The 121,896-nt window shown below is 50.9% G+C and overlaps 4 protein-coding genes across 6 annotated transcripts; 3 read left to right on the top strand and 1 right to left on the bottom strand.

Annotated features, from left to right (window-relative positions):
- Positions 1 to 47,283: 47,283 nt before the first annotated feature.
- On the bottom strand, positions 47,284 to 57,261 carry Tpra1 (transmembrane protein adipocyte associated 1). 2 transcript variants are annotated; one of them, XM_048416455.3, is made up of 12 exons: positions 56,739 to 57,261; positions 53,347 to 53,468; positions 51,546 to 51,677; positions 51,301 to 51,433; positions 50,193 to 50,279; positions 49,974 to 50,046; positions 49,784 to 49,863; positions 49,322 to 49,432; positions 49,182 to 49,242; positions 48,932 to 49,034; positions 48,704 to 48,784; positions 47,284 to 47,873 (listed from the first exon to the last, which is right to left on the bottom strand). In XM_048416455.3, exons 3-12 carry the CDS (start codon positions 51,659 to 51,661, stop codon positions 47,609 to 47,611), a joined length of 1,110 nt encoding a protein of 369 aa, XP_048272412.1. In that variant the 5' UTR covers positions 51,662 to 51,677; positions 53,347 to 53,468; positions 56,739 to 57,261; the 3' UTR covers positions 47,284 to 47,608. The 2 variants fall into 2 exon arrangements, with proteins under 2 accessions (XP_048272412.1, XP_085546717.1); XM_085690591.2 differs by lacking the exons at positions 51,301 to 51,433; positions 53,347 to 53,468; positions 56,739 to 57,261 and having other exon boundaries at positions 51,546 to 51,678.
- Positions 57,262 to 60,219: 2,958 nt separating this feature from the next.
- Mcm2 (minichromosome maintenance complex component 2) lies at positions 60,220 to 77,150 on the top strand. Its single transcript, XM_048416516.3, has 16 exons — positions 60,220 to 60,342; positions 61,373 to 61,605; positions 66,340 to 66,515; positions 66,646 to 66,906; positions 67,674 to 67,893; positions 68,666 to 68,873; positions 70,625 to 70,759; positions 71,382 to 71,573; positions 72,242 to 72,335; positions 72,776 to 73,026; positions 73,118 to 73,244; positions 73,654 to 73,766; positions 74,814 to 75,065; positions 75,785 to 75,967; positions 76,129 to 76,284; positions 76,512 to 77,150. Exons 1-16 carry the CDS (start codon positions 60,337 to 60,339, stop codon positions 76,620 to 76,622), a joined length of 2,718 nt encoding a protein of 905 aa, XP_048272473.2. The 5' UTR covers positions 60,220 to 60,336; the 3' UTR covers positions 76,623 to 77,150.
- A 3,481-nt stretch (positions 77,151 to 80,631) lies between these two features.
- Podxl2 (podocalyxin like 2) lies at positions 80,632 to 114,716 on the top strand. The gene is made up of 8 exons (XM_085690592.2): positions 80,632 to 80,751; positions 89,561 to 89,833; positions 106,798 to 107,597; positions 108,008 to 108,082; positions 111,688 to 111,844; positions 112,158 to 112,219; positions 113,631 to 113,810; positions 114,299 to 114,716. The coding sequence occupies exons 1-8, from the start codon at positions 80,691 to 80,693 to the stop codon at positions 114,509 to 114,511; spliced, it is 1,821 nt and encodes a 606-aa protein (XP_085546718.1). The 5' UTR covers positions 80,632 to 80,690; the 3' UTR covers positions 114,512 to 114,716.
- Positions 114,717 to 115,216: 500 nt separating this feature from the next.
- On the top strand, positions 115,217 to 121,571 carry Abtb1 (ankyrin repeat and BTB domain containing 1). Of its 2 annotated transcripts, none has more exons than XM_048416529.3 (12): positions 115,217 to 115,515; positions 116,392 to 116,454; positions 116,528 to 116,583; positions 117,493 to 117,637; positions 117,775 to 117,934; positions 118,026 to 118,071; positions 118,331 to 118,447; positions 118,534 to 118,652; positions 118,772 to 118,870; positions 118,954 to 119,121; positions 120,708 to 120,908; positions 120,996 to 121,571. In XM_048416529.3, the coding sequence occupies exons 1-12, from the start codon at positions 115,460 to 115,462 to the stop codon at positions 121,200 to 121,202; spliced, it is 1,437 nt and encodes a 478-aa protein (XP_048272486.1). In that variant the 5' UTR covers positions 115,217 to 115,459; the 3' UTR covers positions 121,203 to 121,571. The 2 variants fall into 2 exon arrangements, with proteins under 2 accessions (XP_048272486.1, XP_085546719.1); XM_085690593.2 differs by lacking the exon at positions 115,217 to 115,515 and adding an exon at positions 116,133 to 116,154.
- The last annotated feature ends 325 nt before the right edge of the window (positions 121,572 to 121,896 follow it).

The following is a 121,896-nucleotide window of genomic DNA, read 5'->3' on the forward strand; positions in this document are numbered from 1 at the left end:
AGCCAATGACACACAGGACAAAGGACAAGAGCCTGAAGGTGGCAACTGTAACAGTATGGACCTCGGGCTCTTACATGCCACAGGGGCCAACTCCTTAACTGTGCACCTTAGACTGATTGTGCCCCTTCAAATGTCACACTGACCCCGTTTTCTCAACCCACACCCTATTTGGAGATATAACCTACCAGGAATAAATTTCAGTTAAATGAGGCCATGAACTTGAGTGGGGCTCGGATCCAACAAAATTAGAGACTTCACAGGGAGAGTCCCCTCTCTTCAAGTATCCCCAAAGAAGAGATCACACAGCACGCAGCAAGAAGTTCAGGCACCCTGGCTGTGCTGCTGGCATAGCCTCAAACCCGCGGCCTGTGGAGGGGAGACAATGAGTCCATCTCAGGTGTTAATTTGGGCAGCTGGCGCAGCTATGACCTCCCCATGCCAACTCTACTTGAATCTTCAGTTTACGGTTGAGAACACCAGCCCCGAAAAGTGATGTCCGTGAGTACAGCTATAAGGACAGACGGAGGACAGCCTAGGTCATCCCTCCACCACCCACGCTGCGCATTACTGCGCTCCCTGCGTGGCTAAGTAGGCACACCTGTTCACACCAGGTTTTTGTTGTTGTTTTGGTTTGGTTTGGTTTGGTTTGGCTTTTGTGGTAGCCAGCAGCAATGTCCGGTGTGTTTCAGTACTGCCGCTACTTAACAACATCACGCTGAAACTCAGTGTACTGGACAAGCCCCGTCAGGTTCACACATGGATTCTTTGCTGACCACTCCCAGGAGGACTCCACTGAGTCGGGCCCACTTGAAGCCTCCTGCACAGTTGTGGACAGACATCGGGTAAGGTCACATTCCGCTGAGGCTGGATGAAGGCTGGACAGGACACGTCAAGTGTTCTTGTCCACAGCCCAGCTGGACTTCTCGAGTGGCTCAGAGACCCCAGCAGGAGTCTCCCCACAGAGAGGCAGCAGCTGCCTGGCTGCATGTCACAGCATGTCAGTTGCCAAAGCCCATCCTGAAGAAGACCCAGGTGCTCCCAGATCCAAGGGAGGGGAGGGCATTTGGTTTTCCTCATCATTGTGGCCGAACACCTGACAGAAGCAACTTGGAGAGGCCCATTGGCTGAGGCTTTATAGTCCTTCCTAATAGGGGAGGCTTGTCAACGTTCATGGTGGCCAGAGCATGTCAGAAACCACATTACAGCAGGAGGTGGAAGTTGGAGAGTGCTCAGGCAAGAGCTGGGGCCAGGCCTCAAGACCCACCCTCTCCAACCAACCTGCTTTTCCCAGAAAAGTCCCCACCTTCCACAGGTTTTACAGCCTGCAGAAACAGGGTCCCTTGTTGGAGATCGAAGTGGAAACATGCCTGAGGGACATCTCTGACTCCACAGTGTCAGGAAGTTGAACCATACCTCTCAGAGGCAAGAGTGTTGCAGTCCCAGGCCAGAGGGACCCATAGAAAGGGGTTATGATTCAGGCAGTCTTGGGAAAGTACGGGCCACACACAGTGCTCAAATCAGAGCTGACCTGCTAAGAGAAATGACAATGAAATTTCACTGCGCCTTGTTTCTCTGCTTGCATCCCCATGAATCACCTGTCTGCTGCCATTAAGCTGCCCGAGTTCCTGGCAATAAAGCCCTGGTGTTTGATCACATCTCACAAGGTGGCTTGCGTGGGGCCCAGCTCATTCCTGGGGATGAATGAGGAGAGAGAAGACATGGCTGATGGAGGGGACAGAGCTAGGACCTCTCAGTTGGCTGCCGGGGGACCTCAAGAAGCTTTGCAAAGGCCCAAGACCAGTGTCTGCCAGAACAATTAAAACAGAAGCTCTGAGCCCTGAAATGTATGTGACTGGAAAGCTCAGTTGTTCCCGAGTCCCCAGAGACATCCAGGGGTAATGCTGGCATTCTCTCTTGTGGCATTCCCTACATCATCTCCACCACCTCAGGCTGTGTTGCTGATTTAACTGCACCTTTTTCGCCTAAGGGGGAACCCCCTCTGCATCCCCAAAGATGCCACTGAGCCAAGGAAGCCATACTGATTATTTTCTGTCTTTCTTAGCTTCTTGGCCACTATTAGATGTCCAGCTCTGCTCCATCACATGCTCCCACGGCGACATCAGTGACCTCAGACTGAAACCTCTGAAACTGTGAACCAAATAAACCTTTTCTCCTGCTAAGTCGACTTTTTTAGGTATTTTGTCACAGCAGTAGGGAAGCTGACGAACCCAGGAGGATATTTACTGGGTGAAATTAAGTACATTAAAAGTTTGGACAGGTAATAAAGGGTCATTATATCACCTCCAACCGAGTGTGACTCATCAGGGGCCTGAAGCTGCCCTTCCCACCACAAGGTCTCCCAGCCTGGTGCCCTTCCCTTCCTCTGGAGGCCACACTAAGGGGGACAGTCTTCTGCATCATTCTCTACAGGCTCCTTCAGGTCTCACACTGCTGAGGCTAAACAACCGCAAAGTCTTCCCCATCATAGTCAAAGGTTCTTGCCGCCCACCTCAATATTGTGTGGCAACCTTATCCCACTTAGAAATACCCAGAACTGTCTTTTCCAGACAAAAGAACCATGGTTCTCACAGGAAAGTGTGTTCCACAGACAGAGGAGCTGTTAGGCTTCCCCTCTGCCCACCATAGAAGACATGCATTTCTACACATTGAAACGATGTCACCTGCACTCAGTTCTAGACAATATCAAGTGGGCGCTTTTGCTGAGCTCCAACAGAGAAACATAACAACAAGGCTGTTCAAATATGTTTAAAGGTGTGAAATCGCCCACCAAAGAGTGGAGGCTCACCAAGGTGGGGTTCGCAGGGTGCTGGCAATGGAGCAAACAGTAAAGAGACTGGTATAGGTTCTTAGTGGTATTTGCAGTTCCATCAGAAACGGCAGAGAGGGCCAGACTTGGTGATATAATACACACACCTGTAATTCCAGCACTCAGAAGCTGAGACTGGAGGATTGCCACGAGTTCTAGGCCAGTCCGGGCTATCCTGAGCTACAGATCTAAATTCCATCTCAAAAAAACAAAACCTAACAAAATTCGTGTGTGTATCTAACAAAAGAACCAGCCCACAGTTCTCTGACCATGAAAGCAGGTACTTAGGGGTGAGGCAGGTATTTTATATTTTGAAAGGAAATAACACAATTAGCTTGAAGGAGTTTGTACTTTAGCTTTAAATGGCAATGTTCATTTAAACGGCATCGCACCTTCGCAAAGCTGGGGTGTTGGAGATTGCTGTGGTTATTGTGTGAAAATCAATACGAACAAGAAAGGAAAGCGTGGAGCCACGTCCAGCCTGATCCGAGGCTTGACAGGCTGTGTGGTGTCTGTGGCGATTAAGTTGTTACAGCATAAATACTTATTTTAAAAATAGTAAATCCACTGGAAATGGTCCTAAGAGAAAACATCAAACAAAGCGACATCTGTTCATGGAAACTTAGATGTGTAAGAATGTGGGATATAGTGAGTCCCCTCTACCTCTGCCTCAAACATTGATGCAGACGCCAGCCCTGATGCCTGCATCCTAGACACAGTGACCCTGGCCAGGCCAGCTCATGGGGTGAGCCTTTCTTCCCAGGGGACTTTCAGAATTTCCCATTCTGTCCCCAGATCTCTATTGCTGGGACCACGCTCCAGATAAGGAAAGTCAGGAAGTAGAAGTTACCCTTTACCAAGCAAGTCACAAAAACTAAAAGATCAAATTTCAAGAATAGGCCCCTTGGGGCCCAGAGTCCAGAGTTCCCACAATACAGTATACAAAATTTGAAGTTTCCAATAAAAACTATAAGGCTTGTAAAGAAGCATAATCCACATGGCTTTTTAAATCAAGCAATCCAAACTGTGAGAGCCAGCAAAAGATGGAATTAACAAAAAATAACATTAAAGTAACCATCTCTATGGTCAGAGAACAGAAGGAATGTGTACCTAAGGAAATATAGAAAGGTGTGGTGAGATCAGTGTATCAAACAGAGAATACCAATAAAGAAAGAAAAGATGTTTGGGCTGGGTCTCAGGTTGCTCTCAAACTTGTGATCTTCCTGCCTTGGAGAACTGAGATTACAGGTGTGTACCATGCCCATGGGGCAGCAGTTTCTTCCAAATTCAAGCATTCTTTTCTGGAGAGGGGAAAGGGGCTCATAAAACAGAGGAAATAATTTACATAATTTATATAAATTACAAGGCCCAGGAAGTTCCTAAAACTTACAGGATTCACAAGATTGACTGAGTTTAATTCCCACATAATGAAAGGAGGGAACTGACACCTGCAAGTTGTCTTCTGACCACCACACATGCTGTTGTATGTGCATATATACACAATAAATAAAGAAATGTAATAAAAAATTTAAAGGAATATAATTCATGTAACATATCTGTTGACAGCACAGAAAGTATATGTAAACAGGCATTGAGCTACATGGCCAATGGTGACATTATAGTAATCACAACTTTCCCTGGTTTGTTACAGAAACACATATAATATAGGAAACAAAGTATCTTTTTAAGAGAGAGAGAGAGAGAGAGAGAGAGAGAGAGAGAGAGAGAGAGCTAATTGGGAGCAAAGTTCCCTATGACAATGTAGTTAAGCTAGTCCAGGTCTGACAATGATCTGAGCAGTAAGATGTATATGGTAAGCTGGACCTGCTGGTGCAAGCCTTTAGACCTAGAAGGCTGAGAAGCCTCGAAATGGTAGATGTCTGAGGCAGGAGGATCACAAGCTCAAGGCCACCTGGGCTACAGAGTGAGTCCAAGGACAGCCTGGGAAAGTTAGTAAGACCCTGTCTCAAAGTAAAACACAAAAACAGCTAGGGATGTAGCTCAGTGGAGAAGCATTTGCATGGTATATGCTTGGCATATGCTTGGCCTTTGATTCAGCCCCTAGGAAAATATTTATATGGTTAAAAACAAAAAATAACTACAAAAATACCTTTCGCATGACTAAAATGTACACATAAACTAACACATACGGGATGCAGCCAAACAGTAGTGCAAGGGAAGTGGACCGCAGCCACACCTGTGTGAGGAGAAGGGCATCACAGATGGAGTCTTTGTTGTTTTATAAGACGGGGTCTCATAATACAGCCCAGGTTGACCTGGTACTGACAGCAATCCTCCTGCCTCTAAGTGCTAGGATTTTGAGCATGTGCCTTATACCCAGCTCTCAAAGCAATAATCTAATATTCCTCCTAAGATTCTGGAAAGAGAAAAGCAAACTAAGGCTGAAGCCCTCACAAGGACGAGAACGGTAAAGGCTGGAATAGAAATTAATGAAACAAAGAACACAAACCCCACAGAGAACAAAGAGTGAAGCCCAAAGCTAGTTCTTATAAAACAGCAACAAAATCGACAAAATTTTACCTAAATTGTTTGAGAACAAAAGAGAGGATTCAAACTACTTGAAACAGAAATAAAAGAAGTGACATTACTAATACCCTGATAAAAATAATTATAAAGAAATGCTACACCGTTACTATATGGGAAAAAATAGATAAATTCCAAGAAATATATGCATACATACACACACACACACACACTACCAGGACTAATTTATAAATAAACAAATAAGCAGACTAGATTAATTAATTGGCAAAGGAGTCTACAAAGCAAAGGCTATGTCCAAATTATATCAGGCTTTCTCATTCCACCAGCCCCCAAACCACGACACAGAGACTTATTATTAGTTATGAATGCTCAGCCTTATCCTATGCTTGTCCACTAGTTCCCATAACTTAATTTAACCTGTTTCTCTTCCTCTACATTTTGTCTTGGGACCTTTTACCTTTCTTTCATTCTGTATGTCCTATTTTCCTGTTTCCTTCATATCTGGCTGGCTGACTCCTGGCATCTCCCTGGCATCTCTTTTCTTTCTTCCCCAGCCTAAATTCCTCCTCCTACCAGCTGGCCCCTGGCTAGTATGGTCCAGCTGGCTTGCTGGGCTCCTCTTACTCTTTGCCCACCAATCCCATCTATCTCTCCCCCACCTAGCTATTGGTCATTCAGTTTTTATTAGACCAATCAGGTGCCTTAGACAGGCAAGGTGAAACAGCAACACATCTTTACACAGTTAAACAAATGCAGCCAGCCAGTGGTGGCACACGCCTTTAATCCCAGCACACCGAAGGCAGAAGCAAGTGAATCTCTGTGAGTTTGAGGCCAGCCTGGTCTACAGAGTGAGTGCCAGGACAGGCTCCAAAGCTACACAGAGAAATCTTGTCTCAAAAAAAAAAAAAAAAACAACAAAAAAAGAAAGAAAACAAATGCAGCAACATAAACAAATGCAGCACATCTTTACATAGTTAACTTATTTGCAACACAAAGAAATGCGACACATCTTTACATAGTTAGACAAATATTCTATCAAATAGCCTTACAACTGCCAATAGTTAAAGAGGAAAAGACCTCAAGATGTCAGGAGAGGAGGTGGAACCTCATACTCTTTATGGGGCCAGCATTAGCTGAGTGCAATGAGGATGGCACAGAATTACAAGTCAGGTGTGCAGGCACACACTTGCCATCCCAGAACCCAGGAGACAGAAGTGGAAAGTTCAAGAGCCCAAGGACAGCCTTGGTTACACAAGACTCTGTCTCAAATAAACAAAAATTTTAAAGTGACAGACATTTTCTGTAATGACCAAGAATTCAGAAATCCTCAAGAAAATACTAGTAAACCAGATTCAAGCATGAATAAAATAAATTATATACCATGACACAGGTGGATTTGTTCCAAGAATGCAAGGTTGGCTCAATATCTGAAAATCAATTAAACTGACAAAGCAGGGCTGGAGAGATGGCTCAGTGGTTAAGAGCATTGCCTGCTCTTGCAAAGGTACTGAGTTCAATTCCCAGCAATCACATGGTGGCTCACAACCATCTATAATGAGATCTGGTGCCCTCTTCTGGCCTGCAGGCATACACACAGACAGAATATTGTATACATAATAAATAAATAAATAAATAAATAAATACTGACAGAGCAGAGAAATAACAAGTAACTGACATAACAGTATGCCCATTGGTGTAAGGTTAAGTGTTTTCTCCCTAAGACTGCAAAGATGAGAAGATCCCTTCTCTTATCCAATATTATCCTAATGTCTATAACTGGGGCAATGTCACAAGAAAAGGGTCTAGAGATACCCATATGTGAAAGGAGTAGGTGAAGCTAATCAATATTGCAGAGAACATATACTTACCCTAGAAAATCCTGAGAATTCAACTAAAAATAAGTAACACAAAATTATATAACCAGCATATGAGCGAAGCAATCTTGCAAGATCAATATACCAAGTTCACTTATATCATTACACATTTTCAGTGAGCAATTCAAAAATTAAATTAAGAAAACAACTCTGAAAGCCAGGAGTGGTGGCATGTGCCTGTTCTCCCAGGATTCAAGAAGCTGAGACAGGAGGATTGCTGTGCATATGAGGCCAGTCTGCGCTGCCAAGCAAGTTCTTATCTCAAAAATAAAAAGAAGACAAAGGAGATAATTGGTGTTCATAACAGAATCAAAAGGAATAAAATTATAAGAAATAAACTTAGCAGAAAGCTTTAAAAGTCTGGACACTACAAAATATAATTTAAAGAACATTTGAAAGATCTAAATGAGAGATTACCCATGCTTGTGGATTGGGGCGCATTGCAGTGAGGATGGAATTCTCTCCAAGGGACCCACACACCCACACACTCTCCTACGGAGTCCCAGTCAACCTTCTTGTAGGACTGAGGAGCTGGTGCCGAATTCACACGGGATTACAAGACTAGGGATGACCAAATAGCACAGGAAGAAGGAAGCGGAGTCAACCTGGGTCTCCAAGTTTGTTAGGAAGTAAGAAAATAATGCAGATGAGAGCAGAAAATGAGGCAGAAAGAAGCATGCGCGAGAGGCAGTTCGAGTAGCTAGGACGGCTTGTCTTTGAAAAGTCTGAGAACAGAGAAGGAGAGAGGCAGATACAGAGGCTGGAGAGGAGGCTCAGGGACTTTGAGTGCTAGCTGCTCTGGCAGAGACCTGAGTTTGGTACTCTGCATCGTATTAGGTGGCTCATAGCCACCTGTAGCTACAGATATTGGGGATCCAATGGCCTCTTCTGTTCTCCAAGGTCACCTTCACACATACATACACACACATACAATCAATCAATCAAAAATAAAAGTAAATCTTTCTTAAAGAGAAAGAGGGAAGCCAAGTGTGGTTGCACACATCCGTCTGTCATCTAGCACTGGAAGGTAGAGACAGGAAGATCAGGAGATAAGGGCTAGCCTGAGCTACTCATGGCCTTGTCTTAGAACACCAAAGAGAACATGGTTACAGATTCTGTCTGCAGTAAAAACTTAAGACACTGAATAAATTTTTATGCCTACATATCTGAAAATTTCTATGAAATGAAAGGACAACTTACCATATCTGGCACAAGAAGAAATATAGACTATTAAAGGTTTCATAACTTTCAAAGAAACTATTACAGAAACTGAAATCATAATTTAACATCTTTTCACAAAGGAAACTCGAGATTCGGGTGGCTTCACCAGCAAATTAGAAATTTGACTTAGAGAAGAGAAAGGGGAAGCTTCACAAATTGCTTTATGAGGCTAGACTATACTTGATACCAGAATCCAATAAAGACGTTATGAGAAAGGAAATATCACTTGAAAAAAAATAAATGGAAAAATCCCGAATTAAATATTACCCAATTGAATCCAATAAATTTAATCTAAATGAATATGATCTGATCATGTTGATTCAAGTTTATTCCAAAAAATAAAGGTTGTCTCCACATCTGGAAATCATGACATTAACAGAATGAGGTAGACATAGCCCCTCACCAGAGATGTCCAGTTTAACACACCTTTAGGCCATATATTTGGTGTGTGTGGTGAAGAGTGTATGTGTACATATTCACGTAGGGAAGGAGTCGGTGAGCATGCGTGTGGAGGGGTAAACATGAGGTGTCTTTCACAATCACTCTCCACCATTATTTTAGGCAAGGACTCTCCATGTACTTCCAGCTCATGGATTCCTCTATCCTAGCTGGCTAGTAAGTTCCATGGACCCCCCTGCCTGGCCACTTCCTCAGCACTGGTATTACAGATGGGCGTGTCCTACCACACCTGGCTTTCACACAGGATCTTAGGGAACTGAACCTGGGTCCTAGTGCATGGACTGAAAGCATTTTACCAACTGTATCACTTCCCCCCCCCCCCCCCGCCCTTCTGAAACATAGTTTCAATTTTTAGTATTTTTCTTAAGCCTTAGGTGCTTCCCTCAACCCCTAGACAGGACCTAATGTAGTTCAGGCTGACCTCAACTCACTACATAGCTGAGGATGGCCTTGAACCTCCAACCTTCCTGTCTCCACCTCCCTAGTGCTGAGATTACAGATGCAGACGTCATGCCCAGTTTTTTTACAGAGTCTGAACCCAGGGCTTCAACATGCTGGATAGGAGCTCAGCAAATGGGTCTATAGCTCCAGACCACTAAGGTCTTTCACATCTTATTTTAAACTTTCCCCCAGCCTTGCTATTACATATTACATATTCCTTTACATTAGGATATATTGCTTTCCCTTTCATATTTCGATCTTGATTCCACCTGGGACTGATCAGTTTTGTGTGAAATGAAGCTGGATTTTTTTTTTTTTTTTTGGATAGGGTTTTATTATGCTGACCTGGACCAGCAGGTCGTTCTTCAGTGTCAGGGTGCTAAGGGGGAAGACTAGGAATGAAAAAATAGAGAAGACAGGAACATTTGGACCAGGAGGTCTTGCACAAGTTGATGAATTATGCCAAGGGAGTTTGTTAAGAAATACAGCATCCTTATATACAGTTTTTAAGAGAGAAAAGGTACAAAGTCAACAGAAAACTGCAACGGATGAGGTCAGTAGGAAGCTAGTCAAGCTATGTCGCACAAGGCGCACACAGGCCAACTCGAGTGTGTCAGAGACCCAGCACACAGCGGCTTTGGGACTGATAACTGCAGTCTCTTAAGTGAGGAAAGCCAAGTTCCTGGAACCAAAGCCTTAATTCCTTTGAGGATCTGTGCCAGCCCTGACCTTGCTAAGTCTGTCCCTGAGTAAGGACACAGATTGGATCCCTTTTGTCCTTTCATTAGGGTCTCTGAGAAGGCCTTGGGTCAGTCTTGCTCTGGACGTGTAGCCCTGGCTGGCCTAAAACTTGCTATGTAGACCAGGCTAGCCTTGAACTCACAGAGATTCACTTGTCTCTGTCTTCCGAGTGGTAGGCTCAAAGGTGTGTGCCGCCATGCCTAAAGTAAAAAAAAAAAAAAAAAAAAAAAAAAAAAAAAAAAAAAAGAATTTTTTTTATTCCTAGATCTTTGATGTTAATTTAAGCTGGTGTAAATAGAATCTTTCAAACATTTTGCCTTGTGTTTGTCTTGCTGTTCAGAGGTCTACATTTTGTCTTTGACCTGGGACTCACGTGAACCATCTGCTTCAAAGGCCCCTTGACCTGATCAGCCATCGGAATGCAACCCACAGATAACCACAGCTTTAATGGTTTTCCATTCTTTACATCTTCCTTTTTCTTGTCATGAAATGAAATATAGAACCTCTCATTAAAAACCATCAGTAAGCCTAAGGCCAGTGAGCAGACTCACTAGCCAGTCAGCCTAGCCAAATTGGTGATGTCTGGGTCACTATATCACACATAGAGACATATGAAAATAACTTTTAAAATATACATGTAGTTCATATTCCCTGTAGACAATCCATTATGCAGAATATGTATTGGAATTTTAAAATCAATTCTTTTTAAGAAAAGTTAAACTAAATTGAAAACAAGAAAGTCTATACATCCAAAGGCAGCAATAGGTGGAGCACAGCATGGGAAAAGGTACCAGCAACATACATAACAGATAATCTTGCTAATAGCATAGGATTGTATAAAAGAGATGCTAACATTAATAATTACACAGTAATGTGTATGACAGATAAAAGGCTTGTGTCTATAGGATGCATAGAACTCCATTAGAAGAAAACACAGAAACAGGGAGACTTGAGCAGGAACACCACCAAAGATGTTACCCAAATGGCCAGAAGCTGTGAAGACCCTTCAGTAACCACGGGTATTCAAGGACAAGCCACAGTGAAGCATCTTCACACACCCATGAGAATGGGTAAAATCAAAACACTGGACAGTAGCAGGTATCAACAATGATGTGGAGAAACTGGAATGACAGTTTGGGAGAGCTGTGTCTCCTCATCTAAGAAAGGTAAGTCCTGTGTTGGCAATTCCACTCCAGTTCTGGTCCTCATACGCTCAGAGCACCATGGGCCCTGCCTCCAGGACAGGCATGAGAACAGCTGTAAGAACTCCAAACTTTCCACAGGCTCTGGCCCCACCCACAGGGAAGCAGAAATACAAGATTTATCTGCGTCAATACTTCAGCAAAGAACTCAAGCAAGCTACAGTTCCACACAGCAGCAGGCCTGGTCTCACTAATGGAATGCTACTCCTGATGCCCAGCAGACAGGAGACAGACTGAATGTCTGTTTGGTTTTTTGTTTTGTTTCGTTTTGGTTTTGGTTTTCTTGTGTGTTTTGGTTTGATTTTGTTTTTTTTTTTTCTTCTCCCTTTTGTTTGTTTGTTCCTGAGACAAGTTCTTGTGTAGTCCAGGTTGACCTTGAACTTTTTTACAGCAACAAGGACGACCTTGAACTCTAATCCCTCCGGTCTCCAACTTCCAAAGTTGGAAAGTGCTGGGATTACAAGTATTCAGTACACCATTCACATATGTATATTTTAAGACAAAATTAGACAATGATGTTTATCACTTAGCACAGTGACAGGGAAGCTCTGACCACCAGGATAAACGCAGGAGATGAGGGCTGCTGGGGTTCTGTTGGGGGCTCAGGGTCAAGCTGTGCTTCGGTGTGCGTGCGTATGCGCGTGTGCGCACGTGTGTGTGTGTGTGTGTGTGTGTGTGTGTGTGTGTGTGTGTGTACAGACTTTTCTTTTTTTAATATGTAGGAGGGTTTTTTTCCCTCCCTGTGTCTGGGTGTCACATGCAAGCCTGGTGCCTGAGGAGTTCAGAAGTGGGCATTGGGTCCCTGGAACTAGACGGTTACTGATGGTTGTGAACCACCATGTGGGCACTGGGAATTGAATCAAGGTCCTTTGCAAGAGCGACAAGTGCTCCTAACATCTGGGCCACCCCTCCAGGCCCCTTCCTCTTTCTCTTTGCTTCCCAGAAACTGTGACATGAGCAGCTCCCTCTGCCACAGGCTTCCCCCGTGATGGCCCGCCCCACCAGATCCAAAGCAACAAGACCAACCAGCCGTGGGCTGAGGCTCCCTAAACCGTGAGCCAAAACAAGTCTTTCTTCTTCAAATTTTTTTTTAATTAGTTTTTCTTTTATGTGTGTTCACGTATGTACTATAGCACATGTGTAGAGGTCGAAGGACAACTCCATTCTTCCCTTCCACCATGCGGGTTCCAGGAGTCAGAATCAGGCACCAGGCTTGACAGCAAGTGCCGTGATCCGCTCCACCATCTTACCAGCCCCACCTGTCCTGCTTTGAGGCGGGTTATCTCATGCATTTTATCCAAGCGACGCAACACTATTTATACAGCTTTAACAGTTTCATAGTCACTTGGATTTTTTTTTTTCCTTAAGACAAGGTCTTGTGTAGCTCAAGCTGGCCTCGAACTCGCTGTGTAGCTGAGGACAACCTGGAGCTCCTGATTTTTCTCTTCTCCACCTCCGGAGTTCTGGGACGACAGTGTCCGACCCCATACACGGCCATATCCACTTGATTGTTACCCTTGCGCTGTTACTCTGGGCAGCAGCCCTACACTCTTAAAACGTGTCACACAAACACTAAAATGCCGAGACAGCAGCAGGCAGTTTGTCCTCTTTCAGTGAAACAAGCCTAAGTTTGGGCACAAGACGAAGGGCAAAGGGCCAGGGCGGTGCAGAGAGCAGGCACTGGGCCTATCTGCCTGTCTGGCCTCTGCTCCACACAGCGACTCAGCACAGGGCGCAAACTGCAGTTTTGTAAATTGATTTCATTCCCAATGCACCAGGGAGTCTGTCACACAAAGAAACCCCAGAGCAAATTCATTTATTAATTGATTCAGCAAATATTTATCGAGTGCCTGTTTTATTCACAGAGCTGTGAACCCCTTTGGAACCGAAGAATTTATGTTGCAGAGTGAGTGACTTCCCTCTCGCTGGCCATGGAGGCCTGTGAGTCCAGATACTGACCCCTTTTAAACCATGTTTGCTGCTTTCTTCTTCCTGTTTCAAAGGCGATACATGGGCACTACAGAGTGTTTAGAAAGGAGGAAAAAAACAAAGCAGGGAAAATAAGATCACTGTATCTAGGAGCCAAATTGTTTACCGGTGTGTATTCATATGTGTGTGTACACACGCACGTATGTGTGTTTATGAGCATGCACAGGCCAGAGGCTAATACTGACTCTCTTCCTCCGTCGCTTTCCACAGTATTGTTTTTGAGTCTCACTCAGTCAACAAAGTGCTTGCTAAGATAGCTTATTTCAGTACAAGTGGAATGACAGTGTGTGTGTGTGAGTGTGTGTGTGTGTGTGTGTGTGTGTGTGTGCTGAGTGCCGATAGCCAGAGCACTGGGATTGCAGACACAGGAGGATCCCTAGGGCTAGAAGTATTAGTGAGCCAGTAAGAGACCTTGTCTCAAAAACTAAGGTGGGATGCAACAGAAAACACCTGATAGCAACCTCTGGCCTCCACAGTGCACATACACACACCAAATAAATAAATAATTTTTAAAACCAGTCACGAAGAACAAGTGTCGTATGATTCCACATGTGTGGTGAGTGCCAGGACCTGGGAGACTATGGAGAGCTAGTGCTTAAGGGGGACAGAGCACCGGTTTGGGAAGATGAAGTTGCTGCAGGGCACTGTGAGCTTTGTGCTGCTGAGCTGTGCAGTTAAAAAGGTTAGCCAGAGTCAGGCAGTGCTAGCGCACGCCCTTAAGCCTAGCCCTCAGGAGGAGCTGCAGGCTGCTCTGTTAGTTCAAGGTCAGTCTGGTACACAGGCTAGCCTGGTCTACAACGCCAGTTCTAAGGCAACCAGGGCTACACAGAGAAAACCCATCTGGAACAAAACATAACCCGCCCCCCCCAAAAAAAAAAGGTTAAACAGAAATCGTAATGGGAATCTCATTGCACTTTGAAAGATTTTATTAATTTACTTTACAAACACCTCATGTTGAAATCAGATTTTTTTCTTGCAAATAGTGTTGTTCCCAGATGAGGACTTTGGTTAGCTTTGAAAATAAATCCCTTAACGGCCCATCCTCTGGATTCAGGTGCACTGTCAGCTGATTTCCCTGTCAGTCTTGCCTTGCCCCTCCCCCACAAATGAAGTGGGCAGACAGCAAAAATTGAAGAAATGGTGATGGTTAACGACCACAGGAGGGTGAAGACTCAACAGAGAAACAGAAGATGTAGCTTTGGGTGGGGTCGTGAACAAGAGGGGTCACCAGCTGTGTTACAGCTCTGAATTTAGAAGAAGCCCATGGCCGACAAGAGTGAAAGCAGAGACAGCCGGTCTCAAAGGCTGACCCACACTCCCATCGTGAGGCAAGAGAAGCCTCTGGGGTAGCAGGAAGAACCATCGTCTGACAAGTGGTCCGGAGAGTCTGATTCCAAGGATACTGTGAATGGGATTTATATAGATCCCGGTGAGCCTTGATTGACTGGGTGCATACAAATGAGAAAGAATAAGGACCAATCAGGGGAGAGTTTGCTAAAACTGAAGCAAGTCCTCAGTTCCAGGGGCTGTGTGTCCTCTCTCCTCCCCATCAGTTTGTAGCAGAAGAGAGAAAAGCTGGGGGGGCGGGGGCTGAGCCTGAGGTGGTTGCTCTTCCTGATGCGGCTCTGATCGTAGCTGCAGTCCCTCCGCAGCCATTGGTGTCTGGTCCGAGGGCAGTGGTCTGCAGTGAACTAAACACTGTAGAAGTGACTCGGCCTCTATGTGGGCTCCCTGACAAAGGCCGTCCGCCAACTCACACAGCTGATGGCATGTCAAACCCAACCTGAATTTCAGCACCTCCTATGGCCTCTACTGCCTCCAGAGAAACTTCAAGTTCCCTCTGGGAAGAGGGATGGTGTTCTGAACCCTGTTATCACTGCTTTGGGCACAGAGAATGCTGAAGACTGGGAGCGTAGGGAGGATCCCCCTGAACTGCTGCCCCCTGACCACCTGTCAGAGCCGGCTGCACTTACAGTATTGAAAAGATGGCTCAAGGGTCTTCCACGGCATTCTAATGTTACATAGCCTTCCCTTGTATGAACACAAAGAAAGATGATTTAAGCCCCCCACCTCGTGGTTGTTTTAAACTTTTTTCTATTCTAATTGTCCCTACGGGGAACATACGCATAGCTAAATCTTTACTCGCTTAATTACTACCTTGGAATAAATTACTAGATCTGGAATTGATGGTTCAAAAGACACAAGCGTGTAAAGGCTTTTTGATACATATTGCCAAATTGACCTAGCAAAAATGTACTAAAGCCTGCCCTCAGACTTACAGCAAGGGCCATGCCCCCTTCTCTGCATACTTCCTAGCACACACGTGCGCACGCGAGCACACACACACACACACACACTCAGCTTAGCTTGTGCTTTTCCTCATCTGCCAATCACACGGTTGTTGTTTGTGAGCACCTTATGGTTGTGCTAGGAATGTTCTGGGTTTATTAGCCACTCATGGTTTCAAGTCTTTTGTCAGAGTTCTTTGTCTGTCTCCCTGTGGAGGGGGCCTGCTCTCCTCTTCATAATGGCCTACAGAGCACTGAGAAGTACCTGCCTTCCTGAAGCGGGTCCCAGCTGCAATCCGTACCCTCTCTGGTTGCTATGCAGATGTGCCAGTGGAGGGGACCAGTCACCATGGCCACCGATGCCCGGGTCTCCACGAGGAGCTAGCGGGGAGAGGTTGCCATGGTGATGCTACCCAAGCTGGGCCTGGCTCCCCGCCCACCATGCAAGGCTTTGAGGGCTGTAGGGAGGAAGCAGGGGGTTCCATAGTCATGTGCCCACAGCGCCCAGCCTGAGGAGCCAGCAGCTTAGACTATTCCATCCTGAACATGGAGATGCACGATAAGATGAAAGATGAAGCTGCTCATCCCCAAACTTAAAAGTCATGTCCCTCGGCCAGACAGGAGAGTCCTCAAGGCGCTAAATGAACGCTTTGTGAATAAAATTGGGATTATCTTGAGCCTGGCACAGTCACGGTGCTGTGAAGTTGTGTTTAAAGGGCTGGCTTGTTAGAGTAACATTCCAAATACACACCAGTTCTTTAACGCTGGGCATGTGCCTTTGAGCTGTAGTCTCCAGGATTCTCAAAAACAATGAGCGGGAAGTGTCAGGCCTCTTGGAGACAACCTGCCCCTCATTTTACAGATGAGTTGTGTACCCCAAAACCCAGATGATGAATTTCTGCCCCTCATAATTATAGGGTGAGCCAGCACTTAGAGATAGCCTCTAAGGAGATAATTAAAGTGAAAGTGTGTCTTTAGGTGGTCCTAAGCCACGGGCTGGTGTCCTCATGAAGAGGTGAGGACAGAGACACACACAGACAGAAGATGTCAGGAATCCACATGGCAAGACGGTGTCTACCAGACAAGAAAGTTGGCTTCAGAAGAAAACAACAATGGCTGATCCCCCTCCATCCACTTCCCAAAAAACCACTCTGAGCTGCCCCCAGGATGCGAACTGCAGCCCACTGCTTTGCTTATTTCTTTGGGGAAACTGAGGTAGCTCTGTTCCACCTCCAGGGGGAAGCTGACAGGAAGATGCCATCAGCTCTGGCTATCTTCGGCAGCCTGCGCTCTTTCTGCCTGAGGTTAGGGATATTTATATCATATTTCACTCATCATGTATTCATGCCATGATCTCACTCAGATTCCCCGGATGCCTCCCTTGCGCCAGGCATTGGGCAAGGTACTGGGACAACAGAGGGTGTAGAGCATACCAGTGCCCACCCTTACCACACGTTACTCAGTGATCTCCTCTCGCACGCTCCACGGGTAGCTTGGCATTGATAGGACAGATCCAGGAGGACAGGGCAGACTGGTGTCGACAGGGGGACAAAAGAGAGGGGAACATTTGAGCCAGGAACCACAAAGCAAGGAACAGCCAGAGGGAGAAGGAAGGCTGGGACAGAAGGGACCATGAGTGGCTGTAAGGGTCTAGAGGCAAGGAGGATGGTGTCTTAAATTTGTCCCCAAGTGTACTGTGCTGAGGGCCCCTTCTGTCCCTTTACCAGCACCCTCATCCCCAGGTCTGCAGCAAGCACTGGAAGAAAACAAGCGAGTGTTAGAGAGAAACCTAATTAGGATCTCAGCTTTGAATTGGTATGGTGTGTGACTCTGTGGGTGCTGTGTGATGGGGGACACTGTGCAGCCCTGATTCCTGCTTCTGGGCCAAGAGCAGCGGATCCTGCTGAAGCAGACGCGAATGTCGATGACTGCCACTGGGATCGTGGGAAGGGGCTTCAACTGATGACAGCCACCCTACTAGCTCACGTTCCTGAGGGAGGAAGGGGCTAAAAGAAGCCTGCCCCATTGGGCAACTGGCTGGTGTGGCCTGGAACGAGGGACAACACTGCAGGAACACCTAGGGGATTCCTGGGGTTCTACCACACTACTCCACACCCCAAGTTCCCTCGCTAAATAACCTCCCGCAGGCAGCTCCCCTCTCAAATCTCTTTTCCCCAGAAACCAGCTCCAGGCATATTTGATCTAATCAGCTCCCACAGACACACAAGTATTCAGCGTTCAGCATCCCAAGAGTGGAGAGGCTGCGTTTGCAGACTGCTAGCCCAGGACATGGGTAAGTTCTAGACACATGCCATTCTTCCCTTGCCTGATCTTGTCCAGATACACGTTATCACATCCCACTGAGCCCCGGCCAGGACCTCGCACACAGAATGGGCTCGGGCAGCAGCTCCACCCTGGCTTCTCTGGCTGCTCCTGGTTCCACTTCACTGGCTGCCACTTCTGTTCAGAATGCTGTCTCTCGCTCCTGTCACTGGCCTGTCTCCAGGAAGATATCCTACAAGCCAACCCCACTACAAAGATTTAGGAGCCCATGCAATGCTTAAAAGTGTCTCCAGAGAAAGCAGTTAGAGGCAGGAAGAGCCAGAGAGACAGAGTAAAGAGGAGAGCCTTGCAGGAGCCTCCCTGTGTCACTCAGCACAGACCGGGCTAGGGCTTTCCCATGCTCACCCCCATCCTGCAGCACCCAACACTGGCTTCCCTGTGGCTATCTGCACTGAGAGAGGCTTGCTGAAGAACTAGGAAGGGACACCCTGAGTTAGCAGCAAGGTCTGTAGGGATCTGGACCAGGTTAGAGGCATTACCTGTCAATTGAGCATCCTCCTCAACACTTCCAGCCCCAGGAAGGCTGCTTGAAGCCCAAGGGTCCCCTGTACCATTCCCCTGCCCCAGTAATCTGTGCACCTCAGGATCAGACAGTGGGTGCTAGGCACGACTTCCTCTAGGAGATCTGTGGTAGTTTGGGGCTCATTTAGGGTATCAGAAACTTGTTCCTTTGGAGAAAAGTCCAGCAGGGGCATTGGCATTGATTCCATTCTGACACAACTGAAGTTCACATTCAAAAACAACCATGTGATCCCTCTAGATGTGACAAACTTTAGACTCCTGAGTGTCCTGGCCATGGGAGCTTCACAGCCAGTCAGAGGCTGACTAGAACACAGACTTGAATCTGTCCCATTCCACGTCACAGCAGTGGGAACAAAAGACCAAGGCGCTGGTAATCTGCATTGACTCCCCTCGTTTCACATGGGCCTGTGGAAACACTGCGTTTGCGGCTGGCTCGCATTCCTTTGCCCTGACAGGCGTCAGCATAGAGCTGACTAAGGATGGGAAACAGGCGATTGTTTCCTGTGGGTTCACAAGAGCAGACCCTCTCCAGAGTGAGACCACGCACAGAGAGCAACAGGAGAAGCTGCGAGTCTGGACAGCCTTCAAGTCAACCCTGTCAGGAGGGACGGGGTCCATCCTGCCAGCAGGGCAGGGTGTTCCACAGGTGGACCCCACAACAAACAACTTCACATGCTTCAGCAAGGCTGTCAGGGCAGGAAGCAGCCAAACCCTTTCTGGCCAGTAGAGATTTTTGTCCCCCTTCATTCTTTCTAGAAAATGTTCAGGGCCACTCTTACATACAAGATGTCAGGCACCCTCTGTAACCATGGGACTGGTACTCAGTCCCTCTCTGCCTCCTGTGTAAAATGGAGCCTCTCATTCCTGCTGTGTGCTTGCTCCAGCCTAGAGTGAGCTGAAACACTCCAGGCACTCAGCACGGAGCTTGGCACGCAGCAAGTGCTAAATGAGTCTGGTTATTCTTAGATCCCGGAGCTGTTGTTCTGGTGGGTGAGATGGGGAACTAAGAAGCCAGTGAGCGGGAGGATCATCCTGAGAGGAACAAGGGCCACCAACCAAACAAGCAAGATTGTCACAAGGAGCATGGGACAGGAGGAGCATACCTGTACACTGGCCAAAACAGACTGTTGGCCTGGAAGGCCATGGAGCAGGAGAGCATCCGAGAGAAGACTCAAGCCCCAGAAGAGAGTCATGGGCCACGGAGAACCACGGGGAGGCCCTTGAGCTGTCTCCTTCCCATTCCTGGGAGCCCTGACCTTCCTCTTCGAGGTGCTGGCTCCCAGGGAAGGCAATCATAATTCTGAAGGGGAAAATAAGACAAAAACTTCCACCCAGCCCATCAGGCCCTCCCTTCCCTGAACGAGCTCCAAGGCAGGCCTAGATCTGAGGGTCTAAAGGCCTCAGATGGTACCCTGTGGCTCACACCTGTGCTGTCCTCTTGCATTCACCCCAGCCAAATGGTTCATGGAGCCCCACGAAGGCTCCTCAGTCAGTGGGAAGACTAAGCACATCTGAGGACTTGGAACCTCAGTGACCCCCCTGCCCACCAGGGGAAGCTGAGATGAGCAAGGATCTGCACAGAAGACAGAACGGCAGACAGATGAGGGGCCTGCAGGGCTGACATGGACTCACAGTAGCAAGTTCCACAATGCCCCTCCCCTTCCTCCCCATGTTCCCCTCCCCCTCCAAGCTCTGCTCTCAAGAAAATACTTTTTTTTTTTTTTTTTTTTGTCTGAGAGGCTACCATTGACTGGAGTCCCTGGTTGCTAGGTGATGAGAACTCAGTCTGGCAGGCAGAGTAGGGAATAGGGCAGGGGCTGGTGGGCTTGAATGCCCCACCCCCAACCCTACAGACAGCTGGGCACACAGACCCAAAGGCCCAGCAGAAGGCAGAAGCAGACAATGGTAGATGCAGGCGCTGGGCCCCTACAGCACACTCACACCATCAGAGAACACCCAAATAACCCCAGGCTTCTGTATATAAACACCCCCACCACCCAGATGACAAACGCAGCAGGAAGACAGGAGGCTTGGATTCACACAAACACAGGCACAGGTGCACCCCAGATGCCTGCCATTCTGCAGAAAAGAGAGGGGGCCTCTCCAGGCTGTAACAGAGCTCAAAAGGACCCCCTAGGGCAGGGACAATAGGACACCCAAGGAGAACCACATCCTCTCCCCAAGAATGCTGCCCACCCCATCCTTCCCACCTCCCACATCCTCTAGAAGAATAGAGGCCATCTTCAGTCCAGAGCCCAGCCAGGCTCTGGGACCACCTTATCTCCCTTGCTGGAGACACCAAAACGTCCCTGCTCCTTAGGTTCACCGACATCTTCAACAAATAAGGGCTGTGGGACTACACACACACACACACACACACACACACACACACACACACATACACACACACACACACACACACGGTACCTCTATGTAGTCCTGACTAGCCTGGAACTTGCTCTGTAGACCAAGCTGTACTCACACTCACAGAGATCTGCCTAGGTCTCCCAAGTGCTGTGATTAAAGGCATGTGTCACCACCACACTTACTGAGTGACCCTGGGACTTTTGCAGAGAAGACAGGCACATTGTGTGCCAAGAGATCCTGACCTGGCAGCAGTGTCCCAAGAGGGGCATTCGAGCAGGGGAGACTGCAGCAGTGGCTGAGGGAGAAGAAGCGTAAGTCAGGACTCTTCTCACTGCTGAGCACAAATATCCGACAAGAAGCAGGCTAAGGAAGGGAGGGTTTGTTGAGGCTCACAGTCTGAAGATGCAGTCCATCATGGCGGGAAGTCCTGGTGGCAGGAACAGAGACAGCTGGCCACGTGGCATCCACAGTCGGGAAGCAGAGAGAGATAAATGCAGGTTCTCAGCTCACTTTCTCCTTTACTCAGCCCAGGACCAACGGTGCCGCCCATCATCCGGGTGGGTCTTTCCTCCTCAGCCAAACTCTGGGAACACCTCACAGACCGCACCAAACAAAGTGTGTTCCCATGGTGATTCTAAATCCAGTCACACTGGATGAAGATTAGCCATCTCAGGGAGCCACAGTGGCTGCTGTACAGGGACAGGGTGGCCAGAGGGAGCTCAGTGCCCCCGAAGGCTCATGAGCAGCGAGTGCTGTGAATTCTGGGGGAGGCAGGTCTAGAAGGGACCCCTGGGGACAGAAGGCCACAGCCTTGGGGATGACTTTGGGACTGAAAAGAAACAGATGTGCAATTTGGCAGATACAGGATCAGGTGCTAGGCATGGTGGGGTGTCTTCCATGTCCTGAATAAATCCAAACTCTTGGTCCCTTCCTTCAGTGAGCATGCCCATGTCTGTCAACACAACAGTGCTGGGCAGCATGAAGCCAAGAGCCATTCTCACGCTCTGAGACCACTGGTGACAGCTTTTGCCCTTTGACCTATACTGTGGTAAGTGTCATATCAGAGCTGGGGAGGATGGGGGCATGGACCAGCTGGGGGCTGACATAGCTGAGTGGTTGGGCCAGACTCCCGGATAGCCAGCACCCAGCATGGCAGGACACCTTCGCCTGGTCAGAAGTGATAGCATGTGGGAAAACACTCTAGCTCATGGAGTCTCAACACTCCATGCAGGCCAAGCCACAGCAATTACACTGCAAGAATGTGCTAGAACACACCTACCACAGGGCATGAGAACAAAATGTAGAACTACTGAGTATCTCCCCCAATGGAAACCAAATTAGCATGTCGGAGCACACAAAAGTCCAATTCCCCACATCAGGCAGCGCCAGCCGTTCGTGGGGAAGCATGACAGAACTGAGCCGGCCTCTCCCAGGCTCATCCTCCTCCTTAACGTGGCCTGTAAGTTGATTTGTGGATTATCGTCTCTAGATTTAATTAAACTAACCCTAGAAAAATGAGCAAGTGGCTTAAGAAGTGTCCTGTTCAGGAAACAGGGTTGAAGATAAAAGAAGAAAATGCTTAGCAAAAGACTCAAGGATGCAGTGTCAGTCCTGTCCCCGCGCTTCAGGAACACGGATGCCTATGGACCTGGAGACGGAAGGAAGGGGCCGGGCAGCTCCACTCTATGTGGTGAACACAATACTGAGAGGAATACATCCTGGCATCCAAGTAAACCCTGGAGGGTGTACCACGATGCAGTTCTCTGGGAGGTCAAATTATTATAGTGAGTTTGTGTTACAGCAAAGATGAAAGTGCAGTAAAAATGTTAAGTATCTTGGGCTTTTAAACTATTTTGAAAATAGCTGTAGGTTTATTACTGAAGAATCACACACACATACACCCACACACACACACACACACACACACACACACACACACACACACACACGTTGAGTTCCTGAAAACCCTCCCCTAGCTCCCCCTAGTGGTAACATTTCAAATAACCAAGGTGCACTTGAATAGATGAAAATGGATACGGCTGCATCATGGGAGAGCGGTTTTGATGGTGTCATGGCTGTCCAGGAGAACACAAGAGGAGGCTGCTTCACCCTATGGTTTCTCAAAGCCCACCACTCCATTGCAGGAACAAGAAAGCACAACCAAGTCTGCAAACTCAGGGACTTCCCTAAAGAAACCAGCAGTGCTCTTTCAAAGTCAAAGATGTGATCTACCGGTAAGGAAAGTCTGAAGAACTGTACCTGGCAGATCAGCGGAGACCTGGACATCACCACTCCTCCTGAGCTACCCCAGCTTGCTCCTTGTCCCACCCATGGGTACTCGGCTGGCAGTACCATAGCACATGCTGTGCAGGACCGTGGTTTATACCCTGGAACTCAAAAGAACAGAAGCGGAAAAACAGCATCTCAACACCAGCGAACAGGGATGCTATGGCTTGGTTCTGGACTCTAGACCACGGTAGAACTTCAATTATGTTGAGGTTGTCTCTGCCAGACCAATTAGTTGTCAATCAAGTTGGAGTTTGACTCGTGACTAAGCTAAAGGCAAGCTTGGTTCACGAGGGCAGAGGCCAGTCTGGATGGCTTTGACCGCCCAGTCTGAAGGGCCTGGTGCAGTCAGAGTGCAGCTCTGAGGTATTCCTGGGTCAGGCAGGAAACTGACTAGGACAGCTAAGCAGGAATAGTGCTGTTCAATTGATGGGGGAGAAGGGAGATGGACGAGCATTAGTGAGCCCGTGATGGGAGGAGACGGTGGACTGTAAGGGGAGCGGGGAGCGGCTCTCCTCTGGAGAGCAAAAGCTCGGCCTCAGAGCTGCTTTCCTGGGGGCTAACATCTTTCGAGCAGCACAGACCACCTCACACATGGCATCCCGTGAGCTAACCCAGCAGGGGTGGAGAGCCAGGAGCCCCGGAGATAGCACAGCAGGGGTGGAAAGCCAGGGGCCCAGCTTGCCATTGTGTCCCCGGGCTTGAGTCATCAGCGTGTTCTGAGCCGCCTGCTTCCTGTTTAATGAATGAAGGAAAAAGCCCGGGGGAGGTGGGGGTGCTGGCTGGATGCAGCCCAAGCCTGAGTCCTCCCCCCCCCGCCCCCACCATGCAGGCCTTCTTCTGATCTCTGGAACAGAGATAAGCAAGCTGTACTCTGGTCCAAAGCTCCCTGCTGGGTCTGGCTCCTGGTTAATAGTGTCAGTGGCCCAGATCAGGTTGGGGTGGGGAGCAGCAGAAGGGGGGCTCTGCTATAGTCACAATTGCAGTGTGACTTCTCAGCGTTAAACAGTTGCCAATTCCTCTGTGTTCTGCCCCGAGGGACAGTACTTTAGACAGCCCAGCAGGGTGGCTCACCTCCACAGGTCTGAAGCCCTAGGGCGGGAAAGTGGAAGGCTGCTGTGCCTGCAGCCACTGAGGGCTAGAGACACCTGGGGCTTCTGCAGCACAAGATGCCCTGGGGGCTGGACTGGGATGCAGGCTGGGTAGCTGGCTACGTGTGACCTTCCCACTTGGCAGAGGCTTCCAGCCTGCACTAGGTTCCCACAGGGCTGCTGCAAAGAAGACAGAATCTGACCCTCACCCCCGAGCGACATTCTGCCCAATTCATAGAAATCAGGAAGGTTGGCCCCGATCCAAATCTGAGGCCAGCCCTTGACAGGTGGGGGAAGCCGTTTCGATGGATCCTGAGAACTGGAGCGTGCTCTGACCTACTTCAGGAAATGACTCTTCCCTTCAGGGTCCTGTGTCTGCACCCAGGTTCACACAGTGACCTTCCTTCTGGCCTTGCATCTCCCCTGTAGCCATCTCCCCTGCCCTGTTGAGCCAGCCCAGAGCTTGGTATGCTGGCTTCAGTCTCCCCACCTGACTCTTCCCTTGGCACAGTAAGAGACCCAGCTCCTGGCCTGCCACGTCCTCCAGAGAAAACCATCTTGTTTGACACTCTGACCTAGTGGACTACCTATGTCATCCATCAGGGGAATTACTCCTCTGCCTCCCTCTGCCCCAGCCCTGCAACCCACTCCTTATATCCCAGCCTTCACCAGTTTGGCCAGTAGTCCTGCCCTGGGTTGACACACCACTCTGACATCGTCTGGGCCCCTCTTTTTCCTTGAGCCCAGACCTGGGGACTCTAGTCCTGTGACCCCAGTCATGCCTCAGTGACTCTATTGAAGGTCTAGCTTCCCTGAAACGTCTCAGAGATGGACCCAACACCTACCAGCTGCTCATTTTCCTTTCATGTCTTAGGTCCAGGCAAGGAGACAGCCTTGTCCCTGTGAAGTTCCCATCCCGGGAAAGGGGCAAGAGGCAGGACTGGGCTGGGACAGTGCATCCTGGCCAGCTGCCCTCCACCCCCAGCCAGCCAATCAGAGCTTGGGAGATAAATACCCCCAGAGCTGCGCTTGGGCAGGGATGGGCATACCCCCATCCAGGCAGCTTTCTGCAGCTGGAATACTGGCCCACTCATCTGAGATCCTGGGCAGCTGAGTAACTCCCACAGGTGCTATGTGATTAAGACTTTCATGGTAGGTAACTCCGGGTCAAGTTAGCCAGGTTAAACCAATGCTCAAGCTGAGGTCAAAAGGCAGTCTAGATGGTTTCCGCAAAAGTTCTTTTAGACATCGCTCACATTTAAATCAATGGACTTTGAGGAACTCGGATCGCTGTCGACAAGCACAGTGGGTCCCACCTGATCCATCAAGGCCAGAAGAGAGCAGAGGCTAACCTGCTGTCTTCTGAAGGAAGGAAGATTCCAGGATGCTCTCAGACTTGAACAGCAAGGCACCTGTTTGCAGCTCTCCAACCAGCTCGAAAGGTCGCCTGACCTCTGCATACCCAGGGGCCAGGACTGTGATTCCTCTTTTTCCCCTTTCTCCTCACACACGTCTCTGTTGATTCCCTTCTCAGGAGACCAGCTTCTCTCAGGAGCTGTCGTTTACACAGGCCTGAATGACATGAAGGACACTGACCTAGGACGCAGGCTCGTTCAATAAGAACTTGAGGGCAACCGGCAGCTTATTGCCAGCCAGAACGACTGGGAAGCCAGAGACCCCAACGGAGTGGAGAGGTGGGGACAGCTGTGGGGCCAACCATGTGGGCTGTGTAAGTGAAGAGAAACTGCTGCTTATCCTGAGGAGTTAGGAGGGAGGCAACCAGGTAAAACATGGAGGGTGGAGGTCCATGAGGAAGGAGATGCTGTGGCCTGTGTAAGAGGTGACAACCACAGCTAATAAGGCACGGACCATGGAGCTGGGCGTATGGTGATTTGATTCCGGGTATGTTTCGGAGGCTGAATCTAAAGGCCAGAGTACTGACTGTGAGCTTCGAGGCAGTGAGAGGGATCAAGTGGGGTGAGGACATGGTCAGAACTCCAGAGAATCCACTCTCCGTGGATGGCATGCGTGGGGCAGTCACCACTGTCCTCCTAGGCAGGATAAACTCTGACCAAACATGAGTGGAGAGACCACCTTTACCCTAGTCACCCTGTGGCCTGTAGGTGCTGATACCTATGCTCTAGGCAAATGCCGGAATAGCCCCTGGCCCAGTGAGCAAGGACCCTGCAAAGAGTGCAAGACCAGAGCCAATCCGGCAACAGAGCAGAGCCTGAGGAACTCAGGCGAGCTAAAGAGAGAAGACACAAAATAATTAGTGAGCAGAGTGTGTAATTAAGTGCTAAATTGTGTGTTTCAGACTGGCTGAGCTGCAGGAGTGGGGGTGGGGGAGGCACACCACACTGCAGTGGCTGGGGAAGGAGGACGCCGGAGAGGGTGCTCCACAGAGTCAGGGTTCCCGGGTGCGTGAGCAATGGTAAGGGTGGGCTCCAATTACAGTAAGGTGGGAGTTTGCTAAGGAGAGAACCCCCAGAGCAGTGGAGAAGGAGCACAGCACATGAGCCAGGAGCCCTCGGTACCCTGTGTCATACTGGGCCTCGGGTGCCGTGTCTATGAAATATGGTTGCTTGTACCAAGGGACATCAGTGGCACTCACCTTGTTCAGGCCCAAGGTAGGGTCTGGAACTGGGAACGCCAGTCAGACAAGTGGGTGGGCGGGCAGGCAGGCAAGCAAGGGAGACCTGGATGAATGGACAGGTAGACAACCGCATTTGGTTCCCTAGCCTGTCCTTGCAGGACCCTGGGGCAAACTCTACCCACTTGTATTGTATACCTTATCCCACAGGAGTATAGAGCTGCATGGTGGTGTGGTCCAGACTCAGGGGTCCTGCATGATCCAATGACCTCATTGAGGCTCTAAGAAGTTGGGAGTGCTGAGAGAGGATCCTGCAGAAAGTGTAGGCCTCAAGGAAGCAAAAGTGGGGACCTCAAAGCTCAGCAAGACTCAAACAATTGGAGTTCACAGCTGGGGCAGGAGAGGGTCTGATTGAAAGGCAGATCAGGAGGGTCAGGCTGCAAGAGGGACAGGCGGGGACCTGGCAGAGCACTGAGGCCGGTGACTGGAAGAGGAATCAGTGTGCAGAAAGCCCCACTCCTCAGTTGTTTGCAATGTGGCTTAGCACTCACTGCCTGCTAAACAAATGTTATGACAGGACTGCTTGAGCACCCGGAGACAGCAGTGACACTGGACTGTCACCAAGGGTGGCCTGCTATGGGGCACTCTTCCCTAGCCAGAGCCTCCAAGGTTCGCATATGGGTAGAAGGAAGAGAGCATCGTAGGATCCTTCCATCAACAAGTCCTGGGACCTGAGACACAGAAAACAGCAGCCACAGCTGTCTGACTGCAAAGGACAGCCAAGCGTAGTAGGCAGACCTGCAGTAGGACCAGGGATGAAGAAGTCCGACTTGCCCAGGACCCGTGTAAAGACAGAGCACAAAGCCTCCAGGTGAGGAGGTTAAGACGGAGAAGTAGCAATCTGCAACAGACCCCGTGAGGACCTGAACAAAGTGAAGGAACAAAGTAGGAATGTGGAGGAAGAATATCTAAGCGCTGAGCAGCGTGAGCCGAGCTCCTGAGGCCGGATGATGCCTGGTGGTTTCTGAGGTTGTAAAAGAAGCAATCGTGATGGAAGGAGACGGAACACAGGGAGCCAACTTCACAAGGCCAGAGAGGCACCTGGATCTATGCTCGGACCACAGGCCATTGGAGGGATGGAGCAGAAGGAACAGGATCTGAGTTCAGGATGAATAGAACCTCTTTGGGTACTGAGAAGAAGAGGGGCGACTAAGAACAGAAACAAGGAGGCTAGCTATCAGGAGATGGGTGGCTCCACATAGCAAGCTGCCACAGGATGGAAGTCAGTGTGTCTAAGGTAGCCATAACAGGACCCCTTGACAGAGGAAACATGGGATCTCAGGGGCAAGGAGACCTACAGGCTTCCAATGAATGCCAAGTCTCTTCCTTCCTTCCTTCCTTCCTTCCTTCCTTCCTTCCTTCTCCACTCATTCTCTTTTGGGGGGATGGGGGTGAGGAGGAAGTGATGATAGATATAATGATCTGGTTACAACATTGCTTCTCAGAGTGACTTGTTTACCCCTTTAGCAATAGGGCTAAGGAACAAACACCTCCCAGAGCCATTCAGAATAAAAGCAGGCAGTTCTGAGACTAGGAGAGATTTCTACCCTCCATACCTTTGTTCTCTAGAATAAACACTGCCCAGCACTGTGCAGGTCCCTGGGGATGCTGGGAACCAACAGTCCCAGTCCTGCCCAGGCTGGCCCTACAGCATCAGGGCACAGGAGGACTCTGACCAGTCAGAGAGTCAAGGGAGGGTCAGGGATGTATCTTGAAGATGATGACAGGTGAACCTAGCTGAAGACACAGCTGGGACCAGAGATGCTTGGACAATGATCAGGGAATGTGTGCAGCAAGGCAAGCAAGGCAGGGTTTGCACAAGGAGGCTACAAGTCCTAAGAGATCTCTGACACTTGCTGGGGGTGTGAGCTTTGCCTACTGGGCTAGGCTAACACAGGACTAGAACCATCCTATCACTTCCTCAAAAGGACAGAGCCCCCTGAGGCCCTCCTACCTGGACCCCACCCAGTGTCTTCCCACTGAGGCTGTACCTGCTCTCTGCCCTCTCAACCCTAGTTCCAATGTTACTACAAGACTTTGGCAAGTCCCCTGCCTGCTCTGGGCCTCTACAGAAGGCTTAAATTCAATCTGTTCTTTGCAGAGTTGAGGACACAAGACACAATGAGCCAGTAGCCCTCCGAGGACTGTATTCAAGGCAGTAGCCCAGCTGAGCAGCCGATTTCACTGTCTTTAAACAAAGCTTCCAGATGGGGCACTGCTGTCTGTGGGTGTGCTAGCCGGCTGCTTCAGTGATCCACTAATTGGATCTCCAGGGAAGGGGCTAAGGAAGAGCAGACTACCCCATCCATCGGTCCATCCATCTGTCCGTCCATCCATTCACTAAGAGTCTACTGTGTGAATGAGGATACTAGGGGCTATCGATTGTAGTTAATGGGAAGACAGCATTGCAGAGATGGGCCAACTGGCTCACCATGCCTACACAGGGTGCAGTCCCCAAAGCCCGTAGGGCAGAAAGTGAAGCAAAATTGAGAGGCAGAGAAGGGGCTTCTCCCAGGAGGTGAAATGAGACCAGCAGGCCACCATAGGGAAGGGGCCTGTAAAGCAAGGCCAAGAACCAGCCTACTTTTAAAGGGGTTGAACTGTTGCATTTGAGTTGATGGGCAGGGCCAGAAGGAGGAAAAGATAGGATACCAGCAGGTGCCTGTGAATAGGCACTCTCTAGGAAGAAATGGCCCTGAGCCCCAGGCACCAGGCCCAGGAAAGGTGGGTCACAGCTAAATTGCTCCGCCTGCTGGACAGGGCCGTGATGACAATCTATGAGATCAGTTACTGGACCAGGGGCTGAGTTGGTCAGCCTGGCTGGACCCACCCCCCCAGGAGAACTGTTTTCTTCTATCTGAAAAGTCTGGAAAAATCTGAATCCACACCGGTTCTCACGAACTGGGAGACTAAAGTGGGGGGTTGAAACAGGTTGGGAAATTCAAGGCCAGCATGCGCTACAAAAGAGACAGCTGAAGAAACCAAAGTCAGATAGGATGAAATGTCATATGAAAAAATCATTTTGCATCATCTGATTGAGGTGGTCGGGCATCACGTCAGGCCTCATCCCTCTTCTGCATCCAGCCTCTGGGCCACCTCTCTGGGGCTCACCACAGCCAAGAGTCCCTCTCCTAGCTGAAAAGGGACTCCGGGAACTGAGCAGTCCCTTGTCCTTCCCCTCCCTCCCATTTCAAGACTGTCTCATCGCCCTGACTATTGACCTGGGAACAAAACTCTTTAGGATATGATTAAATTCAAAAGCCTCTACATCAGAGTCCATGGGCAGGAAAAGGTGAAACTGAGGCTTCGTGGGCTCAGGGTCACCCTGCCAGGCACCCTGGATGACTTACAAGACATAGAGAAAAACAATCTTCCTGAGCCTTGGAGCACGTGCATTTTAGCTGTGTGATTCTGGGTGAGGAGCTAACCTCTCTGAAGCTCTGAGTCTTCATCCATAAAGACTAGCTCCCAGGGAAGGCCAGGTTCCTGACAGTGACCCCAATGTCCACCTTCCTAGGTGATGAAGCCAAGCTGAGATCAGGAAAGGGCAGTGGAGGGGTGCCGTGATCTGTCTGAAGGTGACAGGCCACCTAAAGTGTTGGAAGCAGGCAGCAGTGGCCCCCAGCCCATCAGTCCAGGCTACAGGGTGCGTGCAGCAGGAGAGGAGGACCCAGGCTGGGGTGACGGTGAGGAAAGGGGCACCACAGTCGTTTACAGTGCAGGCGAGGCCAGAACTGGGATGGGAGGGTGGGGCAGGGGCCAGAGAGGAGACATGATGGGGGGTGGGTTCCAGAAGGGGCATAGCAGGAGAGACAGAGTGGAGTAAAAACTGGAATCTAGGCAGGGAGCTTGGGCAGAACACAGTGAGACGATTGGGACACAGCTGAGCTCCACGGTGTCTGGACTGTGTAGCTGAGTGTGGCCAGGTCTGAGGAGATGGTCGTGGGAGTGGGAATACAGTAAGGAGCTCCCTCTCCCCTCTTCTCTCTGTCTTCCCCTGCCCTGCTCTATCCCTTCCATCTTCCTTCTCCGGGCTCCTTGGAGTCTGGTGCCACAGCACCCCCTGCTGTCCTCACACAGCTTCACACCCAGCCAGTTCAAATCGCCAGCTTTCTGTGACCACAGCACCTTCCCTGGATCGTTCTTCCTGAAGGACACAGCCCTAGCCGTGGTGCTGCCCACCCAACCAGAGATTGTGGACCATCTGGTTCTGAAGGATAAGGCCCGGGGTCCCCACCTGTGTAGCAGCCACTGTGGTGGAGCAAGCAGAATGCAGGCGCCCCAAGACTTCTGCAACGCTAGATGTCCGCTAGATCCGCCTCTCCCTCTGCTTCCCTCCAGAACCTGGAACAGAGTGACACTGAGAGCCTCTGGATGCAGAGGTGGCTTCCCGCTTGGTGTCAGAGCTGGATAGTGGCCATGGCAGAGTTGGGTTTGAGGGAGGACAGCCTAGGAACGGGCTTCAAATTTAAAATGCACTTAAAGCAATGGAGAAACCAAGTCACATGACACATGGAAAACTGCAGCTCTTCACAAGCCTAATGAGAGGTCGGCACAGAAAACGGCCTCACAGGGGGTGGGGGTAGGGGGTAGGGTCTCTGCAGAGACCAGGAGCAGAAGGACTGCAGCAGAGCAAAGCCCAAATGGCCCTGAGCTGCACAATCACTGTCTCTGCAAATGATGAGTGAACCAGAGGGTGTGCAGACACCATCAGTCACCATCAGAACTGCAGAGTGCCCTCAGGTGTGCCTAAAGCACCGTGGAAACAATCCTGCTAGGCGGCCGGAACCACCAGGAGGGACCCAGCAGGAGGGACCCAGCATCCGCTGACCGCTCCTGCTCCTGCAGACACCCAGACACCCGCTGTCGCCGTAGGCACAATTGCAACCCTGGAGCTAGGGCATTGTCACCTTGGAAATGCTGACAACACCCTGCCCGGGGGCTGGTGTTACGTAAGCTCTGCTAGGTCACAGGAGGAGGGCCTCTGACTTCTGACTGCGGAGGGCTGTGAGCACCCGGTGCAGCACGGAGCTCCAGGCTCAGCACTAAGAACCCTCTCAGCTGGCTGCCCAACTTTGACTGGAAAACCTCCCCGGACAGAAGGCCCATCCCCTCCCAGGGAGAGGAAGCTGCCCTGGGGGGCGAGACTCAAAGCACTCCTCAAAGGCAGGGAGGACCCACTTCCCTGCCCTACACCTTCCTCAGAGTCCAGCTACCCTACCCTCCAGCAAAAAAGATAAAGACCCACAGTCAGGGGTCTGAGGTTTTTCATTGGGGTGGTGGCTCTACTGAGCGGCACAGGCAGTCAGTTCCGCTTCCTCTCTAAATCAATGCAGGTAGCCTGTCCTCCTTCATAAAAGACTGTCTCCGCACACACAGATGAGGCCAGTCTCCCCTAACTCTTCCCGCACCCCATCCATACTTTAGTCAGAACGTTTGGTTTAGGGCCGAAACCAAGGTTTTTGCACTGTTGTTCCTTCTGTGTGAGAAGCACCTATGTCTGCAGCTCCTCTCCTTTATCACCTTGGAGAGGCCTCCACTTCCTACTCTAGCTAACAATAGCCTCTTTCCATTTCCCTCCCATCTCCTCATCCACTCTATTTCTTTGCCTATTATCTGTGATTTCTAACAGAACACAAACTCAGAGGACAGGGGCCCGCCCTGTCTATTCCACACACCTCCAGAACCTAGTGCCTAGGCTCTGTGTCTGGCACATAGTAGCTGTTCAATTAACAGATGCACAGGTGAACAACCACAGACTGGGAGGGGCGGCTCAGAAGGGGGCTGCTGCACACAGGACCACAGTCAGGGTCCAACTGTGAACTCTGCTCTGAGCAGCATCCACTTAGGTCCCGTGCATTGCCGGCCCTGCCTTTGTGCCCCTTCCACCCCTCCCCCATCAGCCTCCAGGCGCAGAGAGGAGGCCAAGAGGTCATGTGTCTCCTAGAGAGACACACTGTGTGGGGGAGGTGTCTCAGTTCAGCAGTAAGCAGTGTGACACCTAATCACTCTGATCCTGGTGCAGGACGGTCACAGGAGTGATCCTCAGTAGTCCAGTTAGCCTAACGGAAAACTAGCATTGCAGCCAGACAGAACAAAAGAGGCAGAGCCCAGAGGGGGCTCTGCTCACAGCCACCGACCCCCTCACACTATCTTAGCCCTTCTGAAGGCCTGGCTACCCACAGGACTTAGACAGAAGAGGCCTTGAGAATGCTAGCACAGAGGCAGGTGCTGGGAGGGGTTTGTGGGGGAGCGAGCAGGTGCTCAGCTGCTCCCGTGGACGCCTCTAGCTGGTGCTCTCCTGAGCATGCCTGTGCTGTCTTGTCTTTTGTTTTTAATGTAGACTCCGCAGCAGAGGACACACACAAAACAAAACCGGACTAATGGGTCAGCAGTGGAAAGGATCCCTTCCCCCAAGCCCGGATCCCACACTTGGCTCCCATCCCCAGGATAAGCACACCCACCGGATCCTTGCAAGATGTGTTTAGGCATACAGAAAGGCATGGCCATGCACGGACACACGTGGCTAATGCTCTCTAAACTTGGTTCTGCCTGTTATGTTTCTCTACTTGGTGCATCTGGAGACTCTTCTCATCAGAGCTTATCGTGAACCCCTGCGGTGACTCCTGAAAGCCTGTGTTTCACAGTGAATCCCCTCTTGTTGGACATTAAGGGTACTTCCAGCTTTATGCTTTTACAGACGATATCTTGATATGCCAATCTTTACACATTTCTCATTTTGCAAGCTGCTTTTCTCTTTTGCTCAATAATAAATGATGCTTATCTTTCTGGGTAAACAGCCCTGCCATTCCTTTGAGAGCTGAATAGCATGCCATTGTGCTTTCTAGCCAAAGCAGATGTAACCACTCCCTTACTGGAGTCTAGACTGTTGCCAGCATTTTGTTATTACAAGCTGCTCTGCAGGGACATTCCTTCAAGTTAAGCCTTGGCACACATCCTTAATTCTCTCCTCGGCCATGTGCCCAGAGATGGAATTTATAGGTCAAAGGGTGTATACTTATTATTTTTGGTGCCATATTTTTAAATCTTTTGAAAGGAGAGAGAGAGAGAGAGAGAGAGAGAGAGAGAGAGAGAGAGAGAGAGCTCTTCATGGGCTAGGAGCTGCCTCTGTAGGTTGCTGTAGGTGCCCTAGAAGCTTTCCTGTGGTTTTGTATAATGGGCTGTGTGCTTTCTCTCCCTGCCTCGAAAACTGCTCAGTCATATTCCATTCCTTCCTTGTGGGTGGGAGAAGACAGAAGTTTTCTTCCCCAGTCTAGATGCTTTCTCCCTGAACAAAATGTGGGAGGAGCTGCAGATCTTACTTGAGTTCCTGGCTGACCTGGGCAGTCAGGGTGGGAAGCTACACCAAGCAGGGAGTGGTGGTGTATCTACAGTCACAGCTGCTCAGAGGCTGAGTTGGCCTGAGACCCATGACAAACATCTCACCATTAGGAAGCATTTCCAGGCTCAAGCAAAGATGCCCGATTCAAAAACTAAAGGAAGGAGTTCCAGGCCAGTCTGTTCTACAGAGGGAATTCCAGGCCAGCGAGTGCTACATAGTGAGACCCTGTTTCAAAACAAAACAAAACAAAACAAAAACTCGAGGACAGGTTCCAGATTAACGAGAAGCTGCAGACAGGCCAACTTGGCACCAAAGGACCTGATTTGATGTCTTAGTCATTAGAAACATTACTAAGGCCACTGGCCAGGCAGAACCTGACGGTTGACTTGGGTGCCTCCCATCAATGTCACTGCCTGCCATGGGCAGTGGTATTGAAGCCACTGGAGAGAAAGATCCACCTCTCCCTGCACCCTCTGGTATTCATTCCAGCCTGCTGGGGTGTTCTATGCTCAAACATAGCCTCCTTTGACCTAAAACAGACAGGATAAGACCAGGGGGACTGGATCAATGACTCTGTGGCAATCCCAGCCACCAGGTGGGCAGCTGAAATAGTTTTGAGAATCCTGAGACAGAGGAGGGGACCCCACTGACCCTGGGGTGCTGGGCAGGTGTTGGGCACTTTTAAAATCACTATTATTGTTCATTATAAATCCTCTAGGGTCTTACTGTAACCACACCCTTCTGGTGTCCATGTTCCTGCAAATAATCAAAGCATTTGGGGTGGGGCAATTTGACTTCCTAATTAGCAGCTTGGATTCTCCCTGACTTCCCTGAGCAAAAGAATTATCAGATTACCCTTATACCTTGAGAGAACTGCACAACAATTGCGGCTGCTTGCTGCAACTCTTGAAAGTGTAGCTTCAACCAGAGCTGATTCAGTATAAGACTTTTGTTATTACAAGTCTTGGTGAACTCTAGATGACTCTGAAACCATTTCTTCCCAGGGGCCAGAGAAGGAGGGATACTTTCTCTGGTAGCCTAGAAGAGGGGCTGCTGTGGCTGGGCAAGAGAGAAGGCTGTGAGTGGCCTAGACATAAACCTCCCTAGTTGTGATTGGAGCTAAAGGAGGAAGGCTGTGCCTGGCACAAGCTCAAACCTTTGTTTACATGTGAGGTTTGCTGTGATTAATGCAAAAGCAAATCATAATTTGCATGTGAGGCTTGCTGTGATTGGTGCAAAAGCAAACCATCATTTGCATGTGAGGCTTGCTATGATTGGTGCAAACACAAACTGTCATTTGCATGTGAAGTTTGTTTGATCTATGTACTCACCTCAATTCAGATTTTAGAAACAGGTTGCTCAGCTCACTTGGCTCAGTGCTAAGAGGAAAAAAAATGTGTGTTCCAGTAAGGTGGTTCCTAGTGCCAACCTGTCCTGAGCTCCTGAGCTCCCGACTCAGGGCTGTTGACAAAGCCAAAGCTTGCTTCCACCTGACATGTTTTGAAGTCCCTTTGTCAACAGCATCCCAAGAAGCTCTCCTGGGTTGAAGCAGCAGCAGAGGACACAGTGCTGCTTCAGCCTCAGGCAGCTTCCCTGTGGACTCTCACACTGGGTTGTCATGCTTTGACCCCATGGGTCTAAATGGTGTTCTACCCTGGCAATCCTGGAAGGTTTTGACTGCAAGATTCCTTTACATTCTTAAACAGTGAGGATCTCAAAGATCTTGGTGTCCGTTTTCACTGTCTGCATTTACGTCACTCATTGTTAGAGCACACTTTTCCTTTTGTTTGAGGAAAGGTCTTATGTAGCCTAGATTGACCTCAAGTTGGCTGTGTGGCTGAGGATGACCTTGAACTCCAAATCTTCCTGCCTGCAGCTCCCAAATGCTGAGAATGCAGGTGTGGATTATTGTACCTGACTTAAAGACTTTGTAAAAACAAAGGCAGTAGGGGTGCACGCCTTTAATCCAGCACTTGGGAGGCAGAGGCAGGGGGATCTCTAAGTTTGAGACCAGCCTGTTCTACAGAGTAAGTTCTAGGACAGCCCAGGGCTACACAGAGAAACCCTGTCTTAAAAAACTAAAATACTACAACAACAACTAATAATAATAATAATAATTTTTAAAATTACATTAATTAATTAACTTACTTAGTGCGTGTGTATGGACATACCATGGTGTACATGCAGAGGTCAGAGGACAACTTGCAGGGTTACTTCTCTCCTTCCACTGTGTGTGTCCCAGTGGTTCAAATCAGACTGTCCAGCTTGGTGGCACCTTTATCTGCTGACTGTCTCGATAACCCCTAAAAGAGACTTTTTAAAAAGTTATTCTGGTATTATTCTTTACTTACGTAGTCCAGGCTAGCATTGAACTTGCAATCCTCCTGCCTCAGCCTCTCAGGCCTAGGATTGCAGGTGTGTCACCACACCCAGCCCCAGAGACTCATACATTCAAGCTTGTCCCTTTAGCTGCCAGAGCTATGACGTCAACACACAATGTGCCTAGAAAGCTCTACTGGACATCTGCGAGAGAATGAGCAGGCAGGGGTCATCTTACATTACTGAAAACTAGTTTGGATCTTAAGAATTCCTTTGAGGGTCTGGAGAGATGGCTCAGCAGAGGCCTGAGTTCAGTCTCCAGCAATCACGTGATGGCTCACAACCCTCTATAGTGGGATCTGGTGCCCTCTTCTGGCATAAAGTTGTACATGCAGATAAAGCACTCATATACACAAAGTAAGGTTTTTTGTTTCTTGTTTTTAAGAAGCCCTTTGAAGGGTCTCAGGACCCAGTTTGAGAATTCCTGGTCTGTGTCATGCCCTGCGATCTTCAGGGATTGTTAAAAACACTGCGAAGGAAATGGCAGCATGGGTGACATTCAGATGTGTACACTATGATCATAGTGACTTTGTTCCTCAGCACAGCACCCAGATGGGCTTTCAAGAAAGTCAGATGCAGAACGTGTATCATAGCATCTCTTGTTATCACAGTTACCAAACAACTCAAATTGACAGGAGAATTGACAAATAAACAGTGCCATTTATGTCACAGTGACACACAGGCATCTTGAGTGTTAGCACTGGTCCCTAAATCAAATGGAAATGAGAGCCAGCAAGTTGTAGGAGGTGATTTAGAACAAGCCAGTTTGGCACACTTCAAAACACACACACACACACACACACACACACACGTGTGCACACACACGAGGGCAGAGTTTCAGTTGCCTGCTGTGGGGTCAGACTGGAAAAGAAGAGATAGACACAGGGGTTTTCATTGTACCCATGATGCTTCGTTCCTAAAATAACTACTTCAGGACCCAGTGACAATGTGAACATGTAGAACCCCAGGCAGAGAGGAGTGAACCACGCCAGCCTCTGATCCCATTTGTTACCATTTTCAGTCCCGACAGCCAGACAGATGCCAGGTGCCTACCTGATACCCATCGCTTTTCTTTCTTATGCAGTTGTGGAGAATAGCAGTCCCCCAAAGGAAGCCAGACATGACCAGCTGCCATCATAGAGAAGTGACTCTTTCAGCTACTTTGGGCAACCATGCAAAAGAAAGGTTTGAGTCGCCCTTTTCATGCATACGGGGTGACTGTGGTAGCGTTTGGACACTCTGTAGGATTAGAGTTGGAGTCACTATTCTGCACCAGAGAAAGAGGGCTTTGGACAGCAAGGTACACACAGAGAGGCCTAGGTCACGGATGACATCATGGGGCTCTTATGACAGCCTGGCTCTCAGGCTCTCTTCTTGACTGAAGTCAGTGTGGTCCAGCTGGTGTCTGCCCATAGCCATGCATTCTCAAACATCCCTCACACTGCCCGAGCTGGACCATCACCTCCCTCCCAAGCACATCCCAGGTATATGGTTTTGCTCACTGAAGATGCAAATGGCACGTGCTCCACCTCACTTCCTCCCGCTTAGCACCAATAAGGAGGAAGCCTTCCCAGGCAAAGCAGAGCTCGGCAGGAACTTAGCACATGAGCCAGTCAGCCTGCAGGCATCTGGACCCACCTGTGTGCAGACAGGGCACAGCTAGGGTTTTTAGACATCTACAGGCCTCTGGTTTACTTCAAGTCAGCTTGAACTGGGTCCTTGTTGTTCATGTGCAGAGATGCCCAATGGATGGGAGAGCAGGAGCAGGGTGGCCTTTGTCTAGGGCAGTGGTTCCCAACCTTCCTAATGCTGCAGTCCTATAAAACAGTTCCAAGCCAGGCAGTGGAGGCGCACGCCTTTAATCCCAACATTTGAGAGGCAGGGGCAGGCAGATCTCTGTGAGTTCGAGGCCAGCCTGGTCTACAAGAGCTAGTTCCAGGACAGGCTCAAAGCTACAGAGAAATCTTGTCTCAAAAAAACAAAAAGAAAAAGAACCCACCCCCAAAAGAAAGGTTCCTCATGGTGTGGTGTCCCCCAACCATAAAGTTATTTCATTGTTACTTCATAACTGTAATTTTGCTACTGTTATGAATCATAATGTAAATATCTGAAATGCAGGATATCTGATATGTGACCCCTCTGAAAGGGCCACTTCAACCCCCAAATGGGCTGCCATTCACAGACTGAGAACCACGGCTCTAATTGTGCAGTTTGGTCCAGAAACCTGTCACCGCTTCTCCTGTATTGTCAAAGCAATTTGGAAACACAAATTGGTGACAGAAATTGATTTATTTATTTACAGTGTGGCCAACTAGTGAGGCTCTAAGCTCTCCCCCATCCAGTCTCAGTGCCTGTGGCTGCATTAAAGTTGTTAAAGTCACCAGTCAAAGGCTGGAGCAGGTGTCAACTCCCCTGCCAGACAGGGCAGCCGGCTCCTTCCTGGGGAGGGGACCTGGACACCCGTAACCTCCTGCTCTGTTATTTTATTCAAGTCTAAGCTGAGAAAATGGGGGTCTTGAAGATTCCCCATCTAGAAAGAGAAAAGAACTTCGGGGTTTTGACGGATTCTCTCTGTCAATTCCTGGCCTGGCAGAGACTTTGCCCAAGTCCCTTCCTTGGATCTACCCTGCAGGGCAGTTGTGCCCCTCCCACAGCAGGGGGGTGGGCTTGGCCCAGAGTCACGGCCCTTGTACTTTGGAGCCTCTTGCATTTGCCTTGAAAAAAAAAAATTCCTCCCTTTTGGTGCCAGATAATAGCATTTCAGCATTTAGCCTTGGAAACTCCGAGTCTTTCTTCTTACCCCTGAAGAATCCACACCAAGATAAGAAAGAAAAAAGTCCCCTCTTCGCTGCAGCTGCAAAAGCAGCCACACAGTCAAAACGGGTTCTGATCAAGCTGGGATATATATATATATATATATATTCCCCTTTAGTGTGGAGAACAATGCGAAAGCCTGAAGCCCGGTCTAGTTTCTGCTGGAATAGCTACATCTTGCTGGAAGGGTGATTTGCACGGAGTCTCTAAGATGCCTTCAGTCTCGTCCTCCGAAGCGTGTGATCGCTGAGACATCGCGTATGATCATTTCTTGCCCTGCTAATAACATCTAATTTGGCATCTGCTGTTTTCTGAAATCTCTTTGTCAAGTCTTAAGAGGATCACTGCCATTTGCACGGATGGAAATAATTAGCAAACGCTGAGATGTTGTTAGTTGACTTATCGGAGCCAAGACTCCTAGGGTCTTGCCTTATTTAAATCAGCACTGACCGGGGTTCTCCCTCCTGCTCCACCCCCACCCACCCCCCATTCCCACCCCTTGTTCACCTTTACACCCGCCTCAGTGTCTCCGTCTTGTTAGGGGGAGCCGGTACCCCTCACCTGGCTTCTCCCTCTCTTTCACCTCAGCTGGGCAATTTCAGGTTCAAGTGGTAAGAGCCCAACTCAAGCTGGCTTGGACTAATAAGCAATTGTGCTGGCCCTTGTGCCTGGACATCCCAGCTGGTCCCTACTCAGGCACAGGTGGATCCAGGTGTTCGCAGTCTATGTCTTGCCTGTGCCCAGTCCCGGCCGGAGTCTGCTGTGCCCCTGGATGGCTTCCTCTTCCAAGAAGCAAAATTGTTATTCAGCAAACACATTACATTCTGAAGAATTTCCAGAAGCACCTCGACCGGAGACTGATTGGCTGGGCCTGAGGGATGTGCCCATCATTCCCTAGGGAGGGATGCAGCTGGTTAAGCTGGTGGTGTCTCTGTCCAGTTTCCCAGAATCAATTGCATACACCTTCCTGAGCTTGCAGTGACTTCGCCTTGCTAACCGGACGTCAGCTACGAGCAGGGAAAGCACTGAGCAGACACTATGGGTAAAGGCTTTCTTGGAGCTGGGCATAGAGATCAGCAGAGAGTTTGTCTAGCAAGCACAAAGCTACTGCGCCCTCCCACCGGCAGAATTCCTTGGGGGAATTTAGGGCAGGGATTCCTCTATGGTCAGTCTTCCACAATAGAAGTCAGCTCTGTGGTGTAGAGAAGGCTGGAGGGCAGCTTTACAGAACAAACACACTGTTACAGGCTGCTAAGATTGATAGTTGGGTTGCGCTTTCCCTAAGCCTTTGCTGAACCGTGCAATGAATGTTTTCTATGAATGGTTAACAACACTGAACAGGTCCTCCCACCCCCTCTGGTCTCTGGCTCCAGCAGAGGAATGTCAGTCAGCAGCACCTCTTGGGCAGCCTGAGCTCTGAGCCTTATGCAGAAGCCTGAAGGAGCCACTCTATGACAGCAGCCAAGTCAGCCCTTCCGACAGCCTGAACCAGATTTCCTGGGCACCACCACCCTCGGGTGAACTGCAGAGAGAGATCCTGCACTCATTTCCACCCAGACCAGAGTGGGAGCATTTCCTGGGGTGGTCAGCACGAGGGACTATACCCTGACTGGTGCAGGGAGCCCTGCAACACCCCTTCTGGCTATGGGTTTTTCTGCCAGTCAAGGTTGCTCCTCACGGCACAGGAGCAAGTGCTGGAGGGAGAAAAGACACCAGAATGTTGGCAGAGGGCAAAGCACCAAGGCTGATGGAAACAGAGAAGAGAAACTGTGTTTCTGGTCGCTGGAAGACTAGAGCACTCTCCTGCCCCGAGAGTCAAAGGCCTTTAGATCCAAGGCCACCACTAGTGTCTGTGAGTCTGGATGCTCTGTATGTTAGAGCTATGGGAGCTGAGGGTCCCGACCCTGGGCTCACACGGGAGCTGTGGTTCCAGCAGATGACACTTGGTATCACCAGGGACGCTGCTGAGAGCTGAGTGATTGCTGGACTTTCCGAACAGAGCAGTGAACCTCCGGCCTCAGTACCTGGAGTTACAACCCTCTGCCCCTGGAACTGAAGCTGTATGTCTTTTAGTTCTTTGAATTTGTGGCCTCTGGGGTCTGTGGGCCTATTTCTGAGCCTTCAGCACCAAGGCCCCAAGTCTGCCAAATACTAGAAGTTTTTTTTTTCTTTATACCCATGATATCCTTCTGAAATGTTCCATGGCTGGACAGGCTGAGGGCTGTGTCAATGAATACAGGTGGGCAAGGTAGGCTTGCTTGTCCTCTGGGTCACCAAGCAACCTTGTGCACATGGCACTCGGCAGCAGCTGCCTGCAGTACCCAAGCAGTCCGTGAAGTGTCTGCCACCCTAGTGCCACATGGTGACATTTATAGCTTATACATGTACAGGGGCTGCAGAACTGCCCCGGACAGGTGTGGAGGACCTGAGGATTGGGGTGGGGATAGAGCACCCCAGTGTGAGGTGTCATGTTCTGTGAATTTGATTGTGAGGAGATACAGAAAATCAGAATATGTTGACGTACCAAAAGCTGATTGTTTTAGAGGCATTGTTCAGGCCTATAACATAACCTATTAATAAGGACCAGGACTAGCCTTTGAAGCCAAAGAAGGAAGCATGGGAAACTTCCAGGAGGCCCCTTTACAGTGGTGACCCATGAGCTATGACCCTAACTATCTGGGAGTCCTGGATCTGCGGGACCTGTGGAGTGGAGAACTTGCATCCCTGTAGTTGAAGACCCATCTCCTTGGGATGGCTTTGGGTTTCCCAGCTCTACTCAAGTTGCCCTATCCAGAACACCAGTAGGTCCCAGCCAGATGGAACTGATTCTGTGTTGAGAGGCCACCTAAGGAGCTCTGACTGTACCGCTCTGCACACGCCTAACAGCAGGCTGCTGTGTGCAGCTGAGGCCTCAGGGCCAAGTGATTAGAGAAACCAAAGGCTAGGCACGCTCTAGCAGCCAGCGCAGGCCCTAGCCTTAGGCCCAATTACACAGCAGCTCCCCTTATCCTTTGGGACGCAGCCGCTCAGGAATGGACTATGGAGAATTCCTAAACAGAGAAGCTACCCTCTATAGCCACTCCCCTGACTCCCCCACCCCCCACCACTCCCCCTGGTGTGCTCAGTCTGAAAGACTGAGAACAGGGTCCCTGCCAAGGCCACACTGGAGGAAGCAGCAATGGGAACTAAGAGTCATCACCTGCTCTCCGCTTAGGTGTGTGTACTGGGCTGGGGAGGCAGTGCAGTTGCTACAGTGCATGTCTGATGGGCATGAAGCCCTGGTTTCCATCCCCAGCACTGAACAAACTGGCCATGGTGGTTTATGCCTGTAACCCCAGCACTTGGAGAAGTAGAGGTAGGAAGATCAGAAGTTCAAGGTCATCTTCCATTGCAAGGTGAATTCTAAACCAGTTTGGGCCACATGAGACCCTGTCAATAAATAAGTGAATGAATGAATGAACAAATGAATGAATGGCTGAAGAAATGGTTCAGTGGACTACATAAGACCCTGTCGATAAATAAGTAAGAAAATAAGTAAATGACTGAAGAAAGGGTTCAGTGACATAAAACCCTGTCATAAACAAACAAACAAACAAAAAAACCAAACAAATAAATGGCTGAAGAAATGGCTCAGCGGTTAACGCACAGGCTGCTTTTGCGGAGGACGGGGATACAGTTCCCAGCACCCTCATGGTGACTTACAACAGTGTATAACTTCAGTTCCAGGAGATCCAACACCCTCTTCTGGCCTTCACAGGCAATGCATACATGTGGCAAACACTCACACACAAAAAATAAAAATAAATACATCTTTTAAAAAAGATTATATCGAGCCAGGCATGATGGCATATGCCTTCAGTCCTTCGATTACTAGCTGCAGCTCTTCTCCGTACAGTGCTGGGCCCCTCGGCACACGGCATCAACGAGTGTTCAGCTCCAGGCCTGTGCTACGGGAATTGCAGGGCCTGGGAACTCCTGCAGTGACGTGGACTTCCGTTTCTCTCAGCCTTCTATCCTCCTTCAGTCTCGGCTCCCCACCACCACCCTGCCTTCTGCTATCCCTTGTCTCCTCTCCAGAAGTCCTCAGCTACCTTCAGAGCTGACGCCAAAGCTCCTCTCCTAATGACACCAGGGGACAGCATAGGATGGTCCCCGGACTGAGAGCTGCAGCCTTTAAAGGTGTGTGTGCGGCAAGGGTGTCTGCACCAACCATAGCCCAGCCCTTCCTGGTCATAAAGGGCTTTATTCACAACTACAGATGAGGGACCACTCTGTACCCAATCATAGCAGTCTGTCATACAAATGAGGAACCATTTTTGCACCAATCACAGGCCTTTGCTGCTCTCCCTCTGGTCTGGATGAAAATGGCTGCTAGAGCGCCCTCAGGCTTGTGGCGGTTAAAAGCTGTCACATGAGGGGCTTCAAACAGTGGCCAAAGCCTTCAGGAACCTGAGTGCTTTGGCAGTGAGCAGCTGTAGTTGGCCTGGAGATTTCATCCACAGAGAGTTCAGAGCGGTAGGTGCTGGCATAAGCCACAGTCAGGCTGGCTGTTTGGCTGACTGTCTTTGCCCAAGGCAGGCTCTTCAGAAAGACAAGGCCTGCACAGCGTGTGACTGGCAGCCTAGTGTGTTGGCTGAGATGAGGTTCAAATGTGAGGGGAGAACCCAATGTGTTTAAACAAGATAGCCATTTATCTTGTTCATTCCAACAGCCACTAGAAAGCTGAATTCCAAGGCCATGGCAGACACGCGGCAGTGTGAGGGATATCGGCCCTTCTATCTTGTCGCATGAGAGACTTCTGGTCCCCAAGTTAACCTATGGTTCAAGATGGCTACTGTTACTACGGCCATTACAAGAACATCTCCACGAGCTGGCAAGAGCCCAATTCTTCTCTTTCAGAATGCTGCTTGCCCACTCCATCCCACTGACCAAAACTGCCGTGCTCCACACCACTCAGGGGAAGCTTCAACAGGCTTCAGTTAGGGGCAGTTGTGCATCCACCACCACCCTCAAAACTCAGGGTTTCTCTTACATTAGGGAAGAAAAATAGACCCTATCTGGGAGGAGAACTTAGTCCCCGCAGAAGACTGATTAAAACTAATTTAACTGTGAATTCTAGCAACTGCTCTTGCATAAATCCCCACAGACCAATTTATAAGGATTTGGAATTGTATTGTTCATTGTGGCAACATTAAGTCTATCCAGAGTGCTTGCCGGTCACGAGTGAGCACCCACACACCACAGGCTCCTCAGGAGGAGTCCTCCTCCCAACTGCCTGGAAAGCCCACCAAGACCCACTGCGCTGTGAAAGCAGCGTGTTTCATGGCACAAAGGTGAAATAGTAACAGCTTCGGCAGGCAGGAAGCCCCGTAGGCAGGCTAGCTCCGTGACACCTGATTCCAGGTCGCCTGGCCCCTGCCCTGGGTGTGGAGATAAACTCAGGGTCAGAAGGGAAAGGCCACCTCTGTCACACAGCTCAACTTTGTTTTGCTTTTCTACGTGTGACTAGTATCTGTACGGATTTACAAAACGAAAAAACAAAAGAGCTGGAGAGATGGCTCATTGGTTTAGAACACAGACTACTCTGGTAGAGGGCTGGTGTCTTAGCCAGGCTTTCTGTTGCTATGATAGAACACCGTGACCAAAAGCAACTTGGGAAGGAAGGCATTTATTCTTCTTATACTTCCGTATCTCTGCTCATTATCCAAGGGAGTCAAGGCAGGAACTCAAACAAGTTAAGAACCTGGAGGTAGGAACTGACATAGAGGCCATGGAGGGGTGTTGCTTACTGGCTCGCTTCTTGTGGCTTGTTGAGCTTGCTTTTTTACAGACCCCCAGCACCACTAGCTCAGGAGCATCTTCACCCACAGTGGGCTGGGCCTCCTCACATCAACCAATAATTAAGGAAAAAAAATGTCCTACAGCATAGGGGTAGCCTAAGATTATTGGAAAACACAGATATTTACATTACAATTCATAACAGTAGCAAAATTACAGTTATAAAGTAGCAACAAAAATAATTTTATCGTTGGGGGTCACCACAACATGAGGAACTATATTAAAGGGTTGCAGCATTAGGAAAGGTGAGAATCACAGCTATAGGCTTGCCTGCCTACAGTCTGATCTTACGGAGGCGTTTTCTCAATTGAGGTTCCCTCCTCTTAGATGACTTTAGCTTATGTCAAGTTGACATAAAACTAGCCATCACAACCCGGCATGGTGGCACACGCCTTTAATCCCAGTACTTGGGAGGTAGAGGAAGGCATATCTCTGTGAGTTTGAGGCCAGCCTGGTCTACAAAGCAAGTTCAAGGGCAGCCTGTCTTGAGACACCAAAAGGAAAAAAAAACCAAAAAACAAAACAAAACTAGCCACCACAATTGAGTTACCAATTTCGAGTTGTTCATGTCCTGTAACTCCAGCTCCAAAGAATTCAACGCTTTCTTCTGGCCTCTGGGAACACTTACCCCCCTCCCCACAACAGCATACATCCACACATTCACATAAATTAAAAAAATCACTTTTTAAAGTTGACATCTGCTTCAGCTCTGTGGTGGTTCCCTCTGTACTCTAACAGCTTGCTCAATGTCAGCTCTGACAAGCAAAGCTTGCTACTGTAATATCAAAGCCTTCTCCCCACCACACACACACACACACACACACACACACACACACACACACACACACACACACACAAAATGGCAGAGATGTGAATTCACCCAGTTCTGGACTTGACTACCCAATCCTCCTTAGTGGTTCCAACAGCTGCCATCATTTCAGTGAGAGCAAGCTATCTGCACCCTCAGATCAGGCTCCCATCTAAGTCACTGGGCTATTTAAGCCACAGGGCTCCCATGTATGCCACAGGGCTCCCACATAAGTCACCAGGTTCCCACATAAGTCACCAGGCTCCCACGTAAGCCACAGGGCACACAAGTGTACCCCTTGGAAGAAGCTCCCAGAGAATCCAGCAGCGTTGTGGTCTGTCCCCTCACCACCAGGATTGAAGCTCACTGACCATACTAGGTCATCCGCAATGCAAATTATCCTTCTGGGCCTGGGTCCCAAGAGGTCTTACATAAAGGCCTTATCACCTGACAACCAATGTTAGGGGCTGTGTCCTTGGCACCCTCCTGGCCTGAGGGAGAGCCTCTGGGGCAGGTAGGGACTCAGCTGAGCCGAGACTGCCTCTTGGTTCTGACCACTTGGCTAGGCTGTGACCTTGGCAGACTCCTGCTCAGGGTCAGTTGGAGGTCACCAAGCACACTGAACCCTTCTTCCACACCAGGCCTTATAGAATATTCTACAGGTTCAGTAGTGTTTTGAGATTTTATCTTTTATGTATATGGGTGTTTTATCTGCAAGATGCCTGGTGCCTGAAGATGTCAGAAAGGGCAGATCCCCAGGGATTGGAGTGATGGATGATTTTTAGTTACCCTGGAGGTACTGGGAACCAAATGCAGATCCTCTGCAGGAGCAGGCAGTGCTCTTAACCACTGAGCTGCCATGCCAGCCCACTCACTCCCAGCACTTTCTTCCACCTGTTCCTCTCAGCCACCATTATACCCTCAGTCAATATCAATCAACACACTGTCCCAGAGACTTCGAATGAGTGTCTGTGGCAGGTGACCGGTGGCACAGAGACAGATGGGTTCTCTGCCCCTACTTTACAGGTGACATAACTGGAGAGGGGTGGCCCTAGATGATGGCTTAAGGAGCCGAGGTGGAAGGGACCACAGGTTCCACCATACTGCGCTGAACATGGTAGGGAGACCTCAGCTCCCCAGAATGCCCTTCTTTTCACATTTGTCTCCTCCCAACAAGTGACAGCGACCTGTCCCTCACCCTGCCCTGACAGCCAGCTCTGGGGATATCCCATGGTGGGGGCCTCCCTACCACATGCATAGCCCTGCTGCTGAAAAGCACCGGCCCACACCTGCTACTCTTTTTGCTTTTATTAAAAAATAGATCGAGAAAATATACACACTGCAGCCCTGAGGCTAAAGAGGCTGAGAGCTATGGGATGGGACAAGGGGATAGGCAGGTAGGACCCCCAGCAGGAATGTAGTGCTGGGAAGGCTGGGGTCCCAAGCTGGAGCACAGGTGGCAAAGGGGAACTGGGGGTGAAGAACAGGAAGAAGCCTGTGTCCTGGGGTGTAGGCACACCTGCCCGGGGCTACCATCCACATGAGTTCCTCAACTGCACTCTGCTCCACCTGGGATCCCATCTGTCTTCACAGGCCTCCCTGGTGCCTAGGTGCCCACTCAGGCATTGATGGCTTTCCATCGCTCGCTGTCTGTGCTGTTGATGCTGCCTGTGTGGCAGGGCATGGAGGCAATGTCATCTAAGTAAGCCATTCCAGCAGAGTCGAACTGTGTGCTGGAGTAGCTGGCTGCTGAGACTCCCGCAGGCCCCGCAGACTCCATGCCCTCGCGCCGGGCCACTGCGTAGGGTTGTGGCAGGTGCATGTCTGGCTCTTCAGCCTCATCCACTTGGCATTTGTAGGAGAAAAGGATCTTGGGCTCTGAGCTGGTGAGAGAGTGCAGAGGAGCCACAGCCATCAGGAGGAGCAGAGGCCAGACAGAACCATAGCTCATCTACAGGTACCCTTGAGCCCACCAAGATTTGCTTTGAAGCTGGTCCCACCCACACCTGAGAGATAGGGCAAGAGCTTTAATACCTCCCCACCATGGGCGTGTTAGCCCCCATGGATGATGACACACTAAACCCAAGCCTTCACCAATCCTGGCCGAGTGTGACCCCCATGCCTGCAGTACATGACTGCCTGCTCCTGACCTGGTCACCATCTTTAGGGTAGCTAAAAGAGGCTCAGGAGAGCAGCAGCCTGTGCACATGGGAGCAGCCAGCAGCCTAGTATAGCCTCACCTCCTAGGCTCCTAGGCCTTCCCAGAAATGGTCCATGTCGGCCATCCCAGTCCTCACAGGAGAGCAAACCCTGCCTGCACGCCACCAGATCAGGCCTGGGTGGGAGCCAGTTCCTGTCTTTGCATCCTAGTCTCTGATGTTCCCCCGAAACAACCATGCATACAGCACACCCTCCTTCCAAATGGGGCTCACTGTTAATTCCCAGAGTTCCTTCCAGGTACGGGCTCCCTGAGTGCACTCACACCTGCCTTACTCGCCTGCTGTCTTTGGGGTACAGCACAGTCTAGTACACAGCACGTACTTGTTAATAGAACAGCACTGCTAAACTGATCCCTGTCTCTGGGGGGGAGTGCCTGTCTGTGCTTGCTACACATACCCAGAGAAAGCATCTCCACAGATGTACCCTCGATGCACCCACTTCCCTGGCTATGCACACACAGCCGCAGAGGCACAGAGGTCTGGCCATTACTCACCCAAAGAAGCCACGGAGGAAGGCCACATAGATGAGCGGTGCGAAGAAGCTGAAGTACAGGAAGGTAGTAGCGTCCACACAGCTATGGCAGGGAGCAGATCAGCATGGCCGAGGCCAGTGGGCCTGCTCTGAACCAGTGCCTTATCCAAGGGAGAAGGGACCCCTCCTGCCACAGTGATAGCCACTCCACCCCATACGTAACCCACTCCCATGGTGGGCACCCTCTTACCAGAGCCCTTCAATGATGTCAGCGCACAGCAGAGCACTTCCCAGCCCCTGCACCAAGTTGAGTGTGGCCAGGATGCCTGCATACACGTAGAAACTCCTCCGTGCTGGGGGGCAAGGGTCATGAGCTTCTGAACCACCCTACCCTTAGGGCTCACGTATGAACTTTGGGGTTCTTCCCCTCCCCTGGGATCCCCAGCTATAGGCCGGGAGCAGGCCAGAGCCCTTATGTCTCTGCTCCATCAGGTACTCACAGGGCAGGGATACACGATCCTTCAGTGGGGTCTTGGGGAGAATTACCACCAGTGAGTAGACCTGCAGAGATAGGGGTGACAGGGAGGCCGGGCCAGGCCAGGCTACTTCACCTGCCCCCAGGGAGCACGCCAGACCTCACCAGGAAGAAGAAGCAAGAGCTGACCAGCCAGAACTGGCGGCCGCCATGGCCATAGATGTTGAAATCCTCAGCCGAAAGATGGGAGTCAGGGTACAGGATCTCCAGAGTTCCCTGCAGTGGGCAAGGAGATCGGGTCAGTTCTACCATTGGAGCCTCTCTTGACTTTCCCCTGCAGAGCCCAGGGCACGCTAACACGCCAGACCCTGCCTCAGCCGAGCTTCAGGGGCAGCTCAGACCCTGGCTGAGTTCCTATGAACAAAGCATTCAGGGTGCAGCCCTCCCCAGTCTACAAAAGGCCCATAGCATATTCTCTCAGGGTGCCCAGCTAGGCACTCATTCTCACACATGCCTTAGCCTTTCCTAGACTCACCTATGCTCTGTGTCCAGGGGACGTTGGACCTGCCTAGTCCACATGACTCCTTGGGAAACATGACCCTTGACACCACCACCACCACCACATACCTGGGTGACCGAGTAGGCCAGAGACAGTACTGTGGTGATAGCCAGTACCCGCTTGATGCTGGACTTGCTCTCTAGGTGACCTGTAAGGCACAGGGGTGAGTCAGCCCCTCCTAAGAGCCGTCTTCGGACAACTGCAGGGAGGGTAGGGAGAGTGGGAACACTTTAGAGGACAACCCTGCAGCATACATACCAAAGGCGAGGCCCAGGATGACCACGCTCAGCTCAATGGCTAGCAGGAAGAAGCGGGTGATCTCCCACAGGATCTGGGCACAGAGAGGCACAGGGTCAGATGGCAGTGGGCTCTACTCAGCCAGGCATCCCTAAGTCTCTCCAACAGGACCAGGGTACAGAGGGCACATCATAGCTTCCACCAGGCTGGCCTCTCCACCCACACCCACCCACCCCGTACCTTGTCAGCAACTGTCGCAGCATCGGAGGCACTGACTGTCATAGAAACCACAGCCCTGGCAATGCCTACCAGGGCTACCACAAACACCTGCAGGACAAGAGAAGAAGACAGTAGTGTCTGAACCAACAAGGCCTCACTTCTACAGCATCCACTCAAGAGAGAGAGGTTTTAACTAGACAAGGATGGGATAGGGTGGGTCAGAGCGGGACAAAAGAAGACAAGTTCCAGCACAGGGTTCAGGCATGGAAAACTCCACTGCTGCCCATCCAAAGCCCCATCAGTCCCCGTGGTTACAACACCAGGCAGCCAGGACCTAACTCTGCCGCTTTCCTGCTCTATGACCTTGTGAGAGTGACAGTCATGTTTCCTTGTATGCCCGCCACCCATCTTTCGTGGGAAGCTCAGAGTCTGACCCCAGACGGGGCCCAGGGAGCCACTCAGCTCTTAGGTGACATCTTAGAGTCTCAGGGTCACATTCCAGTCAACCAGGCTCCTCTCCATGTGGAGAAAAGAAGCCCACACCCTGGAATAGGGGATATATCCAGGGAGGTCACCCTTAAAGACCCTGCCTCATGTGCAACCTTGTTCGGTATCCCCAAAGCAGCACACATAGGGCCCAGAAGAGTACAGGCCCTCTCCTCAGGCAAACCTGCTACAGACGGCACACAGTGGAAGGACGGACGACCGGGCAGGGCTGCTGTGGACACCCTCCTTCTCCCAGCACTCAGCCCACCCCTCTGGCACCAGTTCCCCGTTTCCCATAGAGACCACCTGCGTCCCCCAGTCAGCATGGGCTGCTGGCCTGTCCTGACCTTTTCCCTTTCCTTGCTAGCCTGTTATTGGCTCAGGCATGATTGTGGGATCCTGGGGGGGGTAATCAAAGCACAGACTAAGTCTCCCCAATAGCCAGAAAGAGGGACTCCCTAGTGCAACTGGAAAAGTCCTTGGCATCATCTCCGTGGGGAGAACCAAGTGCAGTAGAGACCAAGAGGCAGAGCCCTGGACCCAGTCATACCTAACACTATGTTCATTATGGAGGCAATTCATTCTTTCCCTTTTGTGCTTAAATCAGAGATGGGCTCTTTGTCACTGACTGGAGGAAACTCACCAAGATGTAGAAGGTGATAAAAATGGGGCTGGAGGTGACACGGATCTTGGCCCGAGCTAAGGGAAGCTTCCAGAGCAGGAAGACGAAGAAGAGCACATTGGGAATGAGCAGCAGGAGGTCCCAGTACCGGACCCTGGCAAGGGCACAGAAGCTGGCTCACTGGTGAGGTCGGTACAGCTCCCCCAGCCTATGACACCCCTGACAGTCCAGCCACAGCCCACCCTCAGCGGGGCCAGGAATCCCACCTGGAGGAGCCGATGTCCTCATAGAGCAGCAGCAGGCATTGGTGGGGCTCACTGATATTGGATGCTGCAGGCGGTGGCCACGCTGTGCTTCCGTTGGCCTCCTGCAGGCTGGCCATTCCACCGGCAGTGGCCCTGAAGACAAGCCCGTGTAGTTAGAGCACAGGACCCTGGCCCGCCTCCCTCTAAGGTGCCCAGAGAAAACCAAAGTGGTAGTACAGAGCGCAGGCCACACTTAGGACTAGCTGAGTAGGAGAAAGCTGGATGGGGGCTGGTCCTTCCTCTCAGGCTCTGCCAGGATTGTCCCTCCAGTCTCCAGAGATGAAGGTGCTCAGAGTATGGCCTCCACCCTGTCCCTGCTGCTTGCTCTCCTGGTGCTTCAGTGTCCTCTCTGGAATGGCACTGAGAACAGCATTCTCTTGGGGAGACCATGGTGATGCAGACAGCCCCCAGCAGGATTGTATTCAGAAGGCTAAGTGATGTGACTCCCAACTCCACCTTGCAAAGCCCGCCCACCACCTGAAGCCACACAGCCGCTAAAGTCCTCAGGGGAACTCCCTGCTGCACTGGAAAGGGAGATGCAGGTGGAGAGGACACCCGGAAGCACAAGGACGTCCTTAGGCCTGGAACAGCGGCACAAAGAGGGCCAAGAGAGTCACCTGAGAAGGTCAGGCTACAGGGAGAAGCTGGAGGCCAGAGTAGCCCAGAGGCCAGTGTCTTTGTGGACACCTGGGCAGGAAAGTCTGGCATTCAGTTTGGAGGATCAGAGAGCTAAGGATCTGGGGTCCCTAGAATGCCCTGGAAGGAGGGGACTAATGGTGGGCAGAAAACCCTAAACGAGGAATCTTGGTGACAGGATTGTCTGGGGATGGCTGCAGGACAAGCTGAGTCCCGGGACTCATGGGTAGCAGTTTATGTCAGTGATATGAAGGAAATCTCTATCCAAACCAGCCTGCAGTCAGGCAGGGGATGTACACAGGTGAAGCAATGTCAGCCTTTGACCACAAGATGGCAGTAATAAGCCCAAACTGCTGGCACAATGAATGAGCCTCCCAAATGCGATGTGGGTGGATACAGACTCAATAGTGCCACAAGGGACCGATACAGAACCATGGCTGGAACTGCCTTTGTAGACTGGGGTGGCACACTAAGCCCCAGGCACTCCACCCAGGCGTGGGCGCACACGCATGTATACTATCAGAAAAGCTCCATAAGCTTTTCACAGGAAAAGGTTGTGGCCTAGTGACCTATCTGTGGTAGGATTGGTCAGGAGTGTTGCACCCCTGTGGGTTCACTAATAACAACTCTGAACAGCAGCAGAAAGAGACTTGGGGGACTCAGGGACATTTTCATCCCTTACATTCTAGTGCTACCTCTCCTGAAGGGACAGGAAACCCCCTGTGCTCAGGGCCCCCAATCTTCTCTGCAACAGGCCAGGCCCTGGCTTTGATTTGTTACACCTCCAGCTTGCTGATGGGGAGACTAAGGAGGTAAGTATGTACCTGGTTCCTAGTAGACACCCCCAAAAGAAGCTGGCTTCTCCCCAGTCCTGATCATGGCAAAGGAGAACAAAGCGGCTATCCTTTACTCGTGTGCCCATCTGCATGCCCTGCAGATCTGACCAGGCATGTGTCTGGTATACCCAGCAACTCACTGGGTTGCTCAGATGTGACAGGGACAAGGTCTTCCCCCAGGGACTTAAAAAGCAAACTTCCGCTGGAGACAAGCATTGAGAAGACAGAATGGGACACAGTGACAGAAACACAGTACAGAGAGGGAAGTCCCCAGTATTCACACTTCTTACCAGCTGAACCCTGGATTTCAGTCTGTTTTCCCCAGCTTCCCGTGCAGGACGGGCTGGCCACGAGGACACCAGCGGAGTGTGACTCGCCAGTTTCAGGTCGCGCTCTCCTTCCTTCCTGTTGGCTGGAATACGGATGTGATGGTGGGAACAAGAGCAGCCATGTTAGACCACTAGATAGAAGCATGTATTAAAGTCAAAAACTAGCAAGGAAGATGTTTTGTGGGTCCCTCCATGCACACCCGACGCTGCTTCCACAGACTGACAAAACGAGACGGAACGGCCTCCTATCTAGTTAGCATGGCCTTGCTTCACAGTTAAGGCTGAATTCCAGAGATCATGAAAAGGCTGATTTAGGTCGGTGTTCAGTCAATATGATATGTGACTGAGTAGTCAGCCTTGGGGGAAAACACTGGTTGAAGAGCATTCCGTGGAGAGAACAGCAAATACAAAAGCCCTGAGGTAGAACTGGACTTGGTCTAAGACCAAAAAGAATAGGCTGGGCAGCCAGGGCTGTTGGGGCAGTTGGACAGATCAGCACGGTCAGCAGGGCTGGATTGGATGGAGTAGCACTCCTACAGGCAATGTAATTTCTCCCTCCAAGGACTGAAAAGGGTCTTTCCAAAGAGGTGACGGGGTCGCATTTCCTTTGGGCAGGTGAGGGGAACATAAGTGAGACAGGAGGAAGTACTATAACCGTCTAGAGTGGAAAAGGTATGTTAAGGGGAGAGGGGTCAGACAGCATGAACGCCCCACTTTCCCAAGGGAGTTCAGCACCACTGCAGTGTCCAGGGGTTTAATGTGGTAAACTTCACACAGTACAAATGTCAGGAAACGTAAGTGTGTCCAAGCCTGGCCAACCAGAAACTCCTCGCACCCTGGCCAGTGAAAACCTTCCCTGCTGAGATCAGCAGGAAACTCTGGGCTGGAGCTCTGGAGAGAAAGCTAACAAAGTTTAAACCTGGGATTCTCCTGCTTCAGCCTAACAGCTAGGGTGACAACAGGTCTTTGTCCCCAGGCCTTGTTCCCAGCTTCTGGAGGTTATGGAATTGGTAGACCAAGCTAGAATGGCATTCTTGGCCCTGCCTCCTACTTGCTGTGTGACCTTGGGTGAGTCACTTCCCTCCTGTGTGTCACAGGGACAATCATAGCTACCTAGCAGGGTTGCTGTGATAGTCAAAATAAGGCAAGCTATGAAAATGTCTACAGAAGACACACAGGTCATAGATGACTTTCCTGCGGGTTGAAGGAATGGATGCCGGATGAGGGTAGGGGTCTGTCCATGGATCCGGGTGCCCTTAAAAGGTCTAGCAGCTATGCAGGGAAGGAAGACCAGAGGTGTCAGCTACCACCTGTGCCACTCCACTGTAGGACTGGGAACCCAGCCCTGGGAGCCACGATGCTCAGAGGTGTGGCCACCTGCTGCCCATAGTCCAGCTATCCACTCCAGAGCCTGGCAACCTGGCCAGTTCTCTACCTAGCAGTCCCTCTGGTAAGCGTCTCTACCTGAACAAGTAAGCGGACATTGCGGAGCAGGCAGAGCTCAGCAGCTGCCAGGTCAAACTCCCGACCCAGAATATTCCTGCTCCGGCAGCCCTGGCTGGGAAACAGTCAACCACACTGCACTTCTGCCCTTGCCATGATGATTGTGCTCCTAAAATAACCGAAGTGATGATAACAAACACATTAGGACACACTTCCAGTGCACACGCTCGGCGCCCTGTGCTTCCCTCTTAAGAACACTGGGCAAGCGCCATCAGGGTCCCTGTCAAAGGAAGGAAGGGCAGGCATGGCCTGGCGGAGCCACAGACCCTGCCCCTGTCCTAGGACCCAGGGCTTCTCCTTCCCCAGACCTCGGGGCACGTGCAGTGACAGGGAAGTGAAAGGAGCTGGCCCACCAGGAAAAAGAGGAAGGAGAGAGGGCTGACAGAGACAGATAAGGGCAGCGACATCTTGAAAGAGTAGCAAAGGATCATGGGGGAGCCCAGGCCTCTAGGAACCAGGGAACTGAGGCAAAGTTTCTTCCACCTGTGAACCTGAGAGGGCAGTTCTGACCTCAGAGCATTCCCCAGAGGCCAAGCTCCTGTCCACGGCTCAGGCCTATCCTTTCCCCCACTCTCTATGGCTAGCCTGCTGGGCCTTAGGACCTACTCTGACACACACACACCCCCACACACTCCAAGGGCCTTCTCTCCCTGCCCTGGTAGAGGCTGAGAGAGCTTGTCTTTCCCATCTGTGCAATAGACTTGCCTACACCTTCTGAGCTCTTATATGGGACCCCTACCCAGCGGGAGGGTAGCAGTGCAAGCAGCCCCAAACACTTGCTTCTCTCCCTTCCCTCCCAGGCTGTTGTGCCTCTAAATCTAGCAGCAGAGCAGCATGGGAAATCTCCAGAAGATAGAGGCTAAGTCCAATGCCACTCCTGAAGCTGTCAGCCTTGGTGACAGAGAAGAGACTCTGTCCAAAGGGGCCCCGGTGGCCACCAGGAAGAAGGAATGGTCCTGGTGACCTGCCCACTGTGGCCACCAGGAAGAAGGGATGGTCCTGGTGACCTGCCCCCTGCCAATCCTTCTTGCCCTTCTCTTCCCACCAACTTCTGTCTTACCTACCTCAGGGGCCTTTTGCTTATCTTCCCCGGGTTTGACCTCATCTCTTGACTCTGTGTTTACCTCCCCCTCCAAAGTGGACATCAGCATCTCTAGCCCACCTGGGTGTTCTTTCACTATGTTGGGTTTTTTTGTTTTTGTTTGTAAGACAGGGTATCATTGGGTCCAGGCTAGCCTCCAACTCAGCGTGCAGTCAAGGCAGGTCTTGAACTTATAATCCTCCTGCCTCCAGCTCCCAATCCCTCCACCACCACCCAGCTATTCAGTATGCTGTTTACCGCACTAGGCCTCCATCGGCAGCGGATGTATTTACATGGTTTCTGTCTGTCTGTCCTAGGCCTCATGACCCAACCCCCTAGAACAGAAACACAGAATAAGAGCTCAACAAAATGCTACCACGCACACAAATTTCCAGTTACAACGCAAACAACCAAGCAGGACAAGGATTGGGGGGTCAGTGTCCCATACCCCACAATCCCCTCTTCCTTACGGAGCTGAGAGGAGTTGTCCCTTCCTTCCGCAAGGCCAGGGAGGCAGAGGCAGAGCCCCGGCTGTCCTTTCCGGCTGCAGCTGAGCTCGGGCAGCACCTGGAGCTGCCGGTGTCCAGCTCCATTCAGGGTCTAGTCCTGACAGCTAGGGTCCCTAGAAACTTCCCAAAGGCTGTCCTGCGCCCGCACCCCTAGAGGCACAGGGACTGGAGAGGACAGTAGGCCCGAGTCCGAGGAAGGAGCGAGGCTGGGCCTCTGGTTAGCTTGGCGCGACAGGAGATGAAGACCCCGCAGCCCTTACCTGAGAGCCCGGCTGCGCAGGCCGCGGGACTCCGACCCCCAGTGGGCTGCGAGAGCCGGGGAGCGTCGCGCAAGAGCCGCGGTTGAGGTTCTACTCAGGTCGGTCGCGGGTGGCCGGACGCCGCCAGCGCGCAGGACCCGCAGGACCCGCAGGACCACAGGACTCCCCTGGCTCTTCCCGGCAGCAGCGACTGGCAGGCGCCTAGGCTGGTGTTTTTCGTCCAGGCAAGGCTCCGAAAACAGTCACGACCCCTGTTTGTGGCACTCAGCCCCGCCCCCGGCCTCCAGCAACCAATCGTAACGAAGTCCCGCCCAGAGGGGAACAGACCAATAGAATTCCTCAGAGGGCGGGACGGCCCGCGGAGCTCTTAAAGGGTCTACAGAAAGTCTGTAGCTGCCCCAAGAAAAGTGTGGGTGAAACTTCTACCGGGAAAAGAATCTCTGCACTGCTCACCCCTAAAACGTTTCGGGACAGCGCACCGAGCACGCTCTGCTTTTGTCCCGCATCTTCCTGCGGTCAGCTCTAGTCTTCCGACCGGTTCGCCCTACCTCTCCGAAGGTGGAGCCTTGGGGACCTGCGTCCGGCAAAAGTGACCTCTGGTCACCTGGACCAGGAAGGAAGGGAGGGAGGCCCTTCCTCGGACGCCTTGTTTTTGTCCACTTCAAAGGGACCTGGCGTTTACAGGGCTCCAGGTCCCGGCCCCAGTCACCCTGAAGGCTGGGTGCTATTAGTCGTGTTTTGCAGAGGGAACTTGACGTTTCTTGAAGGGGTTAAGGAATGTGTCCAAAGCCATCAGACTAGGAAGTGGACACGCCAGATCTCACGCGTAGGCAGGTGCCTTCCAGAGGGACACCTTCCCTGACTGCCGCCTCCCACGGCCGTCGCTGTGGTGGTGGACACCCCCTGGGCAACTTGGAGGCCTGGCCTCATTTCAGGCCACCTCCTGCCCATCTTGCACAACTTGGGAACTTGGGCCAGTCACGCGAGCGAGCTTCCCTGTAGATATTCAAGCTTGTGCCCCGCCTCCTCCCCCCATCCCCCCACCCCACCCCATCCCCCATCCCACCCCCACCCCCGGCGTGCGCCGGGTATCTGTTTTCTCAGATTCTCAGGTATGGCTTCTCACATCCTCTCTCTTCCTGGTCTCTCCCTCAAGTGATGATATTGACATGCTCGCCCCTTCTCAGGCATCCGGTGGCCCAGGACCCAGCCCATAGTGTATCCCAGCAGCACCTTACCTTGAGGGGTGACTCAGTGCTGCCGGAAGGTGTAAGCACCTGTTTATTATAGGATCACTGGATCGCCCAGGACAGCACAGTGGGACTGGAATGTTCCCTGAGACTTCCAGATTAGGTCCACTCCACTGTCAATTTTGGTCTTAGCGTGCCTGCCTACAGCAGCTGTCACAGCCACAGTGGCAGAGAAAATCACCAGAGTTCTCAAATTCCTGCCAAAAGAGTTTAGGAATAATGACAAAAACATGCCCTAGGCTCTCCCTGACCTCCAGGGGTCAGGGCACCACTGTCCTATACTTACAAGGAGAAAGGCTACAAGAATTGGAGGCAGGGTGTCTGCAAAGACAGTACATGCTCATAACTGCTGAGCGGTCCCTCCTCCCCACCTCCCGCCAACCTATTGTCACCACCACCACCATTATCAGTCACACTAGGCATATAGGTGTGATGGGATTACCTGCCTGTAATCCCAGCGCTCAAGAGGCTGAGACAGGAAAAGTGCCTCAAGTTTGAGGCCAACCAGGGCTCTATAACAAGACAGTGTCTCAGAAAACCAAGAACAATGTGTTATTCTGCATTTCATACTCTGGAATTCTGAGCTCCATGTGTAGGTGTCTAGGAGATTTTATGTCATTTGTGGAGTAGCCAAGGCCGTCAAATGCCCTTTCCCTCTGGTAGCAGCGCAGTGGCTCCTTTGCTGCAGTGTCCCTTATACACAAGAGAGTGTAGCATCCAGAAAGCCACACAAATGGGGATCTACCAGTACAGGGTGTGAAGAGCTGAGCCAGTCCTGAGAACCTAAAGCACGCTGGGGCACTGGGACCCTCCATATGCTTGTGTCACTCATCGCTCTGATCTTTAAAATTACAAACCACACCTCTTTCCGTCCCCATTCTGGGAACAGGATAACCCACCTTCACGGTCCTTCCGGGCCTGTGGTGACTCCCCTGTCCTCTGCTGTCACAGGGTCTGGCAGGGCCCAGGCCACTTGGACTCTGCAGAATGTGGCTCTGGTTTATCTTGTCCATGACATCCTGCTAGTAAGGATGGGTGGGCATGGAGGGGCAGGCGAGTGGTGACCGCTGAGACTGTACCGGGAGGCGGGGTAGAGCTGAAAAACTGAAGGCCTGTTTTCATTGGAGCTTGTAGGGGTCTAGTGGCCTAGGGCAGACTCGGTCATCTTTTCAAAAACCAGATCCTATTATGGTGACATAATGTGCCCTTTACCTGTCTTTGGAGTCGCTGTCATCTAGATGCAGCATCTTCCACACTGGTGATTGCTGCTGTTACCTGCGTGGCTCCAGTTAGCACACTGGCTTCCAGCTTTGGGGGAGACCTCCAGCAGGAAAAGGGCTGTGGGTTCCTGTCTCAGAGACCATGCTACTAACCCATCTCCCTAAGACACATCCTTTACACCTAGGGGTATCTCCAGTACTATGAATGAGGCCTGCAGCTCCCACCTTCTGAGCTTCCTTCTGTCCTTCCTCGGCCCTACTCTGAACTATTCAGCCCAAGGCACCAAGAACTATTTATTCATGCTGTGCCTACAGCGGAAATCCCATCCCAGTGAGACCCAGCTGTCTAGGGCTGGAGGAACAGCAGCAGCCCCCCTCACTGGAAGCATCCAGCCTGTCTGCCCACCTCAATAAGTGGCAGCTACTGGTTCACCCACCCCCCTGGCTCCCACGTCGCCCCCGCTCAGATGACCTTCTATCAGAACAGAGCTCCATCTCCTAGACAGACTGCAGATCTCTGATCTGAGCTCTCCCACCCCTTCCTGGGCATCACAAGTTGTGAACCAAGGGTCCCTTATACCCTCCAACCTGCACTCCACTGCTTCACACACCACATCCTGCCCACCTGGAACACCCTTCCTGCACCTTTGCCACCCCAGCCAAGTACGATTCTCTTTTTGATAAGCGCCCACAGTCGCCTGAGTGCAGGAAGGATTGAACCTCAGAATTTGGGGAGAAGTTGATACCCAGTGAGGAAGAAATCAGAAAACAGTCTCAGTTGCATCAAGTGGCCATACTGACACCAAGGTCTCACAGCTAGGAGGCCGGATTGGTCTCCAGAACCACCAGCGACCCAGCCTTATTTCACCGTGATAAACCCTGGAGGGCTAAACCCAGCTGTACTAGCGACCTGGGTGCAAGCTATTGAAGGTTGTGGGCTGGAGCTAGGGAATAGGGCGGGGCCTCACATGGTGTAGGCGTGACCTACTAAGTCCTCCTCCCTCCCTAGATAGACGCAGACGTCGTGACGTCTAATTCCTCTGGGCGCTTCCCGGGCTAAGGAGGGTCACGTGATCCAGTTTTCGCGCGAAAACCGGGGGCTGCTGGTGCGGTGGAGCTAGCGCGGAAATGGCGGTGAGTAGCGGGCTGCTCTCGGGCGGTGGTGTTCGGCGTCTTCCGCTTGCTTTGCCGGGTCTCTTCCTCCAGCAGCAGGCCCGAGTGCAGGGCTACCTGCTCTATCCCGAGACGGATCGTCTCTGCGCTCCTCGTGTGTCCCTAGGCCCCGGGTCTTCGTGTACTTTGGGTGGTGAGGGTGCAGGGAGTGAAACTCAGAACCTCGCGCGTGTAGGGAAGGAGCGCCACCACACAGCTACATGCACCCCGACCCATTTGTTTTGAGAAAGGGTTTCACAGCGTGCGGTGGTGGCGTGCAAGTCTTTAATCCCAGCATTCGAGAGGCAAAGGCAGGCGGATCTCTGAGTTCGGGGCCAGCCTTGTCTACAGTGCAAGTTCCAGGACAGCCGGGTCTGTTACACAGAGAAACCCTGGCTCGAAAAACTAAAAAAAAGAAAAAAGAAAGAAAAAAATTCTCACTAAGCCACAAAGCCATTCAGGCTGATCTTCGGTTCACTCTGTAGTGCGGGTTAGCCTTGAACTTGGCGATCCTCGGGTCTCAATTTATGGGTATTCGGGATCACATACCTGACGTCAGGCCCGACTTCCCTGCTCTTAGTGTTTGCCTTCTCATGACTCTCTGACTTGTTAAAGGGTGAAGGGCTCAGTTTAAGAATCGTGTTCCTTGATGCCTCTTAATAAAAACTTGTCCCAGCACCCAGCATATTGTGGCTGTTGGCGTGAGTGGGGTGCTCATTTCAGAGCCAAAGTAGGTGATACATGGCTTAAACAACAACCAACCAACAACTGCATAGCCTCCTTGGTTTTTCATAAGAGAGACGTGGGATGATCTGACTGACCCAGTACTTAAGGCAGTGGCTTTTGGCTCAGCCCAGATCCTTGCAGGCAGAGGGCCCAGCAAGTGGGAAGGACTCAAGGCTGAAGGGCTTTCGTGTTCTTGAGAACAGTGTCTGGTGGACAGGTGACAGCCAGCTGGTGGCGAAGGCTCCATGGGAACCAGGCCAGCATCTGATGGCACCCTCTTTTGCAGGAGTCTTCTGAGTCCTTTTCGGCAGCATCTAGCCCTGCCCGGCAGCGTCGACGGGTCAGTGATCCGCTCACCTCCAGCCCAGGCCGCAGCTCCAGACGTGCCGATGCCCTTACCTCCAGCCCTGGCAGAGATCTCCCCCCATTTGAGGATGAGTCTGAGGGGCTGCTGGGCACCGAGGGGCCCGTTGAGGAGGAAGAGGATGGCGAGGAGCTCATTGGTGATGGCATGGAGAGGTATTTTCAGTCTGGTCATGGTTCACAGGTGCCTTAGCGGAAAGACCCTTGTGTCTGGTGGCCTGGACTTGGGCACCCGTCAGTGTGAATTTTGCCTTTGCATGTGGCGTGGTTCAGATCAGGGAGAGAGATGTTTCACCAGCCACTGTGAAGATCCAGCTCACTAATTACAGCTCAGACTAGACCCGAAGGCCCAAACAGGCCCCGGCTCAGGAGATGGGGGCTGCAGATTCTGATCTTAAGAGGCATGCCAGCCCAGAGAGCTGGGGAGTGGACTGCAAGGGTTTTCTCTCTGCCTTTTCTAACATGTTGCATGGTGCTTCTGAAAAATGAAGGCTAAGATTTAGTCAGGAAACTTGGACCCAGCATGCGTCAGGCCCTGGGTCAGAAATGTTCAGGCTTCCCAGCAGACTTACCAAAGGTGGGGGCTGACTGCTAGGAAGCAGGGTGTAAGCTTTGCCAGGCAGTACAGGTAGATCCCTACTTCAGCCTTACCAGCAAGCACAGCTGGCATCGGGTATCTGGTATGTGAACGCCTAGGAGCCTTGTGGCACCCTCCTTTTGTGCCTTTTTGTGGGGTGTGAGCCATCAGAGGGACAGTCAGGGGCCTTCTGCACCATTCAGTTCTTTGCCTTAAGCACTGCCAGACTGGTTACATGAGACTAGGTGTGTCGTGTGTCCAGCCAGGGGAGGAATTGATAGAGATGATCCTGGGCTCAGGTCCAGTTTCGCTGCCCAGCTGCTCACTCGGGGCCTCCTGTGCTGGCTCCCTGTCTGTCTTCACTCTGTGTTCATACCTCTTTAAAGAGAGAGGACCTCAGGGAGGGTGGCTGAAGACTATCTGGTGTAGTTGGGGTTTGTGTGGAAAGAAGCTCACTGAAGCCTTATCCTTCTAAGAGTACAGTGCAGGGATGGACAGCGCAGACTTTCTGAGCACCCTTCCTATTGTTCTGCTGGGGTCCCAGTTCCCACCACAGCTACCCAGCTGTCTGCTCTTAATCTCCTTAACTCTTCCAGTTCTGAGCGTTTGTGTCAACATTTCACTCAGCACAGTGTTGTCAAAATTCAGTCTTTTTTTGAGACAGGGTTTCTCTGTGGCTTTGGAGCCTGTCCTGGAACTAGCTCTTGTAGACCAGGCTGACCTCGAGCTCACAGAGATCCGCCTGCCTCTGCCTCCAGAGTGCCTGGATTAAAGGCGTGTGCCACCACCACCCAGCCAAAGTTCAAAGTTCAGTCTTTTTTTTTTTTTTTAAATGTATAAGTGGGACTGGAGAGATGGCTCAGCAGTTAAGAGCACTGGCTGCTCTTTCAGAGGATCTGGGTTCAATTCCCAGCAGTGACCTGGCAGCTCACAACTGTCTGTAACTTCTGTTTCAGGAGGTCCAACAGCCTCATACAGACCTATGCACATGAAACATATAAAAGATTTTTAGCCGGGCAGTGGTGGCTTACACTTTTAATTTCAGCACTCAGGAGATAGAGGCAGGCAGATCTCTATGAGTTCAAGACCAACCTAGTCTACAGAGCAAGTTCGAGGACAGACTCCAAAGGTACAAAGAAAAAACCTGTCTCAAAAAGACAGCAACAAAAATGTATGAATTTTTTACCTGCATGTAGGTCTACATACCAGATGTGAGCCTGCTGCAGAGGCCAGAAGAGGACATCAGACCCCGTGAAACTGTAGTTAACATATGGTTGTGAGCTGCCATGTGGGTACCCAGAACAAAATCCGGGCCCTTTGCAAGAACATCCACTGAGCCATCTCCAGCCCCTCATTTTTTGTTGGTTGTTTTTTGATACAGGGCTCATTTGTGTAACAGCTGAAGCAGTGTTGCTTTGTAAATCAGGCTGACCTTCAACTCACAGAGATTCGCCCGCCTCTTTCCCAGGTGCTGGGTTAAAGGCCTGTGCACCACCACACCCGACTGCCCTACCACACCTGACTTCCCCCAGTTTTTAGTATTCTTTTAAAAATATTTCATCACATTGTTCCTTTTGTGTTTGTGTATGGCGGCACGTGCCATGACACGTATGGGAGGGTCAGAGGACAAGTTGCTGGAGGTGATTTTTCTCCTTCCTCTTTTGGGTCTCAGGGACTGAACTCACATCGGGTTTGGTGGCATTGAGCCGTCCAGAAATGAGCCGTCAGTCCAGAAATGTTGTCTTTAAAGGTTTTGAAATTTGATGAGGTCCAGATTGTTTGGTTTGTGTGTTTTGCTATAGACCGATTAGAATGTCATTATTTTGGGTGAGAAACCATTGGTGCATTTCTCCTAGGTCACCTGGACTTTTCCTTGGTTTCACTTTGGTGTTGTGAGATTGTTTTGAGAGGGTAGCCTGAGAACATTGACCAGAGAAAGGGGTCAGCCTTAGCAGTCACCCTGAAGAAGGGAGAAACTCCAGAATCTGCATCCCTGGGAGATGCTGGCTCCTGTGGGGAGGCCATGTGGCCCCGGGGAAAGAGCTTGCAGCTTGCTGGACAGTCAGTCACGTTACCCACTCAGAGATGAGATGGCACTCTGGGCCTCTGGGACTCACGCACCACGGGGAAGAAGCTGCACTCTGATAGACAGTACTTCGAGGACCCAACAAGTGGTCACCTGGGAAGAGACTGCCTGATGGCCTTGGAGTAGCTCAGAAGGCTGAGCCGGTGGGTGTGAGCCTTTCAGACAGCAGTCTGACTGGGTTTGAGGAAGGGGTATGCTCAGGTGGGGAGAAGGCTCGGGGAGGGTATAACCCCTGGACCCGTTGGAATCTGTTCTCCAAAGCCTTTCTGGTGTCAAGGTCTTAGTTTCCTTTAATTTCCATTTTCTTTTTGTTCTTAAAATTTTTTAAATGACTTTTTAATTTTTATGTGCGTTGGTGTTCTGCCTGCATGTATGTCTGTGTGGAGATGTTGGGTCCCCTGGAACTGGAGTTACAGACAGTTATGACTCTGTTGCCACCCCCGTCACACACACACCGTGTTTCTGTCTTTCTCTGAGTCTGACCCCTCTGTGGACCACAATGTAATGGACATTGGGTGTGAGATCCTCAGGATCATCCGTGCTGCAGCCCCTGTCAGAACCCCTTCTGTTTTAAGGCTGAGAAATGACCGACTGTGTCTCTGTTTGTTCACTGGCCACCCTGGGAGATCCCTAGCCCATTTACTAGAGTTTCATTGTTTTCCTAGCCTTCGGAAGGGATTGTAGTTTTTCTTCAGAATGTCCTTAATTTTAACTCACGAGATATTTTCTTCTCACCCATGTGTCTTCTCTTGTCTTGTTCTCATATTGATGTTAATTTTTAGAGTTTTTCTTTCTTTTTTTTTTAACTTAAAAAGTTATTCTATGTATGTGGATGTTTTACCTACATGTATGTTTTTGTACCACATGGTGACTTCAGAAGCCCAAAGAAGGCATCAGAGCCCCTGGAAGTGGAGAATTGAGAGCTGCCATGTGGGTGCTGGGAATTGAAACCAGATTCTCTTGAAGAGCGACTAGTGCTCTAATCTCTGAGCCATCTTTTCATCTCCTTAATGATGTTCTGATTCTTCTTTGTATGCCGTGAATATGTTTCATTAACATTCGTTAATGAATAAAGCTGTTTCCGCCAATGGCTTAGCAGAGCAAAGCCAGGCGGGAAGTCAGAACAGAGATAGAGAGTGTAGGCCGAGCCATGTAGCTGCCGAAGGAGAAGAATGCCAGCCAGACCCTTACTGGTAGGCCACAACCTTGTGGCAATACACAGTCTAATAGAAATGGGTTAATTTAAGATGTAAGCATTACTTAAAAAGAAGCCAGAGCTAATAGGCCAATCAGTGTTGTAATTAATAGTTTCTGTGTGGTTATTTGGGTCAGAGTGGCTGGGAAATGAACGAGCAGTCTCTGCCTGCACCTTAATTTCTATTTTTATGTGTTCAAACGTATCTGTGCCTACGTACACATGTAAGTGCAGGTGTCAGTGTGGGTGCTGGGGTCTAAGCTTGGTCTTCTACTAGAGCAGTTTGTGAGCTGGGCGGTGATGGCGCACGCCTTTAAACCCAGTACTTGGAAGGCAGAGGTAGGTGGATCTCTGAGTTCTAGGGTAGCCAGGGCTGCACAGAGAAATCCCTGTCTCGAAAAGAAAAAAAAAAAAAAGAATAGTATGTGCTCTTAACTGTTGAGCCCTCTCTAGCCCCATGTGTGTATGATTAGCTAGTTTGTGCCTTGCATTTGCACTGGGGTCCTGGATTTTAGAGATTCTCTCACGTTTGTTATCCAAAGCCCATCCATATCCTATTGTGTTTATTGTTTTTTTCCTAGTTTCTGCCCCGTCGTAAGTCCCTAGTTTCATCCTGGCGGTCACAGTTTCATGTTTTCTAATTTCTGGTGAAAATGGTGCCAGTTAGAGATTTTAAAATGACCTCATTTGATTTTTTTCTTTGGTAATATTTTCAAGACCAAGCTGGGTAGTGCCTTGGGGAAGAGACTTCTTTAGGGAAAGTGCTGGCCTCTTCCATCATGTACCACCAGCAGGTGGCGCTGTGGATGTGGGCCTTGTTCTGCCCAGACTCACATGTCTGCACCTCATGCACACAAATGGATCCCCTTTGCATCCTAGGAGCAAAGAGCCTTCTTGATGGAGTACCCAAATAATGTTCTTCAAACTTTCAGCTTTCTGTTTGCCGCTTTCCAGCTAGGGCCTTGTAAGCCTGTAGAACAGACCCCATTTTTAGGGGGACTGTTTGTGGACTCTGTTGTTGGCCTCTTTCAGAGACTACCGTCCCATTCCTGAGCTTGATGTCTACGAGGCAGAGGGCTTGGCCCTGGATGATGAGGACGTGGAAGAGCTGACGGCCAGTCAGAGGGAGGCAGCAGAGCGGGCCATGAGGCAAAGGGACCGTGAGGCTGGCCGAGGCCTGGGCCGCATGCGCCGGGGGCTGTTGTATGGTACGTGTAGTGGGCATCCCGAAGGGGCCACTTGGACCTTCAGAGCCTTGGGAAGCGGGGAAGGCATGGGTGGCAAGTGTGCAGAGAATGCTGGGAGAAACCTGCTTACAGGGGTGCCTTGCTACCCAAGACAGCGATGAGGAAGATGAGGAGCGGCCTGCTCGTAAGCGTCGCCAGGTGGAGCGCGCCACGGAGGACGGCGAGGAGGATGAGGAGATGATCGAGAGCATTGAGAACCTGGAGGACCTGAAGGGGCACTCGGTCCGCGAGTGGGTGAGCATGGCGGGGCCCAGGCTGGAGATCCACCACCGCTTCAAGAACTTCCTGCGCACCCACGTGGACAGCCACGGCCACAACGTCTTCAAGGAGCGCATCAGTGACATGTGCAAAGGTGTGTTTCCAGTAGGCTGGGGTGACAGCGCTGCAGGGTTAAGATGGCCTGTCTCTGTATCCTGCCGTGAGGGCTGCGCCTGTTGGCCTTGTAGCACATTAAACACATGATGCACAGGGACCTTTGGTGACAAGGACAGAATCGGAGGCATCCTCTTTGAGGATCCCAGGCTTTCTTATATCTGTACCAGACCTGGGCTGTCTAAAAATGTATTAGTACCCTGGGTTTTATTGTTGTTGTTGTTGGTGGTGGTGGTGTGTGTGTGTGTTTATTTTTGGGGGGGTTGGGTTTTTTTCATTTGTTGTTGGGTTTTTTGCATTGTCAGATCAAACCCAGGGCCTACCACATTCTAAATGTGTTCTGCCACTGACCTGCTCTCCACCCTGTGCATTACAACTTTGATCCAAAAGTGGTAGCATTTCTGTGTGACAGCATTTGCTTTAGAGGCTATGACAGTTTGGGCTATGGTAGCCCCTCCAGAAATGGCTGTAGTTTTTCTGTAGGTTTTCTCCATGGCCCGTGACACTCTTTCTGGAGCCCAAGGGTTGTCTTCCTCCTGGATATGACATCGCAGAGATGGGCATGTTATTAACGTATCACTTGGGTTTCTGTTGCACAGCCACAGGTAGTGGGCCTAGGGTGCAAGCTGGACCTTCTGGACTAAGGTTTGGTTTGGGTAGAGAGGCTTCGGCCGGCTGGGTTCTAAGACGTTAGCTATCTTCATGGCCTCTGGCTATATCATCACTTCTACCCACCATCCTCCATAGAGAACCGCGAGAGCTTGGTGGTGAATTATGAAGACCTGGCAGCCCGGGAACATGTGTTGGCATACTTCCTGCCCGAGGCACCAGCCGAGCTGCTGCAGATCTTTGATGAAGCTGCCCTGGAGGTGGTGCTAGCCATGTACCCTAAATATGACCGCATCACCAACCACATCCATGTGCGCATTTCCCACTTGCCCCTGGTGGAAGAGTTGCGTTCACTGAGGTGAGCAGGGGTTGCGGGAAAATTATCCGTACAGCCAATTCACTGTGCCAGTAAAGCAGCTGGCTGACCGGGATTAGCCATAAAGTTCTTGGAGGACTGAGGAAGGCGACTAAGGGAAGACAGGAAGAGAGGAGGGAGGAATTCCAGGAAATTTCCAGGGCTGGTGGTTCGGGAAGAACATGGATGAGGGTCAGCCAGTTGCTTCATTTTCCTTGGACTTTTCAGGTCTTTTTCTCAATTTCTGACTCCAGAGTTTTTATTATACTGGAACAAATTAGGTAATCATTATATCCGACAGCCTCATCTGGTGCCTCACGTTGGGTGCACCCCTTTCTTGTTGGGGCTGCACAAATAATGACACGGAGATGTATTATTAATTATGAAAGATGGGCCTTAGCTTAGCCTTATTTCTAACCAATTCTTATAGCTTAAATTAGCCCATCTATATTAATTTACATGCTGCCACATGGCTTGTGGCTTTTACCTCTCCTTTTGCGTGTCCTGTTTCCTCTCCATCTCCTCTAATGTATGTGTGCCTCCTATCCTGCCCCCCCTTGTCTCTCTGCACAGAAATTCCACCTAACCTCTTCCTGCCTAGCTATTGGCCATTCAGCTCTTTATTAAACCAATCAGAAGACACCTCGTCAAAGACACATCTTCACAGTGTACAAAAGATTATTCCACAACACAGGGAGAGGGAGCGGGGTCTCATCCAGAGTGGGGTAGGGAGTACCCCACAGTCTCTGATGTGCTTACTACCTTCCACACTTAGGCAGCTACACCTGAACCAGCTGATCCGTACCAGCGGTGTGGTAACCAGCTGCACTGGAGTCCTTCCCCAGCTCAGCATGGTCAAGTATAACTGTACCAAGTGCAACTTTGTACTGGGGCCTTTCTGCCAATCTCAGAACCAAGAGGTGAAGCCTGGCTCCTGCCCTGAGTGCCAGTCAGCTGGGCCCTTTGAGATCAACATGGAGGAGGTGAGTAACCCAGACCTGTCGCGTTGTCCTTGGTGTGCAGGCCTAACCTGTCTTCGGGATCAGGAGATCTTAAGGCAGTTAGACGTGGCAGAATTAACCAGATTGGCCCTCTTTCTTCAAGAATTCCATATGTTTGAAGCTAGGTTCATACCATCCTGTTTGGTGTGTCCATATTTGTGGTCTCTAAAGACAAGGGCAAACAGCCCAGTTTTCTTCCAGTTCACCCCAATAGAGTGTCTACTTGCCCATCACGTGGACATCTGAACCACCTATTGACTTGTTGGTAGGGTCTGTCAGGCTGCTGGAGACTTTTGTGGGAGTCTCCAGTGTTGTAATCACCTTGGATCCTGCAGAGCCCTGCTTGGGAGACTCGTGTACCTCTGGGCTCTGAGATCTTGGGGACAGCATGCCTTCTTGCTTGTCTTCATCTGCAGCTGGGGATCGCTGCTGCGCTTCACTGCCTGGCTCCTGAGAACACTAGCGCTCTTCACACTTTGTATAGTTCTGGGCTGCCTGGCTGGGAAGTTGCTGCTGACAGTGTTCAAGTCCAAGTCTGCTGTACAGGGTGACCCAGCTCCAAAACTGCGCCTCTCCAGCCTTTGTAGCCCCACTTAGCTGTGTCAAGCTTGGATGCTGTCCCTTACCCCCCACTGAGCTATACTAGTTGGGATTAGCAAGTGGGGTCAAGTGTGTGCTGGGCTTGCTGACTGCCTGCTGTGTTACTTGGGTCTTAGTCTTTATGACATTCTGAGAGGGAGGGTCCCACGGTTCTCATCTTGTGGAATAACAGGTGTTCAGAGACTTGAATGACTAAGGTCACCCACTCAGCGGTGTCCTATGAATCAGGCAAGCATATAGATGTGATTGGGACAGGGGCTTACTATGTAGTCCTGGCTGGCCTCGAATCCAAAGACACCCGTCTTTACTTCTGAGTTCTTGGCCTAAAGGTGTACACCACCATGACCCTGACAGTGTGTCCTTTTAGACCCCTTGTCTTGTGTATCAGTCAGCTCTGGGTTCCTGTAACTAAACACCTGATGTAATTTACTTTAAGAATCAGAGTCATGGTTTGTTTCAGTTGACCCCATAGCTTTGGGGCCTTTGTGTGGCAGTGATGGCATGTGATCCAGCAAGCTGTTCACCTTATATCAGAGACACAAAAGAGAATAAGAGACCAGTCAGTATCCCATAGTCTCTTCAAGGGCATGTCCCTGTGACACGACCTGAGGCCTCACACATGTGGACTAAAGAGTAATGCCTTCCGCAAATAGGCTATGGGGGCATTTGCAGCCCAGACTGTAGCATGTTTTCTCTCTTCTGCACTGTAAGTGAACTAGTGGAATGTTAAAGCATGTGGCCCAACTCTGCACCGTGTGGCCCTGCTGTGCTGTTTGTTGTCGGTGCTAAGGTAAGTGCTCATACACATGGCCCCACTTGATCCTCATAAGGTCGTGCCTAGAGCTCAGCACCCCTCTGCCAAGGGTCACACCACTGTGACTGGGCTAGCATGTGGACACAGGTGAATCTAGGCTCCAGGGTAGGAGCAGAGGCCATGAGGAGGAAGACACCACCCAGGGATGGTGGCAGATGAAGAGGCTCACTGGATCACAGTTAGCCTGCCCTTGGTGTCTGTGACTCTTGTGACCTGCTTATCCTGTGGGAGCTGCAGTCATGTTGGAGCACACGGGAAGGCTGTGCTTGGAGGAGAGCAGTTGGCCTTGTTGGACCGTGATCTTTTCTGTCCCGAGCAGACCATCTATCAGAACTACCAGCGTATCCGCATCCAGGAGAGTCCCGGCAAGGTGGCGGCCGGCCGGCTGCCTCGCTCCAAGGATGCTATTCTCCTTGCTGATCTGGTGGACAGCTGCAAACCGGGAGACGAGATAGTGAGTGGATGTTGCTAGGAACTGGTGGGATCTGCTGTGGCCAATGGGAGTTTGGGGTCAGTGTCTGAGGGGGGCTCAGCCTGGCACTAGCTCTTGAGTCAGGAGGAGACCTTTTCTCCCACTGGGCAGAGTGGCGGGTGTTACTCAGAATTTCTGTGACAATACCGTAGAGGTGCTGACAGCTTAGAGGAGGGGAAGTCTATCCTGGGTCAGTGTCAGAGCTTTAGTCCAAGGTCTTTGGGCCTTTAGCTGTGGTGTAGCTGTAGTGAACTGTGGCAAGAGTCTGAGGTGGGGAGGATGTGGTTGTCCACTTCATGGGCCCAGAAAGAGAACACTGTGTCAGGGTCTAAGTATCCCCTCCTAAGGACACACCCTAAATGACCTCACCAGTACTTTACACTTGTGTCAAACTGAGGATGAAGTCTTTAATGTATATCCTCCCAACCCCCCCAATGTAAAACACAGCGGGACAGAACTCCTTGTGTTTTTCTACTTCCTGGGTTGCTCATCTTGTCTGCAGCGTGAGGCTCTTAAACGTGGTGATGGGGGAAGCAGCATGGATGTAGACTCTACTGTGGGGACACCAGGTTGTACCCTCTGACGTGTGCCCTCCCCCTCCCAGGAGCTGACTGGCATTTACCACAATAACTATGATGGCTCGCTTAACACCGCCAATGGCTTTCCAGTTTTTGCCACTGTCATCTTGGCCAACCACGTTGCCAAGAAGGACAACAAAGTGGCGGTCGGTGAGCTAACCGATGAGGATGTGAAGATGATCACCAGCCTTTCCAAAGATCAGCAGATTGGAGAGAAGGCAGGTGGCTGGGTGGGGCTCCACCTGGGCTCTCTGGGAACCAGGCAATCTACCCCCTAGACTGGGTCTCTGAATATTGGCATTGGTGGGGGTAGGGGGGACTGCACCTGCATGGGGGTCCATAAACTGACATTGGGAACAGCAACCCCGGCTCCGCCTCTGGAGGCTGGAAGTCCAAGGTTGAAGGTCCACTTGGGCCAAGGGCTTTCATGGTATGGCAGAAGATTCCATGTGCCAGAAGGGCAGAGGCTCAGCTCTTTTACTGGAGACTACTGTGTACGGTACTGAGTCCTGCTGGCCTAATTACCTCTTCAAGGGTCCCCATATAGGGTTGTACTGGAAACTCTGTTTTCAGTTCATGCTTCTAGGGAAACATTAACAGCACCGTCCTCTGCCCTGCTGTCATAGCTGTCTGTCACGGCCAGCCTTGCTGCTTTGGGCCTCTCAGACAGATTTTATTTATGGTTTTATCTGTGCTGTAAAGGGAAGAGTCTGTCCTGGTTTGCTTGCTATATCCAGACCATGACCAAAAGCAGCTTGGGGAGGAAAGGGTTTGACTCTTCTTCATTCGCTGGTGATAGTCCACCACTGAGAGACGCCAAGGCAGGAACTAAGTTTCTAATCTGCCTGCTAGGTTCTAGTCTCATGGGTCTCTTTCCATTCCTCAGATCTTTGCCAGTATTGCGCCCTCCATCTATGGGCATGAAGACATCAAGAGAGGCCTGGCTCTGGCCCTATTTGGAGGGGAGCCCAAGAACCCAGGTGAGCCCCGCTTGCCAGCTCTCCCTGCAGGGATTATAGGGCCTTTGTTTTGGTTTTAAACATCAGAGTTAACAAGAGTACTGCATGGCCTGATTAAATCGCAGGAGAGACTGCAGTGAGCATGGCCTCTGTGCTCACCCTGGTTCAATGGGATATATCTCTGCTGAATGTCTGTGATCTAATCCCAGGGTGTGACGTCACTGCCCTTTCAGGCGTGCAAGACACACTCATGATGTGTGTCCTAGTTTGGTTGTATCCCAAAGCTTCATAGCTCATTCCTTTGGACTAAGCTTACTAGGGTCCTGAGGCTGGGTCCCCACTGCAGAGACCTACCTTTGCTTTACTAAGGAGCAGGTGGGGGTGGGGATCCAGCCTGTCCTCTGGCCCTCCTTCCTTCCTACTCACATACCTTCTGTCTCCATTCCTGCCTCCTCCTGCAGGAGGAAAGCACAAGGTTCGAGGTGACATTAACGTGCTCTTGTGTGGGGACCCTGGTACAGCAAAGTCTCAGTTCCTCAAGTACATCGAGAAAGTATCCAGCCGGGCCATCTTCACCACTGGCCAGGGAGCATCGGCTGTGGGTCTCACTGCGTATGTTCAACGGCATCCTGTCAGCAGGGAGTGGACCTTAGAGGCTGGAGCCCTGGTCCTGGCCGACCGTGGTGTGTGTCTCATTGATGAGTTTGACAAGGTAGGTCTCTGGGCTCGGGACTGAGCTCTCAGCAGTGGACGGCTTTATTAGTGGCGAGGCCTCCTGTGATAACTCTGTGTGTGTTGTGTAGATGAATGACCAGGACAGGACCAGCATCCACGAGGCCATGGAACAGCAAAGCATCTCCATCTCCAAGGCCGGCATCGTCACCTCGCTGCAGGCCCGCTGCACTGTCATTGCTGCGGCCAACCCCATAGGTAGGCCTGCTACGGGATGCGAAGTGAGGACCTGAGGATGGCAGCAGGCACAGCTCAGTCCATAAATCCTGCCAGATGGGAACAGAGAGGGAGGACGTGGGACCCCACAGTGATGGTGCAGTTGCTCTTGCACCATCCTTGGGTCTTGTCAGATACTTTGTCCAAATGGGGCTGGGCTGTACCCAGGCTCAGCCGATAGGTGGTTATTACCCAGGATCCCCTTTGTCTTCCTCTGATCATACTGGGGCTTTGCTTTGGAGCAGCTCTGGTTCTAAGGGAGTCAGGCAATGTCTGATCCCCTCCTCTTTCCCCCACCTCTGCCTGGGAGGCACTCTGGTCCTGGAAAAGTTTCCACAGGGAGGGTGGGGTGGTTGAATGCACTGACTGACAGCTTGCCTCTGTGTTTCAGGGGGCCGCTATGACCCTTCACTGACCTTCTCAGAGAATGTAGACCTCACAGAGCCCATCATTTCCCGGTTTGATGTCCTGTGTGTGGTGAGGGACACTGTTGATCCAGTTCAGGTACTCCCCCACATCCCCGGTGCCACCTGTAGGTTTGGGGCCATTACCTGAAGCTTGGGTACTGTACTGGACGTGGAGTTGGCACTGTATGGACATTGCCTCATATCCAAGTGTCATCCTGATCTCTTAGGGCTTCCCCAGTCCCTCCCTGGCCGTCTAATCACAGACCATCCCCTGACCTTTATCCCTTCCTCTAGCTCTGCCCTCTGACCTGAGGGGCTGCTGTGGCCTAGGTTGGTTGCTTCTTTGCCTGCCAGTTAAAAGAGTAGATTGCATAGCACCTGTCCTCCCCACAGAATCCCTGCTTTGTGTGGCCACCATGTGTTCCACATCCTCCCTGCACCTGCTGGGGAGGGGATGGCGTCCAGCTCTACCCTCGCCAGCTCTGCAGCTGCTGTCTTCATGCTAAGTGAACCCTTGTGCCTGCTCTCCCTCAGAAAGGCAGCCCTGGGCTTTAGCTGCTTTTTCCCTTGGAGAGCCCCTCACTACCGTCACCAGGTGCCTTAGTTTGCCCTATGGTGAAAGGCATCTTGGCCACTCCTTTACCCATTGTTTTCTTTCCTTAACTTGTTACTTTCCATTATTTTTGTGTTATTTTTGATGGTTCGGTTGTTGAGACAGGGTCCCAACTCCTGGGTTCAAGAAATCCTCCGGTACATGCCTTTAATCCCAGCACTCGAGAGGCAGAGGCAGAGGCAGAGGCAGGTGAATTCGAGGCCAGCCTGGTTTACAGGAGCTAGTTGCAGGACAGCTAGGACTGTTACACAGGGAAACCCTGTCTCAAAAAAACAAAACAACAACGAAAAAAAAAAGAAAGAAAGAAAGAAAGAAAAAGAAAGAAATCCTCCTGTCTCAGCTCCTGAGTACCTGGGATTGTCTTCTGTGCACAGATGTCTCTTGCTCCTCCAAGCCTGCCAGTGCCCTCCACGCTCATGAGCTTGCCTAACCTCAAACATGTGTGACAGTCACTTAGTCTCCTCGCTGTGTGCGACTTTTCCTGTCTTCCTGCTCCCACCCTTATATTGCACCCCACATCTCTTGTCTTAGGATGAGATGCTGGCCCGCTTTGTGGTTGGTAGCCATGTCAGACATCACCCCAGCAACAAGAAGGACGAGGGACTTACCAATGGCAACACCTCAGATCCAGCCATGCCCAACACGTACGGTGTGGAACCCCTACCTCAGGAGGTCCTGAAGAAGTATATCATCTATGCCAAGGAGAGAGTCCACCCCAAGCTTAACCAGATGGACCAGGACAAAGTGGCCAGGATGTACAGTGACCTGAGGAAGGAATCCATGGTGAGCTGGAGGGCACTGTGCTGGCTTCTGACCCAGACACAGGGTAGGGTCAGAACAAGCAATATGAAGGAAGAACCTCTGGGGCTTGGCGCTGCTCTGTGGTGAGTGCCTGCCTTGTATGGACAGGACCCTAGTTCCATCCCCAAAACTGGAAGAAAAATAAAGGCCTTCCATATCTTAGCCATTGGGTTACAGGTGAACATTAATTGTGTGCAAGAGGGTCAGGGTCTTTGGTTGCTTATGTTCTGTATTAACGTAAACGTCGCCCAAATCAGCATGAGCTGGTTTGGGTTCTCAGTACTGGTGAGGGAATGCGAGGCCACTGGCTGTCTTACCACACCTAACCAAGACAGCAGCTGGGTTTGTTTTTTTTTTTTTTTTTGCTGGGGAGTTTGTTTTGTCTTTTCCATTTTAATGTTACCCACTGCCTTCAGAGCGTTCAGCTAGGTTCTCACAGAAATGGTGGCTTCTCTCTTTGTTCTGGATCACATTATGTTCAGTGTAAGCTAGTGCAGGTGTAACAGACCAGAGGGATGCAAACTAGATAAGGGCAGAATAACCAGTGGCGCTAGTGGTGACCATAGGCCTGTCCTTGCACAGACACTGGCGCTGAGCTCAGCCGTAGTTACACTGGCCACCTTGGCTTTGGCTGCCTAGCATTTGCCCCTGGTCGATCTGCCTCTCTCCTCCTGAGGAAGGCATCACACTGTTCTCTGCAGGCAACAGGCAGTATCCCCATCACCGTGCGCCACATTGAGTCCATGATCCGCATGGCAGAGGCCCATGCACGCATGCACCTGCGGGACTACGTGATGGAAGATGACGTCAATATGGCCATCCGTGTGATGCTGGAGAGTTTCATTGACACACAGAAGTTCAGCGTCATGCGGAGCATGCGCAAGGTGGGTGTGGCTGAAACTAGGTTCCTGGCCTGTTTTAGGGATTGGGAGGCTCTGGCCTGGAGCCTTGGTTAGGGTTAGTTGTGGCCTAGTATAGCAAGAAGGAGTCCCTGTGGCTCAAGCCGTGAAGGTGGCCTGAAGTGACCTCTGCCCTCTTCCTGCAGACCTTTGCCCGGTACCTCTCCTTCCGGCGAGATAACAATGAGCTTCTACTCTTCATACTGAAGCAGCTGGTGACTGAGCAGGTGACATATCAACGTAACCGCTTTGGGGCCCAGCAGGACACCATTGAAATTCCCGAGAAGGACTTGATGGACAAGGTAAGTAACAACAGGGGAGGGCCAGGGCTTGTTCTGGAGAGCTTGCTGCCATCTTTGGTGTGCCACCAGGTAACAGACAGATGAGCTACAGATGGGCACAGGGGAGCAGGTTCCAGGAGCCTCTTTGAGTGCCTGTGAAGCTGATGGAGCTCTGAACCAGCATAGGCCTTCCTGAGGTGAGGGCTGACATCCTCCCCTGCTAAATGGCTCTGATGCCCTTTCTCCAGGCCAGGCAGATCAATATCCACAACCTCTCCGCCTTCTACGACAGCGAGCTCTTCAGGATCAACAAGTTCAGCCGTGACCTGAAACGGAAGATGATCCTGCAGCAGTTCTGAGGCCAGCACCGACCCAGTGTCTGGACGTGGCTCAGCCACCGTGCTGCAGACACACAGCCCGCTTCCAGCAGGGGCTCAGTGCTCTATGAAGTTGTGATGCTAGCTAGATACACAACTTTACCCATGAGCCCCTGGGCACAGGCTATGGTGTGAAATGACTATTTATTCTTCTGATCACCTCAAGAGAGCTCTTCTTGACAGAACCCTCTGCCTAAAGCTCGGCAGCCTCCCAGCATGCCTCATAGCTGGTGTTCAGGAGGATGGGGTGTGTTCAGGTGATGGACTTGACCAGTACTATTGCTGCTTTGGCATGAGTGGGTTTTGTCTCTTTTAGCCTCAGAGCAACTTGCAGGTATTTGCAAGCTTTTCCAGAACATTCTTGGAGCATGTGCTCCTGTGGCAGTGCAGCACTTGCTGGTCACCACTGCTGAACCTGCTTCTTCCCAGATAACCAGTGCCTTCATTCACTTTTTGTACAGGTTTTTGCTTCTGTAGTTTATTTTTAAATAAAGTTGAATACAATCTAAATACTGCTGATACTTTGATTCTGGTTTAATGTAGCTTTCCTGGGCTGCTTTGAAGTCTTTTCTGCCTGCCCTGAGTTTCAACAAGACATAGTTCTGGTTAGATCCACTTTGTGGATGTTCCCTGTATTTTGGGTTTTAAATGTCTCCTTAAGGGTCATTGCTAAAAATGTAAGTTTGTTGTTTTTTTAATTCAAGGCCTCACCACATAACCCTGGCTGGGCTGAAACTCGGAGATCCACTTGCCTCTGCCTCCTGGGATTAAAGGTGTGCACCACCAGTCTGACTCATTGCCAGTTCACCAAGGTTGGAGCCTGGTGGGAGGAGGTGAGACTATTGGGCCCTGGCACACCTTTCTGTTTCCAGACCACTATGCTGTCAGCAAGTCTCTGCCACTATGAAGTTCTGTCTCGGTACACTTCGAGCCAACAGGCCTTGGGCGAATCTTTGGAATGAGCCCCAAACCTTACCTCCTTATAAGCTGATTATCTTGGTCACAGTAACAGTTGGCCAACACAAGACACAGCTGTTAGGTACAACACACAGACCTGGCATCATTATAATCATGAGTTCTATTGTCCAGACAAGATGCTTGTTTATCCATTCTTCCTGGTTCTTAGGAAGCTGCAGAGCCTTCTGCATTTAGATCCTACAGGTCTGGCTTGCTTCATTCTGGCTTTTAATTGCGCTGTTTAAGACTGAATGGTTTCTCTTCTTAAGCAGTGCCAGCACAAGAGCCATCTTGCTTATGTCCTGCAAGAGCTGCGCTGAGTCACACGCATGCCTCCTGCGTGGTACTTCCCATTAGTTACCGTACTGGGCAGGCTGTCTGCTTCTGTCCAACCTCGGACTCAGCAGACTCATGAGTTTTCCCAATAATTCCACCTGTTTTCTTTATCAGGTTCCCTATTACAGGATGTTCAGCATCTTGGGTCTTGGCGCTGCTCTTTTTCTCCTCCTCACTTAATCTATCAAGGCACACTTGTAACTCACCTTGAGGTCTGGTTATGGATTGTAGGTTTCTGGGAGATCCTCTTTTGGATCATGGAAGTTTCCTCTTAATTTGTTTCCTTGCAAGAGTTCTGTTTGTTCTTTTTTTTTCTTTTCTTTTTTTAAGAGATGCCAAGTTTAATCACATAACTGAGAGTCATGTCCCTGAGCGGAGCCCTGCCTCGCAGTGATGGTAACACTTGGGGTGAATGTCTGCAGTCGGCCTCCTGGGATCTAAGTGAGGCTTGACTGCTGTGAGGCAGTTCTCTGCTGCTTTGGTGTCGGGGTTTGCTAGCACGGAATGAACTGGGATACTCGTGGGCTTTGCTCTGGAGACGCTGTTCTGTGGCCACTTGGCTTCCAAATGGACTTTAGTACTTTATGAGGGGCAGAGTTCTCGTCACTAGTCTCTTTAGCTTTTCTACCACTAGGAAGAATTTCACCAAATGTTTTACTTCAACACATTCCTTTAGGAGCTGGGGCAGTTGCTCAGTTTATGAAACACTGAGGACATGAGTTACATTCGCAGTCTATGTAAAATACCTGCAGTGGTGGTGTTTTTGTCGCAGCACTGGAGAGGCAGACAGGCAGATCTCAGGCTCGGTGGCCAGCTCTGGACCAGTGAAAGAGCCCATCTCTAGATGAAAAACAGTGGACAGTACTTGAGGGGTGACCCTCCAGGTTGTCCTCTGGCCTACGCACAAGCACTCGTTTAGACTTTGTCTGTTTGTTTTTCTAGACAGGTTATCTCTATCTTTGGCTGTCCTGGAACTCTGCATAGGTAGGTCATGATGGTACAAACCTTTAATCTCAGTACTCAGGAGGCAAATGGATCTTTGTGAGTTCAAGGCCAGTCTGGACTACACGGGGAGCTCTGGGCCAGTCAAGGCTACAAAAATACAAATAACATTTTTCATCTTTTAGAAAAGATTTTTGGTTTTTAAATGTATTAGTTTTGATTTTATGTATATGAGTGTCTTCCTGAATATTTGTGCATCATGTACATGCGTGGTGCTTACAGAGGCCAGAGGAGGGCACCAAATCCCCTGGGCCCTAGAACACTAGAACACTAGTTCTGTGTCACGATGTGGGTACTGGGAACAGGACACAGGTTCTCTGCCAGAGCCAGCAAGTGTTCCTAACCAATAAGCCAATTTCCAGTCTCTCTCTCTCTCTCTCTCTCTGTCTGTCTCTGTGTGTGTGTGAATATATGCCATGTGTGTGCAGGTGCCCACAGAGGCCAGAAGAGGGCATCAGATTCCCTCGGACTGGAGTTATAGGCAACAGCAATGTGGGTGCTAGGAACCAAATTTGGGTCCTCTGGAAACTGCTGAGCCAACTCTCCAGTGCTCCTCTCCTCTTAATATAGCTGAGACAGACCTAGTCTTAACCTGTTTCCTCCCTAGTGCTGGGATTATATGTATGTGCTGCCACGTCTGTCTACAATTTACTTTGCACAGCTGCTTTCCTAATTTACTGTATATAAAATAAAAAATCTCACAAATTTATGGGTCTTGGACAGTTATGCTCCAGTAGGTGCTTTCACTGTTCCTAGAAGCAGAGCACCCTTCTGTCTTGGAGATTGCCAGAGTCTCCCTCTATCTAGAATGGTTTCTCCCAAACCCAGTTTATCTAACATGCATTCATCCTATGAGTATGTCTCTACTGAAGTAGGCTGAAGGTCCCCTCTGCTGCCCAGCGCTCTTTGTGCTTAACCAGCCTTCCTACAGTTGAGGCTCTGGCCCCACATGTTGAGGAATGTCCCTGCTCTCCTGATACTGAGGAAGAGCAGTCTTATTTGCTTCCATCATGCTTGATACAGGAGTGAATTTGAAGTCAAGGAGAAGCACAGGCTAGAGAGAAAGGCAACTCTCACAAGATACCTGGTGACAGACACGAATTTGCTCAGGCTGTGAGAGCCAATGAATTTGTAGTCTAAACTGCGCTGTAGTGGCTCAGAGGTTAAGAGTGGCTGGGATTCAGTTCTCAGCATCTATATCTATATCTATCTATCTATCTATCTATCTATCTATCTATCTATCTATCTATCTATCTATAGTGATTTACAGCCATCCGTGGACATCAAGCACGCACTTGGTGCACATGCATACATGCAGACAAACATACACATAAAATGAAGATAATAAATTACACCTGGCACAGAGTTCAACTGCTCTTGCCTAGGTTCCCCACCAAAGCCTGGTCCTCCCTGGCCTTCAAGATCTCAGATCACGTGCCCCAGCAGACCTCTGCTGATCCTGACCTCTTTCCTTCGCTGCAGCTGGCTGATCTGCTGCACAAAGGGTGCGGGACCCGCTTCCCGGGATGTCCCCTGGGTGGCGAAGGGCGCAAGGCTGGAGGTGCAGGTGCGAAGCCAGACTCCGCAGCAGGACTCCGCCCCCGGGCCGTCCACTGCATCGATTGGGCGGCTGGGCGCGTGAGTGACGGGTGCGCGGGCCAACGGGGCGCGCGCGCGCCACCGCCTTCGCTTTGCGCGCCCCCGACGCCGGCCCGGGCGCCGCGGCGCTGCGGCTGCGGGCGGCGACGCTGCACCATGGCCCGGCCGCTGCGGGCCGCCCGACTGCCGCCGCCGCTGCTGTTGCTGCTGGCCGCGGGTGAGTGGGACCGGGCCGCTCCGCGAGGGCGCAGGGCACACAGAGCCCGTGCTGGCAGCGCCACAGAACAAAGGCTGTGGGGCGCGCAGGGTCGGCCGCGCGCGGGGAGGAGGTGGCGGCGCGGGGCCTGGAGCGGGGACCCCCCCCAGGCGCTATGTCCAGGGAACTGGATGCTCCGCACAACGCGCGCGCTCGGGGACGGTGGCGGTGGGGCCGCTGCACCAAGGTGCCCGCGTCCCACCCCTCGCCAGGTGACAGGTGACAGGTGATCATTCTGCGGCCACCAGACAGAGGGGTGTGTGCGTGTGTGCGCGCGAAGGTTCAGGGAGGCGAATCAAGAGAGAAGAAAGCCCACGGGTGATACCTTTAGATAAATCGCATCGTAAAGGTCCAGCGGGTCTCCACGGCGCGTGGGCCGGGGATGCCGGGGGCTGAAAGCGAGCTGCGTGGCCGAGGTGGATGTTTACATGTGCGTGGAGCTTGCCTGGGAAGGCGTGTGCGTGTCGTTGTGAACGCGTGTCCTCGACTGCGCGGGGCAACTTTATTAGGAACTGACAAAGGGGTAGGTTTGCGACAGCGACTGCCGCCACACGGAGCTGTGTGGGAGACTTAGTACGCGGTTTTCCATTCATCAGTCGCACTGGGTACCTCGTTAGTGTGGGTGTGTGACAGGTCGGGGCCTGAGGCAGGTAAGAAATGGATACGTCTGCGTGAGAGAGAAAGAAACAGCTTCCCAAGGTAGACCTGCGATTTAGGGGTGTGTGCGTGTGTGTAGGGGGCGGGCACAAGGGCTTGACAGGCTCAGAGGCAAGCCACCATACAGAAGGGGAGGGAGGAAGGCTGACTGCAAAGGTGGGTAGGATCAGGACGTAGTAGAGCTCCCAGAAGGGTGGAACTGGTACCCTATCCTAACTAAGGTGGGTGTGGTGCAGGAGCAGGGTGAGCTTCAAGACTCAGCGAATAGCCCTGCGCGACTTCCCCTCCAGTGGAGACAGGCATGGGACTGGTTTCCCGTGCTGAGGCAGTCACCCTAGCAAGACCCACCCTGTGCAATATATATAAATTCCAGGGGATGTATGTGAGGGGAGGAGCCAACCCTGCTTGATATGGACATGTGGTAGGCCCTTACTTTGGGACTGGCAATGATAGAACCCCAGGAAGATGTCTGGGGAGTTGGCGAGGGTGATCAAGGTTATGTGTACCTGTAAGTCCATCACTTAGGAACCCAAGGAGGCAGGAGAATTGGGAGTTCAAGACCAGTCTGGACTGCAGAATGAGACCCTGTCTCTAAATAAAGGAATACATACAAAATAAAACAAAACCAAAAGACTGAGAGGGGACTGGCCCCTCACAGTGCTGGGCCTGCTATGAGCAGGCCAAGTTAACAAGAGCACATGTCTACCCTGGAGATGAAGAAAGGACCTAACAACACAGGGAGGGGGTGTCCGTTGGTGTTGGCATCACATCTACACAGACCACCTGCATCTTTGCATATGCATACAGTCTTCTATAGAAGGTCTGCTGTCTCACTGGGTCGGAGCCACACCAATCCTGCCAGCAGTACAAGTCAGGCCCCGGGCCTGGCTCTTGTGGCCTTCATCCTAGTGCTATTCAGGCCCCGTCCTCCCGTCTCCTACCACACTCGCTCCATGAGCATGCCCCTACCTCTGTGCAGGCACATGTGTGTCTGTCGGTGTGCCTATTTTTTTTACACCTTTGTGTAGAAGAAGAAGGCTTCGCTTAAGCACTGTGCCTCCACGGCACACATCGGTGGAGTGGCAGTGGGGGATGGGGGTGTAGGACCGTGGTGTTAGAACGCTTCTGTTGTGGCTGCCACTCTGGGCTGTGGGGGCAGAGTGGCAGATGCTGCCCAGCCACCTCCCGGGCTGGTGTCTGCTCAGGGCTTAGGGGGATCTGACTTGAAAGCCGCTGGCTAGGGGAGGGCTGTGTGCAGCTGGTGGCAGACAGACTAGATTGCCAGGACTGCGTGGGACTGGTGCAGGAGGGCACACCAGGGTCTGGAGCCCTAAGATGTCTGCTGTTTCCTTAGCCCCCTTTTCTGGACTTGTTTGGATCTGCTTTTCCTTGAGGCTGATTCCCCTCATCCCTTCCTATGTGCCTTTTCCTCTTTCTCTGCCTCCCTTTAGGGTGATGAAGTAACAGAAAATGCAGGGAGCTCGAGGAAGAGAATGAATCACACAGGGAGCATAATTCTGAGATTTTGAGTCAGATGGGATCTCCACCGAGGGAGACTAATTATTAGAGGAAAAAATAATTATCTGCAGAATGGACAGGGCTCCCCTTCTATTCTGGTGTCCTCTCGTGGTGGGCAGGTCTGAAAAGCAGTGCACCCCCTCCCTTTGCTGAAGTAATTGCCCACGACCAAAGCCTTTGAAACATTCGGGTCTCTATGTAGACAGAAGAGCAATCGCAAGGAGTATGCCTTTCAGAGAATGAAAATTGGTTGGAAAAGAGTGAAAACCAGGGAAATATCAGATCCCCCCCCTCTTTTTTTAAAGTGAGATTTTAGTCTTTGTTCATGCCTGTAGACCACCAGGAAAGGTGGATGAAGAAGAGGGGATGTTGGCGGGGTGGGGAGGCACTGCTGACTGCTGGATTGCAGATGGAGTAGGAGAGTGGAGGCTCCCACCTGAGGTATGGAAGGGTCAAGGGGCAGATGCAGAGTGAGAGTAGAGTCTCCCATCCACAGCCCTGACTGACCAAGAAGCACCTGCCCCACCCCCACCCCCGTGGGACCTGCACAGTTCTACTCTACTGTCCTGGGGGCAGCTGGCCGAAGTGCCAAGCAGTTCCAGGTCCAGCTGACTGTGGCCACTTCTCTACCACACTTAAGTTAGTTTGGGTTTTATTGTTTCTTTGTTTGGTTTTGTTGTGGTTCTTTTGTTTTATTTTTCAAGACAGGGTCTCACTCCGTAGCTCTAACTGTCCTGGAACTCCTTCTGTAGACCAGGCTGGCCTTGAATTTACAAAGATTCACCCACCTCTGCTTCCCAAGACTGGGATTAAAGGCAAGCGCCACCACACCCAGTTTAGGTTCTGAAGAGGTAATGCAGAGGCCCTGAGGCAAGCAGGTCACACCTCTTCAGGACCCGCGAGGAGCGTGAGTTCTAGATTCTTGAGGAAGACCAACTTTACTCTCTCCTACCGTCACTAAAGGCTTCCTGCCAAGACTGCATGTAGATGAAGCTTACTCCTCATGGCCTCAAAACGTGGCTTCTCAGGCGCCCTGGGAACCTGTACAATATTCGGGGTTTAATTAGCACACACATCCCTCATCACCTGACGTTTTCTTCTTCCTGGGATGCATGAATGAGTTTTTCCAGATTGGATTCTCTCATTTGGCTCCGTGCCATCCCTGTTCCCCAGCCCTGGGGAGGCTGCTTCTGCAAACGAGGGCTGCCGTAGCAGCTGGTATCTTGTATACAATTTAGATTTCATTTCTCCCCCAAACTGCTAATTTCCCAGCAGGCAGAGACCATCCAATGTCCATCTTTGTATCACCAGGGAGGGCCTGGCATGCCACTTGGCTCCAACAGAAGCCGAGGAGTGGCCGCATGACGATGTGGCTGGTCTTCCTGTATGGATTTTACCGACAATGAGATGGCACAATCCTCATAAGTGAGTCTCGGTTTTAATTGGCACTGGATTGACAGGATTCTGCGAATCTGTTTCACTTTTTTTAAAATTAGAAAGTGAGTGTTAAATATATAGGACAGTTTATAGAAGTGTTTCTAAACAGGGCCCCTGTGGCCTGTGAATGAGAGATCCGCGGAGGATAGCATTCCCGAGGCACTTTGTGGGACAGCAGAACCTTCCACATGGACTCAGCTTGGATTTGCCGTGGGAACCCCAGGCAGAGTGTCTAAAGGAAAGGGGTGCCCTCCAGTCCTTAGCACTGGCTTCCCTCCTCTGCACTCACGTCCCTTGGGGGTAGCTATGCTGTCTTGAATATTGTTTTAAGCAGCTCAGCCCAGCAAATAATTGCTTCCCAAACCTCCTTCACAGAACATCTGCAAGACCTTCCTGTGGGGAGAAGCAGCTAATTACAGCTCTTTCTATTAACTTAATCCCATGAGTGTCAGGGATCTCATCTGTAAAACGGGAGGGTCTGACCTATTCTTGTTTATTCCCTCAAGGGCTTGCTGAGCCCTGGTGTGTGTCAGAAACCAGACACTACAGTGTCAAGGAACACACTGCGCGTTTGCCATCTGATGGGGTTATATGATTGTCTGTTGCCAATGGGTGAGCAAACTGTAGGGCCAAGACTATGATAACAAAGAATGGCACCCTGCCCAGGCACGCGACCAGGGAAGGCTGCTCAGAAAATATCTGGGGTTGGGAAGTTGGCTCCGTGGATAAGAGGGATTGCTGAACAAGCATGAAGACCTGAGTTAGAATCCCAGCATCCCCAGAGAAAACTGGGCATGGCTGTACATGCCTGCAACCTTATCTTTGGGGGCAGAGACTGGTGGATCTTGGAGTTTGCTGGCCAGTGAGAGACCCTAGCTCAAAGGAATAAAGCAGAGAATGATAAAGTTTACCCGACATTCTTCTCACATGCTCACATGCTCACATGCACGAAAAACACATATGCATACACATGTATGAGAGAGAAAGAGAGAAAGAGAGAGAGAGAGAGAGAGAGAGAGAGAGAGAGAGAGAGAGAGCTGTGTCCAGAAGTGAGAATACGAATTAGGCAGGTGGGGAAGCTGGAGAGATGGCTCAGCAGTTGGGAGAATGTGCTGCTCTTGCAGAGGACCTGGATTCAGTTCCCAGCACCTTCATAGGTTCACAGTTCCAACTCCAGGGGATCCAGTGCCCTTCAGCGTGACCCCATGGGCACTACATGCAGGTGGTACATACAGGTACATGTTCCAGAAAAATAAAGATAAATCTTTAAGAATTGGGTAGGGAAAAGATAGGAATAAATGGATTCTATTTCAGAAGGCATAGCATGTATGAAGAAAGCAAAGGAGATTGTAATGTTCTGGAAATCTCTAGAAACTCGGTTTAAGGCACAGGGCATGAATGGGGTTGTGATTATGACTGTGGAGAGTGGAGAGAAGGTACTAGGGTGTGTCCATTCGTGGAGAGCCCCTCTGCCACTTTAAAAGATCTGACTGGGTCATCTTTGTGATGGGGCAGTAGATACAGATTTGGCTGTCAGAAGGCTGTGCTGTTTTGCTATTCAAAATGTGATCTGTGGACCAATAGCATTACTCATCCATACAGAGCCAGGAACATTGGGTGAGTCATATGTCCATTTAGGCCCTGGTGGCTCTCTGCTCCAGAGGGTAGTGTGGAGGAGAGATGTACGCAGTGAGCATTGCTGGGGAATCCTGAAGTACCTAAAAGATCTGCTGGGGACTGTCTCAGGAGAGACTCGGCAGGAAGGAATCAAGGATATTCATGGGCCAACATTTTGGGAAGGTGGAGCTTGGAGAAGCCCCTCCACCTTCTCAAGATGTAGGCCATTGAGTAGACCCAAGTCCTTCCTACCAAAACTGATGCTTTGAGCTGTGAGCCCTGTGGACCTCATTCTAGTAATGTGGCCTTGGCTGCTTTGTTGCAGCGTAATGCGTGGAGTATAGGCTGTGTGTGCTCCCTGGGGGGCACCATTGTCCACCCTGCAGAATGAGGTGAGGAATGAGCGTTCCCAGGTGCTGTCCCAGCTTTGCTCCCCTCCCAGCAGCACTTCTTGCTCATCTTCCGTCCTTCTCTTGCTAGCACAGACACCGCGCCGTCATTTGCGGTTGTGCCTTTAGGCCTCCTACATACCTGTTACACTATGCTGTGATGATCCGACTTCCTCCTGGGCTCCACTAGAAACTGGTACTTGGAAGGTCGGGGACTATATCTTTCTCATATCCGTAGCTACTTGACTTTTGTGTAATGCCTGGTGCAAAGCCAGAATTTATCAACAGGCTTTTTGGGGTGAGTGAATGAGTGAGTGAATGGCGTTCAGTTGCTCAGCTCCTATTCTGCATGAAAGAGCTCCCTTTATAACCTTTCTCAGTGTGCCAGCAGGCTATGTCAAATTTGGGGCTGTGCAACAAATCACCCCCAATTTTTTTTTACTTAAAACAGAACTTGTGGGGATGGCAAGGTGGCTCAGTAGGTGAGGGCATTTGTCACAAAACCTGATGACCTGAATTCAGTCTCTCCGGCCCATGTGGTAGAAGAAGAGAGCTGACTCTCTAAAGTTGTCTTTTGACATCCATGTACATGTATATATGCACATGTGTACTCACACATGCACACACACACGCACACACAGAATGAATAAATATAAATTTTAAAACAATAACAAAAATCTTCAGAAATTCTTTTTTCTATTCTTTTATTTTATGTGTATGGGTGTTTTGCCTGTACATATATCTGTGCACCATGTGCCCCCTGATGCTGGCAAAGACCAGAAGAGGGCATTAGACCTCCCAGAACTGGAGTTATAGATGGTTGTGAGCCACCATGTGGGTACTGGGAAATGAACCAATGTTCTTGGCAAGAACAGCCAGGATCCTTAACCACTGAGCCATCTCTCTAGCCCTAAACCCCAGAAATTCTTGATGTGGTTCCCAAACTAGAAGCATCAACCTGGGAACGCTCTAGAAGTTGCAGAACAACTGGGCTCAAAGCTTATCTGTGGCTTAGCTCTCTGTTTAACTCACACACACCGCCACCCTGTGAGTCTGTGCTGGCTCAGGTTTGAAAGGGGCTGGTTTTGAAAAAACTCTGTTTATTTAGCTCATGACTCTGGACTGGCAGTGCAGTTAGAATCTGCTGGCACTTCTGATCTCAGCCAGGTTCCTTCGAGTTACACATCAGCTTGTCCTGGCTGGCTTTGTCACATGGGGCTTCAACTGGGACACTGCTAACCTGGCTATTTTCTACATGGCCTCTTGTTCTAGCCTGGGCAGGTTGACAAGATGTCCTAAGAGAATAACCCTTGAGGCTAAAGCAAAGCCCTTGAGGTCTGTTATGAAGGTGGTGCTCAAGTCTGAGGAGTGGGAACTTAGCCTCCAGGGAAAAACTACACAGTTTCATTTCATAGGGGTGTCCTGCTGGAGGACACACTTGTACCCCAGAGCCTCAGAGAAGAGCCCTCGGGTGGTGTCTGTGTTAGACCCAGCCACCTGACTCACTACCATCTACATGTCACGGGATGGACCCTGCTCTTCCCATAGAATCAGGACTAGAAGAACAACAACCAGAGTTGTTTTAAGGTCTCCTTACGCTAGGGTGAGAGTTGTCTTTCTTCCCTGCCTCCCTTCATTCCTCCCTCTCTCCTTCCCTCCCTCCCTCCCTTCCCATTTGAGAGTTTTTGATACAAGATTTCACCATGTAGCCCAAATTAACCTCACACTTGTAATCCTCCTGCTGCAGCCTCCAGAGTGCTGGGGTTGCAGGTGTGAGCGCAGCCTTTGTGTAAATGCGGGTGAAGATGCAGCTCATCGTCTGCCCTTAGGGCTCTCTAGGTGGAGACGTCCCGGGCCTCTGTGCTTTCTTCAGGTCCCTGTACAGCAGTGCACACACCCCGGGTCCTCACTGGGACAGACAGCTCCGCCCACCTGCCATGAGTGTTCCTCCCCCTGGGACTGAGGGCTCGGAGTGTCTGCCCATGCTTTACAGTGGACACTAAGGATGGACAGATGAATGAGCTTGGAGCCCCTCAGCCCAGGCAGGAAAGACAAGTGTAAACTCGTCTTCTTGGCACCCTGCCTGCCTCCCCTTCCAGCCCTCTTGTTCCGCACTGACCCCACCCAGATGCTCTCCTATAGGTCAGTGTGCTATTCTTGGTCCCGGACTGACTGACAGGTGCATAATGTACCTGACATTCTCCCAGTTTCTGCTGGAACTCTGTGGTCTTTTCCCTTCCTTCAGCAGCCAAGCGCGGCCCTCCTCATCAGGGGGTGAAGCGATTAAAATTCAGATGCTGTTTGTAAAGCACTGTGCACGTGGCCCTGAAAATATGAGGTCTTGTTTTTATTATAAACATCATTGAAATTTTCCTTCATTATGGTCACAGCAGGTCACACCTCACATCCAGTGCAGGGGCTAGGGGGGGCAGACTTGAACCTGCCCTCCCCACACCACTGATATTGTTAGTCTTAGGAAGGGTGCAGAGGGCATTTCCATTGACCTCCTTGTCTTCTGAGTGAGGAGATGAGACCTGGGGGACTTGAGTAACTTCCCAAAGCACGCAGTGAGGTACTGAAGCTAGCTGTGAAACTGGTCAGTGGTACAGTTCTGCTGTTCTTGGTGGCAGAGCAAAAGAGATGGAAGATGATCCTTCTTAATTTGTAGTCTGGTCTTTGTTTCTTTTGTCTTGATAAGCCGGAGGGCTCATGTTTCTAAATAAACGTATAGAATTGCCGGCACTGGTGAGTTTGCCCTGCAACCTTGCGTGGGTTATTAAACTGCACCCAGGAGACCTGCATGGTGCAAATCACAGCACGGGCTGGAAGAGTTTCAGGCTGGGATGCAAACTTAGAGAACATTGTCACATGTGGAGCAAAGTCCTTGGCTCGGATTTGTCCCTGCAGTGTCTGGCAGAGCTACCAGACTGGGACAGAGGAACTTCTGAGCACCCTGGGGCTAAGGGGAACAGGGTCATCAAGTCCTCGCTCCCTTCTGACCCTCTTGCCACTGTCACAGGGGAGGCTGAACACTCTAAAAGGGTAGCTCAGGTCCCTTGAAGCCCCAGTGCTGAGGAGTGTCCGTCTTTGTGATATGTCTTGCCAGTCCTTGTCCTGATCATCATTCCTGATGTCTGGCTTTGTCTTTACAGTGGCTTCCCTGGGCGCATGTGCAGCCGGCGTGGATGAGCCTGGCCCTGAAGGCCTCACTTCCACCTCCCTGCTCGACCTTCTGTTGCCCACTGACTTTGAGCCCCTGGACTCGGAGGAGCCCAGTGAGGCCATGGGCCTGGGCGCCGGCCTAGCTCCAGGCTCAGGCTTTCCCAGTGAGGACAGCGAGGAGTCCCGGCTCCTGCAGCCACCACAGTACTTCTGGGAAGAGGAGGAACTGAATGGCAGCAGCCTGGACCTGGGTCCCACTGCAGGTAGCTCTGCTCACTTATCTCTACGCAGGATACCAGGGGCGATCCATGTTGGCAGGAACTGTGGGGCGGTTTCCACTCCAGTCTTCTCCCCTCTGGTGTCTTCCAGGCTGTCGGCCATCTGCCATCACCGCTGCATCCCCAAGACTAAGTTTCTCCTTAAAAGTAGCTACTGTTTACCAAGGTCTAGGCACCAAACTGGCTACACACAGCCTGGGGACTGGTAACCAGTGCATGGAGCAGGCTGCATTGTTTCCGGCCCTGGCCTCTGCAGTGGCAGCCTTGGCTTGTGGGGTCCCCTCTTAAGATTAGGAAAAGACAGCTGTGGAATTAATAGTCAGCCCCAAATCTTCTCCCTAAATTATGACACACCAGTGGATTTAAACAAGACTTGGGTAAGAGCACTGGTTGCTCAAGGACCTGGGTTTGATTCCCAGCACCTACATGGTCGCTCCCAGCTGTCTATAATTCCAGTTCAGGGAATCTGATGCTTTCTGAACTCTCTCGGGGCACCAGGCACACACATGGAACACAGACAGCCATACATGCAGGTAAAACTCTCATGCACATTAAAATAAAATGTAGAAATCTAAATAATAATTACATAAATTGTGGTGGCCATGTCTTTAATCCTGGCCCTCAGGAGGCAGAGACAGAGGCAGGCAGATCTCTGTGAGTTCCAGGTTAGCCTGTAAGTGAACACTGTAGAAAATTAAAAGATAAAACAAAGTTAATTCAAAGGAAATGAAGCAACTCACAATTTGACAACAGAAATATGAAAAACTAGAACCATAAGGATCTTTCTTTCTTTCTTTCTTTCTTTCTTCCTTCCTTTCTTTCTTTCTTTAGTTTTTCAAGACAGGGTTTCTCTTTCTCTGTGTAACAGTCCCAGCTATCCTGGAACTAGCTTTTGTAGGCCAGGCTGCCCTCGAACTCATAGAGATCTGTCTGCCTCTGCTTCCTGAGTGCTGGGATTAAAGCCATGTACCACCACAGCCCAGCAAGAACATTCTATTTTCTATTTTCATCTGAGATATTTTTAAATGTATTTCTCACATTACTAATTATCCTTTTATAACTTTTTTTTTTTTTTACAAATTTTCTTTCTTTTCGTTTTATGCATATGGGCGTTTGGTCAGCATGTGTTTCTGTGCACCGTGTGGATGCCTGTTGCCCAAGAAGACCAGAAGGTGTGGATGGATAGATTTCCCCCAAGACTGGACTATAGATAGTTAAAAGTCATCATATAAGTGCTGGGAATCAAACCAGGTCCTCTGGAAGAGCAGCCAGTGCTCATGACCTCTGAGCCACCTCTCCGGCTTCTACTACCCGATTTTTAACAGTTGTGTAGTAGCACACACATGGTGGTCAGATGGCCCAAGATTCTTCCCTCTGTGGTGTCAGGTTTAGTTGCAGCAGCAAATGTTCCCATACTTTTCCCACTTTCCTGATGATTTCCCCAGAATAAAGTCTAGAATGAGATCAGTAGGTCAAGCATGTCTCTATTAGCATCCCACCCAGGAACAGAAGACAGGGAGCCCAGACATCCCCAAGAGATAAAGGAGTGGATTTGTAAAAGTCTGGTAGGATATGGGAGAATCACTAGGAATCCAGGGCAGGCCACAGAGGCATCCACTCCACATCCAGGATCCCGGCTGCAGGTGCTTCACTGTCCTTGCTCCCTGCTGCACTGAGGAGCCTGTGAGGCAGGGCATGCGAGCCCAGTGCTGTGATTGATCAAGTCAGCCTGGAGCAGTGTCAGAGGAGAGTTTCAGACAGTGGAAGGCAAATGGAGCGTCTCTGCCGTCAAGTGTGCGGGTCTTTACAGGGACTCTGGAAACCTCTACAAAGAGACTTCCAGAAAGATCACTTTTGCTCCAGCATGAACTCTGGGGCTTGAGATGCTTCCCACCCTGGTTTGATGGCCCAGGCAGTCCCCGCACTGATGCAGGAGGATTGTGAGGTGGAGGCCAGCCTAGACTATACAACAAAGCCTAGTTTCAAAAAAGCCAAGGTCTGGAGATGAGGTTCCAAGGTAGAGTTGCCTCTATGATCATACACAAGGGCCTGTCTTCAATCTCTAGAACTCCAGGAGAGGAGGATTTTGCTCAATTTGATAGGAAAAATTATAATGGTCTTTGTAAATGCCTGACAATATAAATAGAATATATATTAATTAGTAATATATACACCATTAATATGTCATGTATAAATTCTGAACATAGATTTTATAATATATTCTATACAATATATTTTACATATAGAAATATCAAATATAGTTTTCAGGGCTGGAGAGATGGATCAGTGGTTTAGAGCACTGACTGCTCTTTCAGAGGACCCAGGTTTGATTGCCAGCAGCCACACAGTGACTCACAACCAATCAACTGCAATCCTAGTTCCAGGGAACCCAACAGAGATGAAAATGATGCATACACATGCATGTATGCAAAACATTCATACACATAAAGTGAAAATAAATAAAATACACTCTTCATTTTGGTTTTTTTTTTTATTAAATTATAAAAGTTTCCATTTCAGCCCCTCCTCCCAACACCCTCCCACTCCCCCCACTCCCTCTCCTCCTCCCTCTCCATCCCCTAGAGCAGTCAGGGTTTCCTGCCCTGTGGGAAGTTCAAGTTCCTCCCCCCTCCCTCCAGGTCCAGAAAAGGTGAGAGTCCAAACAGACTGGAGCGCCAAAATCCAGTATATGCAGAGGAAGCAAGTCCCAGTGTCATTGTCAATGGCTTTTCAAAAAGGCTCCGGGCCAGCCACATTCAGAGAATCTGGTTGGATCACGACCTCGTTCAGTCCCAGTCCAACAGGCCTTGGAGAACTCTCATTATATCAGTTCCCTTGTATCAGTGGGTGCTCGCATCCCTCGCAGTCCTGGTTACTTTTTTTATTTTCTTCATCTTTCTGATCCTCATTTGGACCGTGGAGTGCTCAGTTCGGTGTTCCAATATGGGTCTCCGTCTGTATCGCCATCCAACGTCGGATGAAGGTTTCCTCTGCCCTTGCCTTCTTTGCTCACGTTCTCTTTCCTTCTGCCTCTTATTTGGACCTAGGGAGCTAGGTCCCGTGTTCCAACGTGGTTCTCCGCCTCCATCTCCATCCATCGCCAGATGAGGGTTCTGGGACTCTTGTCTATTTCCTACCTCCTGGCGGATAGCTAAATAATCTTCATCAGGTTCATCTTCTTATTTAGTTTCTCTAGGATCACGAATAATAGGCTCAAAGACCTTTAATTATGGTTAGAATCCACTTATGAGTGAATACATACCATGTTCCTCTTTTTGGGTCTGGCTTACCTCACTCAGTAAAGCGTTTTCTATTTCCATCCATTTGCATGCAAAATTCAAGATGTCATTGTTTTTTACCGCTGAGTAAAACTCTAATGTGTATATGTTCCACACCTTTTTTAACCATTCTTCTATTGAGGGGCACCTAGGCTGTTTCCAGGTTCTGGCTATTACAAATAGTGCTGCTATGAACATAGTAGAACAAATGCTTTTGTAGTATGTTAGGGAATCTCTAGGGTATATTCCCAAGAGTGGAATTGCTGGGTCCTGAGGGAGGTTGACTCCCAGTTTCCTGAGAAACCGCCACACTGATTTCCACAGTGGCTGCACAAGTTTGCATTCCCACCAACAATGGATGAGTGTTCCCCTCATTCCACATCCTCTCCAGCATAGGCTATCATTGGTGTTTTTGAGTTTGGCTATTCTGACAGGTGTAAGATGATATCTCAAAGTTGTTTTGATTTGCATTTCCCTGATCGCTAAGGAGGTTGAGCATGACCTTAAGTGCTTTTTAGCCCTTCGAAGTTCATCTGTTGTGAATTCTCTGTTCAGTTCAGTACCCCATTTTTTAATTGGGTTAATTAGAGTTTTAGTGTCTAGTTTCTTGAGTTCTTTGTATATTTTGGAGATCAGACCTTTATCTGTTGCAGGGTTTGTGAAGATCTTTTCCCAGTCAGAAGGTAGCCTTTTTGTCTTACTGACAGTGTCCTTTGCTTTACAGAAGCTTCTCAGTTTCAGTAGGTCCCATTTATTCATTGTTTCTCTTATTGTCTGCACTCCTGGGGTTCTGCTTAGGAAGTGATCTCCTGTGCCTATATCTTGTAGACTACTTCCCACTTTCTCTTCTATCAGGTTCAAAGTGGTCGGATTAATGTTGATGTCTTTTATCCATTTGGACCTGAGTTTTGTGCATGGCGATAGATATGGATCTATTTTCATTCTTCTACAGGTTGACATCCAGTTATGCCAGCACCATTTGTTAAAGATGCTATCTTTCTTCCATTGTATAGCTTTAGCTCCCTTGTCAAAAATCAGGTGTTCATAAGTTTGTGGGTTAATACCCAGGTCTTCTATTCGATTCCATAGGTCGACTTCTCTGTTGTTATGCCAATACCAAGCTGTTTTCAATACTGTTGCTCTGTAATACAGTTTGAAGTCAGGGATGGTAATGCCTCCAGAGGTTCCTTTATTGTATAAGATTGTTTTGGCTATCCTGGGTTTTTTGTTTTGCCACACTCTTCATTTTGGACCTGAAGCCCGGGGGAGTGGAGAGAAGGCAGGCTCTGCCTTTCCAACCCTACCTACTAACAGCAACCTGACATCTGTGGAGAAAGCAAGGGCAAAGCTTCATTTTCTCATCTAGGACGTGGGGTCCTCACCTTGCAGGGTGGTGCAGCTTACATGAAGGGCCGCGTTCACAACACTCTGGACAGCATTTGGCATTGGGGAGTGTTCTGCAAATGGTTGCTGCTGTTATCACTTCCATGGTTTTTCCCTACCAAGGCGCTCATTTTTGTTTTTGTCACTGTGCAGTCTTTTTTTAAATTTTTTTTTTTACTGTGCAGTCTTCATGTAGAAGAAAGAAAATATGTCTCTCATTTACAAACAGAAACATTTTTACAGTTTTCCAGTTACTTTTTTAAAGTCTTAATGAGTTCATCTATTTATAGTCTATGTATATGCTTGCTTTTCTGTGTGTTCCATGTGTGCGCAGTATCCAAAGAATCCAGAAGAGGGCATCACATCCCATAGAACTAGAGTTACAAGGGGTTGTGATCTGTCAATGTGAATGCTGGGGATCTAAACCAAATCCTCTGAAAGAGCAGCCAGTGCTTTTAACTGCTGAGCCAGTGCTCCAGCCCCTTGAAAATAGTTTTAAATGTTTTTGTTGCTTTTTGCTACTTTGTGTTTAAAGAAGTTTTTTCCATCCCTGAGATATTTGCTGCTCTCCTGTGGCTTTATACTTTTATATTTAACTATTTTAGTATATGACGGGAGGTAGAGACCCATATTAGTTACTTTTCTTGTTACTGTGACTGAATATCCACTGAGAAGCAACTTACAGGAGGAAGGGTTTGTGTGGGCTCAGAGTTAAAAGGGATGTAGCCCACCATTAAGGCGGAGTAGATGTGGTAGGCGGCTCCATGGTAGTAGGAGTATGCATCTGGGACGCCTTGCCTGCTCACCTCTTGGAAGAACAGGAGAGTGGAAAGGAAGTGTCCAAGCCCAAACCTAACAACCCTCTTCCTCCAGCTAGATTCCACCTCCTAAAGGTTTCATAACCTCCCAAAATAGTGCCATCAACGCTATTGACCAAGTGTTCAAATGGGAGGTTGTGGGGATATTCTCATCCAAACCGCCAGAGGGCCCCATCTGCTCTTCCTGGGTATGTGGCTCATCATTTTAGCAGTCCCACCCTTGTTCTGTACTGGGCAGTCTGATGCCCTGTGTCTCTAAGGCTATTTTTCCTGGAGAGAGGCAGGTAGGTTGTGGGTAGGAGAGCAGCAGGCATGCTTGGGACTGACTCCTGGGGTTCAGAAAGGTTTGTGTCTCCTCTCTGGGCTTCTCCAGTCCTCTTGATGAGAAGTTTCACCACCATCCACTGAATTCTAGCCGTGTCCTGGTTTCTAAGCTTCAGTATGGCTCACTTGGTGTTCCTGTTCCCTCATCTTTGTCACACCGAGTGATTGTCACATAGTCCTTGAAGGGAAGACAGAGGCAGACAGCCGCGCTGCTGGCCTCTTGACTATGTCCTTGCTGGTGGCCTTCTCTTTCTCCCCTGGTTTCTTGCCTTTCTACACCACATGGTCCCAAGGAGCAGCTGTCTTCCTGTGCGAACACTCCGGCATGAACCCTAGTAATATACAATGCAGCTTGTATGTCCAGCCCGCCAGAAACTGGTCTCCACAGTGCATCCCTCTCCTGCCTGGCAGAACTGAGCTGATGGGCTATGCAGGGGACTCTCCTGTGACTAGTATCCTGTTCTATCTGGCAGTGGTTCAAGCCTGCTCCTTATGCTTCTAGTTCTGATTCTTTCCATTCCATTGGCCCCAGAAGCTCTTTTGCACCCTGGTTTCCTAGTTGCTAGGTAACCATCCTTCACTACCCTGCTCAATAGGGGACAGTCACTCTGCTCACGAACAGATGCTGGGGGCAGTGATGCTGGAAGTGCCCTGTCCATGGTGTGTAGCCTGGCAGGTAACATGGGGCTAGCGTCCCATGCCATCCCACTCTCCACTGATGGGTGAAGGTACCCCACTTTCCAGTCCACCTGCTGGAAAAGTATCTCTTCATGCCATTAGCAGCCCCTAAACACAGCTTTCTTACACTGCCTGGCAGACATTACTGCAAGAGGGTTGAGATGGGAACAGAGTTAGGGTCTTTGCTGGCAGTGGGTGGGAGGCTGAGATTCAGGAGGACCCAAAGGCCAGTGTATCACTCACCACCATTGCCCTGTTCTGCCCTTGAACCTGAGGAGTCAGAGTCCTACACCCCAGGCTTGAGGAGGGGAGCTGTCTCAGAGCTGCTCTTCTGGTCAGTGACCTTCCAGAAGAGCAGATAACCAAGTGGGGTGGGATGGGGATGTGGGTGGAGTTAAAGCAAGGTCAGTTCATTCCTAACTACTAGTGGTAAACAGTAGTGCTGTTTGGTCCAGTCGTAGCTGCTTTCTGTTGTAGGATGAGAAGGTTCTGGAAGCCAGACCTCCATGGTGGAAAGGCTGCACCTGGGAGGGTTTTGAGTCTCATGGTCCTGTGGCAGAACAAAGCTGGAGGGAGGCCTGAGCGGCTGTGTGACACTAATGTGTGCCGATGACATTAAGCCATCCAGAAGGTGCAGCTCCAGCCCTAGTCATTTATTAAAGGCTCACTCTTAGTCCTGTCATAACCACAATTAAAACCTCTCCCTCCACTTAGGTAGCCCACACTGCCTGAACGCACCATCCTCCTGCCTTAGCCTCAGAAATGCTACGGTTACGGGTGCACAACACCGCAACTGGCTTCTGGACAATACATTTCAGTGTGAGTTTCAGAGGGGTTCAGCCCATGGCGCATCATCTCAAGACTGCCCCTGCTGTCACCCTCTACACACTTCCTTTTCTGTTAAGACAGGACCTGCGTTAGGTAGTAAGGTCCCAGGGAAGAAATCAGAATCCTGCCAGAGAGGGGCTGGATGACCCCTGGCGGCCAGCAGGTCGGGGAAATCCCATGCACAAGACTCACAGGCTTCCGTGGAAAGGGGACTCTACAGGCTTATGGGACAAGGAACAGGATTGCAGGAGTACCAGCAGGAGACTCAGGTGTCAACCTGGCTTTCTGGGCCACCCTGCTCCATCCTGTTCTGTTGGCTTCAATCCAGATAGAATGCCTAGGAAAATCATTGTCCCTTCCCTTAGTGACCACCATAGAAAGTGAGCTCTGTATTCCCAGGACCAGGAGCGGGTCAGGTTGGTTCAGATTGGGTCCTGAACCCCTGACTGTCCTGCCCCAAGACCAGAATTCTCTGCTTGGCAAGGGCTGGGGTAGGCTACCCCTAAAGCCAGTGTGTGTGGTCCCTTAACTCCAAGAAGAGGGGAGGTGTGTCCCCAGAGGCGAAGTGGGGTCACACTCACAGGAAGAGGGGTGGAGGGGGACACACAGCAGTGCCTTGGGTAGAAAGGTTCGTAAGGGCTTCCACTCTGAGCACCTCATGGATTGCAGAAGCAGGGCGGCCACTATCACTGTTTCATAGCTCAGGAAACTGGGTCAGAGATTTAAAAGTGGCACTGTATTACCCCGGGAATAAGTGGCAGAGCTAAATCTCAAATCAGCCACCCTTCCCTAGATGGAATCTTTCTTACTAGACTTATTTAATTACGCCTGCCTGGAAAGGAGCTTGCAGAAAGCAGACGCCAAGGCAGCTCTCTGCTGGGGCCTGGAGGTGGTTTTCTCCCTCAAATTCTTGCTGAGCCCTAGCTGCTGCTGCGTGGCCTGACTCTGCAGTTACTGTGCCTGCATAGTCTGTTCACTGGGATGGACAGGCCCATAAGGCAGAGCCAGCTGCCGAGCGCCAAAGGGAACACTTGCACCCCGACCGCAGGAATAAAGCTCTTCATTTTTATGCTTGTAATAAACACTAGCATATCAGTCGTTTAAAATGCAAATAAAAGAAGAAAATAGAATTGGGCCACAGTCTCATCGCCTAAAGTTACCAAACAATATCGTGTTAGTGTCTCTTCAGATTTTATTTCCCTTATAGGAAATAGACTTTAAAAAGGCTTTGGCATTAAGCAGAGCTGTGGTACACACACCTCTGGGGTCTAATCATTAGCATCAGTGTCCTGTGCCAGCAAGCATTCCTGCAGCTTCGCAGTAGGGGCTGATGACGGTGTCCCAGGGTCCAGTGAGGACTGACGGTGTCCCAGGGTCCAGTGAGGGCTGATGACAGTGTCCCAGGGTCCAATGAGGGCTGACGGTGTCCCAGGGTTCAGTGAGGGCTGACGACGGTGTCCCAGGGTCTAATGAGGGCTGATGGTGTCCCAGGGTCCAATGAGGGCTGACGGTGTCCCAGGGTCCAGTGAGGGCTGATGACAGTGTCCCAGGGTCCAATGAGGGCTGACGGTGTCCCAGGGTCCAGTGAGGGCTGACGACGGTGTCCCAGGGTCCAGTGAGGGCTGACAGTCTTCAGCCTTCCCCTACAGGGAACTGGAGGGGGTGAGGTTTTGTTTTGGATCAGGGTCTCATTCGGTATCCCAGGCTGGCCTTGAACTCCAGCAATTCTCCTGCCTCAGCTTCCCAAGTGCTCAGTAGAGGTGAGTCACCATATCTGTGGGCTCTAAGCTTTCACTGTGTGAACTGAGCTATAGTAGGTCCTGAAAACAGGTGTGAGCCCCTTGGTTGATTTCAGGGGGCTAGAGTTCTAGGTTTAGATTTTTTTTAAAGGTTTATTTGTTTATTATGTATACAGTATTCTTAGTATTCTGTGTGTATGCCTGCAGGCCAGAAGAGACCTCATTACAGATGGTTGTGAGCCACCATGTGGTTGCTGGGAATTGAACTCAGGACCTTTGGAAGAGCAAGCAGCACTCTTAACCACTGAGCCATCTCTCCAGCCCTAGGTTTAGATTTTTTAACTGTATACTTTTACATATCTATTTTGTGTACATGTATGTATTCTTGTGTGTTCACATGGATGTGAGCATGTGGCGGTCAGAAGACAGCCCAGAGCCATTTCTCTTCCTTCACCCTGTGGTCCTGGGAATAAAACTCAGGCTTAGTGACAAGTGCCTTCACTCATTGAACCAACCATCTAGACGCTATAGGCTATTTTCTTTTCTGTGCTGGGAATGGAGCCCAGGACCTCTTGCATGTGAGGCCTGTGCACCACCAAGTGAAACCCCAGCCTTGGCTTCTGTTTCTTTTAATACTGTTGAGCCTGGTCATTAGAAAGTCGGTTTAGTTATACTGACAGCCTCTCTCCTTCGCCCCTATGTTCTATATAAATCTCTTTTGGCTTTTGGGTGTTTCCATGTTAACTCTTGGTTGAATTGCTGGCTCGCAGGTGCACTAAGGGGACAATTTTCAGGAATTTGACATTAATCAGAAGGGACATTTAAAGTGAACTTTCAAGGTCTCTGGCCCACTTGCCTCTTCTAATTCCAGGCCTTGAATAGGGATGTCAGTCCATTAATATTTCAGCTAATGCCAAATGTCTTTAGTGCAAACACTGCCCTGGGGAGAGGGATAGAATAAGGTTCAGCGGCCATAGTACATGGAGGGAGAGACTTGTGCAAAGCTCAGATGCAGCAGAGGAAAGACATACAGCACGATATATTTAGAAAGCAAACACCAGCACAGTGGTGAGGTTAAAAGACAGAAATAGAAGGGAGCAGAAGAGCAAACATTTGCGGAGAGCAGAGTTCACAGAGCATGTTCTGGCTGCCTGTGAGGCCGCAGGATCTCCCAGGAGCTGCCATGTGGTGTCCCCCCACCCCCGCCCTTCTGCTCCAGGGAGCCCTAGCCGGTGCATCACACAGCAAGGTCAGAACTCATTTGGCAGGCACTGTTGGGTCTCTGCTCTTAGATAGCTATTAGATTCAACTGTGTTGAATACGAGTGATAGTGGCACGCACCTTTAACCCCAGGACTCAGGAGGCAGAAGCAGGCGGATCTCTGAGTTCAAGGCCAGCCTGGTCTACAGAGTGAGTTCTAGGATAGTCAGGGCTACACAGAGAAACCCTGTCTTGACAAAACAACCACAAAGCAAAACAGTTGTAAGCGACACATTGAGCTGCCATCTGTTGTAAGTCACCCTTTTTGGGGTGACTTCTACCATAGTCCAACCATGGCAAGTTCGTATGTTCAAGGGTGGGGACATGAGGATTAGAAATGTTAGGTAGGAGAAACAGAGATAGGAAAGAAACAGAGACATAGAATAGTACCGGGAGGGCAACTCAGCAAATAGTGCATGCTGAATTCTGTGTTCTCCCGTGTTTGATTTTCATGTGCTTTTATACCCCAATACAGAAGGGGGAAGAAAGTAAAAGACGGCTTTAACACCACACAGAGGACACTCAGAACAGTTGCTTGTTTCAGTACTTGGGACATCAAGCCGCTGTTTCCTGAGTAAAGTATTTGATGTCACGGGCAGAAATACGCAGTGAACACACCCTAGACCAAGTATCCTGTAGACCACCACTCCCTATGTCAGACCTCCTATTTTAAATGAAGGAGCACAGGAGTGTGCTAGAATTCTCTGACCTTTGGTCAGGGTGGAGCGGATGAGCCCTCTTAATGTCCAAAACACCAAGTAACCACACAGGTCAGGTGTGTGGCCACACTTGTTAACATCTTTGAAAGAACAAAAAATAAACTCAGATTCTCTGAACTTCAGACAAGGTGGAAGAGGTTCACGTCTGTACATGTCCCAACACAAAACAAAAGACCCACTGGGTTTCCAAGGACAGGAATATCAACAGAGAAGCTTTACGATAAGAATAAGTCTAGTTGTTTGGTAAGATTGGAGCAATTCAGAGAATATGTACCCCCCACCCAGGACACTTAACAGGTGGCTCTCACTAAATAAAAAAGAAATTGGCCTGAGCGGTGGGGGTGGAGGGGGGAGAGGAAGCATCCCAGTTGGGATAAAGAAGATAGGAAGAAAGAGGCAGCAAGGAGAGAAAGGCTTTTTAAAGGAGGTCAAGAAAGTTCCAAAAGGTCCCAGAAATTGCAGCCAGTTACCTTGCCAGAAGGTGGGACGTTAGTAGTCCAGTGTTAGACGCCCACGTGGCTGGGGCCACCTCAGGCTAGTGGTGACTGTCACAGCTGTCCCTGCAGCCACTGCTCTCTTTCAGTGGGGTGCGAGGGGTGTGCAGTGTGGCTCCAGGAGATTTCTGGGAAGGCCCAGGCAGACTTTCATTACATTTCCTGTTGCTATACAAAATGCCTGACAAAAGCGACTTGATTGGGGGGAGGGTTGATTGAGGTGGGGAGGACAAGAAGGGAGGGAGGGTTGGCTGAGGTGGTGGGGAGGACATGGTGGCAGGAGGCTGGGACATCTGGTCACATCCATGCGGTCAGGAGGGCTTCAACTCAGTTCACTCTTTTTTATGCAATCCGGGACTCCTGCCCATGGAATTGTTTGACCAAATTTAGAATGGGTGTTCCCACCTCATCTAAGTCAATCTAGAATCTTCCCCCACAGTCACGTGGTTTATTTTCCATGGTGGTTCTAAGTTCCATCAGGTTGGCATTTAAGATTAACGGTCACAGGCTCCCTCTCATCTTGGGAACACTATCCCACCATGGAGGGTGGGTGTGGGGTACATGGACCCCAGACCATCTCCCAAGGTGAATACTCCCGCATTTATGGCTCCTGCCTGCACCTCTGAAGCAGCCCCTTCTATGACTCAGCCCCAGCTTTACACTGTGGCTGTGGTCACAGCTAGAGATGACAGGGATAGGGAAGTGACAGCTGGTCACTCCATTTGTCATGTGGGTCCTGGGTGTGGAACGAAATGATTCTGAGGTAACTTTAACTCCACAGAACCCAGAGCTCCACAGTACTGACAAGCTTCTTCACACTCAGAGGTCATGGTTTCCGCTCCTGGGCTCTTCATCTGAGAAGCAAGTCCCCAGTCTATAGGGTTAGGAAATCATGTCAAGACTTAGGGAAGAGTTAGTTTCACACTAAAGCCACCAGATGGTGCTGTAACTTTACAATATTGTTCCCTAGCAGTTCCAGAAGAAAGTCAGGGAGCCTCTGTGCCATTAGGGACTGCTTAGGGGATATCTGACCGGTCCAGATCCGCCATGTCTTGTGACCTAGCTTGATGTTTTCGTGATGGGACAAGTCTGAGAGATTATTCACCTCTTCAGTGGCCCCTGCTCTGGATGACTTCCTGGGCACTGGCATCCTGGGAAGAGTCCTTTGTCTCCTGGGCAGTCCTACTCGTCGGCTGTGGCTTCATCTAGGTGCCTTGGGCACTCTGAAGTGTCTCCACATCAGGCGAGGGGCTGCTGCAGGGACTCCAGTGACCTGAAACTCCTACCTGGAGCTGATGGACCAACACAGAGCCGGCCTGGGAGCTGCTGCAGTTCACAGATGTGGTCCTAGAGGGCGATCACAGGCTGTGTCTGCAGCTCTTTCTCCCTCGCAATTATTTATGTTTTTATTTGGCTTGTTCTTTGCAGTGCTGGTGATGGGATGGAAGAGCCTTGTGCCTCCCAAGCAAGTGTCTGCACCGCCTCCACCTCTCCTTCCTGTAATTCTTTCATCCTGTGACAGAGGCATCCCCTCAGGATTGCTTTAGCATTTATAAACCTGATTTTCATTCCAGTCTAAACCATTCAGCTCTGCCAGAGCTTCTACTACCTCATAACGATCTCACCCCATCGTGGGGCTCAGCAATTGATGAAATCACTAGATCTCAACAACAATTCGTGAAGTCCCAGCTTATATTGGTCTGCTCCCTATTGCAATGAGTTGCCAAAAGCAACCAGGGGAAGAAAGGGTTTATTTGACTTACTCTTATACATCACAGTCCTTTCTTGAGAGAAGTCAGGGCAGGGACCATGGAGGAAGCTGCTTACTGGCTTGCTCAGTCTGCTTTCTAACACAACCTAGGACTACCAGTTTAGGGACGGCACTGCTCACAGTGGGACTGGGCCTTCCTACATCAATCATTAATCAAGAAAATGTCCCACAGACACCACCACAGAACAATCTGATGGAGGCAATTCCTCAGTTGAGGTTCCCTCTTAATTTGTGTCAAGTTGACAGAGACTGCCCAACACACGACTGAATCAACTTGTTAACTCTTTCATGACCACAGTTCTATTCAGCCCTCTCATGCGGTCAAACCCTTCTCAGACCCAATTCCCCTAGGAAAACCGACCCTTTCCCTGTTGTCTTTCAGTGCCTGGTAGTTATAGAGACCTCAGCCAGCGATAACTAAGTGTCTACTGGGGACTTGCTTCCCTTGCATTGCTTAGCTTTTGTGTGGAGGGATGAGTAGCCACACTACTCAGTTCCTCCGCTTCCGCAGCACTCGGGCTGATCCCGTGCCCCTTCCCACGATGCAGCTTCCTTCCACCACCTCAAAAGCCAGGCTGTGGGGATCTCTTTAGCTTAGGAATCCTTCCTGAATCTCAATCCAGAGGCAGCACACTCCATAATCCCCATAGATTCCTATAAGCCAGTAGGAAGGCCCTGTCTGCATGTTGAGTCTTGGAGTCTCGCTTCCTCTGTATTAGAGGTTGGACCTGGAAGCCATCACCCTCCCTCTGTCTCCTTCTCCTCCTCGCTGTCTGATTCTCCCCAAGTTCTCAGGAAGAGCTATTTAGCACACACCTAATTTGTACCCGCTCTGTGTTGTGTCTCGCTGTGTGTACAGAACAGCAGCCAACACCTCTAGCTCCTTCTCCTCCCCCCACCTTTTATGCCAGATCAGAGGCTAGTGCAGAGGACAGTGTCTGTGTGTCCTTCCCCACTGTCATTCTTCCCTCAGGCAGGACAGTCCTTTCTGGGCAGATGGGTTAGCTTCAGTTGCCTGTCCTAACGTAGCACAGGGCATTCTGCTGCTACAGACTATGCAGGCTCCCATCTCGTTGCTGTCAGGGATCACAGTATGCTCTCTAGTCCATTATCTGTGTTGGGAGTGGACCCCATTCATCAAGGAGCCAAGCCGCTCATGCAGCATAGGCGAAGGTATACACTCTGAACACCTCAGGACGTTTCACCCTCAGGGAGCGGTCTCGGTTTGTCTAGGTCATCACAGTGCCGCTGCCCTTCCCCCAAACACATCTTGGTTTCAGGCGTGCCATGGGTTTCCTCCGTGGGTACGTGGTCCGTGTCCCCTGAAGGTCATAGATGCCTCATTGTGTGGGGAACTGACTACCTACTCTACAGGTTGTGTTCTGTGCAAAGGTGGAAGAAGAGGATCTTGAGCGACCAAGGCTCCATTCCTCAAAACACACACGTAAGAAACAGCAGCTAGGATATTCTAACCTCTTGTTTATGCCTCAGCAGAATTTCCATTGTTGCTAAGATTGCACAGATTTTCAGTTAGATCTTTGTTGTTATTTTGTTTTTTGAGACAGGGTCTAATCTGGAGCCTAAGCTGGCCTGGATCTTACCTGGCCTCAGATCCATGGCCCTTTCCTGCCTCCTACTAGGACTACAGGAGAGAGCCACCATAGAAGTCATACTTCTTACTACAAGGAAACAATTTTTTTGCTATTATTCGTCTCAGATCTTTCTAGATTCTTGTTCTACTTTTACCAGCTGCTTTCTAGACCTACAGTGCCACCTCTATTCTGAGACTTACTGTCATTCCAGTCTTCTTGTGTTTCTTAATTTCCCAGGTCTTTTCTCCTCTAGGAGACATCCTTGAATAACTCTCTGAGAATTAATGGAGAGTAAACCACTTGAGTCCTTGCATGTATTATGTGCCTTTATTTTGCAACCACAATTGAAAGATAGTTTAGTTGCATATAAAATTCCTAGTTCAGAACAAACTTCCTGGTCTGGGAATATAGTTCAGTGGTAGTTCAGTGGTAGAGCACTTGCTAAGCATGTGTGAAGCTTGCCCCCACCCTCCAGCACGAGAGGGGGGAGGGGGAACATGTTCGTATGTGTACGTTTGGTACATAGACATATGTGTGCATGTGGAAGCCAGGTGTTGACATTGGGTGTCTTCCTCAATTATTCTCCACCTTGTTGTCTCCTTTTTTTCCTCTCTTGAGGTGGGCGTCTCTGAATCCAGAGTTCACTGACTTGGTTAGGCCGAATGGCTAGTGAGCACCAGGAATCATCTATCTCTGCCTCCCCAGCTATGGAATTACAGATATGCATCATCAAACTCAGCCTTTAAAAAGATTCCATTGTATAAGTGTGTGTGTGCTTGAGTATAGGTGTGTACCACACATGCAGGTCCCACAGAAGACAGAAGAAGGCATTAGAGCTTCTGGAACTTGACTTGCAGGCAGTTGTAACCCCCCTGATGTGGGAGCCGGAAACTAAACTGCTGTACTCTGGAATAGCAGCCAGTGCTTTTAACTTCTAGGCCCTCTCTCCAGCCCCACACCTATCTTTTTATGTGGGTGCTGTAAAGTCAAACACAGGTCCTTGTGGTTGAATGGCAAGCCTTCTGTCTCTGCTTCCTGATCCACAAAGATATAAACAAACTGCTGCTTCCAGCTCCCGTTACTGTGGAGACCCTTGTAAACAGAGACTGCTTGTTTCCCGGCTGCTCAGGCCCGAATAATCACACAGAAACTATATTAATTACAACACTGCTTGGCCAACGACTCAGGCATATTCCTAGCTAGCTCTTACATCTTGAATTAACCCATTTCTATTAATCTGTGTATCGCCACGAGGCTGTGTCCTACCAGTAAGTTTCCTTCTCCTTCGGCAGCTCCATGGCATCTCCTTGACTCCAACTGCTCTCTCTCTCTATATATCTCTTCTAGCCTGGCTATACTGTGCTACGCCACTGGCCAAAACAGCTGTATTCATTAACCAATACAAGCAACACATATACAAAAGGATATCCCACATCAGACCCTTACTGCCATGGCCCTCTTGCCTTGATGATCTGAACCCTTCAAATTATGAGTCAAAACAAATTCTCCCTTAAGTTTCTTCTGGTCAAGTTTTTGATCACAGCAACGAGAAAAGTGACTGATACAGTATCATGGCCTGTTTCCATCAGTCTCGTCTTGTTTTGTTTGGGAGATTTTATTTATTTTTATTTTATACGTATGGGTGCTTTGCCTGCATATATGTCTATGTACCACCATGTGCATGCAATACCTTTGAAGGGTAGAAGAAGATGTTGGATGGATCCTCTGGAACTGGAATTATAGGTGTTTGTAAGCTGCTATGTGGGTCTTGGGATTGAACCAGTGCTCTTAACACCAATCTACCTCTCTAGCCCCTAAGTTTGTATGATATTTTTATTACCATAAGGGAAAACATGTCCTTGTGGGCTGGCTTCATCCTGCTTCCCAGCTTACTTCCCATTCTTCTCCAGTGCTGCCAATCATCTGGCATCCCTGTATCCTTCCGTCCCCATGGAAACACTACTCTTCTTTTATTCCTCAGTCCCACTTGGAGTCACTGTTTGTATAAGGGTCACCCCACCCATGGCTGATGAAGCCTGCGAGTTAGCTCTCCATCTTTCCTTAGACTACGTCTTCCCAGACCTGACTGAGAAGGCGGCTTCCATGGAAGATCCAGGCCAGGCTCAAGACCTGCCAAACCTCCCCTCCATCCTGCCCAAGACGGATCTTGCTGAGCCTCTCTGGAATATGCCTCTGGAGGAGGAGGAGGAGGAGGAAGAGGAAGAGGAAGAAGAAGAGGAAGAGGAAAACGAAGAAGAAGAGAGGGAGAAGGCAGAAGCAGAGGAAGAGGAAGAGCTGCTCCCTGTGAGCGGGTCCCCAGAAGGAACCACCATGCAGGCCCATGACTCTTCACCTAGCGTCAGCAGCACCAGCAGCCAGGGTCCTGGGGTCACCAGACACAGGCAGGAGGATTCTGGGGACCAGGCCACATCAGGCATGGCGGTGGAGAGCAGTGTGAAGCCCACCTTGTCAGTGCCCTCAGTTACCCCAAGTACAGTGGCCCTGGGGGATCAGAACTATAGCCAGGAGTTTGGGGGAACCGAGTGGCCAGCTGGAGGGCTGGGGGTACAGTCTGAGGTCACCCAGGCAGCTGGTGAGGAGGCCACCCTGGGAGCAGCTGACTTAGATGGCCAGCAGGGGGCACTGCCATCCTCCTCATTCCCACAAACAGTGGCTCCAAGTGGGACTGAGGTCCCCAGTGAGGGTCACCTTTACCCCAGAACCCCAGACTCTTTCCCACCTGGACCACAAGACAGAGAGTCAACCCCTTCCTCTGCTACCTGGGGACAAGAAGGTCTCAGTGAGCAGCCGCTGGAGGGTCAGGCAGCCGAAGCTCACTCACTAATGCCGTGGGACTCTACTCAGGTAAGACGGAGGTGCAAGCTGCCCTCTGTGTAAGAATGCCTACTGTCCTCTGGGTCCTGAGGCTGTCAGCAGCAGTGTGGTGTGGTGGGGGCTGATCACACCTTCCCCACCTCCACTGTCAGCGCCCATGCACCCAAGTCATCGTTCGTACACACAGGCTGCAGGAGGAGGGAGAGGAGTCTTCAGTCCCCAGAAGTGCCAGGGCAAAAGGACAACACCAACAGTGAAGCCTCTGGACGGGCCAACCTTTCATTTATGACACCCTGTTTAGTCTTAGGCGCGTGGGCTGGGGTCCCTGCATGGCAGTTCAGGAGGATGTGGTTGTCTGCAGACCTCATGCCTGCACCTCCTCCTGCCCTCCAGAGGCCTCTCCTGAGGCCTCCGTGCCCTGCTTTCTGTCTCCTGCACAGGTGATCTGCAAGGATTGGAGCAACCTGGCTGGGAAGAGCTACATCATCCTGAACATGACGGAGAACATAGACTGTGTGAGTGCTGAGCTGGCCATGAGAAGGGGAAGGGGCAGAGAGAGGTGCCACAGCAAGGCTCTTGCTGGGAGGCCGGTTCAGTCCAGAACTGAGCCAGCACCTACCCCTGGTCCTCCTGCCTCCACCTCCCCAGTGTTGAGATTGCAGGGCTTGGCTTTATTCAATGTTAGGGACCAGACTCAGGGTCACATTTTACCAATGGAGTTGCAGTCCTGGCCCCTCCTTCTTTTCAATTAGAAGGGTTTTTGTTCCTGCGTGCTACATGCCTTATTTACTAATGAGATCGAGACCTATCGTTTTCATCCATAGGGTTTTGGTGAGACAGGATCTTGCTGTGTTGGTCAGGAAATCTTGGAATTTCTGGGTTCAATCACCCCCTACGCCCACCTTCCAAGTGCTGGGGCTACAGTCAAGCACTGTCGTTGCCCAACAGTATCTTTTTCAGAGTTGTTTTCGTGTGGGGTGTAGTGACACAGGCCTGCAATACCAGCACTGTGGTATCTGACAGAGGAATCAGAGGTTCAAAACCAGCCTGAGAAAACACTGTCTCACAAAGGATGTTTATCCCCATCCTAATTGTTTTTAAATTTGTTCTGAAGTTTTTTCATAAGCAGCATCTGTTGGTGTTTGTTCATAGCTCTCTAGGGAGGCATCAACAGGCTGATTGGAAAGTTTTTTTGGTGTGTGCGTGAAAGAGATAGACAGACAGAAATGCTCCCAAAGCCTTGCACAGCTCATGCACTAGACCATCAGTCACTGAGCCAGCCATGCTTGGACCCCTGATGGGATGTAGAACCTCCACGTGATCAAGATAGTGTCCTGTCTTACTCTGTTGGGGTGATAAAACATTCAGACGAAAAACAACTGGGGGAAGAAAGGGCATTTGGCTTACACTATCAGGTCACAGTCTGTCCTTGGGGGAAGTCAGGGCATGATCTAAAACAGGAACTCAAAGCAGAGCACATGAAGGAACACTGCCTGCTGTGCCCCACCCCCACCCCCAGCCAGGCTCATACTTAGCTAGCGGTTTTTATACAGCCGGGGACCACCTGCCTGGGGAAAGGTACAGCCCACAGTGGCTGGGCCCTCCTGCATCAGTTTATAAGACAATCCTTCACAGACATGCCTACAGACCAACCTGATCTAGGCAGTTCTTCAACTGAGATTCCTCCTCTCACACCCCAGGCTGTGTCAGACTGACAATGCTACCAGGACTGTGGCTCCTAGATGGTGGCCTGGCTGGGCTGTTTCACTTGGAAGTCTCTAAAGTCAGTGGCATTAGGTCCTTCCTCCGGGGGTGACTAGATTGTCCAACTAGAAATATGAAGAGCTGTTGTCAGTGTTCTGGGAGCCAAGGCAGGGCAGAGGTTGGGTGTCTCCGTATAATAGATACGCTTACATGAACACCAGTGCTCATTAACTCTGGGGTGCAGGACGGCTAACTTCCCACACAACTGTGCTAGACATCCTCATGGCCAGAGGCACTGTGTTACGCACTTGAAAACATGAACTCCCAGGGCTAAGGTGTAGCTCTGTGATGCTGCTCAGCACACTCAAGACCCCGGGTGGGGATGGGGGCGGGATTTGAAAACAAAACAGAAAAGATGTACCTCTCCAGGCAGAGAGAGTTTGCTATTGGTGCATCCATCTCCAAGCACCATGTGTAGACTTCGTATCTCTCTCATCTAGTAATCCATTATTTCCTTTTTGACCTGTGTTTGAAGGGACAGTTGTGTGTGTGTGTGTGTGTGTGTGTGTGTGTGTGTGTGTGTGTGTGAAAAGTGGTGGGTCACACTCAGCCCCTTGTCTTCAGGAAAAGATGGGGAGGAACGTGCTGCTGCCCCTCGGAAACAGTTTTACAAGATGCAGCTATGGTTTTTGAATTTTGTGTGTGAGATCTGAAAGAGTGGTGCAGACTAGCCAGTTTCTCCTGGTTTTACCCAAGACAGAGGAGGCAGGAAGGGAGCCGGCAGAGATCGGCAGGCACAGGCACAAAACGGTAAAACAGTAAATGCCAAGCTAATCTTGGAGTTCTAGAAGCCAAGAGAATCTTTACTCTAGAGATGAAGGATCCAGTCGTTTACTTGGCACAAGAGATATTTGGAAGAGACGTTTGGGTAGTCGTCAGGGAGGACCAGAGATTTCTGGCCTTTGCTTTCGTGCAGAGGGCTGGATTACCAGTAGGGCTGACCCAGGTACTGTCCCAGAATCTGTGATTGAATAACTCCAGGATGACAAGTAGCCCACATCTCAGATGGAGAAACTGAGGTTCAGGATGGTACTGAAGGTCAGAGCTAAGAAACCACAGGATTTGTACCCTGGTGCATCTAGTTCCAAAGCCAGGGCTTTCCCTTTCTTAGCTAACTCTGAGTCTGGCAGACTTTGCTACCTATAAGAGGTAGCACGTGTGTACAGGGCAACTGGAGGCTTCTGAGCCCCAGAACAGGCAGGTAGAAGCCTGCCCTGCCCTCCCACATCAGTGAAGACACTGGCCCCTCGACCCTGGGTTTGCCTGACTGTGTGGGACAGAACTGCTGACCAGGAAGCTACAGAGTGTCTAGACCTGAGCTGCACCAGGCATTCACTATGGTAACAAGGAACATGCCCAGCATGAAAGTCAGCCTGGTGGATTTCAGGTTGGTATGACAACCAGGGGACAGGCCCTTATCCTAGGCAGGAACCCAAACGCAGCAGTTCATCTCTGCCTTAGGTGTCATAAGAAAGGCACTGGGCCTGCACTCGGGGTGGCCTGTTGAGATGTCTTCTGACAGCCCAGCTCCCTCAGCACCCTGGAGAGCTGAGCATCTGGGAGAGGGGTCTGGCTGGGACTCTTGGAAGAAATGGGGTCGAGGATTTTCATATAAAAGAAGAGGAGCTGCTGAAGAGGCTGTGAGGACCAGAACCTTTTACAAACAGCAGGTGTGAACTTCATGTCAGCAGCCTGGCCTCCAGTCCTCCTGCGCTAAGTTCCTGTAGAGGGCTGGGCTCCTTTTCATGTTACATTCTGTAGTTATGTTTGACATTATCATCTAAACAGTGAGGTGGAATCTGAGGGGAAGGAAACCATTTCGCCTCTCCTCACCTCACCCCACCCCTTGGCCTGTTCCCAGGGAACTCTTAGCCAGTTCTATGGTTTTTAAAGTCCCTGTGGTAAAAGGACTCCCATCACTCTTTCAAGACTCAGTGCTGGTCACGTGGTGAGATGACCAGCAAAGAAGCCCCACCCACCGTTCTCAGCCTTCATGCTCTTTGGTGGCTATGGGGACTTAGTGTTGTGTCTTTCCTTCAACTTGCCATGGGCATCATGTATATAGTTCACGTCTCTGGAAGCACCACAAACCCCAGTAAAGGGTTTGTCATTGTCAGTGGACAGAGCCATGTCCCCTCCACTTGAGTGACTCTGGGGCAGGCACACACCTTTACCATGTACCTGCAGATTGAAGTGAACTAACAAGCTGTAATCTCTCCGCCTATCCCCTGCTCTCAGGCGGTCCCAGAGTCGACCAGGCTAGCCAGAGGGCCATCGGGGCCTTTGGGAGATGGGTTGAGGGCAGATGAGGTCAGACCATCACCATTCCTTGAGCTTCGTTCCTCTGAACCCCTAGGAGGTGTTTCGGCGGCACCGCGGACTACAGCTCCTAGCCCTGGTGGAGGAGGTCCTGCCACGCCATCGCAGTGGGCACCGTGGGGACTGGCACATTTCTCTGAGCAAGCCCAGTGAGAAAGAGCAGCACCTGCTGATGACACTTGTGGGCGAGCAGGGTGAGCAGGAGATGGGAGAGGTGTCCCACCACAGGCTCAGACCGTGGGCTCAGGAAGGAACGGACTCTGGGTGGAGCAGTGCCTGGGTTCTGGTGATGAGGAGACGGTATAGCCATCACACGCTATGACAGAGGGACCCCTGTGCCACAGACACTTCTAGCATCACACCTGTCACGTGGTGTTCCATGGGAAGCAGGTCAAGCAGGGAACATACATGGGCGTGGCTAGAACCAGAAGTGTAGCAGAGGAGGCTCAGACAGGCTGCCCTAGGAGGGGTTTGGGTGCTGTGGTGATGATGGCATTTCTTCTCCAGGGGTGGTACCCACTCAAGATGTCCTTTCCATGCTCAGTGGCATCCGCAGGAATCTGGAGGAGGTAAGCATACAGGGACTTGACTTGGAGGCTACTGAAGCATCCTTTCCCATCCCTGACTCTCAAAAGTGCTGAAAGAATTCACAGCCTGCTCCAGGACAGGGGTGTGCCCTGGCCACCCCAGATAGAAAGAGCATGTGCAGGTAACCAACTGAGCAAAAGGGCTGGACACCCCTAGGCCATGGTGGGAGAGTGGCCAGGGCAGAGGGATTAAGTAGGACAGTGTCTGAAGTATCACATAGAACCTAGTGGAGGGGGAACAAGATAGGCCCTGTCCCTACCAGTGCCCCCCACCCTGGGGAACTGGAGGTACTGGGGAATGTCTGGAACTGGGAAACACCCCTCCATTGTTAGAGGTGGCCCTGATCAGGTGTGGTCTTCTGGCCCCTGCTGGGCTAACAGAACCTATAAGCTGGAGGTCCAGATATCCAAATTCTCCCGATCCTCATCCTTGCCTCTGCTTTCTCTCCCTGACCCATGACCTGTTCAGTCTTCCCTTTGGAGGGTCTCTGCAGTATTTGATGATACCCAGGATGCCATAATGCAAAGGTGCTACGTGTTTCTGGGCTATATACAATGTTTACAAGGTCCAGACTACATTGGATTCTCCCTTGGTCCCTTCCTCCATTCCGTGGGGTTTTAAGGATTAAATGAGGAAAGCTGAAGCCCAGAGGGGTCAGGTGCCTTGCCTGAGATCATCCAGGTAGCAAAGACCAAGCCTATCTGATAGAAAGCTTCTGCTCTGCCTGGGTGACTCCCAAAGCTCTGTCAGCCTTGAAAATCCGGGCTCCTGAATACAGATGACCAGTGACTTTTATGTAACACAGGGAAGAGTGGAAGCCCAACCTCTGTCCCAGGGCTCTCAGATAACCCTCCCCTTCCTTGGTTCCCTTCCTTCACCTGAAGCTGGTCTGCAGGGAGCTTTGTCCCTGGGCCAGAAGCCCAGTTAGAGCAGTCTGCAGCAGGCAGCACATGCCACCTATGATCTTACCACTGAGAAAGGGAAGTAAGTGGGCATCTCCACCTGGCCCCGGATGATGCCAGGCTGCCTGCCTGACACCACCTACTCCTAAGGTATGCTTCAGGACATCGACTTCGAGGGGTGGACTTGAGTGTCTCCCAGATGCCTTTTTGCTTTGTGTATTTGATGGGGACATGTATGGGGCCTGATCTATTCGGGCCATGAGTGTCATCATGGAGAACAGTCCCAGCGCCAGGCGGGACAGAAATCAGCGAGGATGTGAGGGAGCTGAGATGTGACCACTGGGAGAGGCTATTCTTAGATGAACCAATAGAGGCAGAGTAGTATGGCCGGCAGCACAGGTCCAGGTCCCAGGCCTGTCGGGGACACTCCAACTTCACCAATGTTCGTAGCTCTCAGGACTTTTGCTGATGTCCTATTCCACACCCCCAGATTGGCATCCAGAACTACTCTACCACCAGCAGCTGCCAGGCGCGGGCTACCCAGGTGCGCAGTGACTACGGGACACTCTTTGTGGTGCTGGTGATCATTGGTGTCATCTGCTTCATCATCATTGTGCTTGGCCTACTCTACAACTGCTGGCAGCGTCGGCTGCCCAAGCTGAAACACGTGGTGAGTAGGCCAGGCAGGGCTTGGGAAGGGTGGAGTGCTGCCAGGATCAGCCAGTGCCACTCGGCAGCCTCACCTGGTGGCCTGTACCAACTCAGCTGTGCTCACTGCCAGGCTGGGACCTGCGCCTCTCTCTGAGGCTGGTACTGTGAGGGGGTGCCAGTCTCACCTGGGGCTCCTCCTATCCCCGGTGCCCCTCGCTTCAGGGCTTAAGAGCAGCTGCACATTTTGAGTCTCCTGTAACCTGCACTAGAGAAAAGGGACAGGCTCTGGTCATCCCGCCCAGCTCACTTGCCCTGAGTTTTGGGGAGTCTCATATCTATAAAGGGCTGTTGGGAGGAATCAGGTGACTCCAGGGAGGTCACAGGGTTTACAGTGAGAGAATTAAGGCTAGAGCTGCAGGAACTTGTCTACTGGGCCCCAGAGTGCAGCGTGGGGGCGTGGCGTGGGCAGCCACCGGATGTGCCCAGCTCCCTCTCCCGCTGCCGCAGTCCCACGGCGAGGAGCTGCGCTTTGTGGAGAACGGCTGCCACGACAATCCCACGCTGGACGTGGCCAGCGACAGCCAGTCGGAGATGCAGGAGAAGCAGCCCAGCCTGAACGGCGGTGGGGCCATCAATGGCCCGAGCAGCTGGAGCGCGCTCATGGGCAGCAAGCGCGACCCTGAGGACTCGGACATGTTCGAGGAGGACACGCACCTGTGAGCGCCGGGCCACGTGCAACTGCGCGGGATTGCCCGACGCGGCGGCCCCGTGCCCCTCCCGACCCTCCACGTAGGGCCTCTACGCTTCCCCACCGCAGCAGGCGACCGCGGCGCAGCTCCCACCCCGTCCCGCCCGGCCCCGAGGGCTGCCAGCTCCCCGCGCCCGGACTCCATTAAAGCCGCCAAGACGCGCGGGCCGCTCCGCCTCCACGCGTGTTTCTTGTTTCCCAAGGGCGACGCTCTGGGGGTGGTGCGGGGGCGGGGAAGAGCAGGCGGGGCAGGGAGGTCATGCGGGCTTGTGGGCGGGGCCAAGAGGGGTGGAAGGCCTTCTGTGGGATTTGTGGGCGTGGCTAGGTTTTTGTGGGTGGAGTCTAGGGAGTGTATTGTCCTCTGGGTGAAATCCGGGCGGGGTAGGCTGAGCCTGGGGCTCGCAGGGAAAGGTCCTAGTGGGCGAGGCACCGGCCTTGTGGCCTTATGGGCGGGGCCTAAGCCGCACACGGGCGTGTTTAGGGATCAGCGTGCCAGGCCTGGGGGTGGTGCTGTCCTCGGGGCTCAATCTGGGCAAGGCGGGCGGGGCCTGGAGCGGACTGCACTTCGGGTGACGCCCTTCTAGGGAAGCGGGGCCTTGGTAGTGAGTGAGCTATTCTCTGGCGAATGGGAGGAACCTGAGGGGGCGTGAGTTGTCCTCTAGACGTGTAGGTGGGGTTCAGGTTAGAGGACCCCTAGAGGCTAAGTGGGCGTGGTCAAGGTTGATGGGTGGGGCTTTGATGAGAGGTCTTCGTGACGTGGAGGCGGGGATCAGCGGTCCTCCGGACGCCAGGCGCCGCTGCAGAGTCGCAGTCGGGCATTGCGACGTGAAGCCGCGAGGGGCGGGGCCGTGAGTGTTTACATCCGGCCCGGCACAGAGGTCTCCAGACATCGTTCGGCTGGGGGTCCAGCCTCCCTAGCCATGGACACCAGCGACCTGTTTGCCAGCTGCAGGAAGGGTGACGTGGGCCGTGTGCGGTGAGGACCTGCAGTGCAGGAGGCGGGCGGGTGTCCTCAGGGTGCGTCGGGCATGGGTGTGCGGGGCGGGTGCCGTGGGGCTCCCGAAGCTGACCGAGTCGGAGAGATCGTTCTCCAGGTCTCTTACCTAACTCGGCGCTGGGAAACGACTCCCCTCCACGGAGGTATCAAGCGTTGCAGATACTCCTGATGCAGCCACTACGAACCTGGCACCGAGATCCTAGTCTCCTTGGGCAGGCAGGGAGGAGAACGGATACTGGCCCTCACTCTCTTTTGATGGACTCCTATCTTCCATGGCCCTTCTTTCCAAATCCCCTTGTCCTCATCAGAGCAGGACAGGCTGCAGCTCTGTCCCAAAGCCTCCTTAGGCCTGTCTGTAATACCAGATGTCACCTCCGAGCTAATGACCCCTCCCTCAATGTAACTGCAACTCTGAGAGCCCAGGCCCTGCCTCGATATCTTCTCTGGGCTGCCGCGTCCCTGTGGATGGCTTCCTAGTTCATGGCCTCTTCTCCTCAGCATCTTAACAATTGTTCTTTCCACTTCTTCCCTAGATCTTCCCCTGTCTCCTGCTCTCCACTCCCAGAGTGCCTGCACCAGCTTTTCTCTGGCTTCTCTGCCTTCATCTCCCCAGCTGAAGTAGGGGCCCCATCACCTTCTCTCTCCCAAATATTACAAGACCAAATTCTCAGCCTTCTAAACTTGGGGCTGTCACCCAGCTCGCAGTTGCCGATCCTTGTAGGGCTGTGCACTCCCAGCCCTCGCCCTTTCCAGAGGGGTCTCTAGCCCAGAGAGATGTGGCTTCCTTCCCCTCTACCTGGTCTCCTCTGCCAGATCAGACGCAGTTCTGACCCAGGCTCTGAACTTCCTGCCCAGGTATCTGCTGGAGCAACGAGACGTGGAGGTGAACGTGCGGGACAAGTGGGACAGCACCCCTTTGTGAGTGTGAACTGTGGGGTATCTGGGTGGGCAGGGTGGGCCTTCGGTGCTGACAGCTGCTGCCTTTTCCTAGGTACTATGCTTGCCTCTGTGGGCATGAAGAGCTGGTGCGCTACCTCTTGGCTAACGGTGAGACAGGGCCAGGGTCTGACTGGCTGTAAGCTCTGAGACCTCGCTACACATTTGCATGTACCCTTGATTTCTTGTTAACACCCCAAAGTCAACAAACGGTACTTTCTAACCCTCGGTCCACTTCCCGTGTCACCCTTGACACCCAGACCAGTTCCAGTGGGGTGTCTGGACCATATCACCATTGATCTGCTAAACTGATCTCTTGGCCCCCATATTGCAGGCAGAGGATCTTTCCCCCAGTAGAGGTGAAGGGAGTTAGGGAGTGTTTGTGGGGAAAGCAATTGGGCATGGTTGCTCACCCTGTGATCCAATCACTGGGAGAGAGAATTGAGGTAGGGGGATCATCTCAAGTTCAAAGTTAACCAAGGCTACCTTTTGAGACCTTGTTTCAAATAACAGGACAAAAAGGCTAAAATCAGACTTGCCTGTGAAAACTCCACAGGACTCATTAGCCTCCACCTGCTGGCTGCCAATCAACACCTGTTCCCTTAGTGCCCCACTAGATGAAGCCATCTCCTGCCTCAAGTCTTTTTGGTTGCAGTACCTCCTGCTTAGACTGGAGTTCCTACCGGATCTGTGCACCTCTCGCTTCATTCAAGTCCCTGTACTTAGCCACTGCACTGGCCTTGACAGCCTCCCCGTGTAGCAGCCATTGTGTAGTGATCATTGTCACTATGGTCCTGTTTTGTAATAATCACAGCTGTCTCGTACTAAAGTGCTCATGTGCCCCACGAGTGTAGGTTCAGTTGAGGCAGAGATCTGCCAGTCAAGATGTCTGTACACCAGACCAGCCATCCAATCTGCATTTAGGCTGCATATCGTATATGTGCGCATGAATATGCCTACGTTTAAGTACACGGATTGCGTGTCCTTTGCCTTCCCTGACCGGTGAACACTGCTTCGTAGGAGCCCGCTGTGAGGCCAACACTTTCGATGGAGAACGTTGTCTCTATGGGGCGCTGAGCGACCCCATTCGCCGTGCACTGCGTGACTACAAACAAGTCACCGCATCCTGCAGGAGGCGGGATTACTACGACGATTTCCTGCAGCGGTGAGCTGGGGGTGGAGCTTGTAGCGCTGGTGGGGGTTACTGCGCACTCTCAGTGGGTTCAGGTGGGCGGGGTGTGCTGAGTGGTCTTGATGCACCTGCTTTTGCCTAAGTGATGCATCCCTTCCTGGCTTTCCCAGGCTTCTGGAACAGGGCATCCACAGTGACGTGGTCTTCGTGGTACACGGAAAGCCGTTCCGGGCACACCGTTGTGTCCTCGGTGCTCGCAGCACTTACTTCGCCAACATGCTGGACACCAAGTGGAAGGGCAAGAGTGTTGTGGTTCTCAGGCACCCGCTGGTGCGTCTGTCTGCCTTGGCTGACCTCTGGGCAAGCAGTTAGCTCGTGCTGGGTGGTACCCTCTGACCTCTCATTTTTGCTTTGCCCACAGATCAACCCGGTGGCCTTTGGGGCTCTGCTGCAGTACCTGTACACAGGTGACTGATCCCCTGGGCTGAGACAGTGCCCCTTCTAAGTCACTCACTTTTGGGGAGGAGGGGTGTGCCCCTTCTAAGTCACTCACTTTTGGGGAGGAGGGGTGTGCCCAACATGCAAGCATCCTGATTCAGACTCGGTGCACTGAAAGAAAACATCCCATCCACAAACTGAGCAGATCTCAGAGCCTTCTGGAAGAGGAAACCAGGGCATTGAGTAGGAATCACTCTCGGGTCCTAACCCAGCCCCCTGTACCCCCAGGCCGCCTAGACATTGGTGTGGAGCATGTTAGTGATTGTGAACGTCTGGCCAAGCAGTGCCAGCTATGGGACCTGCTTGAAGACCTGGAGGCTAAATGCGAGAAGGTGTCTGAATTCGGTGTGTACAGGGTCTCAGTCCAAGGCCTTGGGTTATAGCCAGTAGCACGGGTCAAGCTCTCTAAATCCCTCTGTCCTCTCCCCTAGTGGCTTCCAAGCCTGGCACGTGTGTGAAGGTGCTGACTATTGAGCCCCCTCCAGCAGATCCCCGGTTGCGGGAGGATATGGCACTGCTGGCTGATTGTGCCCTGCCACCTGAGCTGCGGGTACTGAAGGGCATGCTGGCCTGGTGGGCAGGAAGGGTGTCTAGGAACGGGCTGGGTTCCCCTCCTAGGCCAGCCTTTCATGAATAGCTTTTCTCTGATGGGTACCTTTCCTATACCAGGGTGACCTAGGAGAGCTGCCCTTCCCATGTCCTGATGGCTTCAGCAGCTGTCCTGATATCTGCTTCCGAGTGGCCGACTCCAGCTTCCTCTGTCACAAGGTGCCTGTCCCCTCCTGTCCCTACTGGGCTAGCACCTGGGGGCGGATTCCGGCACTGGTACCCCCTGAACTCTCCTCCCTCAGGCTTTCTTCTGTGGCCGCAGCGACTACTTCCGGGCCCTGCTGGATGACCACTTTCGAGAGAGCGAGGAACCTGCAGCCTCTGGGGACCCCCCAGTTGTCACCCTGCATGACATCTCCCCAGAGATCTTCACTCATGTGCTATACTACGTATACAGTGACCATACTGAGGTGTGACACCCAGTGGGAGGGCAGCAGGGAATAGAGCCCTGAGCTGTCTGCCTTAGGGTTGTTAAGGTCCTTGGGGTTCTGGGCTCTTGGGTCATTCCTATCCTTAGCTACCCCAGAGTTCCTGACTCAGGCCTATGGGTGGCAGTAGGCAGTGCCAAGGTTCCCTGTGTTGGTGCGCGTGTGTGTGCACAGCGCTGTAGCAGGGCAGCGTGCAGGAGAGAACTATGTTTTTCATTGGTGTGAGAGGACATGTGGCTTTCCGAGGGACCGGATGTCCCGCTCTCTGGCTTCTCCAGGGCACCCCTGCAGACCTTTCCTCAGAAGGTAATGTTTTGGGCCTGGTGGGCCACGTGGTATCTTCAGAGCTGCTCAGCTGGGCATGCTGTGCTTCGGGAAAGTTCTGTGTAGGAATGGTGGCCCTGACCTTCAGGCTGTAGCTTCTGTCCCTGACTTTGTCCACTACAACTGAGATGGAGTCACAGGAATGTGTATACCTGTAGCGCTCCCTGCTGACCCCGGTCCTGGCCCTTCGGCTCCCATCAGCCTCTCCTGTACTAGCTTCTACCATCAGCCTCCGTTCTGCCTCCTTCCCTCACTTCCTTTCTCATGATTTGCCACTCACTCTGTGGTTGAGTCTGTCATCCTGAGTCACAAGCTTCCTCCTGAAGAAGCTTTATACGCCAAGAACAGTTTTTTTCTTTTCTGTTTTTGTTTGTTTGTTTGAGACTGGGTTCCCTTGTGTAGCTTTGGAGCCTGTCCTGGCACTTGCTCTGTAGACCAGGCTAGTTTCAAATTCATAGAGATCCACCTGCTTCCGCTTCCAGAGTGCTGGGATTAAAGGAATGTGCCACTATCACCTGGCTCCCAAGAACATTCTTAATAGCTCAGAGTGGGTTTCGACTTCTGACCATGGTCTAACAGTAGATTAGTCTCTTGTGAGCTGTGTCATCTTAGTCATATACCTGCTCAGTGCTTCAGTGTATCTCCTAAGAAGATGGAAGATAAATGTGTTTCCCTGAGTCTTATGCATGTGACCACAGGACCATAGTCGATTAGATGGCATGGTGGCAGCCTGAAATGCAGTGGCATAGTCCTTTTTCCCCTCTGCTCAGTCCCTGGGACACCCAAGGTCAGGCTGAAGCTGAAGCTGGACCCTTGGTCTTTCTTAACCAAGACCTTAGCTGTCCCTTGCTCAAATCTGTGTGGTCTCTCACAGTGGAAGGAGCCATGTCCGTGCTTGTGAACTGGAGATAGACATCTCCAGCTCACTTTACAGTTTTTCAAGGTAGTCATGAATCTCTCTACTCTACAGATGAGGAAACAGGCACAGAGAGGTGAAGGGACTTGCCTGGAATTTCACAGCTGGAGGTGGGGAACTCAAGTCTGTGACTGAGCCCACACAGCTTTTCCTAGAAGGCCTCCAGGCACAGGGCCCTCTCCGCCCAGACTCCTCTGCCCATTGCACCCTCAGGGACCTGGGCCAACCTCCAGAGTTGTGTCACTCCTGTCCCCCCTGGGGCCTCCACCCTGGACCCTGGGGGCCCTTGGTGATCGCTGGTGTCTCCGTGTCCCTTCTTATTCCACAGCTTCCCCCTGAGTTGGCCTATGATGTGCTGAGTGTGGCCGACATGTACCTTCTGCCTGGTCTGAAGCGACTCTGCGGCCGCAGCCTGGCCCAGATGCTGGAGGAGGACAGTGTGGTAGGCGTCTGGCGCATAGCCAAGCTGTTTCGCCTGGCCCGACTGGAGGACCAGTGTACTGAGTACATGGCCAAGGTCATCGAGAAGGTGGGCAGGGGTGCAGAGAGGGGAGGCTATGAGGGCAGGAGACAGCCTGTGCTGGATACAGCCGGCGCTGAGCCTGTTCTTCTGCAGCTGGTAGAGCGAGAGGACTTTGTGGAGGCTGTGCGGGAAGAGGCAGCAGCTGTGGCCGCCCGGCAGGAGACTGACTCCATTCCACTGGTTGATGACATCCGCTTCCACGTGGCTAGCACAGTCCAGACCTACAGTGCCATTGAGGAGGCTCAGCAGCGACTGCGGGCACTTGAAGACCTGCTGGTGTCCATTGGCTTAGACTGCTGAACCCTTGCCTGCAGCTAGGGCTCCCATGGTGACAAGCATGTGCAGTGTGTGCATGCAGAAACTGTTGCTCTTGCACGCTTGGTGGCATTACAGTGGACAGAGGGGACTCATTGGGCTCCTGGGGACCTCACAAGTTCTTGGGATGAGCCTCCTCCCCTAGTGCACAAATAAGCCCCAAGACTTGGGGCTGGCACCACTCAGGGAAAGCTGGGGTGTGGTAGGCTTTGAACTCAGTCCCCTCTCGCCCAGCAACCCACCTACTCCTTCCTGGCACTCGCCCAGCCCTGACTTGCTTCGGCTACTTCCATGTACAGGGTTGGACAGGAAGCGAGGAGTGTGTGTGGCAATAAAGCTTGAATTCACTGTGGAGACCCGAGCCTGTGTTGGGGTGCAGCTTGGGAGGGCAGGCTTTGGGAAGTGGAATGGTAAGGAGGGGAAGCTGGGGACTGTGGGTTGGGGTTTGGGCATCCTCAGTGGGACACTCTGGAGGGTGACCCCGAGACTTGTCAAAGAGGTTCTGAGTCAGTAGGCATTTACTCCTGCCACTTAACCACAACAGATCTGACTTCGTGTACCAATTACACAGACCAAGACAGATATACGGTATTCTCTGGATGCCTTCAGGTCTATGGACCACGACCCCCTGACCTGCATTGACCCTTGCTTTGGCCGCAGTCCTGGATAGCCATTGACC

The sequence above is a fragment of the Myodes glareolus genome, chromosome 6 (assembly GCF_982192425.1).
Source record: "Myodes glareolus chromosome 6, mMyoGla1.1, whole genome shotgun sequence".
In the NCBI taxonomy this organism is placed as follows: Eukaryota; Metazoa; Chordata; class Mammalia; order Rodentia; family Cricetidae; genus Myodes; species Myodes glareolus.

Excerpts from the sequence above, each read along its gene's own strand:
- Tpra1 (XM_048416455.3), bottom strand. The coding sequence starts at position 51,661 with ATGGCCAGCCTGCAGGAGGCCAACGGAAGCACAGCGTGGCCACCGCCT. Across the intron at positions 51,434-51,545 it reads GAGGACATCGGCTCCTCCAG|GGTCCGGTACTGGGACCTCC; the intron begins GTGGGATTCCTG and ends TGCCCTTGCCAG. Across the intron at positions 50,280-51,300 it reads TTATCACCTTCTACATCTTG|GTGTTTGTGGTAGCCCTGGT; the intron begins GTGAGTTTCCTC and ends CTTGTCCTGCAG.
- Mcm2 (XM_048416516.3), top strand. Across the intron at positions 67,894-68,665 it reads GAAGAGTTGCGTTCACTGAG|GCAGCTACACCTGAACCAGC; the intron begins GTGAGCAGGGGT and ends TTCCACACTTAG. Across the intron at positions 76,285-76,511 it reads AGAAGGACTTGATGGACAAG|GCCAGGCAGATCAATATCCA; the intron begins GTAAGTAACAAC and ends CCCTTTCTCCAG.
- Podxl2 (XM_085690592.2), top strand. The coding sequence starts at position 80,691 with ATGGCCCGGCCGCTGCGGGCCGCCCGACTGCCGCCGCCGCTGCTGTTG. Across the intron at positions 80,752-89,560 it reads GCTGTTGCTGCTGGCCGCGG|TGGCTTCCCTGGGCGCATGT; the intron begins GTGAGTGGGACC and ends TTGTCTTTACAG. Across the intron at positions 89,834-106,797 it reads GGACCTGGGTCCCACTGCAG|ACTACGTCTTCCCAGACCTG; the intron begins GTAGCTCTGCTC and ends ATCTTTCCTTAG.
- Abtb1 (XM_048416529.3), top strand. The coding sequence starts at position 115,460 with ATGGACACCAGCGACCTGTTTGCCAGCTGCAGGAAGGGTGACGTGGGC. Across the intron at positions 116,584-117,492 it reads GCGCTACCTCTTGGCTAACG|GAGCCCGCTGTGAGGCCAAC; the intron begins GTGAGACAGGGC and ends ACTGCTTCGTAG. Across the intron at positions 117,638-117,774 it reads TACGACGATTTCCTGCAGCG|GCTTCTGGAACAGGGCATCC; the intron begins GTGAGCTGGGGG and ends TGGCTTTCCCAG.